Source organism: Diadema antillarum, unplaced genomic scaffold, assembly GCF_040938485.1.
Source record: "Diadema antillarum isolate AM-2024a unplaced genomic scaffold, OU_Dant_1.0 scf00000211, whole genome shotgun sequence".
NCBI classification, from domain to species: domain Eukaryota; kingdom Metazoa; phylum Echinodermata; class Echinoidea; order Diadematoida; family Diadematidae; genus Diadema; species Diadema antillarum.
Genome location: NW_027271100.1, coordinates 1,420,159 through 1,564,009, shown reverse-complemented (window position 1 = coordinate 1,564,009; position 143,851 = coordinate 1,420,159). Strand labels below are relative to the sequence as shown.

At 39.0% G+C, this 143,851-nt stretch overlaps 8 protein-coding genes across 8 annotated transcripts; 3 read left to right on the top strand and 5 right to left on the bottom strand.

Moving 5' to 3' along the window:
- Nucleotides 1–1,087: 1,087 nt before the first annotated feature.
- Nucleotides 1,088–16,994, bottom strand: LOC139724365 (nucleolar complex protein 3 homolog). The gene is made up of 18 exons (XM_071635515.1): nt 16,980–16,994; nt 15,539–15,762; nt 15,093–15,263; nt 14,115–14,362; nt 13,190–13,311; nt 9,603–9,764; nt 8,870–8,963; nt 8,148–8,362; nt 7,807–7,935; nt 7,070–7,198; nt 6,297–6,377; nt 5,719–5,892; nt 5,007–5,142; nt 4,125–4,306; nt 3,317–3,445; nt 2,774–2,871; nt 1,956–2,061; nt 1,088–1,345 (listed from the first exon to the last, which is right to left on the bottom strand). Exons 1-18 carry the CDS (start codon nt 16,992–16,994, stop codon nt 1,088–1,090), a joined length of 2,673 nt encoding a protein of 890 aa, XP_071491616.1.
- A 459-nt stretch (nt 16,995–17,453) lies between these two features.
- On the top strand, nt 17,454–27,282 carry LOC139724364 (heme A synthase COX15-like). The gene is made up of 10 exons (XM_071635514.1): nt 17,454–17,531; nt 20,216–20,284; nt 20,582–20,736; nt 21,969–22,091; nt 22,711–22,897; nt 23,381–23,545; nt 24,513–24,594; nt 25,651–25,805; nt 26,423–26,536; nt 27,151–27,282. Exons 1-10 carry the CDS (start codon nt 17,454–17,456, stop codon nt 27,280–27,282), a joined length of 1,260 nt encoding a protein of 419 aa, XP_071491615.1.
- Nucleotides 27,283–33,845: 6,563 nt separating this feature from the next.
- Nucleotides 33,846–35,385, bottom strand: LOC139724311 (uncharacterized). The gene has a single exon (XM_071635454.1). The coding sequence runs from the start codon at nt 35,364–35,366 to the stop codon at nt 33,858–33,860; it is 1,509 nt and encodes a 502-aa protein (XP_071491555.1). The 5' UTR covers nt 35,367–35,385; the 3' UTR covers nt 33,846–33,857.
- A 2,080-nt stretch (nt 35,386–37,465) lies between these two features.
- On the top strand, nt 37,466–51,209 carry LOC139724363 (pancreatic lipase-related protein 2-like). Its single transcript, XM_071635513.1, has 10 exons — nt 37,466–37,524; nt 42,282–42,509; nt 43,010–43,238; nt 43,691–43,799; nt 46,132–46,248; nt 47,026–47,142; nt 47,640–47,888; nt 48,720–48,843; nt 49,674–49,871; nt 51,112–51,209. Exons 1-10 carry the CDS (start codon nt 37,466–37,468, stop codon nt 51,188–51,190), a joined length of 1,509 nt encoding a protein of 502 aa, XP_071491614.1. The 3' UTR covers nt 51,191–51,209.
- Nucleotides 51,210–55,215: 4,006 nt separating this feature from the next.
- LOC139724361 (uncharacterized) lies at nt 55,216–57,408 on the top strand. The gene has a single exon (XM_071635512.1). It carries the CDS (start codon nt 55,216–55,218, stop codon nt 57,406–57,408), a length of 2,193 nt encoding a protein of 730 aa, XP_071491613.1.
- Nucleotides 57,409–68,171: 10,763 nt separating this feature from the next.
- On the bottom strand, nt 68,172–74,568 carry LOC139724339 (U6 snRNA-associated Sm-like protein LSm1). Its single transcript, XM_071635490.1, has 4 exons — nt 74,424–74,568; nt 72,733–72,801; nt 70,959–71,074; nt 68,172–70,230 (listed from the first exon to the last, which is right to left on the bottom strand). Exons 1-4 carry the CDS (start codon nt 74,467–74,469, stop codon nt 70,057–70,059), a joined length of 405 nt encoding a protein of 134 aa, XP_071491591.1. The 5' UTR covers nt 74,470–74,568; the 3' UTR covers nt 68,172–70,056.
- A 217-nt stretch (nt 74,569–74,785) lies between these two features.
- On the bottom strand, nt 74,786–97,129 carry LOC139724360 (monocarboxylate transporter 12-like). Its single transcript, XM_071635511.1, has 4 exons — nt 96,907–97,129; nt 86,467–86,607; nt 81,907–82,755; nt 74,786–74,880 (listed from the first exon to the last, which is right to left on the bottom strand). The coding sequence occupies exons 1-4, from the start codon at nt 97,127–97,129 to the stop codon at nt 74,786–74,788; spliced, it is 1,308 nt and encodes a 435-aa protein (XP_071491612.1).
- A 12,643-nt stretch (nt 97,130–109,772) lies between these two features.
- LOC139724359 (glutamine amidotransferase-like class 1 domain-containing protein 3, mitochondrial) lies at nt 109,773–116,907 on the bottom strand. The gene is made up of 6 exons (XM_071635510.1): nt 116,566–116,907; nt 115,523–115,575; nt 113,004–113,117; nt 111,731–111,850; nt 110,472–110,564; nt 109,773–109,941 (listed from the first exon to the last, which is right to left on the bottom strand). The coding sequence occupies exons 1-6, from the start codon at nt 116,683–116,685 to the stop codon at nt 109,773–109,775; spliced, it is 669 nt and encodes a 222-aa protein (XP_071491611.1). The 5' UTR covers nt 116,686–116,907.
- Between the last annotated feature and the right edge of the window lie 26,944 nt (nt 116,908–143,851).

Below are 143,851 nucleotides of genomic sequence, written 5' to 3'. Positions count from 1 at the left end.
AACCTTTCCAAACCAAGATTCTGGTTGTGACCTCATCTGTCAATCATTGCTAAAGTACTGATATGTTTAACAAAAGACATTGGAATGAACTACTACTACTACAGAAATACACTCAATCAGGCACATTGTGTTCTTGTCGAAATCTTTTATTTCAAAAGTATGCATCATAAATCTGCTCAAAATATCAATGTGTTACCAATATCCATTGAAATATATGTCTGTGTGAATATCTGCTTTGACATATAAGTACAAGGAAACCTTGTTATAACAAGCTGTTTGGGACCAATGAAATGTCCTTGGCATATTGGGTATCTCATGATATCAGGGCTGAAAACAAAAGAATATGACAAAATGGGACCTGCAAAATTACCTCCATATAACTGATCTCATAACGAAGTTCCACTGTACACATTTTGGAAGTACAGTAAACTCAATATTAAAAAAAAGAATGTAACAAACTTTCCTTACATTACAACAAAGTTGTTTTTGTTCAAGTTTCTATTTCATTGTTCTTCAAAAACTGATATAACAGAATAGTGATACAACAAGGTGATTTCACAGGTGTGAAAGAGTCAATTTGTTGCTGTCCATGGAATATTAGCAGACTGGCCTAGAAATATGGAGTGTAAATTGAGGCTAAATTTACCATGTGTGCAAAGGAGGTGCAGTACTGGAGATGATCATTTCATTCTTTGCCAGAGACATAAGATAAGAAAGAGAAAGTATGAATGAATGGATTTTCCCTACTCCATTCGGATATTTATCAGTGTACTTGGGTGTTTATGTGTAGTGTACAGGTGAGGAAGGGGTTGCTCAAACACCATTGTGCCTGTAAATCCCTAAAATATTATACCACATTAATGGCTCACTCCAGTTATCAAGTGTTCACTCATAGGCCTGAAGTGAAGTAATCTGAGTTGTTGAGGCACTTCTATGCAGTGAAAAGCTCCATGAAATAATCATGGTGAAATAATCACTGATCACTGAATATTTAGCTCGCTCATACAAACATTAGTTCTTATGGGCCTAGGGACGATTCTACCACTGGTCTCATCAAACGAAAGTCTCGTAACACCACTGACTGTCCTCAGCTTCCAGAAGAGAGCTGCTCTGATCTCCCTTTCCTTCTCTGAACACTTGCTCTGTTTTCTTTCACTTCCATCTTTCGTTTCTTTCCCCTGCTTTCCACCAAGCTGAACCCCTTGCTCTCTTCCGCATCTTGCAAACTGTTGCACCAAGCTGAGCTGAAGTCAACATTCTCTGGAACCTGTCCCTCACACTGACTGACCAATGTGGTAATTTCTTCCTGTAGAAAGACTTCTTCAGATATTCTCCCTTGTCTTGCCTGTAGAATGAAATGAAACCAGATCAAGAGAGGGGTTCTTCTTACTTTTAACGGTGGAAGTAATTCTTTATCAAATTTGCCACTACTTGCAGGCCTTCACTTTGAATTTGTGTTTGGACAGGTTGATTGATGTGTAAATCTCTCAGTCATGGGAGTAGTAGTATAGTACATGTTCTGAACATCCTCTGAATGTTACATAACAGTATTCAATTTTGAGTTGATGTAGACTTGAAGGGAAAAATTCCCTGAAGAAAGACTTGCTTTGAGAGGAACTTTTCGAGACACAAAGATTTAAACATATGAGTAAAAGTATTGCTTATTGTTCTGATGGTTATTTTTATCAATTGCAAATTGAGTGATACTATGGAAAATGGACAACTATGGTTCTACTTTTATCTCCTGGTCAATATGTTTCTCTTATACCAAGTACCAATCCACAGTTGAGCAATAGCTGCGTGCATTAAGTGCGGTGTAATTGCTCTTGAAAAAAAGTGAAAACATGACATCAAACTAGCAGTTACACATGTGACTGTTAACCATGCTGGTTTTGAGAGTTGAGTAGGAGAACTGAGTTTTATGCAGTTAACCATGAGATAGGTTACACCCTTACCCTTGCTTTCATGGCCTTTTTGCTGATGGTTGGTTGTTTTGGAGGCAGTGGAGGGTTGAACTTCATGCTGGAAGGGTTGTAAGACTTGACAATCTCCATGGGTGCCCTGTTCAGTTTTGACACAGAATGAGCTATGTTGAATACTGACAACATTTCAGACCCTAGTATTGGTGACATGCAGTCAACTTTTTATGAGTCGAAGTCCTCAGGACTGGAGAAAGTATGTTCAAGTCAAATGATATTTATCCATTGCAACTTCAACTCATACAGAGTTGAATGTACTTACAAAGACAATTCAAACTGGATGACACATGATTTAATCTTTTAACAATGCCACTCAATACTACTCAAACTAAATAAAACAAAAGTATGAAGGTCCTGAAATAAGACAAAAATAACAATCCAGATGTGTCAATACCCATCTGCAGCCCTGTAGGTCTTACTCTTGGTGCAACTTCCCCCTAGCATATTAAGCCTATCCATTAGGTACACCCCCCCCCCCCCCCAACAACACTCTCTCTGGAACAACTTTCTAGAGACTTATAAGCCCCAGGGTGATTGCTGAGATAGAAGCATCCCAATGTACCTCATATGTACAGATTAACAACATTAATCAGCCACCAAGGTGATGTCCTTCAAAGCTATACCTGACAAAAGAAATGCCCAGAGGACATCCACTATCATGGCAGCATTTCATTTCCGGAAGTGACTTCACCTCAGAACTCTGCAAAGGAGACAACTTTGGGTTGGCTAAATGTCGTCATCAAGAAATACCAAAGTGCACAAAGCTACATGACACAATCACAGTGTTTACTCACATCCTCACTAGCTCTGTCCTTGGAACAGCTGTGCCGCTTGATGGACAACCTTTAGCGAGGTAGGAGGCATACTGTCTCACCGTCGGATGATAGTGGGTCTGTTGTCAAACCAAAGAAAAAACTCACTTTAAGATATCTTTTATAAAGACGTTTTACTTGGTGTGACTTCAGTAGATTAAAGAATTGCAACGTTTCACAGAATTGTTTCAGATAACACCAACTAATTTTAAACATGAAATAAAATCCTACTTACACCGAGTATTACCAGTTTAATCAATAAATTGACAAGTACACATGTACTTACAGTGAAAGAGGCTGAGAATAGCTTTTTGCAACTCAATGTGGTAAATGAATGGCAAAGTACCATTCATATCTGAGACATAATGTATAATTAGCACACACCCTGTTTCTTGAGAAGGATTCATAGCAACGAAGAGTTTGTTTTTCAAAGAACAAGAAAAGAACAAGCAGCAGGTACCCTTTATGCGTCAACAACATTTTCTTAAAATATTGTACTAAAAATTTTCTCCAATGTTGACATACCTGAAGGACAGGAAGCTCCCAGAGAGCAGTGTTTTGGGCGTGGCAGTGTTCAGGGTCTCCCAGCTCTGGGGAGAACATCCCACTCCCCATACTCTCGTTGTCAAGGAGAACATCCGTCTTGGGGTACCACTGCAAAAAGAGGAATTTTTGAAATATATTTTTGGCTCTAAAACAGAGGATTAACTTGTCTAAAACGGTACTGGAAAATGTTAACCTGTGCCCTTCATTCTAACATTTCTGGCACATAATATCCACACTACAATATTATTGTGTTGTAAAGATTTAGCAAAGGTGACCTTTAGATGCTAACTTTAAAAAAAATCAATGTGACATTTCTTTTTTGTGAAAAAAAAATTCGGCCAGAGTTTTGAGGCTTTCAGGGATGCCTAATTTATAAGCAGCACTGCAGAATGTTGATGGCTGAAAGCGCATATTGTTGGAGGACAAATAGTAAATTTATCATACACAAGTGTGGCAATATAATTTGGTAAAAACACTATTTTCCATGAAACCTGTAGTATTTTTGGAAAACACGGTACAAAATACTGCACACAAGTTTCAGTTGGCATCGCTGGGCCTTAACATCATCCTATTTGCCTGTGTCAGTGCAACCTACATCATGAAAATATTTGAAACTTTAAGATATTTCATGACATTCCAACTTTCTGTCTGTGTTTACTAAAGCCTGTGCAATACCTTAAATGTTCATTTCACACTTCCACTACAAACATCATCTATCTATCCATACATGATTCCAACCCCCTAATATCCTCTACAGTCTCCCTATAAGATGCTTCATCCCACTCACCTTCATCAAGTTCCTAAGAGTAGCCAGGTAAGCGATGGCAGCGTTGGGAAGACCCAGGAGGGCCAGTGTGGCCAGCCTCTTGAGGAAACCTAGCACACGCTGGACGGTGACCTGCTTGCGACGTTTGCTGATCATGACCTCTAGACACTCACACACCAACCCTGCATCCTCGCTGCTCACTCCTGGCAATGGACATAAATCAAACATGAGAATGCAGATACCCGGCATACATAATGGATCTTTGGGGATAATGACCCAGGCAGGTGGAGGTTCCTAATTGCCAAAAGCCATTCTTTTGCCATCGTTTAATCGATCATATGCTTATATAATTACATTTAGTAAATGTTGACTTCAGTTTCTATGTGGTATATAGAGATAACTTCACCTTCTTGTTTCATGCACGGTGCATGATAAATAGAAAAAAGTTTTATCTTTTAAGAATAAATCCTAATACCATAAAATGAATTGAACACTCTCCTCAGCAATGAATGTATCCATCTGCCTTTAAGTATCAATAAATTTAAATCTTTTCTCATGCACTTACAGGACACCTCTACATACAGCTGCTATGAAAATAGACAAGGACTTGAGAATGCTTCATTCATTGGTTTATACAGTCAAATCCTGAGTTTGTACTCTGTATAATGTGTACCATATTCAAGTACATATGTTTGTTTGTTCATTTTCCATCTTAGAATATGGCTGGATAGGCCATATTCAGCTATCCTAAGCTGGTCTTCCATGGGGTCCATGTATGAATGAAAAATTAGTCCCTTTACACAAGTTACAATATTCTCAGATATTAACCCATCAGCCATACTGAACACAGAAACATGAGGTGTTGTGAGAGTTAAGTTTCAGCCCAGTTATCCGGCAGCCTACCTGCATGAACCAGAGGTAGCGTGATGTACAGGTGAGCATAGAATTTGCTGGGGTCAATGTTCAGGACTTCCCCTTGCCCCGACAGAATGTGGAAAGCCGTCAGGGTGCAGTGTAGAGATTCCCTGTACTTCAGATCCTATGGTGGAGCAGGAAATGAGGGGTAAGGAAAACATTGTCTTCAATTTTGCAATAATGCAACATCTAAGGCATCATTTCTTTTTTAATAGAAGCACCAAATTATTCAGAGAATTTTTAAGGCTTGTGACAATGTGTTCATGGAAAAAAGGTCTGACTTCATAATTTTATTTCTTTTTATACACTTTATTTATCAATGTTATCACACAAGAGTACTAAACTGCTTCCACGAATATCAGCTCCATGTATAAAGAAGTCCACAGAATCCTTGTATGGTATCATCATACTTTGCAAAAGTTAGTGGTGAGCTAGAAGTGATGTTTCCAACAACCCGCATATGATTCAAGTTGAACATTCTTTAAGAACCAAAGGAGAACTAACCTTTGGAGCTATAACATAAATTTTTAGCAGCAGCAGTTGTAGACGAAGTAGTAATAGCATGATCACCTAGCCTACAGACTCAAGTATTTCTTATTGCACTGAAATATGTTTCTGGTTTACTAATACATCAGACCTTTTCATTTCTATTGTATATTCAACGTTTCTTTCAACAAAGACATCTTAGAAATGTCCTCACCCCTTTCTCCACAAGGTTGTGGAGTACGTGTATGAGGTCATCAAAGAATTCCACATTAATGAGGTGCGCAAACTTTGCCAGTCCTTCCAGCACTGAGGGCAGCATCACAGAATGGCTGGCACGCTTCAGGATGCGGAAGTACGTGGCAAAGACGATCTGGACAATCTCTGTGTGCTGAGGTAGTGTAAAGAAAGCATAAAGACAATAGTGTAATTTGCGTGCTCTGGGGCATGTTTTACAAAGCATTTATTATAGTTACTGCAAGTCACATTGATTCCTGTCACATCGATAACTGCAGGGCAAAGTTGTGAGCAGTTCAGTGTGTACTGTGGTAAGTACATATGCTGCTAATTCATGGCAGCTCTACATAACATAGAATATGATATATTAAATGGGGCTAATTAAGGATATTGTTTAGAAGACATCTGCAACCATTTCAAGGCGCAGACAATGCAAAACATAAAGCTTCAAAAAATTAATATTTTGGTCATCACAATCTTATTTCATGACATGAAATTTCATGACCAAACATATGACACGCAAAAAAAAGAGAGAGCAAACATTATTAAAATGCTCACCAATTTCAGCTTCTTATTCTTGTTTTCCTGTGCTTCTGTGGCCTGCAGTTCCTTGTTCAGCTTCTCCAGTCTCTTGTGATACTGTCGGAGAAACACAGCAAGACACTTTACACACTGCCAATTTCACCTTGTATACCTTGACTAAGTGTAAGCAAAGTTCAATGCAAAATTACTTGTATAGTGCTCTGACCAGTAACATTACAGATACGTCAAACCGAAATGACATAGCAATGGTGATTTTAATGTTGTCAGAATGTCACTGCCTGCAACAACCTATGAATCTCCTAAACAGCACTCAAAGTAGATACAACTTTTTCATTATAGCTGCTATTCCTCAGGAAATAACAAAAATGACTATTTGTGACATCTGAATCTTCCCATATGCAACACACTCACAATTGTATCTGTGTTAGCAATACAGAGCGTCTAATCATACACTTGTACTGCCCTTTCAAAATTACCACTGACACCGTGTAAAGCACAAACTAGTAACCTGCTATTAATACTGAAGAGTAAAGAGCTTAATCCAGAAGCCTGTCATAACCCTGCTAAAGACTGGTCCCGAGTATTGTCGGGCAGGTGTCTATGGGAATTGTGTTATAGCAAAATCAACTTGTCCTTACAATATTACTACTGATGGCTCTCAATGTAGGAAATAACATCAGACCACAATCAACAGATGAAGTAACTGTCTGCCTATGTAAGCATATCTGTAAAGAATATTAAACCTGTGGGCACACAATCAAAGCCACAGAACTAGCCAGCCCACTCACCCTCTTTTGGGAGCGGGAGAGACGTTTGAATTTCTCCTTCCTCTCCTCCAACATCTTCTTTCGGTTCTCCTCGGCGGTGTTCCCCGTCTTCACCTCCTTGATTCTCAGTGACAGGAAAGTCTTCAAGACCTGCAAAGCCACAACAAAGAGATAAAACACATGTGGAAATAAAGTCTTTGAAGAAGATAAGTTTGCGGTAAAACCCTCCCTTTTTCATTTACAGCATCATGCAAACTCTCAAATAAAGTCTTTGTTGTCCAACATCCAGTGATGGTAAAGTATAGAAGCTCCAAGCAGATGTCATTGAGGGTATCAAATGTACTCACAATGTTTATAGCTAAGTGTCTAAAATAGACTCAACTAATAGCACTAAACTCATTATAGTCGGTCTGACAACTTCTGTTGTTGTTGGTGTAATTTGCATGGTGAAATCATCAGTAGAATCCTCTGCCATCCTCCAGCAAAATGTACTTTGCCTGTCAGACCACCTGTTACACACTTAACCCTGAATAGTTTTCTGATAAAATCATCTTTATGACCCCCTATGACTTTCTGGTAATTTCTGTGTTTTCCCAAATTTTTTTCAGGGTTGGAAACATACTTTCAAACTTCAATAAATTTTCAAGTTTTCTGCAATTGCAGACACCTTTTTAGAAACTCTCCATCAGTTACATGAAAGGGTGCAGTAAATGAAACCAACTGTGGCTTTTTTGTTAAACATCAAAATATGTGCTTACCTCTGGTGATATCTGGTAACCATGGTTTCTGGCAATGCGGCTGATGTAGCGGACAGCATCCAGGGATGCCTCCCCAGTGGAGTCTCCCTTGAACAGCTTCTTCATGGTTTGGCAGCACTCCGTGGAGATCTGTCAAAACATTGACACAACATGAAGAGATTGATTGAATAACTTATGACGGTCAACTCATAAATGTATACAGAAATGATTATTCCATGTACAAACCATTTGTTAGTATGTATTATATACGTGTGTATATGTATTTTGTGAATAAATCAAATCAAATCAAATCAAATCAAACTCATTATAAGCCTTGTTACCATGACAACCCCATACATCACCTTCTCATGTTTGCTGGTCATCCTACTGGCCACCACTGAGATGATGTTGGTCCTGTAGTTGAAGTGAGGCAGTGCGTTGAGTAAGGTGCAGAGACATCGCGTAGCCACCTCCGCCAGACTGAGCTTGGCCGCCTCTGGGAGGAGCAGCCTCGGCTTTGCCCTTGCCGCCTCCTTTTCACTGTCTTTCTTCAACTGCTTCTTGGTCTTGTGAACCTCTGCGGATGATAAATTGATTTGAAATGAAATGTACAGACCATGACTCTTACTGGTAACCCCTATGATTCCCTTCTTAACCTTCTAGATTACTCCTTCAACACTAATGCAGCAAACAGCGTTCAAAAGTATCATCATATGGCTTTATGCATTACTACTCTCACATTCTTACTGTCCAAATACTTTCTAATTTTGTTCAATTAATTTAATAGTTAATAATTTGCTCTCCTAGAAATGAGTACTACTTATGAGCAATGAAAAAGCCTAGTAATATCTAAGCAATATCAACAAGCCTATCAACATAAAAGGCCAATTGAAGTGATTTATTTTAAACTTCTTTAGGGATATAAAAAATGACATTTCCTTTCTGTTAATCCGAGGTCACTAAAACGTCAGAGATTCGTGTCAGCCAGGCACATCATGTCTTTGAATGAAGAAAGAGCTAAAGGTAAAACATTCTAGTGTCTCCCGCAAGGCATACCAACATTTTCATAAACATCACTTCATACCTGTAATTGTCCTTTCCAAGAATTCCAGGAAAAACTTGTAGTTTTTTAGCAAACCTTCCTCAAAATCTCTCCTGAGTTTTGCTTCTTTGCTGAGCTGGAAGAATACAAATCAACATAATACAAGATAAAATGCACTGGTATGCTTTGGATCTTAAATGATAGCACAAAACATGATGATACTGTATATGATACTTTATACTTATTTAGACTGAAAAAAATTTCTGATTGACTAGTTGAGTAAAAATGGAATTATATGATGTGCAATTTTATCTCTATACAGGTGGTTACCTTTATGGGGAAATTTGATTTGATAGATTTTAGAAAATTATCTTTTGCAGAAAATCTAATCAAATTGCCAAAAAAGAAAAAGAAAATCTGTTTGGTACTATCTCATCTCTTATTGCTAACTGTAATAAATATATTACCATCTTCTTGGGTCTTTCACTCTACTTGATTAACCCAGACATAAAAATATCTCCAAAAAGATTTCCGTAACAAAATGATTTCACCTCTCTTTCTACTGTTGTTGGGCATCCCCCCCCCCCCCCCCGTCCCCCCCCCCCCCCCCCCGATCCTCTTAAAAAGAAAGAATGCTGGGAGATATCTATATATATCTTCTCTTCCAAGAATATTCACCACTGAACAAGCAGTATGTGGCATATCCCTTCCATTTATATGGTGACATACAAAGAAGCTTGCAGCTTATCATCAATACGACTGATGCATGATTTACCTGGGTGGTTTTGGCTTTCTCTCCCCACTCCCTGACCCTATAGCCCGGTGTGACGTCCTTGAACACCTCCACCAGAGACAGCATCACCAGCTTCCGTGTGGTCACTACAATGTCCGGCTCTTGGACATCCAGCATGGCTCGGAGGTCCTTCAGTCTGTTCACCTGAGAGAGTGAAAGGAACAGGATATCAAAGGATCTTTGAAGAAGGTTGTGTAATTCCAGGTCCTGGTTATGATGTCACTGTTGTATTCAGTGTCATCTACAGTCCTGAATATTGCTTACTTGAAGTATTTGTATATGAACAATCACTAGATTTACAAACAGGAACAAGGAAAAGTAGAAATTACGCGCTGCGTAATATATGTCCCTGCCGGAAGTAGCATTTTGTAGCAAAATGTACAATATAGGTAAAAAGATCAAGGTCAAAGGTCAAAGAAGTCAAAGGTCAAAATTCTGTGTAGAAGTTTTGAAGCCCTCACCTAGTGCCATCACTTAAAGCAAACGGAATTGAAATCGGGTTACAAATGGCGAAGGAGTAGCATTTTGTAGCAAAATGTACAATATAGGTCAAAAATCAAGGTCAAAGGTCAAAGAAGTCAAAGGTCAAAATTCTGTGTAGAAGTTTTGAAGCCCTCACCTAGTGCCATCACATAAAGCAAACGGAATCGAAATCGGGTTAGAAATGGCGAAGGAGTAGCATTTTGTAGCCAATGTACAATATAGGTCAAAAATCAAGGTCAAAGGTCAAAGAAGTCAAAGGTCAAAATTCTGTGTAGAAGTTTTGAAGCCCTCACCTAGTGCCATCACATAAAGCAAACGGAATCAAAATCGGGTTAGAAATGGCGAAGGAGTAGCATTTTGAAGCAAAATGTACAATATAGGTCAAAGGTCAAGGTCAAAGGTCACAACTGAAATTCTGTATACAAGTTTCAAAGCTCCCATGTAGTGCTATCATATAAAGCAAACAGAATCAAAATCGGGTTAGAAATGGCGAAGGAGTAGCATTTTGAAGCAAATGTACAATATAGGTCAAAGGTCAAGGTCAAAGGTCACAACTGAAATTCTGTGTAGCAGTTTGAAAGCTTCCATGTAGTGCTATCATATAAAGCAAACATAATCAAAATTGGCTCATAAATGACAGAGAAGTAGCAAATTGAACATTTTGATCACACACGGACACACAGACGGACGGACGGACGGACGGACAGACACACACACGTACGGAGCCCGTTTCATAGTCCCCTGCTCGAACTCGTTCGGCGGGGACAAAAAAAGATACTATTACAAATTACACAGTATATACACAATGATCAAGTGACACAAAGGTGCAAATTCTGTCTACCAGGCATGAGACAGAGAAAAGTTGAAAAAAGAGGAGAGAGTTTGCGAGGGAGCGTAGCGACCGAGCGGGGGGAAGGTGTGGGAGGGGGGTATCCCCCCTCCCACGGTGAGGACTTTTTGAAATTCAAGGTATGAAAAAACTCATTTTAATGCATTTTACAACTGAAATTTACTATTGTTATGAGGTACATTTTACAGAGAAACATTGTGATAATTGAACTCATGAATGACACTTGCAAAATCTAAAGGAAGGAATAGTATGCTTAACTGTTGAATACCTAGGACCTACTCAAATGTGAGGCCATAATAAATCACAGTATGTACACCCAGGTGACGTCTTGCTGGATTCAGTTCATACGGGTACAAAAAAAATAATAAATCACAGCTTAGCATTGCCATTGTTGGCTGTCTTTACCTTAGTCCATTAACAGTTTACAGTGCGCAGACCAGGCAAAGTATTGCTGATCTTGTACTTGGTCCATGTAGTCTAGTAGAGAATCATGTATGTAAGACAGCTGAAAATAAATCATACATGCAGCTCAGCACTGTTGACCGTCTCTACGTCCATGCAACAGCTAACTTAGACTGCCTATAATACCTTACAGGAGGTACAAAAATTTGTTGACCCGGTTAAGTCCATAAACAGCTAATGTAACGTTAGACCAAGCAAATGAAGTATTGTTGGATGAAGTCCAGAATGTAAAGCGAATCCTTGCGGCGGATGATGTATCACAAGTTCCAGGTCCCGAGGAAGTCGATTGACTCGCTGGCCTAATGTGGTTAGAAGACGAAACTGGTTCTGGGAGATCAACTTCATATTCCAACCACTGCCACTTGAACTTACTGTATTGGAGACATCTGTGTCAATATCCGCTACACGAGGCTCATCCTTATCGAGGGTCTAAGAAAGAAATATTCTCACCGGTCCACAAAATCACGATGACAAATGACGAAATGTAACGTTAGGTCACGCCAACGTAATCAGCGCTATACAAAAGCAGCGCATCGCGGCGTTGACCGAAAGATCGGTCTGTATCTGTCCGTCGGGGAATGTTCCGCGGAGACTGCGTCTGGCTTCACGGATCCCTAAGGAGGTCTACGCATCGCGTAGACAGAAAGATCGGTCTGTCCGGAGGACTCTTTTATATTTTGCCATAACGCTGTCCTCCGTATACGGAGGAGATCCGTGAAGCCAGACGCAGTCTCCGCGGAACATTCCCCGCCCGACGGACAGATACAGACCGATCTTTCGGTCAACGCATCGCGCTGAATGCTGCGGCAGCATGCATGCCGAAGCTCCTTGATAGTAATGATACACGTACATGTAATTGCAGTTACAGCCTCACACACGTGTGCATCATATCACACCACACTGCAAGCTACACTAAGTATAGTAGCTACAAGTTGATCGACACGCACGTTTCACATCCATTTCATGCATGAAACATGCAACATCGCACAGCTGCCCGCTGACAAAATGCACTCATCACCATTCACACACGGCGAGATATGGTGGCTGCAAAAAAAAAAAAAAGAAAGAAAGAAAAAGAGGAAAATCACGGAAATTTTCCCGACTGTGTATTTTCTCCCCAGAATTTCAAAATCCGCGGAAATCCGCGGATCCGCGGAGAAATCTCATGCCTGGTCTACAAAGTATATACACTAAAAATGTCATATCAACACCAAGTTATATGAATCCTGCATTAGAAACACCAAGTCAAGTTGCATTCAAAGGCTGCAAAATATGAGCCAATTAGAATACAGCACTTTATGACACTTTCCTGTCATTGCACTAAGGTTTATTATCTAAGAAGAATTTATCCTTTGAAGGAATTATTAATGCAAATTGGTGAGAATCTGTGTAAACTTGATCAATGACAGAAAAAAAAATGACCTATTACAGTGGACTTCCGTTATAACGAAGTCCTCTGGACTGGCAGTTTTCTTTCGTTTTATCGAAATTTCATTATAACCAAACAAATAAACAATAAAAAACATAAAGCTGATGATTTTGCAACCTGGATTTTCATTTTGTTGTTTCAACCGCAATTTCATTATAACCATGTTTGTTATAACAGGAGTGCACTGTATCACATCATCATTCCCTTTCACATGGTATATTACCAGTTTTCCAAAGTTGTATCTCTGGACACATAACTATTCATCACAAATTAACTTCTTTTGATGGTCAGTTCTACTCCAAGGCACAAGTGAAACAAAGGAAAGGAGTTAAAGAGTATACTCACATTTTTCTCAGGGTCTTCCACCACCGAGCTGGCAAGCATCGCTATTCTCTGCTTCTTCTGCACAATTTTCTCCTGCCGCTGAGCAAAGAGTTGTATGGTGCTGATGGCTTGCAGTGCAGGTTCTTGATCTGTTTGGAAGTTAATATAAGTGAAATGAATTTCAAACAACACTTCCACCAAACTCAATAAAAATGACACAACAAAGATGTTACCCATCTGACAGAATAACAAAATTTAGACTTCTGAACTCAATATCTTGTACTTACACATTACAGTGCACTCCCGTCATAGCGAACACAGTCATAACGAAGTATAAAATTCAGGCCGCAACATGATTCACTCTATGTATTTTTATTGTTTATTTGTTCTGTTATAACAAAATTTTGATATAATGAAAGAAAACTGCCAGTCCCGAGGACTTCGTTATAATGGGAGTCCACTGTATACCCAGCAGAGGAATTCATTCTCTGTTTCACAAACGTGAAAATAACCAGAGAATGTGAGATAGATCAATAGATAGATAGATAGATAGATAGACAGATAGATAGATAGATAGATAGATAGAGGGAAAGAAAGATACAGTGGACTCCCGTTATAACGAAGTCCTCGGGACCGGCAGTTTTCTTTCGTAATAACGAAATTTCGTTATAACCGAATGAATAAACAATAAAAATACATAGAGTTGATTATGTTGCAGCCCTAAATTTTATTTCGTTGTAACCGGAATTTCGTTGTAACCGTGTTCGTTATAACGGGAGTGCACTGTAAATAGACAGATAGATAGATGGATAGATAGATAGATAGATAGATAGAGAATAGAGAAGGAAAGAAAGAGAGAGAAAGAGATAGAAAGGAGAGAGAAAAGAGAGAGAAGCATACAATGAGTGTAGAGGTTGACAGGGATTTCCAGTTCAACCACTCTCACCAATCTTGTCCTCATCCAATTCCGTCTTCTGCTCAGGATCCTCTGCCTCCTCCTCTTTCTCCTCCTCCTGTTGGATCCACCGGTACTCTAAGCCCCCGGCATGTTTGATGGGGAGCAGAGCCTTCATGTTTGATGCTGATTGCTGGCCAGTGTGAGATGGAGCGAGGCGGGGTCGCTCTTCAAACGATGCCAGCTTGTTCTCCTTCTCATGCTTCTTGGCCTTCCGAGATTTGGTTGGGTCATTCGTGCTACAGTTTGGATACAAACTATGTTACTGCATACAATCTTTCTTTCATAAAATTTCATTTTCACTCCATAGAACTGAAGCTCATGGCACTATTATATCATACTGCTAGTCATCAGTAACATTCACATTCTGCCTAGTTGGGTACGGTATATATCTGTTTGTTGGTATATGCCTGGGTAGAGAGGGTTTTATGGATAAAATAGCTTGCACAAGCAAGATTGAAAACCTGGACTTCTAGTACACATGCACTGAATAATCTATAACATATTCAACTGAAACATTCTGGCCACTACTCTACATTTCTCATGTAAAAAGTATTAATTAATCAAGGGTATCCAGACTTTTGTCAACCAGTAGTGGTTATGACATTTTATAAACCTTCTTATATCTGGGACAAGTCTAAAGTTAGAACAAACTCCACTGTATGTAGAACATGGTTACACACATATTAAAGTATGTATCTTCACTGAATACCTTCCTACGAAGCATTTATTTATCATTAATCAGTGCAACCTATTTGTATCTTCAGGAGTAACTTTATGAATATTCATCCTCAAAATTACTTCTCAACTGATTGTGACCATCAATTATTTCAACAATTCACATGTCATACCATGTTATTGTTGAGTAATGGTATTCAAAAAGGGAGGATATCATTGTATAAACTACAAATTGATAGTGAATTCAAATGATGCCAATAGTGATCAAAGTGTTAACAACAATTTCAATACCTCTCTTCCAAATTGGCAAGAAATCCCGAGCTGCCTGCCATGGACTTAATATACTCCAGATCCTCCTCTTCCATATCCTCATCAATCACACTCTCCTCTTCCTCCTCATGCCCTTTGACCTCCTCGTCCTCTTCCTCATCCTCCTCTGGGGTCCTTTGTTGATAATTAATTCTGTATTGTCAGGATTCAAAGAGGAGCACAGTATCATAGAAATGCATGTCATGTGCAAATATAGACATATGAAAGAATGAGTGATAAGAATGAAAGATTTAAGCCCACTTAAAGTAACATTTGTGAGGTATAAAGCATTGTAAATAATTGGTGTGAGATGCTGCCAAAGACACAGGAATCAGGGATACAAAACAACAACAATAACAACGACAAATGGTGAGGTGATGACTAACTTTTCAACACCAGTACTCAAAAATTGAAGCTCAGATTCTTACCTCTTGTTTTGGAAGTAGCCGGCTTTTTGAGCTGCAGCAAAGGCAAACATTGCCTTTTTGGGTTTGCTGTTTTGCTTTTCATTCCTGCTAAATCCTCCAGCCTTCACCTTTGTTGCAATGGATGACTTGATCTGACTTTTTCTCTCCTTCAGTCTCTTGTTGGTGCCGATGTTGGCTCTCTTGATGTTGCTGAGTCGCTTCCCCTTCCCAGCAGCAAATTTTGCCTTGATTGTGATGAATGGGCAAAAGACAAAATGGAGATGGCATCATCTTAAGCTACTTGAAAGGAATTCCAAATGTAAGTGACAGTCTAAATTCGGCCTCACATTTACACATCTAGTACAAGTCCTCCAGAGATATTTAGTATTATCATGATGACAACTACAAAAACACACCATATATCCATGTGTCAAGAATAAAAATAAAGAAAATAAAATACAAAGCTGGTGTATCCGTATAAGTTTCTGAGTAACAATGAAGCTTGAGCTGTGTGAATGCTATATGGGTAAACAATAAACAGATGTAATGTGCAAGGCCTAGAATTTAAAAACTGCATACGAGTGAAATGACACAAACAATCCAACAATCCAACAAAGCTTTTATGCCTGCATCCCCCAAGGAAAATAGATCTCAAAACTACTCGTAGTCCTAGGAGATTAGGAGTCTTGCTAGTGCAGTGTTATGTTACATGTTGCACAATAAATTTAACTATACACCGCATGGCCCTGTTGCTACACACAGGTGGTCAGGCTAGTGTAGATATGTAGGGAGTATGGCGCATGGCCACGCCACGGCCTACATACCTATATATCTCTAGACTAGACAAAATGTAAAATAGTAAAATTATAATACTAGAATCCTCCTATTTCATGTTAAATTCCATGTCTGCTTTTTGGCGACTGCAGTAAACTTTTAATGAAATTGCCTATGTAGAGACTGAGAGAGGATCAGAAGTATGGAATGTCACGGCAGAATCAAACTACTTTCAACATATTCTGTAACAATCTTGCCATGAATTCCATCTAAAATTTGAAGTTGCTAAAGATACGAGGCGCTTCTCTCGCACCACACTAACTATAAAACACAGCCCTATCGCTGTACACAAGTGTCGCGGCGTCTGGATGGTCGGTCGGGCTAGCCGCTAGGGCTAGCACCACAACTAACCTCGCGCTACTTGGTACAGTAGTACCATCTAGCCTCCCTTCCCGCGGCCGGGACCGGCCGGCTAGCTCGCCACCCACCGCACCGCTGCACTGAAAGGACCTTTGCAGTTATCTTCCACGGCCAAACTAATGTCTTTTTGCTTTAATTTATGTCATACTATTTGATATACGTTCCTGTAACATTTATTCGTATTTTGAGTGTGATAACATTAAACGATCCTGCATGGCAGATCTGCAAATACAAATTCCACCTGCTCAAGCTGCACGTGTTGACTTACCCTGGGTCTCGCCATCTTGACTAGCGCCAGCTAGCGGATGGATGCGATCAGCAGCTCCTATAAAACGCTTACCGTGTTTTTACAAGATGCTTAATTTATTTTTTGTCATTTGATGAATAAAAACAAATCAAACTATAAATCACAAAAACATATTATCAGGAGGACATTATCTATACTTTTAAATTCAAGGGCTGATTTGATTTGTAATTTAGAAACTGATAGACTCTAAAAAGAAATTTATATTTTGCAAACAAATTAAAAGTTTTTTCGCAACTGGTGATCCATAGCGTCAATTTTGTAAGAGCATGTTTCGCATTGCATAATCAACAAAAAACTGACTGTGTTACTGGAGCTGTCCCTGTAAGCCTACACCATTGTTGTCTTTACATTACAGTGCCGTAAGGTGTAAAGGCTACCTGAGGCTTAGAGTTTTATTGTCGATGGTCACATCAGATCTATAGAGGGTGATCCAGAATGTTTCTTTCAAGGGGCGGTTCTCTTAGAGCATCTGTGAATCTTCTGCTGGAAAGAGGAGGTCACGGAGCTAAAACGGTGAGTGGGCCCAACTGCAACTGTCTGTGGGTTAGTTTTCAAGCCTTGCCCTTGCCTCCCTCCCTATCATTATCAATCATGCCTATCCCTCTGAGTCTGAGCTCTGACTCTGTGCCTATGGCTCTTCCCTGTCTGCCTCGTGAGGTCGTGGACGTCGGTGCAGTGCTAGTGGACATAGCTAGGCTAACCATGGTGGTTGCAAGCCAAGAGATGATGAGAGCTTTGATTTAAATGTCTTGTAAAGTTGTAGTTCACACTTAAAGTTCAAGTTCAACCTTAACATGCAGGATGCAGTATAAAGTACTGGTCTAGTTAGTAGGATTTGTCATTCATAGAATACGACATAACATAGCCCAGCCCTAGGCCTACATTGTCATGAATGACATGATTGTAATTCCATGAAATCAAGAAAGAATGAGAGGTAAATTAATTCAACGCAATGTAACCCATACTTGCACTTGCCAACTCTACCGCATTTGGCGGTAGACTACCGCTTTTGAAAGATTTCTTTAGCATTCAAGCTAGCGCTGCTAGCATAGGCATCCTGGATTCTACCGCTTTCTCAAATGAAAATAGGGAGCTTTAGATTTTAGACGCGCGGACGTTCAAAGGAAAAAAAACATGTTCTGAGCGTGCGCAGTAGCGCGCGTAAAGTCAATCTATTTTTAGCTTGCGTCGCCCGAGTTTTTCACTACGCGTACTGAGCTATTTTCACGTCCGCACAGTTTGCAACGTAGAGAGCTTCTTCATGCACTGATCATATGGGGGCGCGATTTTATTTTTTATACGTTGCGTCCCAGCGTAATCTAAAGCTACTTTTCCACACGACGCAGGGAGAGGAGAACGTCCAGTGCAAGCGTCAGCTCAAACGTCCGCGCGTCAAAATCTAAAGCTCCCTAATGTTGGCAAGTATGGTAACCCCATGTAATGAACGTAACCCTACTGTATGTAACCTAGTTATTGTATGTCTTTATGGCATGATTTACTTAAGCACACTGATGTAAAATTTTATGTCATATTATTATTATTATTACATGGTACTTGTCTGTTATCTCATTTTTCTTTATTCCCTTAGTCTTTTCCCTTTGGCATTTTGTGCTTAGAAACATTGTATTAAGCGCATTACAAATGTAATGACATGTATTAATCTATTATTATTATCATTATTATTATTATTATTATTATTATTATTATTGTCCCCGCCGAATGAGTTTGAGCAGGGGACTATGAAACGGGCTCCGTACGTGTGTGTGTCCGTGTGTCCGTGTGTCCGTCCGTCCGTCCGTGTGTCCGTCCGTGTGTGCGTCCGTGTGTGATCAAAATCTTCAATTTGCTACTTCTCTGTCATTTATGAGCCAATTCTGTTTGCTTTATATGATAGCACTACATGGGAGCTTTGAAACTTCTACACAGAATTTCAGTCGTGACCTTTGACCTTGACCTTTGACCTATATTGTACATTTTGCTACAAAATGCTACTCCTTCGCCATTTCTAACCCGATTTCGATTCCGTTTGCTTTATGTGATGGCACTAGGTGAGGGCTTCAAAACTTGTACACAGAATTTTGACCTTTGACTTCTTTGACCTTTGACCTTGATTTTTGACCTGTATTGTACATTTTGCTACAAAATGCTACTCCTTCGCCATTTCTAACCCGATTTCGATTCCGTTTGCTTTATGTGATGGCACTAGGTGAGGGCTTCAAAACTTGTACACAGAATTTTGACCTTTGACTTCTTTGACCTTTGACCTTGATTTTTGACCTGTATTGTTCATTTTGCTACAAAATGCTACTCCTTCGCCATTTCTAACCCGATTTCACTTCCGTTTGCTTTATGTGATTGCACTAGGTGAGGGCTTCAAAACTTTTACACAGAATTTTGACCTTTGACTTCTTTGACCTCTGACCTTGATTTTTGACCTATATTGTACATTGGCTACAAAATGCTACTCCTTCGCCATTTCTAACCCGATTTCGATTCCGTTTCCTTTATGTGATGGCACTAGGTGAGGGCTTCAAAACTTGTACACAGAATTTTGACCTTTGACTTCTTTGACCTTTGACCTTGATTTTTACCTGTATTGTACATTTTGCTACTAAATGCTACTTCCGGCGGGGACATATATTACGCACCGCGTAATTTCTACTTTTCCTTGTTACTATTATTATTATCATTATTATTATTATTTATGAGAGCATTGAATTACTTGTTTTAGTAGGGAAGAGAAAAGTAGAAAACAATGGGAGACAGAAATTTAGCGAGTTAAGAAATGATACAACAGTAAAAACAGTGCCAATATTGCTAATTTACTCTTTCCTCTCCACACGCACAATCTTGATGTCGTATCGTATCTCAAATCATCACTCCTTGTCCACCATTGTCCACATCATTATGCAAATAATCACAAGTCCATTCATCATGTTCATAGTAGACATGACAAATGACAGATTTACTCAAGGCACTTTACTTTTTAGCCATTGTACTTATGAGGAGGGAGGAGGTGAAGGTGCTACAATGTATGTCTCCATAGTATAATTGAAGCTATAAGGGGAATATCCAGTACATAATTCACACTAGATGTCAATAAATGGAGCAGTCTAATTTTTTTTTTCTCTCTCTCTTTATAGGCATGGAGTAACATCCAGATGAATTCATGCACTCGTTGCTTCCATCACAACCAGGTAGCAGGCAGCCGCTTTGGTAGTCTGTCTGTGACTCAACGGAGTCTTGGTCAGCTTCTGAAACCGAAGGTTGGTAAAGAGAATGTGTTTATGCAGTAGCATGAAGGGTAAAGCCTGTTGAGACCCCTGAGAGTATCTATCCCTATACCTACGAAGTGTACCCATTGTTCAAACTTTAGCTCTAGTTGCAAAGAACGGGAAGACTCTTATTTCAATCATTCATTTCCAGTGGTCATAGTAAGTTTGATTCTTCTTTTCCTCTATTATCTATTAAACTTCAAAAAAATAGTGAGAGACACCTGATATTTCATATAAAAAGACATGTTTTTAGTGAAGTTGTTATGCACGCTCTCTTCTTCCATCTAGATTCGGCATGTAGTTCAGCAAGGCAGAGTGCAGACCACTATTGCTACCACAGCAGTTAACACCATCTCTCCACGAGCTGAAAAGATAGTTGGTGGCTGGCTGCTGACATGTTGTGGAATGATTGCAGGAACAGTAGTGCTTGGAGGCGTCACAAGGTGAGTCTGAATAACACTTCTTGTGTCACAATTATTTCTGCATGATAAGCATTGTTTAGAAAATTCAAGCTCTTTTCTTGTATGACGAATGCAACATGCTCTAATGAGTCTGAAGGGAATGTGAGGTTCATCCATTAATCTTACTACCATATCCTTGGTTGGTTTCAGATGGGATATTTTTAAACTTTCCCCAGTTTCCTGCCTTGCTAGATTTTGATTGTTTGATTCCATCGTAAGGAGTGCTCCATTAAAAAAAACAGAGAATTGAATGAATTAACAGGCTTTGTCATACTGAGCAAACACTGCACTGCCTGAATAAAACAGGGAAAGTCAAATTTGGAAACATCCCAATTTTTTTGAGTGCAAATGCAAATGCAGATGCAAAAGCAAAAAAAAAAAAAAAAAAAAAAAAGAGCAGACAAACAAATTTAGTGGCCAAGCTCCACATTTCCAGTCAGGAGCTAATCGCAGCTTGACCTGCACCTTTGGTGTAAATTCTATAGGGTCTAACTTTTATGAAATCAGGAAATCAACATATTTCTGTTTTCTATGATTTTAGAGTGATGCAGAATTTCAGAGTGAGATATGTTTGGACTGTCGGGAGACGCAAATCTGATAGACTTAGAGAAATTCATCCCCCCCCCCCCCAAAAAAAAAAAAAAATCATCTTATCATGAGGAGAAGAGATAACAAAATGAGTTTTAATGATGTTATTTGAACTGTGATTAAACTTATGACCTAACAATTGAATTATATTAGGATAATATTTGGAAAAATGCACACTTGCTTAATTCTGTACTGCAAAATCTTTTCTGAACTGTTTTTTCCAGCAGCAGCACAACTTCAACAGATTTGTTTCATGGCATTTCGTATGAATCAAAACATGATTTGTTGATTGATTTGGACTTTGCTGTCATGGACAGTATGCATGTCTTTTCTTGCATTCATAAAGTGCTACATCATGAGCCAATTTGAAGTCACCTCATGATGTAAAATGGTTCCCATAAATGTGTAAAGCTTAGATACTCGGAGGCACTGTTGTGCATTTTGATTAGTCTGAATATAAGTTAGTTACTGCAAGAATATTTATGCCGTCACTTTGTGGGCAAAAAAAAAGAGCTTCCACCTGCATTGTCACTGCGTATTACTGGATGCACAAACAATGATCACAGTGGGGATTAAAACATACGTGCAAATTAGTCATATGCTACTAATGTGCTCATTCCTTGAAGGTTGACGGAATCTGGACTATCGATGACCAACTGGCATCTGATTAAAGGGATGCGGCCCCCAACCACCCAGGAAGAATGGCAGGCAGAGTTTGATAGATACAAGCAGTTTCCAGAGTACAAGTAGTGAGTTTTTCTTTTGATGAGTGATCGATACAATCATATCAATCAATCTGCATGATTGTGATAGCCGTACCCGCCTTCCTGATTCAAACAAGTGACCGTGTAGCCATTGTTGTATCCAGTCCCTGACTTCAACAAGATGTTACATCTAGTTATGAAGAAATATAGATGTTACTGTTCATACTTTAATGTACTGTAGTAGAGCAAATGTGAATAACTAACAATTTATTCGTGCCCTGAATTGGTGAAGTAAGCTTGAGCAAAGAGAATGAACACCAGGAATAAACATTATATTGTTCTCACACTTCTCTTTTTACTCCCCCAAATTTACCCCCGGGTTTCAGACTTATGATAAAATGTGAATCTTGATTTTTTTTTTTTTTTTTTTTTTTAAGATGAAGCAAGATGTCTCCAAGTGATAAGAAGTATGGTGTCGTATGAAATTAACTATTTCAATGTCACTTTGAACTGTCTGCAAATTGGCATGTCACTGATTTTCCTTTTCTGCCAAAAGTAGGTCACAGGCAATAAGTACAGATTGCTGTATTTACCTTTGTCAGCCAGCTCCCACTTAACACAAGGCATAACTATTTTCCTCATTAATGCTGTGATTGTGTTTCAGTGTCCATGCGAATATCAGCCTGGAGCAGTTCAAGTTCATCTTTTGGATGGAGTACAGCCATCGGATGTGGGGACGGGCCATAGGACTGGCATTCTTCATTCCAGCTGCCTTCTTCTGGAGCAAGGGCTGGATCAGCAAACCGCTGAAACCAAGACTAGCAATCTATGGTGGTCTCCTTGTCTTCCAGGTAACAGGGAGAGAGTAACTGTTTTTTTTTAATGACACCATGTATGTCACCTTTCACAAACCAGAAAATCATTTACCGGTAATTATGTAAACCTTCCAAGTGTTAAAGCCCTGCAAGTGTTCAACAAAATGTCAAGCGTTTCATGTGATGATTTGTATCATTTTGCAAATAATCATATTAATCTATAGAATGATTTGTTTCATTTCTGTTTCCCGCACTTAAAGTCTGCATTCTTTTGGTCTTATCAAACTTGTTTTACTCATGTCATGATGCCTACTTGACTTTGAATCTTTATTTTGCTGTACAATCAGTGAATTAATACACATTTATGACAGTTCCTGATGATAAGAGTTTCTGTAATCAAAACTGCACCAGTGTTTAATAGATAGGTCAAGTTACTGATACATTGATGGTCACTGAGGGATATCTAGAAAATGGGATATATGTTTTTATCACTCTCTCTCTCATGCTTCTGTCAATCAGGGTCTGCTCGGCTGGTTCATGGTCAAGAGTGGTCTGGAGGAGCCAGCCAAGCATGACATTCCTAGGGTCAGTCAGTACCGACTCGCTGCCCATCTGGGTTCGGCCTTCCTCCTCTACTCCCTCATGCTGTGGGGAGGCTTGACACAGGTCCTGAAGCCACTCACGGTAAGAAAGTCCAGCTAGAAGGCATTGGAGACCATTCATCTCTTGGGAGTGAGCAAGCATTGGTCAGAACTAGAGACAGAGCTATAGTTGTGCGGCTGTATACTATGTGGCTCCTTCAGTGCTAACATTCACTATTAACCCGTTGAGGACGGACTGATTTTGATACAACATGCATTTCTCATAGACAGGTACTCGAGTATACTCAAGACTCGTCCTCAATGGGTTAAGTCTCAATCTATATGTAACTTGAAATCTTTGAAGGTTTCTGTGGCTGTAGAGCATTGGGTAGTAGAAGGCTTAATGATGCGTCTTGTATTCTTTCTTGAGTATGTATGTGGCCTTGAAACTTATATGGAACTTCTTAGCAAAGAGTCCAGAGACATCAACTTCTCCGTCACTTTCAAGCGGGAGATAAAACACATGAAGTCATCTCAAGCTTGTTCAAGTTGCGAAGTGTGAATTCTAGAGTATCTTTACTTGCACAAAGTGTCTTAGCTTGTGATTGATATAAATCTGGTGTTGTGCTAGTGGAAGATAATATTTGCAATAAAAAAAAAGAAATCTGAGTCCATATTTGCACAGTTGTGGGAGAGTAACTGGTTTCCCAATGAATGAAGTTATAATAAACTTTCTATGAATGTGAAATACTTTCCTCTGTTACCAAATTCATTCTTACAAAATCCTCTCCCCTAGTGTTGTATGTTACTTTTTTGTCTAAGCTCAGACAACTTGTAGTGCAAATGGTAGAGATTGATGTTAATCACTAAAACACAAATGTCTTGTTATTGATTTCGAATAAGTACAACTTTAAACTTCCGGTGTCATCACCATCATCATCTCCAAAGCATATTTGTCTCTCATACCAAAAACTTAACTCTTCTGACATACAGTATTGTGCCCTTAGTACTGTGTCAATCTCTCTGTGTAGATGTACATATCTTTTTTTCTCTGTATTTCTTCCTGGTAGATTCCCAGCAGCAAAAACCTGTCGCTGTTGAGGAAATGTGCCCATGGATCAATGGCAATCATCTTCACCACTGCTCTCTCAGGTAAACATCACAACTTGACTGCTACATCTGACATTAAAAGTAGTTTGTAGCAACTTTTTTTTTTCACATTAGCAGAAAAAGACAAACAACAATATAAGCTGTCAGTTCTAGGGGCTTTGTCACTAAGCTTTTAAATTGAACCTAAGTTCAATTCAACTGATCTTTGGGACAGTTTTGAAATCAGTCAGCCCTCAGAAGTTAGGTACTGTTTCACTAAGCCATTTGGAAACAATATCTTGCACCCACCTTACCACATTCTAGAATACATCTTGAATGTCTATATACTAACAGATATCCTTCCCAACTAGATCTGAATCTGTCCTAACTGTCAGTTCACTGTTTGGCTTGATATAGTTCCCATTTTAGCGGAACAGGGGGGTGTTTCATAAAGCTGTTCTTAAAGTTACGAATGACTTAAGAACGACTGGTGATCAGTTCTTGTGCTGAATTATGGAAATTTTGATAAGTATAGCACATCAGAACTGATCACCAGTCGTTCTTAAGTCGTTCATAACTTTAAGAACAGCTTTATGAAACACCCCCCCCCCCCCCCCCCCCCCCCCCCCCGGCACTGCTGCCAAAGAATGGTAATCACTTGTGAGTCTGCTTTTGTCAAATCAATCTCAACTGAGGAGAGGACACTAGCTTGATGAGAAATTCAGTTTGAGCGTACCAGGTGTGTAGGAGAATTGTATGAGACACGAGCCTGCCTTGTAAAGCACTGATGTGGGCTTCATTTGATAGTTGTAATGAAAGACATTGATTTTAGGAATGCACTTACACACATGAAGAGTTTGATTGCAAAATGAGGTAACTCCATTCTTGTTGATTTGAGATATTTGTAATTAAAGCTGCTAAAAAGCAAACCAGATACAAGATTTTTAAATCAGAATTACAAGAGTATTTCTTGTTATGTAACAAGCAAGGTATCACTGAAAAAATGCTGTATTTTGCTCTGAAATTGAGTGACATAGGGGCATATGAATGAAATAGTCATCATTGCCAACATTAGTATCTTATTTATCATTATCTAATTTTCATATCTTTGTACAACAGGAGCTTTTGTTGCAGGTCTCGATGCTGGCCTAGTCTACAATTCCTTTCCCAAGATGGCTGACAAATGGATTCCAGAGGATGTCATGGCCTTTGACCCCAAGTACAAGAATATCTTTGAGAATCCAACCACTGTCCAGTTTGACCACAGGATTCTAGTGAGTCTCTTTAAATCTTTGACTGTTCAATTCCCTGGTATGCGTATATTCCTGCTACCTCTAAAACACTGAATGATCGGTGCTTGTTAAGTCAATTTGTCAATAAGTTGCAATAAACTCCTTTCTTGTCTCAAATTAAACTTCACTGGAAATTGCAGCTTTCATTTAAACTGATTACTGTGTGAGAACAAGTAGTGGCAAAATGGTTGACAGAGCTTGAAATTGGGAAATCCCCCAACTGTTTTTTGCTGCCTTTTCTACCAGCAAGATTTGTGTTGCATCAAGTGAAGCAGATAGTGAGGCATGTAGAGATGCTGTCAAAAAAGGCAGTTTCTTTGTACAATGATGATAATGATAGTATGCCCTTGTAAAGCACAGTGTCTGTCACTATAATGCTGCATGCTTTTACTGTTCCTCAGTATAATCTTTCGTGCAGAGAAATGATTCTAGGTGGTAAACATTGTAGCTAAATTATATTGTAGATAATTGTGCTAATTTCATCATAGCTATTAAATTAACAGTTTAGGCAGTCACTAAGCAATTTGTTAATGCCAATATTTATCATGCTGTGTTCATAGCAGTTTGTGTGACTTCTTTTCGGTTGTTCATAAACACAGGGCACAGTGACAGGGCTGACTATCACTTCCCTGTGGCTGCTAGCCAGACGAGTTCCTCTCCCATCCCGGGCCAGGCTGGCTGCCAACTGCATGGTGGGAATGGTTGGAGTCCAGGTGAGGCAGCCACTTCTGGCTTTACGCTAGATCCACAGCATTAATTATGTGTCACTTGACTGCTGCATTTCAGTGAAGACTGCTGATGTGTATTTGAAATAACTGAAGAAAAATCCAGGACTTTTTCATTGCGTTGACATTTCAAGTTGGTGTTGCATAAGAAGACAAATCGTGTTTCACATGATTTGTCCACTTATGCAACATCAATTTCTGCAAGGTTTACTGGAGCGGGGCATAGGATTGGAGTGGGACATGGTTGGATTGGGGCTGGGGATGGGAAGGGCATGGGGACTAAGATGAGAGTGAGTGAGTGAGTGAACACACATAAAGAATGTCATGGTAAATAAAGAAATAGGTTAAAGAAGGAGTGAATCTTTGTTGGTTTTGAATAGTTTGCTAGCTGGCCTGTTGGAGCTGCTCATGAATCACTCTCCTCTCCCTGAGAGAATTTTTAGCAGATCTGTATAAAGTAGCATCAATTTTATCCTGCATTCATAGTCTGCAAAAGTGAGTAAGTGTATCCCCATTAAATCCTTTTATTACCAGCCACGATTACAAAGTGCAAATGCCCATATGGTCCGTGCATGTCAAAGTGTATTTTCTTTTCACCCCAGATAACCCTGGGCATCTGCACTCTGCTGTATTACGTCCCCACTTCCCTGGCCGCGGCCCACCAGTCTGGATCACTCACTCTTCTGTCGCTGGCGCTCTGGTTTGCTCATGAGCTGCGCAGGATACCCAAATGAGAGGAACTGGACCTTTGATCCCAGCTGAGTCTGGACTAAATGGGAGAACAGGACTTTGTCTGGACTCCAAAAAAAAAAAAGATGGTTCCCTCAAGTCGGACTTTCTTAACTCTGAAATTGTGGACCATGGAATGTGATGTGAATTGTGGCATTTATAAGATATTTTCTGTATTCACTCACCAGGTCTACTCCGAGGTAGACTGAGTGACTCTAGTTTTCCTTGCAGTCTGTCATCCTTTCAAAGATTTGAGACAGGGAGTGTTATTGGTATAAATGGATATCACACTGATGATGAGTGTCTATGATCAATCTTACTGAAGTTAAATCCAAAGGGACTGAAGTAAGTCCTTCAACCTACGTGAAGTTTGACTTACACATGTTTATATCCATCTTGCGTGGAGTTTGACTCTGTCAATTTTTTTCACTTACTGTATGTGAGGATGACTTCGACGTGGTTGACTGTATGTGTTTCTTTTGAATCATTGATATGAGTGATATGACATCAGAATGACAATCACAAGTCAGTTTCAATCACAACTTGTGGAGTGCCTAGCACTTTCTCACATTTGTTTATTTCAGGTTTGTTTTTTATTTTTACCTTACTTTCTATTTGCACTGTTTAAGGGCCGTCCGGCTCTTAAAAGATTTTCTCTTTTTTTTCTGGTATAGGTGTATAATTGTGCACCTACTAGTAGTATCGGGATATACTGATGTTAGAAGACCTAGTATAAATGTCTTAGATATCTGGTGCCCTGTACTTAGGAAGATTCTGCAATAGGCCTACAAGTCTGTGTGAGGAAAAAAAAATATAATCCAGAAAGGAACTCTTGTTTGGGTATTGTGACTTCACCGTCACAGTGTAAAGCCTGACTATGTCATTGGCCAAAGTAATCATGCCTCTTGCTGTAACTGAAAGAATATCTGTCTTGCAATGTGCAATTTTGTTTGAAGAGTACAGCCTGTATTCCAACTAGTATCTGTGGTCTGTGATACACTATCACAATTTGCTTTTTGAGGTCCAGGCCCTTTTCATGTAGAAACTCATAGTTATTGAAAGGTAGAAAAAAAAAAATATTCCCACCATAGTGGCAACCAGAACCTGAATAGCTGATTGGCTATTGCCTACATTTGTTGCCATGGAAACTGCAGTTACTCACCATGTTTCGATGAACTTTTTGTTTTAATTTAGTAGAGCTCTGTCTTTGGAGCAGTTAACTCCAGAAAAATAATAATCACTTGAATTATTTTAGATGAACAATACTTTAAGAATTGTATTTATTAACTCACTTATGATATCTATATTTCAATAAATTGTTTAAAACCATGTGGCTTCGGGAAATGAAGTAGATAGGTCTAAGAGAAACAGATATCACCTGCCTACCCCTTTCTGGAGTACAGGGTTGTGCCTATCCCGTCAACGGTAGGATTGAAGACCTTCCAATCGACGCCACTGATGTTTTGTTTGTTCTGGGGGCAGGGACCTGTGGGGTCTAATGTTTGATTTGTAAATACAGAAGATGTGTATTATATTGGTCTGGTTGATGTGTAACCAATTTTCATCAGCCTGACAGGAGTAGAAAGTGAATGTTACCTACCTAGGTGCCTGTGACCACTTGATCTGTGTTCCTCGTAAATGCGGTTTCTGTGAAACATCCGTATTTTCTCAAACTTGTATTTTTCCATTTGTACATTTTTGCAAATGACAGAAATAGACTCCTGATAAACATTGTAGTTATCATCGGCTCATTCTCCATGATGTCACTGAGTTGCAATTGTTAAAGATGACTTGTATGACTTGGATTATGAAAGGTAAATATTATATGATACTACATGTATCATTTTTTTTTTAATAAAGAAAACTTGTCTTGATATGTCTTATAGGTAATTTTATGCATTTCTGTCTGTTGAATTTGCTTTCTCCCTTGCACAACTAAACTAAGGTATAGGTTTTTTTTCCTCTTTTTTTTTTTCAAATGTGACAGACCAGTATGTATCATCAAATCTGCCCAGTCTATAGAAATATATACATGTGCCAAGAATCCTGTTAAAGGCCGTATCTCACCAACGGAGACGTGTCCGCGACGTCTCCAACTTATCAGTCGCAGCAGTCGCGGAGACGTCTCCAACATAAAAATGGCTTGCGGTCTCACCAAGGAGACGTCTCTGAGACGTCTCAGAGACATCTCCCCCAACACAATGCTTCAAGCAGTAGGTTCTTTGAACGAATAGAAAGCTTGGGTTCTCTTCCCGTTTTCGCTGAACATAATCATTTAAAGCTAAAAATATCCTTTTAGAATTTGATATTAACTATAAAAAAATTCATGTCTGGCGCTTTTTGGTTGGTTTTGAGATGCGCGCTCACATTTATTGGCCCTATTACATAAATGAAATTTGTTGAATTTACATATCAATGAAATATATACAGTAACACATAGAATAGAATGCATATAACTACTTTTCTTTAAAGAATACTATATTTCACACAAATTATTTATTGTAAATTAAAGCAAATGAATGTATATGGAGTGGAACTATAAACTCACATGTAGGTAGGGGCTGCCCTTCAAACATATTTTTCTTATCGAGAAGGAAGGATTCAACAGCTGCTCTCGTGTAGGTGTTATCTTTGAATTTCTCGTGGGATTTGCCATAAAATTCAGCATGATCCTCCCAGAAGTCCGCCAACATTTGCTGATGCTCCTCTTTCCAGCGATATTGTTTGGCCTCTTTGGCCATGTTGGCATCGCATGCGTCCTCAGCAGCCACAGTTTCTACGACAACTTGATCAGCCTTCTTCTTGCGGCCCCCACTGGCCTTGGGTGGCATGCTGGCAGAAGTATATAGCAGGTGTCAAAAAGTTTAAAATGTGATGGAGCCGTTGCAGGATCACCTGACTTGATCTAGGCAAGATGTCAGCACGCAGATAGGTCACATGGTTTCTAAAGTAGGTCAAACAGCGTCAAATATATTCGCGGAGACGTCTCCGCGACCTCTCACCAGTATTTCTGGTCTCCAGCAGGTCTCGGCGACGTCTCTGAGACGTCTCGGGAGACATCACGGAGACATTGCGGAGACGTTTCAGCAGTCGCAGAGACTGGAAAAAGTCTCCAACAAAATCTAACATTTTAAATTTCTTGCGACTCCTCGGAGACTCTGTAATTTTGAGGAGACGTCTCTGCAAGTAGCAAAACGGTGGCGAACTAGTTTCTGCCCGGTGAGATACCTCCTTAACCCACTGAGGATGAGTCCCGAGAACACTCAGGCATATGTCAATGGCAATTGCGTGTTATAGCAAAATCAGTCCGTCCTCAACGGGTTAGTTACATATCTCTATGGCCAAGTCATAAAAGTGAGTGAGTGTGAAAGAGAGATAGAGAATGTGTATGTGTGTGTGTGTGTGTGTGCGCGCGCGCCTGCGTGCGTGTGTGTATGTGTTTGTGCAGTGTCCATTCTACATCTCACCAATCAAACCGCCATGAGTCAAATGTCTTCAAGGTGGAAGGTACATTGTATCAAAGTGTTCATACTGAATCTATCCATTTAGTAAATGCGTCAAGTAATGGACGGCTTTTACCCTGACCAAAGTCAGTCAGGTCGCTGAAAATAGTCACTTTCAATGAAGCTGTTCTGAAAGATGGTCTTAAAACCCAGAAATTTCTCCATGAACAATGAGGCTGTGCAGCCTAATGTGAAGTACAATGTATCTTGCAAAGCCCAACAGCCTGAAAAGAGTTTCATTGTTTTCGTTGATTTTTTTCTGGACCTAAAAGACGCCGCACGTTGTCAAAACATTTACAACAACAACAACAACAACAACAACAACAAAATGATAACAACGACGCGATGTGTTGTTCCATTTGGGATTGATTAATGATGAAGCAATGTGTATATTTATTAGTGATTGAACTATAACATACAATATAAAACAACAATTAGTACATGTGAATAAAATATGTAGTACGTTCAGACGTGCAGGAATTTGCAGCGCTAGTTTTCTGTATGACTCTACTGCAAAATAAATGGCAAGAAAAATACATGTATGTTGTAGATGTTTACAGTGTCAGACCTACATGTATACATGTAGCAAGAGAACCTACAGACAAACGACTCGGCACAGACAATATGAACAACACCGAAGAAACAGCTGCTATAGTATGACAGCATATCACATGACCGCACATAACGTGACAATCATATTTCACTTCCTCCGCACGTTTCTCTGAAAATAAATAGAGAATCATAGTCTCAGAGAACACTACACTATATAACAGATCAGTAGCGAATCGAGGAGAGAGCGCACCGGGCGCCCCCTTTAAATTTTGTTAGAATAAAGAAATAAAAAGAAAAAATAGGGGAGGGGTGCGTGCGCCCCTCCCTCTAATTTTGTAAAGGCGCCCCTCTTTACAGTATTCCTGGATCCGAGTATAATCAGGGAGGTGTGTCCTGGTACAATGGTGGGACTGCACAGCACCTCTCCCATCCACCCACACACACATTCTTTGCCTCTTCCAAAAATTGGGGAATTCACTGTAAAACCCAAGACATCCCTACATTGGGAGGGGGTGGGGGTACTATTGACTCAACCACGATTATACCATTGAACCCCTCCCCCCCCCCCCATCCGAACCGCAGCGCCCCACGCTCAAAGACGTTCCGTGGTGTCTCTGTCACAAAACATGGAAATTGGAATTAGTGATATCACGAAGTGGATTTTTTTAATATCACAAAATGGATTTTTTGATATCATGGTGGTGCTAACGTAGGAATGGACCCTGAAAACGTTGTTTATGCTGCATGCTTTGTTTATGCTGCATGCTCTGGATAAACTCACTAAGTCAAAACATTCATAGTACTGAACACGTACGAGCAACCCGTTCTTAGTTTTATGAATGCGGAGGTCACCATTCTTGTGCTGTGATTTCGTCACACCATTGTATGTATTTGCAAGAAAAAAATACCGATTCTGATACAAATGACAAATGATGACTATCTCATTAAAAAGTTAGTACTAATGAAACGTTTCACATGCGCGTATAAATAAAGATAATACACAAAATGAAATGACGAATAAAACAGTACACGTTGAAGAGTTATTATGATAATGTACTCTGTACATTCTAGAAAAAGAGTACCGATTCTGCAGTATAAAGTTGCTTCCTGTATTTAGAGGAGGAAATACTGCAAAATGTTAAAGCTATCAAACGTTGTCCTTGCATTCAGCCATTTTCTACGATTGCAGGTGGCGTTCGTAAATAAGACAGGCTACTTTAATGACATTGTACATGATATGGTTATGAGTTGCCTTCTAACTTGTATGAGAAGACGTTACTAATAACATGGCCAAGAAGGATACACCATCTGTTTATAGTCACTGAGTTGGGCTGTATAGAACGCGTTTAGAAGGCTCGAAGAGTGGGAATGTGTATTGTGACGTTCGATGCCCTCATAGAGTACGTAAGTGATGATGTCAACAGTTCACGTCATGTAGCTTGGGCTGGAACCAGTTGCGAGCATGGTTAGCAGCAATAGCATTCACATGACGTTGTATTCGCGCCAGGTGACGTTGTTTACAACCAATTTCCATGACGGTGAATGGTTGTGACGTCACATCTTGGTAGGCCTACTCTATTGCCCATCTTAAGTGCCAGAGAGTAAAAATCCATATAAAACCGGAACATGTCAGCCCTATGCGCGCGTACACATGAATAAATCTCATAAAGAAGTTTATATTCATACATAATGTATAATAATAATATCATATATATTAAATAATATATACAAGCATGACAAAGTCACTAGGGCAATAAAACACAAGGTAACCGACTGCAAGTTAAATATGAGCGAAAAACTTAATTTTCAAAGCAGCATACATGCTATCATTTGTTCAGCATATTCGTGGGAGCATAATCATACAACGAAGTAATGCAGGCAAGAATAATTTACGCATATTGTGCACATTAAGTCATAAACAAAGCATTGTAAAATGCTGCCATTAATCAATTGCGACAAGATGTTGCAGCTGTTTGCTTCAAATATTTCATGGCTCACTGTAAAGAATAAAATCAAGGAGGTGTCATCTCTTTCACTACTTAACAGCAGTACCATTATCAGTATGAGGTTCTGGTTAGGTATTTTTGGAGTTGTTTAAAATCTGTTGTTTTTTTGACGCTGTCTTTGTCTTGAACTTTTTAGCCTTTTTTGTTTGGTCTTTGTCACACATCAGCTATTCGACCATTCCCATTCAAATGTTTGAGATTGTGATGGTTTATGCTTTAACCACTTCAGCAGAGCGGAGAGGATGAAACAGAGTTTCTTTTTTTTTTAGTGCTGAAGTTCTGAATGATGAAATAGATTGAAGACAAAGATCAGTTTGGTCCTTCTCACGTCTGAGAGTTTTCATCTTTCGTGAAACATGGAACACATCTTTACACACTTACACCCTGTACTCATCTTTCCGTGCCACCTTAAATCGCGACAAGAATTTCGTGCCCATAAAAAACAAGAACATATCTTAGTTTTCGTGTTATCATCCATTTTCTCAATAGACCATCTCTTGGCGCTAATTTCATGCGATTTTACAATCTATAACCCTTGATTTGGTGATTTGCCCCGTCAACAACGACTGCGGTTGACATTTCTTCGTCGATGGCGATTCCACGAATATAGTCAAATTCCCGAAGATCTCCGAAGTTGCCGAGGTACGTGCCGTCGGAACTGAACGCCATGATTGTCTCCCTGCTACAACCTCGCCATGAATCCAACCGTCTTGCCGTCGCGTAGATGTTGTCGAACTTATCGACGGCAATGCCGCGGCAGTGCCACTTTTTGTTCCCAGTCGTCAACGCAATGGTGTTGAGAGATTTCCTGCTACGTGGATCAAAAATCTGAATTCTACAGTTGTCCCTGTCTGCGACCACGAGGTGACCCTTTGAGTTGACGGCCATTAACCAGGGGAAGTTGAGTCCTCCGTCTAATGCACCTTTGTAGCTGAAGGTATACCTATGCTCGGCGTGCCGACTGTACGCTCGAATGCTGCATTCTTTCGCATCCGCTACGTAGACGAACTCCTGGTCAAGTGCGATACCGGTCGGACAAGGCCCAACTTTCGCCCATACAGAGAGCTTGGCAGTTTGACGAACGAACCTCAGCACACACTTATTGTTATTGTCTGTTACATAGAAAGCGATGGGGTCTGCAGCGATACCGAATGGTCCGATCTTCTTCAGACCTTTAGGTGGAGTCCTGCCGAATTCCATGTGGAAGTTGGCTTCATGATCAAGAACCACGACACGATGGTTACCCTTGTCTGTAATAACGTATTGTCCACCACTAACGATGATATCGTGAGGGTTTTTCAGTTTCCGGAAGCTACGTGTGTCAAAGGTCTTCCCTCCACTCGGTTGGACAGCCATATCTGCCATCACGTGTTTCGCGCCTCCTAGATTGACTTCAACCTCGTACTTCCCGATTTGATTTGGAACGATTACCTTTTCGAAAGAGTGGGAAGGATTTTCGGTCGTGAAGAAGTTCAAATTTCCGCTGGGCAAGAAATCTATTTCTGTTAAGGTCTGATCAGGTAGAAGGATCGTCCCTCTAACGTATGTGTTTCTCTCTGGAATGATAACCTTTCCATCTTTCCCGCCAAGAGTCAACTTAAGAATCACGCGTTTGTTGACGACGGCCTGTTCCGGTACCCAAGTCAAAGCGGAAGTTGAATTGTCGGGGGAGTCCTGAAGCTTGATTTGGTACCTGCGTGTCTTAGGTGTGCCGGGCACTACGGGACTGACAATGCCGCTGCTGAAGCTACTGCTCCTGCTGGACGGGCGACTTGTGGCCAAGATTTCTGCCTCCTCTTGATCGCGCCGCTGTGGATCAAACGCGCTGACCACCTGGCATACTGGACATTGGATGTTCGATTTGCGGCGCTGGGTACTAGCTGTGGCGATGGCATGGAGGCATTCTTCGCATGCAGTGTGGCCACAAGGAAGATCATAGGCAGTCTGCACCCGGCCGAAATGCAGGGGGCACGTTTCCGTCGCAGAGGCCGCGGTGGAGCGAGGACCGTGCTGGACAACTTGCTTCATCCCGACAGCCTGTTCAACACTCTGCCAAGTATATAAAAGAAATGAAATCTCCAGCAAAAAAGGCATGTCACACATTCAAATACATTTGCATTGTACAAGAGGATCTCGTGTAAGTGGCATTTGCCCACTCATCTTCATCCCTAGTCTTATCGAAATATGAAACCACACTGAAATTTGGCAAATGACAGTTAGTTATGACTTATTTACTCGGAGAGGGGCCTGCAATCATCATTACCTCATATGCCAATTATACATCTGAGCCAAAATTGTATGCACATCATCCAGTCCGAGGATTAAAGCAACGAATAGAACCTATTAAAGAGATAATTCGAATCCCAGACCTATTCGAAAATCCCAGACCTTAATGAAAATCCGACGCTCCAGCCCCAGTTAAATGTTTTCAAACTTATAATGGTTCACGAAATCAAGATACATGACTGAAGTCATCATCGATATATTGAGGCAGTGGCGGATCCATCGGGCGCTCGCGCCCTCTTTATTTTGATTGAAACAAAAGAAATAAAAAGAAAAAGGGGGAGGGGTGCGTGCGCCTCCCTTTAATTGAGCAAAAGCGCCTCCCCTTTACGGAATTCCTGGATCCGCCCCTGTGAGGGCTGTCATACTTGACAATATAGCACTATCTGTAAATCTACACTGATTGCACTGTTTACAACAAACACACGAAACTCATAAAAAGTGAAAGAAATGAGATCACGCAATGTATACCAACAAACCTGCCAAATCACAACTGAAATTGCCGCGAATCTTGAGTATGAAGCAGACCTTAGTGCCATCGTTTCGTATACTCGAGTAGATATTCTCGGTTTGCTTTAATTTGTACGTGACTTTGTGATACACTGTGACTTTGTGACTTTGAAAAAACTTTGTATTAAATTCCCGTTACACTTACAACTCTAATAAGCATGCACTCCGATAACATTTTGCAAAGATCTACGCCAGTTGTATACCTTTACAAAATACCTAAGAGGACATGAAACATATCATTCTTTTCCTTTATCGACTCTAGTTTATTGGTGATTCATTTCTTTTGTGGACGTAATCATAATAAGATAGAATCTTTGAGGAGAATTGAACATTCTTAGGAACACCATCTGCATCGATCGCATGCCATATGAAAAAAGTATGGAAGCAAATCACCAGTATCAGTGGCTAATTTATAGTAGTGATTAAAACGCAATACAATAAGATGCAAGCGTAGAAAACTGTCATCATCATAGAATGCATTGCCATGGTTACTAGCCTACCGATTCCTAATGTAAAAATAAAGAAGAATTACACACTCACAAGACCTACTAGTATTTGATTAACTTTCAGATGTCATACCGCCCATAAAACCATTTATCATGCAATCAAGTCTATGTTTAAACGTACGTTTATGCTGGAAATACTGTATAGTGGGCACGCAAGTTATAGTTGCTCAGACCCATACGAGGGAATTTTCGATTGTACAGCCCATGTGAATAAGTGGAATCACTGCAATGGATTTATAAGATAACACGGATTTGCCATATATTGCCGCGTGTTAGCCTGCAGAGATAAATGTGCTTACAGTGGCAGACGAATTATACGAACTAGTAGTACACGGTCGCAACCTGATCTGACGTTCTTTTTGCCCAGTTATTGGGTTTTGCAAGCTTGTCAAAACGCGGAAGTAATTAATGTCGATGGCAGCAACGGCCTCGCTCTACATTATATACGTAGATTACATGTCGGTTAATATACCGCAGCACTAAAGAGCGGAGCGATATAGAGCCAGATATCTTCCGTACACAGATTGCTTGGTTGATATAGTAAATTTAGCATAGAGCTAATCATCATAGAGTAGGCTGTGCAAGTAGACCTATACCTGCATTCACAACGATCGCAAATAAAGATAGACACATCATTACTGGCGTAACTGCACCTATAGAATAATTATGCATTGAGTGATTGAGACCATGCACACAAGTGCAATGCCAATTTAGGCTTGTCTGTTCGCGACTCCAGCCTCTATACACAGGCAAAGTCCCAGATGCTTCAGATATACATTATGGCAGACAATGTGCACTGTGGGTGATCGCCAGATGATAATAATTATAATGCGTACCTGCTATGGGGCATTGACAGTGATGAATGAACACAACTCGCACCACACCACGTACAGATCTGAACTTCAACCGGCATTCAACCCGTCGCCTTGCTTCGGAGTGTGTTTTTATACCACCGGGACCAAAACTCCACACACGACCATATATACTTGGTGTTGATCTTCTCTACGCAAAACAACTCGCGAATGAAATGAAACGAACTCACTTGCAGTATTTACCAAAGAGTATAGAGGCGCACGCAGTGCGTTCTACGCTCTTTGCCATTTACCTTCTCAAGTTTGTGGAAAACAATCAGACTTAAGCATACTGGGTGTATGTATCCGGATTAGAGTAGTTTCGATTTTCACTCGAGCCCAGGGGTTGGCAGGGTCGATCATCTACAACCTACTCGACGTATGCAATTTTCCACGCAGATGCGTAAACACACTCTTGTACACACAGCAGCCTTCGTAAATCACAGACGGTAATAATCATTGACATTGGAAATACCCTCTCCAAGGGACATTGCGCAATACCAACCACCACCACTCGCATTCGTGTTAAAGGGATCTATAGTTTTGGTTGAGACCGAATTTCAGGTTGCTAACATTTCTTTTGTGAGATAATGAGAAACCTCTTATGAAATATGAAAGAACATGTAATTCCATGAGGAATTCAACGTTTATTTGATGAAAATTGGTTTTGAAATGGCTGAGATATTCAAAACAGAGTGATTCTAATAAGTGTGGGACCTACACCTTATTACGATCGCTTTGTTTTACTTTGTTTTTGAATGTTTCAGTCATTCCAGACCCGATTTTATCAAATAAACTTTGAATTCCTCTTAAGATGGTATGCTGTGTACTGTTTCATAAGTGTTTTCTTGGTATCTCGCAAAAAGTTATAAGCCCAATTCTCATCTCCACCAATACTGTAACATCCCTTTAAACATGATTCCTCTAACATAGGGGCAAATTGTTGGAATATATAGGCCTACAAGCACTCATAATATTTACGTATTGAATTAATCTTCTTACGTAAAATGAAAATTATATAGGCCCTATATATATGTAATTTATGTATTAATTTTGTTCCAGTTTTGTTTTTTTATCTTATATAGGCCTATATAATATATATATATATATATATATATATATATATATATATAGAGAGAGAGAGAGAGAGAGAGAGAGAGAGATGGGTATATTATAAATATACCGTTATATCATAAACATATACACATTATGCTGGTTATTAGTACATACATAAATTATTTTTTAACTTTTTCTGTTTGTCCACTGTTGAGATGATCCTAAATGAAAGTAGGCCTGTATGTTGAAGAACAAAATCCATTCTTTGTCAATCAAGACAGAAGAACTGAAGAGAGTAATCCAGACTCCTATCTTTACCCCCATCCTGTCTTTCACTGTGATAGTTTTTTCAGTTTTTTTTTAGATTGTTTCGAAGGGCTATTTAACAAAATCTAAAGAGTTTGTGATACGATGCATTAAAGCGCTTGCTCTTATTTGCATCTCTTTTATTACGTGTGTTTCATCAAATTGTCTGCATGTTTTTGACAGGGCGAAGCAAACCTAACCTGAACCCTCTCTCCCTCCCCTTTTCCATTTCGATCTTGCTGTCTTGTCATGTAGACACATTATACTACTAATAACAAAACATAAGGTTTCAATCCTATCAGGCCCAACATACAGAGGTCGAACCATCTGTATTCAGCTCAAATATTTGTTCAATTTTGTCCGGTCAGTTTAAACATCATGCAAGCATGGAAATGCAATTTATATCACGGCAATGGATGTGTGACTGTTGTTGTTGTTGTTGTTGTTGTTGTTGTTGTTGTTGCTGTTTTGGGTTTTTTTTTTCATCTTCAGATAAAGATATACACAAGTTGCATATACAGTGCATATACATACATAATACAGATATGAAGAAACGGGGGGTTGCCCGTTCAGCCATATCTGCAAAATATGACAGTTCTTCCACAGCGTTGTGACCCACTGGGAATCAGAACCGGCATGTGTGAATGAGAGACAATCAACAGATGAAATGACACATCATTTGTATGACACCAATTTATATCCAGAAGAGAAAAGTGGGTCGACGGGTAATCTATTCACCTCGTTGAAGACATCAAGAAATATTACACACATGCACCGACACATAGTGACACACATAGAGCAGGTCATCAGGAACAAAGAAAAGAAAACAAAACAAAACAAATACAGTGGGGAGAAAATAAAGAGAATTTTTATTTTAAAAAAGCAATGTTTATTTTAGATCTCCCTCTAACAATGTCCAACAAAAACATGGCAGATCTTTCGATAACGCGATATTGTGGAAAAGGTTTACGCAGCTCAGGAGGATATTCTCAGAAATTTATCAAATGTTTGTCCTGATGTGTCCTTTAAGAATCATGAATATCCTTGTCAGCTGGCGTTCAGTCATGTATCTAATGTACTGGAGTCACGCGAGTGTATGCATGCTATAAGCTAGCCTATGTAGAAAGTGACGGAAAAGTCTGAATGTTAATTGAAATTCAAAACCCATACTTATATATAAATGCAATATATCTAATTTTAGGTATATGAGTTTAACCAATATTGTCATAAAAGTTAACTTACCCACAATTAAATTTGGTTTCATTGAATGTGGAGATATCAATAGCACACGTCTGTGAAAGTTTGAATAGTTTCAACTATTATAGATAAAATTTCGGCTGCAACAATGATGTCACATAGCAGTAGAGAGATATGATTCCATAGAATTTTGATAAAACATAGATGTTCACTAAAATACTGGAATAACCATGAATAGAAAAAATGTGATTAGATTAGATTAGATTATGCAAACAAATTAATTTTGTAGACGTTATCAAGAAACCATCTGCTCCGTTCACATTCACTTCATAGATAAGACATGGAAGGAACTAAACATCTGGTGGGGCTGATATCATGAAAGGCTTGGGCGAGGGTAGAATATTCTCTTTCTATCAGTAATTTGCAAAGCTCTATAAACTATAACGCCAGTCATTCCCCGGTCTCAGTTGCTTGAATTTATTTGAAGAACATACACTCACCATCCCAGAGATAGAGCGGGAAAATGAAGCCACTTCTGATGTTCGCGTTTCTTGCAAACGCGCTTCTTGTTCATGGTAAATATAACTGATTTCATATCTTAAAGTTAAATTACAAAGAACATTTCTCACTATTTTATTGATAATAATGCCAAGGCCCTCTGGTAGAACACCGAAGAGACTACCCTGAATAAAGAAGACCATGATATATATCATGATTGTTATTATCATTGCTATTATTCCATGTTATGTTTTCTTGTTACTCTTGTCGGCGCGACGGGCACGGTCCTATTTTCATTTGTGGCAAAATAATTTGTATACTTGTAAGAATTAAACTTGTCAAGTATTTATTTTGTCTTCTCTGGCAAATCGACTTCATCCGTAAGCATGAAATATGAAAGAAATGTACATGAAATGTGATGCGCACCTTTAATAGATTCAGTCGACCATTTTCTAAAAACCATACCGGTATTTAAATTTGCAGAGACTATTCAAACTATAAAAGCGAGCTATTAGAAAAGTAACACATTCCCCATATAGGGCACCTCCTTTTTCAGTCTTTTGTACTTTGTCCATTTCAAACGTGTATGATTATATTCATTACAAAGTGCAACATTTATGTTTTATGCCACGTTTCCTTCTCAGAACCCCTTTACTTGATAACTGTGTTTTATCTGCCGCACTGTAATGTCATATTCATTCATAATTGTCGCCACATTTCTATGTATGCAAGTCTTATCAAGTGAAGATGAATGAACGATGAACGACCAAATGAATGCATGAATGAATGCATGAAGGAATTGATAAGATAGAAGGACGAATGAATAAATGCATGAATGATAATGAATGGATTAATTGGTAAATAGATTAATTGATAAATGGATGAATTTTAGTTCTCATGCAAATCATCCAGGATTATTCCGGATAGTATAGTTACCCTGGAATATCGATGTGGAGTGAATAAACGCACGACCGAAAGACTGAATGAATGAATGAATGAATGAATGAAGGAATGAATAGATGGATGAATGAATTAATGAATGAATGGATTGATTGATTGATTGATTGATTGATTGATTGATTGATAGATTGATTGATCAAAAAAGAATTAATGAATGGATGAATATTTGTTCTCATGCAAATTCTCCCGGATTATTCCGGATAATAAAATTACCTAGTAATATCGATGTGGAGTGCCTTGCTAGGCCACTGGTTTTGAGAAATCTGAATAGGGCAGACCATAATAAAGCTGTAAATCCATAGGTAAGATTCTGGATCCTTATTCTTGAGGTTCCTGGTTCGTGTATTTGGACAGATAAGGCGTTTTATCCTCACTGCCTTGTCCTTCGGAAGTGATTTCAAGCTTCCAGCCAGTGCCTTTGAGCGCCTCAGCCACGTCAAGCTCCGCTTATGATGACGGTCCCCTGTATTGATTTCTCCTTTGTTCACATGCCTGAACATAATATTACTTTGATTTATATGTTATTAGAGATTGATGTTGTTATGAAATTGACAATAAGGCTTTTATTCCTGTATTGATTTGTATATTATACTCTCCTCTTTTTTGTGCATACTCTGTATCATTTTTCATTTTCATTTGTTATTGTATCTGGAGAAAGAAAATGCAGATATAAAACCAAACCAGCCAAAGCAAACCAACAAACCTTTACTGGTTTTTTAAGTGCCCATGTAGAACATAATTATCTCAGCACACATACTCGAGTAATGCATTCAAAGAGGTGTCCTCTCTGTTGAACTTCCGCGGATCTCAGGCCGAGAGGTTTGCTACGTGGACCTGGGCTGTATGACCACCGACGAGGAACCCTTCTACCACGAAGAGGATCGCCCGGTCGACTGGCTGCCGGATAGCCGCGACGAACTCGGGACAGCCTTCAAACTCCACGCCCGTGAACTGGGAGATACCTACGAAGAACTCAGCACATACGATGCACAGACGATCGCAATGTCAGTTTTACATTATTCGAGTATTTTAGCTCACAAAATTGTACAAAAATGATGACCACAGCTTTGTTTCTACATCATTACACCCCCCAACAAAAAAAAAAACCCACTGTAACTTGTGCAGTTATTGAATCTGAGACTTTGCTAAAGTAGACGACGTTGTTACTGTTATGTGTCTTCTATCTCCATCTTAGAACAATAAGAAGGCCGTTTCTGGTTAGTTTGAGACCATTTTAGTCATCTTTTAAAATAAGCAATCAAAATATTGATTAGTTTATTAATTGTTTGATTGATCATGTTGTCAATTTGCCCATGAGTGAATCGAGTACATCAATCCATCCATTCATGACGTGTATTTAGGCATTTTTCTTCCTAAATTTAGATCTTAGCCAAGTTGAATTCGTTACATCCAACCCCAAAAGGGATTAACACACACGAAGATCTCCTCTCCTCACCACAATGTTCCTTTCACACTATGTCTTGGTTGTATTTCTTGAACTCAGATCGAATTTCAAACCATGGAGGGATACGGTGGTCATCATTCACGGGTTTGTTGCCGGTTCCGACGTCGACTGGATGGACGACATGTCGGCCGAGATCCTGGCCCAGAAGGACTACAACATCATCACCGTGGACTGGCGACCAGGCGTCATTCGAGACGATTACGAGGAAGCAACGGGAAACGTCCGCGTCCTCGGGGCTGAGATTGGACTGCTTGTTGACATGCTCGTGGTATTCTTATAATCTCTGCGTTTCTACCCATAGTGTACAACAATATTTTAAAAGTTAGAAAAAAAATAAGCTCGAATGATACAGGTCGACATGAAGGTTTGGACTATCTCTGCTAACTTTTGGGAATTCCACCAACAAGCCTTGTGCCAGTGTTTATTTTACTGCTCCCGATTTCATCCCGATGTCAGTGGTATCTTGTAGGCCCTAGATTCTTGAGGTCTTAGAGATTGACTGCGGGTATCATTTTTACTCTGATATCTTTCATTATCAGGATTACTATCAAAAAGCTTATCTATGCCCATTTTGTGTGTGTGTGTGTGTGTGTGTGTGTGTGTGCTATACATCTACTTTTATTACCCTCTACTCAATTCAGTTATCGATGCATCACCTCTCTGAAAGTACACGCAATCAAAGTGTTTTTATTTGCCCCTGCAATGACGCCACACCCCTAGGGGATCCAGGGCGTTGGTCCGGAGACCTTTCACCTCATTGGTCATAGTCTCGGAGCTCACGCAGCCGGGATCGCTGGTGCAATCGTCCCGAACATTGGTCGGATAACAGGTGACAACCATGACCATATGCATACACTCCTTAATAAAGTTGAACTTCATATCTCATATATTTAAGGATAGCCTCAATTAGAAATCGTTTGGCATGGTCTGTATAAATGTTTCTCAACCAGTTGGTCGCGAAGCTCTCGCAGATGTCTTCAAAAAAAAAAAAGGAAGAAGAAATTAAAAGATTTGCATTCAAACTGGGCCTCAAAAAACTTTGTAGGAGCCAAAGTGGGCCTTGCGTTAAAAAAAAAAGTTGTGAAGCGCGGGATATGTTGACAGTATATTTATTGTGATGAGCCCAGCAACGAAAACCATTCCTAACTCTAAGGTAAGCACGTGAGAGGCAAACCGGCAAATTGTTTGGAAATTAAAAGTCTCGTCAAAACTTGATACGGAAGATTGTCTGACTCGTAAATGAAACTACCGCTTCTGCTCCAAACTTCTGGTAAACAGACGGAAATAGGTGGAAATAGAAAGAGCAGACACCTTTATAATTTAATGACAAACACGTTCTACGGAAATAAAAACTACAATAACTTCTACATGCTTTATTTATGTCTTCTAAAAAGAGAGGAAGAAGAAGAAGAAGAATGTATTACATCACATTTATGGAAAGTTTTTGGGAAGGCATGGAATCATGGAAAATGTCTCGTAAGCAAATAACTACTATGTCGTAACCCTCCAAAACAATGGCTTTCGATAGATTTTTTTTTGAAAGAGCATATTAGAGAATGAAAGTACCAACAGGACCACCGAGTGTGAACATTTTGAGACATGAATTATGAAACATATTTAATGTCTCCTTTTTTTGAGTGACGGTTTTGTTTACGGAAAAAGACGAGCACACGTTATGCCCGCATATGTTTTATGTTGTGTGTATTCAATGGAGGCAACATGACTTAACATGAACAGATCCGAGAGACTCTCATAATAATATGTGTCGCATTTAAATTCGCCCTTCCCTTTACAACTTGTACTGCCAATATAGTTTTATGTCTCAGGTTTAAAGGGGTGGTTGGTGGAGATGAGAATTGGGCTTTAACTTTTTGCGAGTTTAAGAAACTCTCATTAAATTATACAGAGTAAGCCATTCTAAGAGGAATTCAAAGTTTATTATGATGAAAATCAATTTTGGAATGGCTGAGACATCCAAAAACAAAGAAAAACAAAGCGATCCTAATAAGAGGTGGGTCCCACCTTTTATTACGATCGCTCTGTTTTGAATATTTCAGCCGTCAAAACCAATTTTCATCAAATAAATGTTGAATCCCTCTGAGAATTACGATTGTACATGCTCTTTCACATTTCATTAGAGGATTCTCATTATCTCACAAAAAAATGTTAGAAACCTGAAGTTAAGTCTTAACCAGAACTATACTTTCTCTTTAATATGAGATGGTTTCAGTAGTCATTAATAGAGGGTATTCTCGAAATCAGATGATTCATGAATTAAAAAAAAATGGCTGTGGTCTCATTAATGTATTTGTTCATTCATCACCCCGTCCTAATCTTTAAGCTCCTTCGCTTTCCAAATGCGCTGCCTATACGAGTAAACAGTATGCATATAACGTACGTAGGCTTATCACCGATCTCAAAGGCACACAGAATCTCAAATCATTTGATTTCATAAAGCGTTGATGTTGCCCATAAAACAAACACTCTACCCATACTGACGTAACAGGCAAACACAAATAAACACGGCATGGCCAAAGGTTTCCTGATGCTTTGGTTCGTGTTTCGCTTTGACATCTTGATAATGACAAAGCTCGTTGTTTGAAAACAAAATACAAATCAATTCATTGTATGAGGGGTTGTCGAATTGCTTTCGATCCTGTTAGTTTTCTGCTTTTAACATTCCAATGTTAGTGAAGTCTGAAGAGTAATGAGTTTACCATGCATTGCAAAGTGTAGATTCATTGTCGCTTTAAGAATCCCACTTTATGATACCGTCATTGTATTGTATTGTCTTTTGGTACTTTATTTATCTTCTCCCGATATTCATGCGTGTGATTGGATAGTTTCTGTGGTAATAAGTATGGTCCTTTCTTTCTTTCATTCTTTTTCTGTTTTGTTTGTTTGTTTGTTTGTTTGTTTGTGTTTGTGTGTGTTTTTTTTGTTTTGTTTTGTTGTTTTTGTTTTTTTGCTGTAACATTGTCTCTGCTCCATCCACGGCGTCCATCATCATTCATTTGTCAATTCCAGTATCTCAAATTTCATCATTGAATATGATGTCTTCTTTTATTAATGATTCGCCTAATCTTATGATTAAAAAAAAAGACTTTAAATGAGATGAAAGAAACCAAACGGTACTCAACCTTAGTCTTAATTTTCCTCAGGTTTGGATCCTGCCGGTCCCTACTTTGATGGCTGTGATCCAAGAATTCGCATCGACCCGACAGACGCCAAGTTTGTCGACATTATACACACCGACACCGACCCTCTGTTCAAACTCGGTAATCATCGACGTCCAGTAGATTTGGCGCTTGATTTCTAATTCTTTGTGATGAAAATCAATCAAAGAAAGCATTTATGAATATTTTGATGCGGTATTCCTTTATCTCCATTGAAAGAAAAAGCTATACTGATATTTGTTACAAGCAAATGATAAGTAGGAAAAAACAGTGGAATTAACACAAAGCCATTTGTGATTAAACTCCTGTAGCCCATGCAAATTCCCATTTCCTCTATAGTAGATGGGAGCGTGAATTTCTTTTACGAATTCATGGATGTAGAATGAACAACCTTGATTGACGTAACTTTATAATAGTATACCAGACATTGCTTAAGGAGTGTAGTATATCTTGACTTATCAAGGTAGCCGCTGGGAAGCATTGAATGTATGTGAGGAAACGACCACATTACAGACGGATCGAGTCTCCTCCGTAAGACTATTATGCAACGGGGGAAAAGTGTCTTTCATATTGATATGGGTACAACCGATGCAGTTAAAATGATATGCATTCCATTCTGCATCACTATATTATGTGTGACAAGCATGCCGTAAAATGATATGTATTTTTCCCATCGCATTGTCCTTAAGAGGAAGCCATAAAAAGCTACATAATCATATCTTAAAGTTTTGTGTAAGTTTCATCAGACAGTCAATGGTTGTTTGTTTGATTCTTTTTTTAAGCACAATTGTAGAGTGTAAGGAAATGACTCCTATAGTTGTTGTTCAGTTTGATTAAATCCAATTGGATGACGAATCTTGGTTATCATCTCTCAAAAAGGCATGGGAATGTACAACACTGCGGGACATCTCGACTTTTTCCCGAATAGCGGCCGGGACCAGCCGGGTTGCGATCAACGAATCATTCGTTCCATCATTGCCCATGGAATATGGGGAGGTACGAAGCAACAGATTTACAAAACAAAGCAAACGTTGCTCCTCAGTATAATGCAGATTTGCACAATATCAGTTTTCTCAATTCATTTTGATATATTAATGTGCTCAAGATGTCAACAGCAGCATCCACGCGTTCGTTCTCATTCACGTAACGTTTTACGAGTGTAGTATTATTATGTCCGTGTGCGTATGTTCGATGAAAAAAAAATTCCAACGCGTTTTCTCTGATGGCACTTACTAGAGTAATATTTACACTGATTTATGCCAGTTTCTAATATTGGATTCTTATAATCTTTTTGCGAACTGAAAGTTGTTTCTGGTCATCAAAAAAAAAAAGATTTTCCCCTACTTTTCTTCTGAATAATGCGGTGAGAGAGCAGGCGGGCTTAAGTTAAATGTATTACGACAAACTCGTTTCCAAGGAAATAATGGAGTGTGGACGAAAATCCTTGAAAAAAAACCAAGAATCTTGACAAAGCGTTCCCTCTTTAACGTCAGGTTTGGTGGACTACGTGGCGTGCAATCACATCCGGGCCGTGGAGCTATTCACGGCGTCTATCAACCAGGCTGGGCCGTGCCCGAACATGGCTTTCAACTGCACCCGCGAGTGGGACGACTACAACGAGGGGCTGTGCTACGGCGATGGGGAAGTGAAGATGGGCTGGTATGCAAACCTCTACCAACCGCAAGATGGCGCCACCGAGGTGGTCTACCAACTGAATACAGTGGAAACCTCGCCTTATTGCGGTATGCAGACGACTCCTGTAACCACTGTAAATCACTATACAATGTACACTGTGCGAAACAACTTTCCTTATTAATTCACCTACATGTGGATTTGCTCGTATTCCCTCAATTAACCTTCTCAGAGCTGCCACGTCAGAATGACATTGACATTGAGGGCATTGAGCGTTTTTAAAAGTTGCCGATAGTAACGGCGAATAACACACACAACAAAAGCTTTGTCTTCTTGGTAAAGACACTATCGAACATTATCAATAAGCTCACCCTTGATTAAGAAAAAAAAAATGACATCAACATGATTAGTACAGTACCACATCCGTTACAATCATCACAATTTCCGTTATTAGTATTTGTATTCTTTCGAGCTCATCTTGTCACAGCCACCGTGTCTGCCATCTCCTGTTCAACATCACCACCATCGACAGTCACCGAGGGCAAAAGTAACCTTGCAAACGACGGTCACTAAGGCCTTCCAGCCACGCATTCATTTATTTCTTCATCTATGCACCATTTTCTAACACCACCACTACTGACAGTATAGATTCTCTATCTCAATCAGGAAAAGAAAGGGAAGGATTACAGAGGAGAGTAGGAAAAGGATTTTAGAAAAAAAAATATCAAAAAGAAGAGATAAAAGCATGGGGGGGGGGGGAGGAGAAAAAGAATAGAAAGGAAGAGTGGTGCAATATGTAAGCTCCCTTGTATAGCAATTGGTAGGCCTGCGGAGTTTTCGAAAATGTATCAATTAGTGGGTGAAAATAACTACACCAGCAATGTCAGCTTATGAATGATGATCTCACTTTATTTGATGGCAATCGTCCCATTTATCATCAGCCTTCCAGTACCGCTTCAACGTCCAAATCGATGACGGAAAGAAGGCAGAGGACACCAACAAGGGGCAGATTTTCATCTCGCTCGTGGGTGATGACGGTGAATCAGAGACATTCTCTCTTTCGCCGTAAGTTGTGTGTTTTATCCCTATTTCTCAGATTTGGATATCTTGTCGTTTGGGGGTCGTTATATCGGGATAGCATAATACATTGCAGTAAAGGTCGAGCTTTCGGCAGCAACAACACTGTGAAATTAAATAATTCAAAACATTGGGATTGAGGTCTGCAGCTTATCTATTATAGACCAGTTCCTGTCATGATTATTCAAATTCTGTGCATACTTTCTAACAAAGACAAAACGCCAAGAAAACTTGCCTGATGCTCTCCCGACATTACATAGTAACATCTAACGAATGCAAAATGGAAATGAATCGAGTATGTTACGGAAGGATGGAATGGATTAGGTATAAGGTCCTTAGAGGGGAAAAAGTAAAATACAATATACACTAGTATACCGGCCGATATGTGTGTTTGACAAAACAAGCAGCAATGGGCCGTTTTCTGGAAGCTGGAAAATGAGCCTTGTCAAATATATTGCTCCATGTACAAATAGGACCCTGCAGGATTTCTCATGCTTGAAGATAGACGCACACTTACAGGTAATTATGCCGACGATGAAAAAGTGCGCTGCACAAGGTAAAATATGGAAAGAAGGGTGTATATTCATTCAAATTGTAATCCTCATCATGCGCGTATTATATACCTCCAACGAAATCATGCATTAATTTTATTTGTTCAGTATCGATGATAATTGACATATCATTGATGAACTGTTTCAAATTTGCAGCTATTGCATTTCCGAAAGAACAAACAAATCCAAACAAGTTTAGTCTCTCAGATGTCGAATTCAAATACGTATTTTGTGGCCACTACCCTCACATTAAAATAATCATCACAGGGACTTCCGTGTGTACGAGCCGTTGACGAACTACCTGCATATCGGCGCGTCCTCTGTCAACGTCGGGTTCATCACTCGCCTGTACTTCGAGTGGGACTATGATGCCGAGTTCTACAAGCCCTGGGAGTGGGAGTTTTTCGAGAATCCAAAGCTCTACATCCACCAGATCATCATCGATTCGGCTGAGAACGGGGAAAGGTAATTTTTTTTTTTCATCGACGTCGGATTATTGTAATCTTAGGTTATTATTATATAATGTGCTTGGGACCCGCTGCCCATAGAGATGATGTATAATCAAAGGAATGAACGAGAAGGGGAAACTACTTGAAGTTCTCCTATAGAAAAAAAAAGTGTATTTGAATTTCTTAAGACTCGATGTAAACCATATACCTAACTTTCCAGTGCTATTGATACAGAGTCCAGAAATGATGATTAACCACCTCTATATATAATAGGCATGCACAGTTTCTTTCGCCACATCCCCATCGCCTCTCATCAGTCTCTCCCTCTCCCTTTTATACCTTATGATCACCTGCACAAGCAATCCTATGACGTATTTCCTGCTACGCCACATCTACATTATGTGCACAAAAGTGTGATCATTCAATTAGCGGTATAGGCTCCTATCAAGCTTACAGGCTCGCTGGAGTCTGGTGAAATATGATTGATGGATATCATACATCAAACCCATCATGCCCATTGCTGGTGTAGTCCCTAATTGTATCATGACCATTGTGATACTTTAAAGGGATCGTATAGTTTTGGATGGTTGAGACCTAATTTCAGTTTTCCAACATTTTTGGTGAGATAATGAGAAACCTCTTATGAAATATGAAAGAGCATGTAATTTCATGAGGAATTCAACGTTTATTTGATGAAAATTGGTTTTAAAATGGCTGAAATATCCAAAACAGAGCGATTCTATTAAAGTGGGGGACCTACCTGTTATTATGATCGCTTTGTTTTACTTTGTTTTTGTTAACTGGCGATATCATAATACCGTAATACCGTTTTCATTCTCTTGAAAACTGCAAGAACATGCTTGTAGAAACCCAAGAGAGAATACATGGTGCACCGTTAAACCTTCTCCCACCCACCGTTATACCACCAAGGAAGCCTTCAACAAGTATCGAATTAAAGGAACAGAAGAAATGAGTTTCTCCTCACTACCTGATGGGGACGGAAACCACAGTTGAATACATGAAGTAAACTTGCCTGTTTTAGACTAAATATTGTTACTTGACAGTATTCAATGGCAACTAATACGTTTACTGTTGAAACAGGCTTTTTTTTCGACATGTCGCCTTGTTTTTAACTGCATCAGCCACACTTGAAAATACCACGACTCTACTACTAGCTGACATTGAAGTTGGTATCTACTCACCGTATTTTATTATATGATTCCCTTCTTTTTTGTTAATCTTTCCTGCAACCATAGCTACCTGATGTGTGGATCCTACGAAGCTATCGAGCCCGACACTCCCCGCGTTTTCTTTCGGGTAGACGTCTGCGATTGATAGTCCGTCACTGTTCGCCATTGACGATCCATCATTATCACAAAGCAACGAGGTGATCGGGGGAGGACGTTAATTCGTGTTGTAGTATAGTTTTTCATAAATGTCCATCTGTAAAGTCATAGATTCTGAAATAGTGGAGTAATATTAAGTCGATTCGCCGAGCATTAATACGCAAAGAAATCCCCTTGATTGGGAAGATGATAACGGTATTAAAAAAAATGACGGCAAAATGGTCAACGAGAAAAAAAAAAACAATCATATGACGTGATAAGAAATGAGACAAGAATCTGTACGCGTCTATGTCATAATTTGTAATATCACTGGTTCTTGGAGGAAATGTTTGTGTTGTTGTTCTTGTTGTTTTTTTCAGTTAATGAGAGAGAATATACTCACATGTAGTAGCCCATCACCATCGCTTGCTTGATCATTGATCACTTTTAACGTCATAACCATGGTAACGTCAGCATGATCAGCAAAGATTTACATCTTTGTACGAATGCAGATCTAAGTGATCCATGAATATGTATGGCACTTCCTTCAAGTGAAATGATACACGAATGAATAACTGATTTAATCTCATGTTTCATCAGATGGATACGTATATAATTTCACATACAAATAGTATTAGGAAGTTGCATTGTAAGTTTTAGGAAAATCCACATCCAAACGTTGGATATTTTTAGGACAGTTTTCATGTGAAAAAGCAAGTAAGTATAACATTGGTGTGGTTCTGTAATCGTCCAAACACAACAGCACTTGATAAATAAAATCATGAAAATAGATAACGCGAAGTATTTTTCTCTTCTTTTCTCGTTCATGTCTGATGTGGTAGCATGAAAATAATGAGAATCATTCAGCCGGCGTAAAATCATTGAGAGGATTGAAAGTTTGTCCAAGATCTGTCACACATCATCTGCTAGTAGTGTTTGAAAAGCAGAACTCAACAACACTTCAAAGCATAAGTGTGTCATGACATGTCAAGACATTGATCACACTACCTCTACGTATGTCTGTGACCGTTACAATACAATGCGACAATAATCTTTGTATAGCTCTTTATTTGGTTGTTTCACAGCGCTTTTCATACTTAATATCGTCTATAACGCAATATATACTAGAGTACATAATACACTCCATAATCATCTACTTAATTTTTCTTTGATTATATATGCACAAAAATTCAAATCTTGAACCAAAAACAACTCATCAAAATTCAATTAAGTAGTAGTATCTTTCTAAGCGGCTTTCAGTTTTTCCAGTACACACGCATGCACACAGAGATAGAGAGAGAGAGAGAGAGAGAGAGAGAGAGAGAGAGTTGGGTAATGATTCTAATGAAATACCACTGTCTAGAAAAAATGCCGTGGATATTGGGATATATTGATCAGATAAGATAACTTATCAAGCCACTATCCCTTTTCTAATCAAGTCGAATCGATGATTCGAAAACGATCGAGGTTTGCCATCTGCAAACACACAATCTCGTTACTAATCTCGGTCGTGCTATAAAGAGAATCTTTCTCGCACATTGAAGGAGGGTAAAACGACTGACTATACCTTTTGGCAAACAGTCAAAGGTACCCATTCGTTCATAATCTCACTCCAGCAATGGTTGTCCAGTCTTTTCATGCCTGCAATTTCTAATAGCCAGCTCAAACACAAATAAAATCCTTGACCGCTGAAATGGCCATTATCAATATTACTGACGCATCACAAGGATGCCAATCAATTACTAGTACACCTTGACTTCCACATGTGCCACGAGCTCTTGTGTCCGTGGCGATGATTTTAAAGGATCCAGGCCTCTGGATGATTTTCAGATTTTTACATTTGAATTACAACTACACAATGGTTATGTTGGTTACAGAGTTTCAGAATTCATAGTGATTGGGATGAGGAATAAGAATGTCTTCAAAATGTATAACAAATCAAAATGAACGAGGATGATAACATGGTAGCCTCATCATAGGCATGCATGAGTGTATAAAGGCAGAACAAAGGAAGAAAGCATACATAAATTCTACACAGGGGAACTTTTAAGCACGTGGTATTGTATGGAATGACATTCTTATACATTTCTGAAATGTACGTTAGCATTCTATATGTCATCATCCTTGTTCAATGTGACTTGTTTTGTTTTGTTTTTTCAGTGTATTGGTTTCTCGGATCAGGACCACAATACATTCCACAATTCTATGCATGGAGCTGCCGATTTATGTACTACATGATGTGAAATTATGAAAATCGTTTGAAAATCCCTTTTAAATCTGCAGTTGGTCTTGGTATTCAGGATTAGAATTTCCCAATTTCTAGACTGCTTGGAGTAAAACCAGCAAAGCGAGGACACACTTAAGTTCCTATTTTGAAAAAGAAAAATGCAGAAGAGAGGAGAGAACATGAGTAAAGGGGTCCCGTTGTGGTTGATATGTTCTTGAGGCCGTGCTAAAAACTAGCTAAAATGCATTTTCAAACCATTCTCTCTCAAAATACAGGAACAACATGGGTATGGACTAACTTCATCTCTCTATATCTTTCTTTATATATATATATATATATATATATATATATATATATATATATATAGATGTATATATTGATAAGCATAGTGATAATCATTATAATACTGTATACATATATATTATAGTGAAAACTTTGACAAAAAATGGGTTTGAATCGGGATAACCCATTTTCTCTGCTCAAAATTTTCACTGTTTATCATTTGTTTCTGGTCAGTTTTCTCTTTCTTTGTTTCATTATATCTATATCTATATTATATATATATATTATATATATATATATATATATATATATATATATAAAATATATATATATATATATATATATATATATATATATATATATACATTTATATACGTATACACATATTGAACGATGATAATGCGTAACACCGTTCTGACTATGCAGGGGTATTTCATTACACAATGCCGTAATGAATGATGTGATCTTTTATGCTTATTATCCTTGAATTATTGCTTAACTCTGGCAGACGAGCCTACTACTTCGTGTCGTCACTCCTTTTAGGAGGGAAAACGAAAGATAAATTAACTGAAAGTGATAAACCTTCCAATTATTTCCGCCCCTTCCATGTGAAAGAGCGCTGAACTGTGTGTGCGTATAATTATGTGTGTACATATCCGCGAGTGGATATGACCGAGTGTGTACGCTGTTTGCCATCATTATCTGTGTGTGAGTGTGTATGTGTGTGTAAGTGTGTACTCAGTCCTATACCACTGTGCCGCATGGCGCCCTTCGTTGTCATGTAAATGGCGTCCCGCGTAACCTTCCTACGGCGGGCATTTCATTGTGTATTGGTCCGGTCTGTACCAGCCTCTGTACATTTGCGACAGTAACGATCCATCGGGTTTTCTCACGCAGTAGTACTTCACGTAGTAGATTGATAGAAATTAGTGATAGCAAACCCGAAAATATGTTTGTAGACTACAAAACAAGGACCAAGGCAATCAGCGTTTTTGACCTTTTTAACAGCAACAAGTCTGCATCGGGAAAATTCGACAAACGCTAGCGATCCACCTGCTGGTAAACAAACCCTCAAACTGGGTTAAAGCGCTCATTCGCGGGTAATCATTCAGGGGACTGTACTGGTATATCATCAATGGATTCGTGATGTGTCTATTGAGTACAGTAGCATACCACTGGCCCCATTGTATACGGGTAAGCTAAAGTTTGGTGGCTTTCTTGACTTTGAATTAGAATCGCTGAATTTCCACATTTGAATTATTTTTTTTTTATCACATCGATGACACAGACTGCATGAGCTGGACTCATCGCGTCAATATGACAGTCCAATGTATCGGCGAGTTTTGCATGACATACTCTCTCATCGTATATGTCTGAACGAGACGCAATAACTTTAATCAAGCGGTGCATGAGGTATTAGTATAGCGATTGAATGAAGACTTTCCAAGGCGTCAAGGGAATCGCTTCTCTACACGTTATGGCAGACAATCCTCCGATTCCTGGTCACTGGATTTTCAAAGGTCATGATGACGACCACAGTAGACACGACCACTAACGTGACGTCGTGGGGTAGTGGTGACAGCGATACGTCAGTCTTTGCAGACATCATAGTGAATGGCACAACGGACTTTCTGTGGACTAATATAGCTTCAACCGTCTTTGCGGAAGAGACTACCAGCCAGGAGGACACAGGGCTAGAAACCACTGTATCACTTACCACCAGTAAATCTACGTCGATTTCGACCACCGCCGCATTTATTTACAAATCTTCGTCGACCATCATCCCGTCTTCGACGCAGAACAATGGAACTCAAAATATCGCCGGCGCGCTCCTGCTCGTCATCACCTTTCTTGCGCTGGTGGGCAATGTCGCCGTTGTCATCGCGCTCCGGCATAAGTGCTACAAGAGTCGTGCGCTCTACACCTTTCTCAATAACTTAGCCATCACGGCCGTGTGTGACTGCGTGTTCAACGCTCCTCTCATAGCAGCGTCAATGCTGTCTAATGGTACTGTGTGGCTCGATCTGTCATTTCTGTGTGTTGTAAACTCATTCGTCTTCAATCTCATCCATACTCAGATCATCATGTGCCTCTTGATTCTCGTACTGGACAGGATATTTTCACTCAAATATTCCGACTCATACATCGGAAACTTTATCGGCGTCAAAGCAAACCTCTTTGCCGGCTACACGTGGATTCACTGCACGGCGTTCAACCTTGCCATTATTGTCACTTCCGTCGAGAGTAGTTACTTCGAGTTCCGCTATTTCTGTTCCGTCCTCTACGAAAACAATCTAGTCTTTAATATCTTGATAACACTATTGTGTGTCATAGCGCCATGGATCGCCATCCTCTGTAGTTATATTTATATAGTGCGGCTAGCGTGGGAGACAAATGCAAGGGACAGTGGGCTGGTGCAAGCTGGGTACGACGAACTTGCCGAATTGCGAGGCACGGGAAAGGAATTGAATCATGCCAAACCCGTCGGGGTCCTGGTCGTTTTGTGGTGTTTATTGATAGGGCCATACCAACTTATCCACATGATCTACGTTTATTCAGGCAGGTCGTCGGGATCCGAAATACTCTGGGTTGTCTGCACAGGCCTAAAATTTATTTACGACTTCTTAGTGTCTGTGGTTATCCTCACCGCTTGGCCAGAAACTTGGAAGGAAATAAGGAACGTTTTTTCTGGTCGTCCAGACAATGCCATAGAGTCGGCACTTCGGGACCATGTACGGATTCCCGGTGTCCGGTCATCCTGGGCGGATGGCAGCGACGGCTCAGTGACCGATAGATCAACTTTAGATCGGTCGACGATCAGCCGGTCTTTCCCGATCCCTGTCTTGTTCGCCACCTCGAACGGGTTACAGCTGCAAGTGGGTGCAAGAGGACGAAGCAACGATGGGGAAATGGAGGCAGCTGACCTAGCAACCGAGAACCAATCAGACCCATACAAACGAGGCTTCCGTCCTCCTCCGCCTTATCTCCCTCCTCTCTTTAGCGTCGTCCATAGCAGCGAGGAGGATAGCTTCAACACCAACAGTAGCTTGCCACTAAAAGATGACGAAGGTGAGGCGATGGAACTGAATGAATCCGCTGACCGGAAGTCTGCTGCAACCCAATTTCAGCTGTCACTGGGGAAAGGTGATGACTTCAAGACACTGAAATCTCTGTCACCATCGACTGAAGCCTCTGACATGGATGTGACGGAGCCACATATCACAAACTCCAAAGATTACCAAATACCTCAAAATGAGTCTGCCCGAAAGGCAGATTACGTCCTCGATGACAAACAAAAACCCGATCCCATTGATGATGAAGACGATCAAACAAGGACTCGCGAGCAAGTGCCTAAGATACCAAAGAGAGAAACTGAAGTCAGTAGAACAAAGCGACCCAGTAAAACTGCCACAGACATTTCCCCACGAGCCACTGTTGCTAAAGAGCAAAGCCAACCCAAATCAGAGAGAGAAAGAACGAGAAAACCAAGCGGTCCTACAAAGAGTAGTGCTAGTAACAGGAATAATGGGACAGCTAACGGTGGAGGAAGGGTTGGCATGGTTGGGGGAGATGAAGGAAAAGGAGGAGGGGGAGGGGAAAGGAATAGGGATGAAAAGAGACAACGCAATCCTAGTGGAAAAAGCACTAGGAGTGAAAAGCCTGGTTCGAGAAACAACAATGCAACAAAGAAGAACGGTGATGCGGCAAAATCTATGTGAGGGGTCTGAGTAGAAAGGAGAAAGAACCACGGCAAGGAGAGGTGAGTCACGGATTTCTGGAGGGATTGGTAACTTGATATGTATTCTGAAAGTTTCGTTTCCATTATATTTTCAATAGATGCGAAACTTTACTGTCGGATCGCTAAACTAAACATTTCCATTTATTATCACGCAAAGAAGGGTAAAAGTGAATGGTGAAACGATAAGTTGGTAATCCACAGGTTTATCTTACGATGATACTACCTATACTTCTTACTTTTACACCCATCAATTAATGTACAGTAAAGATTGCTAAAACAAGAACATGACTACGATGGAGGTCCGGAGGGTTATCGATGGACTCGCTTTTACATGTGTTAGAAACTATTATCTCAAACAGCACGAGACTTCACACTTTAATTGAAGAGTTTGTTCGCAAAAACCGATAAGGCCATTTTTGAAGATTTTGAAGTACGGTCTCTGTAATAAAGTACAAAATAATGCCTTTTAAATAATATATTGGTCACTACATATAAAGGTACATTTTGAAGTTATGGTCAAAAGAAGCAAAAATTTTCTTATTATTCTCTTTATTTTTCTTGACCTTTAATCGCAAATATCTCCATTTGGCAAATATAGACTTATCGGTTTTTTTGCGAACAAACTTCAATTGTTTCCTCATTTCGTTTTCTATTTCAATGTATCGCCCATATACTCAAGTAGTTGCAATTCTTTGTAGTAGGGCCTACACTTTGCAGCTTACGTAATGCACATTCTGTTTAGCATAGTCATTTCTAATATTTCTGCAAACTCTCACCTGTGTATCTTGGAAAGTTTAAATGCGTAACAAGCCTTGCACATATAAAATGTAGACTAACATACTAACAGGTCTGCATTGTATAGGTAGATATGATATACCCTGTACATCCGGGACACGAAACCTTCTTTTCCCCCTTCTCTGGGTGGAAAACAATAATGGGCATTAATGTCTACTCTAAATGAAAAGTTAATCAATCAAACCATGGGGAAAGCACAATGATAATGTACACAAGTCACTGCTCACGCTGTTGTTTGCATAAGTCATTAAACGGAAATCGAATGCAAATTTCGTCATGGAAGAATAAGCTGAATTAGTTCTTAGAAGCAGAACAAAAACGTATCAAATCAGACCATAAGCACGGCTTATCATGGCATTGATGTATTTTGGTATGAATAATGGTCTCCCTCGATATATTTGAGAGCGTATCTTGGATGGTAACCAAAATATTCAGTCATTATGAGACATCACAGGTATCAGTGAGTGCTTTGTGTTTACTAAGACGTATTGTTCAATGTATATTATGATAAATGGAAGCTTACAAAGCAAACCCTTCTCTTTTTTTCTGCAAGAGTAATGGTTTTAGCGGTCGCTCCAGAGAATGAAGATCAAAAGCTATGATCCACAAGAGCATAGATTAGTTTCGACATATATACTTAATGCCGAGTTCCATGCGTGGTGCAATCCGCTGCGCACGCCACGACTGGCCATTAGTGGTTGATCGTACAATATTTTGTATGATTATGTCTATATCACAATCTTCACCACTGTGGAATCGTGGTCTGAATCGTAGAGTAATCGTGGTGATGACATCAGGAGGTCAGTCATGGCAATCGTGATGATATAGAGTAGTTTTGGACGGTTCAAAAACCGTCTACGATCTATGCGTTTGACCTCAAGATCTGATGAGATCTGATGAGATCTGATAAGATCACCACAACTACTCCACGACTCAGACCACGATTTCAATCGTGGCGATAGACACAAACAGAATTCTACGATAAGCTACTGCTGGCCAACCGTGGCGTGCGTAGTGGATCACACGACAGTTATCCCATCATTAATGTTTACTGCAGTATAAATACATTACCAGTATACTGATAAGTGTCGAAGATTTACTACCAATTTCCAACGACAATGATATAGTGAACGGCGCAGTGTCTGTACCCGTGCGTCATTCTTTATACATGCGACGATCAATGAGCTAGATTGATGAGCTCTTTTTGGTTTTTTTGATCGTGTTTCCCGATGACTGTGTCTGCCTTATTGAACTCAATCCGCACAGAAGCCACAGGCAGGTTTCCCTATTGTGCATAGTCACTGGGCCATCTCTCCCTCGCGCTCTCAATCCGGAACATGCCATTGTATACCGCTATAAGCTTTTCGAAGCAGGTTCTCTGTGGAATGAAAACAGAGGAAAACTAACATGAGATGAATCATAACTTTGTTTAAACACATTGTCATACAATGCCTTGTCTTTTCTTCCAAACTTTGGAGTGGAAACAGAGAAACCAACAAGAAAAAAATATCATGGACATACATACTTTGACATGTCTATGACTATTTCATTTTCATCACGGCTAATACTAAGAACACTAGATAATCGTTGCGTATTTATGTCGAAGAAGGGCAGTTTTTCAGTCAGTTTCAATAACAACAACTCGATGCAAGAATCATTTATGTGGAAAATTGAGAAAGTTTGCAAATGAACACCGGAACGAACACACCCGAGGGAGGAGTAAAAGTAACAAACTACAGCGGAGATTTATTTAAACTTCCTGTTATATGGACTGTGCGTTGTCAACACATGAAGCTAAAGAACAATATAAAGAGATGTCTACACGCACACATTATGATAATATGGACGTACAATCTACAACATTCAGGTACAATAATATACATTGTGCAGCATTCTGTGAACTAAACGCCAATATGTTCATCAATGAAACATAATTTTACCACTTTTTCTCAAATATAAGATATTCGATTACCCAAATGTCTTGATTACATTAGAATTACTATATTTTACAAGTTCTTGAGTTGGTAAGCTGATTTTCTGTTCTTTTTTTTTTCTTTTTGACATACAGATGTGCCTCTCCAAAACAGATGTCAAACGGTGTCCATACGTTAAAAATGCAACTTCCTTTATCGTTTAGAATCAAATGGGATAGTTAAACTCTTGTTTTATTGTCTGTCATTCTGAATCAATTTCTATCCAGAGCTCACTTTTACGTGCATCCCGATAGTGTCCTTACCTGAAAAAAGAGAGAAAATCTCACGCGAGCTTTGTATATGAATTTCGTATATAGGGATGTAAACAGATAACAGCTCAATATCAGGCTATCAGGGAAAATGCATAAATGTTGAAACATTAGTAAACTGACATATGAATCATTATCTTTCTTCCTGCAGGTCCCGACGTGCCATTGGTCAATGTTGGTCACGTGAGTGCTCGGATAGGACGGATTTCCTCCACGCCAGGTCCATCCCCCTCGGTCTACGTCACTTACACAGGCCGTAAACAAGCAATGCCAATTTTCGTCCATCTTTAATCCGTTTAGGCATTTCACAGCTGCATTTTGAGACTCATTATATAAACAAAAAGCGTGTAAAAAAAAAGAGAATAATGAACGGATATGAGTTCCAAATCTATTTGTGTTATCCATAAGAGTGGGTGCTTTGGAAATGAAATCTTTGGAAGTAAGAATGAGATAGGGACAACAATTAAAAGACACTCACAAACACCCCCCCCCCCCCCCCATAAAAAAATCCTGAAAGTAATTTACCTTTAAAATTTCCATCTATTTGCAACGGACAGTTATAAAGAGAAAGTGCCTGTCACTGTATTTTCAAGCTTATCATACAATATTGTAATCATCAAAGCAGATGACTGTTATTGTCAATGACACTTACCTAAAACAGGACAAATATAAAAAAAAAAAAACCGGTGAAAATGTTGATACCACAGGAATCATGATAAATTCATTGGCACTTATGTCGAGAGATGCTGGGCATTTTATGTGCAAGTAGGCCTACAGTAATCATCATCAGGAGCCATAAATATGCAACAGTAAGAAAGGTGTCGTTGTATGATGACAATGTGTTGTCATAAAATAAGTGATTTTGAGTTCCTCAGTGCTCATTAAACCGTTTATTGCAACAGAGAATTTATTGAAAAAGGTAGAGATAATCGTGATGATCTTAAGAAGGGCATTCTGAAATAGTGTGATATAAGAACATGGTGCAAACCATGTGTAATTCATTCACAGTAATGGAGGGGTCAATTTGTGAGTTATGTGTAAACAGATGAATGAAAACGATGATAATCTATTATTAGCAACGACATGTAAAATGCAGCGTATCGCGTTCTCACGAACCTGCCACGCACATCTCAATTAGATGTAAGCTGAATGCTATTTTAAAACGAGAGGCAATGCTAGAGAGTGAACAAAGGTCTACGATAATGAACGAATCGAATCTTTTTCAAGTGCTAATTGTCATCAATCAAGTCCTTTTTACGTTTGGTTTCAATGGGCTGGCGGACAAAGGGCCGACGGATAGAACAAAATGTACATGGAGAACGTGACGACTTGTCCGCACCGGTTTCGGTCCACACGCAATCATTGTGTGCCCTAACTTTCTAGTGCTGATCCTAATAAAGCCAGAGCTAGAGGAATGTGTACAAAAATCGATAATGGAAGACTTATTATGGCCATTGTGCAGGCTCTCTCGGCAATTGAGACCATGGACAATAGCTTTGACGCTTGGCTTGCTTAAAGCTTTGTGGTCCGAGGTGGGGCGCCGTGGCTGCCCTGTTATTTACATTCTCTGGTGAATGCACATGGGAGTACATGCTTTTCAAGTTGGAAGTGAGGTTAGCAATTGTCATTCCTTTTTCGTCTCCTAGATGTAATGACGTCATGATGTAAAGAATAAGTTGTCTATAAGGACACTAGTAAAACGCTGGGAGAGGGAGATAGTGTGTATGCTGTATCTTAAAGAAAAATGTATCCGAAAATCTGTGCGTTTTCTGGAATACGTAAATTTTGAGAAAGAGTGGATGTAACGCGGTTTAAGGACCTGTCGAAATTTTTGATATTACCGAATGATCATGTCGAATGTTAAGCCATTATTGTCATGGATTACTTAATGATTGGACATAATGATAAATATACAAATGGTATCTTTATGGTGGTAATCCATGCAAACTTGGGGGAGGAATCTATGAGATATATCACGCTTTTCTCTCAACTCACAGAAAGCATAGAAATCTACACCTCCATGTTGTTCTTGTTCCAATAACACACTCCTGAAATGTGACATTCTTCGTGCGATTTCACAGGATACAATGAACAGACAGTTTAGATTATAAGAAGAGTATAAATTTGCTCGAAAGCTAAGACAGTAATTTGTTTAGATGTTGTGAAATACCTCGATTATATCTGGAGATCCTTCAACAACGTTAAACGAAACGTTTCAAGTTATGGATGAGTATCTTTGATTAAGCGACGTCTAGACAGTAAATAAATAGCACACCCACTATACGGAGAAGAACATTACTTTGTACCGCGCTATTAAAGCAATGAGACTCGCTCCCTTCCCTTTTCACTTTTAGCTTCTCCCTCCCCCATCTCCCATCCCTCACTCCTCTCCCTGCTCCCTCTGCCTCTTCCCCTCCCTTCCTCCCCCTCCCTTCCTCCCCCTCCCCGCCCCTCTGTCCTACCAAATTGTAATGTCGATTATTACGTTGCCCATAGCAATATCTTGCATCACAAGGGGCATGAAGGTATAATGCACAATGTAGCGCTCATGAATTTCATGACACAGTGGCATACGCACGCACGCAAAATTTCCATAGCAATGTGTTTCTTGTAATTTACCTAATCATAGCTATATAGATAAAAGTATATATCTTGTGCCTTAACACCAACATCTGTAGACATTTGGACTCAAAGTCTTAACCACCCTCCGATTGTGTCTTGGTTACTTTCATGTTAATACAACATCGCTAGACATATTGCGGTATCTTTGTCGGTGGTTTACATCATGGTACAAAAACCACCTACCAAGCATGATATCTACAGATACAATGGCGCCGGAATGACGTCCTCGTCTGATATTAGTCCGGCATTATTCGGGTCGTCATGTGAAGTTTAAGAAAAGCTTTCTTATAGATTTTTATATATGATGACTGAATAACTTGTTCATAACTTACTGTCTTTTAGCTTGTCGTTTGGAGTATCATGACCATTTTTTTTTTTTTTTTTACATTCCAGAATTTGAATGTGTCTATCTCATGGAAAGATATACCAGGCTTAGACTTAAAGAGGAAATCCAGTCCAAATATAAGTTAGTCTGATAAAACAGAGTAAAATCTTACGAGTTCCACGGTAAAAATTTGACTGAAATCGGATGAAAAATAAGGAAGTTATGACATTTTGAAGTTTTGCTAATTTCTGCAAAACAGTTCTTGTACAGTGGATATAAATATGCAAATACTAACCATGTCATACCCTCACAATTTTCCATTGATCGTGTACAAAAAAAGAATGACGCAAATTCACTGTTTCTGTCATTGAAGTCTGAAACATGATGTTATTCCTGGCTGAATAACGTCAGAATAGTGATCAGTTAGATATACGAGGATTTGAGCCTGGGGCATAATTGCGTTTGAATGAAACACAGGAAATTTCAATTGTTTTTTTATAATGTGAGGGAATCACATGCTCACTTTGCCATTTGAATATTTATCTTGACTGTTCAAGAGCTGTTTCCCCTAAAAACAGCGAAACTTCAAAATGTTATACCTTTTTTATTTTTCTTCCGATTTCAATCAAAATTATACCTTTGAACTCGCAATATTTTATTCTTTCTTATCAGACTAACTTATATTTGGACTGGATTTCCCATTTAATGACACACATAACATGTGATGTGCAATCAGGTTGTCGTTTTTTTTTTCTACTGTATTAGGCTTTACTATAAATAACTTGGAGTAAATGCAATATACCATAGTAACATGACGCTCTTACAGTTAAGATTGCTTGTTACATAAGCGTTGTCACAGTAATTATTGCAATAATTCTCATATGAGCAAGGCAATCGGATCCAGCATAGCTCTTCCTCTTCATTTTATTTTACCACTAATGTCTTTCAACTGCGTGTTCTTTCTTTCTTTCTTTTTTGCCGATGTCTGTGTTGATTCTCTAACACGATCAAGATTTGCAGGTGCTATGGTCTAATGGCTTGCACGTTGTGCGTTCAATATGAAAGTTCGAGGTTCATGCCCTGCCACATACAGCAAGGCATAACAGCTCGACTTGAAAGAGACATTTCAGCTGCTGGTCCTTTCTATACCAAGTTGTTTTTTTTTTTTAAATCTATTTAGTCACAGCTAAGAGCTTACTACCAGCTATATAATATTAGCTGATTTCCAGCAACGCCGTGAACCTTTAAAACAAAGCGAAGGTACATTATGCGAGTACCTGTTTTGAAGCTGTATGATTTGGCGCGTTAAGTCGGCGCAATGGGAAAGTCCCGATTTTTGTCCCTTTTTTAAAAATTCTTGTTGACTTCTGCGTAAGTCGGCATTCGCAGAAGTCGGCAGATTCTGTCCTCTCTCGTGCATCTGTCTCGACTTACGAGATCTGTATACTGAATTATTTAGCGCTTCATGGAAGAACAAAACAATTTAAAGGCGCTGTGTATAACCAACTTTAAAAGCATTATTGCTTTGATTGTTGACGTTGTTGATGGTAACAACTACTTGCATCATTATCATTTCAATCATTTTTATCTTCATCATTTTCAGCATGAAAGCTACTGCTACCAACGATAACAACAGCCCGGTGTAATACAATGAGTAATTTTGATATGTCACACCTCGTCATGATCAGTTTGTGAAGACAAAATGCTGTTTAAAATGGATTTTTAACATAACGATGAAATTCTTGGTAAAATATCTCTCTTAACAAGTTAAATTTCATAATCTTGATGTGTTATCAGCTCAACAGAAATACGACGAGAAAGGGGAAACGAAATGATTTTCCAATATATAACTTGTGAACTTTCCCATTTTTAGTATCTCATTAAGTTGGAAAGTTGGACGATTTATTTTTCCCCTCTTTGAATAATGTTTGTCTTCAAAAGACGTCAGACAGAATGAAAGAAAAGTTTGAAAAGGACGAATGACTCTTTTTGTACTTCAAAAATGTAGTTTAATCACTTTTATGTTTTAACATGTCTTATGTGTGTGTTCTATGTCTCCAAGACATTCATTAATCTAATTTTGCCAGTCTTCTCTCTGTTGTGCTCAGTGATATGTAAAGAAGCTCTTCAGTCTTTCCGCGACGTTTTGTAATTCTCCAACGTCGTATCTTCCACCCTGTACCCATTGTCTTTCACTATAATATTCATTCTGTGCAAATACGCAATAATGCATTACTGATCATCGTGTGTGTTAATTCGGTACAGGTACTTATCTTTAGTTCTATGCCTTGATATGTTGTAATTTTGTACAATTAACTATCGCATTGCAATCACTGACCAGTAGCTGGATATACAATGCTCACTCGTCTTAACCCATTGAAAACGGGAAACTGTGTTAATTAATGCATTAATCCTATGGGGAACTTTAGTATTCGATTGTTTCGCGGTTGACGAAATATTCGCTTGCTTTGGCGTTTCAGCTGTTGAGAACCTGTAGGGCGCCAGCTCTTGTCAAGTTGAGAGATCGATGCGAGTTCACATTGGCAATAACATTCGTTTGCCCTCTTTTCAAATAATTATGTGCAAAGACATTGAATTAATTTCTTTTCAATTCTGAGAGACTAAAAGTTCCTGTTGATGATGTAAGATGTAGTGGTAAAGACTCTGTACAAGCATCGAATGGAGAAATATCTGGAAGAATACATATCTTGGAGGACTAGAGGTGTACAAAGAGATTGTTTACGACGTTAATGTAGCTTTAATGTTTGCATGCTAGACATCGCATATAAAGAGAAAATAGAATATAGAGCTATTGTTTTTACAATTTTGTATGCTTCTTTATGATTGAATGATTATTAAACTACATGAACAGCAACCACTTGGTTCATACAATCTTTTGCTATGTTACTGTCTTATGATTTTGTTCTTAGTGGTAATGTCTGCACTATACAGCGAACTGTATTTCAGTTTTTTTTTTTTTTTTTAGGTTCAAGTAATTGTTATGACATCAAAGTTGATATTTACATCAGCTGCATTAATTATTAGTTTTTTGCTCTCTCTCTCCCTCTTTTCCCTCTCAATCTCTTCGTATGTATACTGTGTACAATATACATGTATATATATATATATATATATATATATATATATATATATATATTTGGAAGGGAAAATAGGATCATAAATAAAATGTACATGTGTAATTTTCTAATTCTGTTAATCAGATTCATTGGGCGTTTGGATAGAAACCTGCTCATCCGTATACATATTTCCAGCTGAGAGGAAGATGCCTAATAATTGGTAGTGTAGGGTAATTTGATTCAGATGATGATTATGTCAAACAATCCAAATTTGCTCAAAAATGTTACCTCTAGTTGCTGAATTGTAATGAGACAAATTTTATGTATCATATATGTACATGTTTATATATATATATATATATATATATATATATATATGCAATTATGACATCAAATTTGACAGCTGCATATATCTGCTGGTGTTTTGCTCTCTTTCTCTCTCTTTCCCCTCTCAATCTCTCAATGTATGTATAATGTTAAGATTTCACGTATTGACTCCATGAAGAAACAAACTGGTGATGCATTTTCGGCCAATAAAGCACGAGTTTATTTGACTGAAATTTTCGGCGTCTTACGCCTTCTTCAGGAGTCTTGATAAGCTTTATTGGCCAAAAATGCATTACCATATTGTCTCTTTATATATAATATATATATATATATATATATATATATATATATATATATATATATATATATATATATATATATATATATATAATATATATATATATACATGTATATATAATATAGGCGTAAGAGAGTATAATTAGTATTCCATGGGAGACGTAGCTTCTTCTTCGTATTTCCTTTATTCTGTGTTCGAGCTTTCGGCCGTTTCGGCCTTCATCAGGATCTATACAGACAAACAAAATGATGAAGGCCAAAACGGCCGAAAGCTCGAACACAGAATAAAGGAAATACGAAGAAGAAGCTACGTCTCCCGTGGAATACTAATTCTACTGTCTTACGCCTATATGTCTCCACGACCTGGAAGTTTAAACATTGGCACATTTCTTGCATCTATATACATCTGTATATATTATCATTAATATAATTTTTTCTTACGAACAGTCTTAAATGACATGATGGACGCACATTTTAAATCAGTCCATTTTTTTTTTTTTGTATTCTGAAATTTATGGAACCACTCTATGACATACTTTGAAATCCTGTTCGTGGTTTCGAGTCAGATAAACCATGTAAATACATGTACAGGCTTTGCAAAAATTAGAAGGTCTGTGCAACAAACAGTTGCTATAACCAAGGTGGTATCAGATGTAATTGCTATAACATTACCTCTGATATTCAATTAATCTAAACAAGTTCAATAATCTTTTAGGTACATGTATAATGTGGTAAATGTAGTACACATACATGTACATTGTTTATTTTTCTGCATCACATGCATAAATGAAAAGCAAAGCAATACAAAATGAAACAAGACATATCGGTGGAGTGTTAAATGAATGTTTCTATCCCTCTTGGACTCTGTATCCACACATAATCCAACCTTGTAAGAGTTCAACTGAAGTTTTGTCAACATGATTGCAGGTTCTGATCACAGGTAATTTACAAAACCACAGATTGTCAAAAGACTTAAATTGTTAAATGAAATGTGTTCATGAGTACATTAACACAAAAACACAGACACAAGCAGAATTTGCATACCCTGAGGCCCCTCTTCAAAGACTCTAATATCTCTGTGATAAGATGTTGTGTTGATGTAGATGGCAGTTGAGGTAAAATATTAAGAACAGATTTCTACAGTCAACCTTGCCTAAGTCAAATCTATTTGGACTGAAGAAATAGCTTCAACTTAGAGGAAATTTGACTTATGAGGGATTAAAATCAATAGAATATAAAAAGAAGAGGACTTGAAAAGACCTCCAACTTTTGCAATTACATGAATTACTAGTATGCGAGGTCGACTTAAGCAGGGTTGACTGTATGTATCTACAACAAAGAAGTCTAGAGTCAGGAAGGTGATCTGATTTGATTTGAAGAAATGGTTTAAATGTAGTCAATTATCTGTAAAATGAGGAATGTTTGCGTGCATTTTAATTTCGTGAATTTCGCGAGCCAAAATTTGCGAAATTAAAATGCACACGAAAGTTCTTGTCTACACTATATGCATTGAATGTTAGATGTAACATACGAAAATTTCATGCTGCAAAAAAGGCCGTCGGCTACAATTCGCGAAAATTTCATGCCGCGACAATATCTTGTTTTACAGTAAATAGGTGACTCTGCCTTACTCACTCTATGCAACCTTCAGCAAGTTAGGAAGAAATCTACTACATTTTACCAAAACCTGCACAATTTTGGTTTCCATAGAAATTTAGGTAATCAGAGATCTCTGTGAAACAATGGGCCTGCATTAAATGCCAGTTTTTACTGCATTGTTCTTATCAGTCAAGTTCAACAGCATCCAGTCCTTTTTGAAATGCTGCATACTTCAGCGCTACACAAACCATCATGGAACTGAAACAGCATACATGTATAACTTGATGCATTGATAATAACAGCCATAATACCTTCTTCTTCTTTTTTGGTGACATTGATGAGTAAATAGGAATAGCACATTAAGTTATCTAAGTAAATGACACACAGGTCACGAATAATGAGGGTGTGCTTGTATGTGTACATGTTTTGAACACTGACTGGAACTACTTTGTCAAACAGTGATCACACATTGGTAAAACCTGGCCACTGACTTTTCCAAAACTTCCAGCAAGCATTTGGTTGTCAGATTGTACAAAGGTTTTTGGAGTCAGTGAAAGGTTGTCAGAGTTTGGTTACTTGTTGAAAGAGAGTTTGGTTACTTGTTGAAAAAGAGTTTCATTGGTTACAGCTATTTGCTGCTGCATTGAAAATTTTAAGTAACTGAAGTGGAATTAAAGCAAGGGCTTTTTCTTATATTTAGCACTTGCAGACCACTGGCAGAGACTGGCTTAGGACTCATCTTCAGTGGCTGTGAGCCTCTGTTTTCAACCAGGATGTGTTAATGCTAACCCAGCGTAATCTCTGCTAAACTATAAACTATGCATACATTTGTAATGTGTCAGCCAGAAACCTAGTACACTGTATACAATGTACAAAGAAATATCTTACCCACTTCGGCTTCCAGCAGTTTTCTCAAAAGAGCACAATCAGCCATTTATAGTTGATTAAATGCAGCTGGAATTTACACCAAAAAAATGATTTCTGACTGTGGCTCACAAACAAGATCCGCCTCAATCCATCATCAAAACAATTTTTATTGTTCTGAATAACATGTACATTGCAATACTTTGGATAATTCCAGTGAGAAGGTAATTTTCATGCATAACAAAAACAAATCAAAGGAGGTATTAAAAAGTTCTTTTACTGTCTCTGTCTTTGACACAATCAGCTATGCTGAATACAATGACAGCATCACCAATATATCCCACGACTGGCAGCATACAAGTCTTAATCCATCAACTAAGATTAGCTCCTCCAAGACATCACATCACAGCAGTTCTGAAGAGTTCTGTCTATCTCTTCAACCTTGAAGTACTGTACTCCACGGATGTTCTTTTTGCTCTTTCAGGGATATTCATCAATGCCCTGTTCTCCGTGAGGCTGTAATCCGCGCTCAAGAAGTTTCTTGTTCCTTGTCTTCTCCTCCTCCTGTTTCTTGAGCTGTTCCTCTCTCTGAGCTTCCAAGATTTCATCAATTGAAACCTCTTCTAGATCATGTGTTCCCTCATTCTCCACATCCTGAGAAAAAGAAGACATAAAACATGTTATGTGCTTCCCAAGTAATATTCTTTTCCCTGTAGGCATAGGAATTGTCCATATTGGTGATTTTTATTCTTTTTTTTTTGTCACCTGCCTTTTTCATTGATACATGTACCATCAGGCAGGGTTAGATTTACAGAAAGACCATAAGTCAACTGGTGTCTTTTTCCATTTTACATAAATCTGACTTGTGAGAATACTTCAACTTCAACTTTATTTTTCATTTCCATTAAATAAACAGGGAAAATCATATACAATGCTTTAACATTACATACATGTACTTGTAATTTCAAAAACATAAATTAACAAAATACATGTGATCATGAGAAACAACATAATTGCATCTTTTTTTAAGATATATGTGCATAGTACAAGGATGGGAATGTAAATGGAGGGTTCCACTAACAAGCCAATAAATAATAACTCTGATAGACAATAAATAGAAGGGATTTATGATTACCTTTAAATAGAAAACAATTTTTCAACTTATGAACTTATGCAAGTTCCACACACATAAGTACTGTCAACATTATACTTATGAAAATGCTGTAATATCTAAATTTGGTTTTGGTAATTCCTTGGCCAATACAGGATGAAAATCATCTATTGTCAGTATTTCAAAGTACTTTCAGTCTGGTCTTTCAGAGTAAAAAAAAAACAACCAAACAAACAGTTTACAGATATGAGCATAAGGAAGGAATACTTACTATCTCACCGAGTAGTACAACATTTTCTCCTCGTACGACAAAGACTCCCCTGGGGATATCTCCATACTGTTTGCCAACGTGTATCCTCTCAATGGTACGATGAAGCACGAGATTTGCTACAAAATGACCAAAAAACAAACAAACACACTCTCGTCAAAGTTTTTGTTGTACAGGGGAAACTCGGTATAACGAACACTGCTATAACGAGATATCGGTTATAACGAGGAAATTTTCCCGGTCCCAAATTTCCTTCCATGCAAGTCTATGTAAAATGCTACTCTTATAGCGAGATCGGCTATAACGAAATAACTGCTATAACGAGATAAATTTTGTGACTTCCAAACAAAGAAAAACATAGTCAATCAAACCTGATATAGCGAGGTAAAGCAAAATGCCTTCGATAAGGCTTTTACTTCGCCTGTGCTATCATCTTCCGAGATTGTAAAGTCTTGTACACACATAATCATTTTCTTCAGTGCACTCCAGCTAGCACTGCATGTTGTACGTGTAAGTGTGTGTGTGCGTGCACACTGATACATACAGAAAATGTGGTGGGACGGCCATATGCATACATCACATCATCATGACGTTTAGCAGGTGTGAGGCAATCTGATGCTGTGATTGGCCTTCTACGGAGGGAATTCCCCATCTTCACACACACACGCAGTCATAATGTACATACAGAATGTGTCACATACACACACAGCATTGTGCAGACCGTTATATTCAAGCTTTCCACACAACACACACCCATAAGATAACCACATACCAATCCACAGACGATCTTGATACAATCGCAAGCTATATAAATTTACAAATTCAAGCATCTACAATTAATAAGAAACACATTCTTGATATTGGATTTCCTTGGCGAAAAACATCTTCTTACCCATAAAGGTGAGTATTTCCCTCACACAAAATATCAAGTTATCAGTATTGATTGAAATATAATGGGTAGTCCCACATGTGCAAATTAATGTCCTTATGTTATGCCTTCTTTTATGCCTACTGATATAACGAGATATCGGCTATAACGAGGAAAATGACTCGGTCCCGACCATCTCGTTATATCGAGTTTCCACTGTATTATGAAAAGCCATACTACATCAACAATTATGAAAGACAAAAAAAAGTGAAACACTTCCTTTTATCCCACAGACTTCTCTATGACCTTATGTCCCCCCCCCCCCCCCCCCCCCACTAATTTTGCCATACCACTCTACACTACTCTTCCCTTGATAGCTTAAATGCACAGTATGCATGCACTCACTCATGCACATTTCTCAAGTCGGGGATCCAGGAATTCTAAAAAAAAGGGGGGGGGGGGCGCAACTAATATTTCTGGTGCCACTTTCATGTTTCATTTCATTTTTTTCATTTTTATTTCTTTTGTTTTTAATGAAAAATAAAGGTGGGGGCGTGTGCTGATTGCGCCCCCCTCTGGATCTGCCACTGCAAGTGGTGGGTAAAGTATACATCCATGCATCAGCTAACAAGGGTAGGGTAGTGTAGAGTGGTACAGTACGATAAGGGGGCCGGGGGGGGGGGGGGATCCATAAAGATGTGTTTCCTATCCCAACAACTCAGCACCTAATTGAAGTCCATCATACCTGGTACACATGAAATTTCAGAGATTATCCTTACTTATCAACTTACTATCATAAAAGATACTGGCTTCACTTTTTTACTGCTATCAAATGTTGTATCTGGTCAAAAGCACAGCCTTATAATTGTCTGCATTGCATGTGTGGGCATTATATGACATCAAACTCACCAAACTGATCAATGCTCCTCAAGATACCAATTAGTGTTCTTCCATCTCTCAGAACAACAAGCAACTTCTCTGTAGATGAGTAAAAACAATAAACATACATTGTAGGAATGGTCTGAAAGTAGCTGAAAATAGTGTCTCATTTCCTTCATCTACTGTACATGCCATATATTTCACAAGGTTTTTTAAAAATCTTTATGAATTTCATGAGTAGGGATTTATTTGCAAATTCATTTTAAAATGCAAGAAAACATAACTCTGATCCTGACATGCATGCATACATTTCTCCATTCAGTACTCTACTCCACAATTGCAAAATTGTAGGGAAGTCCCAATTGGCAAAAAAATTAGACATGCTAAATATATGGAGAGGTTTTTATTTTCGCGAATTTTGCAAGTCAGTTGCTATATGTGTGATGCACACATGAAATATACATTTCTCCCTTTGGTACAGTACTCCATGATCACGAATTTAACCACTCGCAAAATCATAGGGAAGTCCCAATTCATGAAAATTTAGAATAGCTAAATATATGGTATATACAGTATGATGGTGTATAATCATGAGTTCAAATTATGTCCCAATGTGAAAAAAATGGAAAAAAAAATACAAAATTTGCATGACAAGAATAAATGAATCACTTGTCTGACGTTGTAAGGCAAATAGGAAACTCCTGCACCAAAATGTCCCAGATACACACACCTATCCACCACACTCATCCGATTATAGCAGGGTATGAAAACCTCTATTACCTGCAGTATACACCCCTAATTCCTATCAACACAAGAATAAACATTTATATGACTGTGTAAACAATAAAGTCAATACATTCTTTGTTGTTATTGAGGCATTCTAAAATCAAGCAGACTAGAACTTTATCTCCACTTTAACAAGGTGTTGAAGGATTCGTGACAGCATCAGGTCATCGGTCAGGACAATATCACCCCATCCACAACCAGAGGCACGGAGCCCTGTGAGAACATTGCAGATTGCTACCATAAATTAGTCTACTGGAGGTCATCCCATGAGACTGACACCCACAAGTCATACATCCCATGAGTTCAACATTGAAAACAGGTCCATGAGTCATACAGCCCATGAGTTCGACACTAGGTAAAAACAGCCCACGAGTTCGACACCGACAGATACAACACGGGACTTTACAAATAATGTGTCGGTCTTGTGGGCTTTGTTAAATAGTAGTTGGGTGTCAGAGTCATGGGCTGTATGACTCATGAGCTGTATAACTCGTGGGTGTCTGTCTCGTGACGGGCACTCGAATTACTGTGAGTGTTTATAGACCTCCACTACCATTGCTTGCCCTGTGTATGGAAATTTGTGTGCATGTGAACAAAATTTGAGGATGTGTCATTAAATGGCCAATGGATAAAATGGATAATACTATTAATAGCAGAGACAGAGTCTATCACGATTTACGCGACAATAGATGAAGTTTAGACTCAGTAAACCAAACATACAGAGAGTCTATAGAGCTGACCTGCTATGTACAGGAGAAACTCTCGGCCCTATTAACAGAGTAATAAAATCATAAAAACAAAACACTAACACACGCTAGTTCTAAGATTTATCTGATCCCTTTGCCACACGAATATACGTATATGGGACTAAGCGTTACATCGCTATTTTTTCTAGGAATCACCAGTATAAAGTAGGCACCATCAACAATATTTACTGTTAATTTCGTCGATAAGACTAGCTGTTCCTGGCATGTAATCCATTCTGTCCAGAGTATTGCATTAGACCCAGCAAATACACCACTGGGGCACTTGCGGCTTGAGCTGATATGTGACGGGAGGAGCGAGATCTGCATACATGTGATGAGATTCGGCGGAAGAGTGTAGGTCAACAAATAGCTAGCTGAGCGCGAGCGGGTATTGTGGGCGCGGGGGCCGGGCTAGTCTGGGGGCTGGGCTCCGTCCCCTTTTTTGGTGCGACCAAGAGAGGGCGCAAATTTTCTGATTGCGATAATCGAGAGCTGTGGCGAACCAGTTTTCTCGGGTATCGCAATCCTCGGGTGTCACGACGAGACGAGTTCTAAGTAGAGGGCGGGCGCAAGCGGGCAGAATAGACGAGAAGTTCTAAGTAGGCACTGCACTGTACTGACTTGCGATGATGAAGACGGTGCCAGTCTGAAGAGGACACAACAATGATACGTGGTGTTGATAACTATAGCCAAAGAGATTTTCTCCTCACGTACTGATTATAATAATAAGCTCTATAGCACTCGACAGTCGATCGAAGACATTTAGTTCTGTGGTACATGTACTCAATAGTATTCATTCATTCATTCATTCATTCATTCATTCATTCATTCATTCATTCATTCATTTTTTTCTATTTCCAACAGAAACATTATAAATATTTCACTTTTTCTTCCTTTTTTCTTATCTATGAGATTGTTAATTATGATTGTTTTTGTTTTTGTCCCCTTTGTAAATAGTTCCTTTCTATCAATTTCCCATGCGCTTGTTATTGCTGTTAAATAGGCCTATATGTCAAAATTACCACCACATGTCAAACACAAATTTCATGTCAAAATCTGATTAACCACAGATGTCATATAACACTTCGACCACATAAATGTCAAAATTTGCATTTTTACTGCAAATGTCATAATGCGTCAACCACAAGTGTCAAAATCATTGCTTGCATTATAATGAAAAAACAGCGAATCAGACTTTAATTTGATCAACGTTTGTTTGTCTGTCCGTCTGTCTGTTTATTGGGATGAAACTTGGTGTGTGGATAAAGGTTGATCCCAGAATTACCCGCAAATGTCACGCGTTGAAACCGCAACTGTCAAAACTCAATATTGTTTTAGTGAGAAAAATAATATAATGAAATAAAACGGATTCAAATACAATCAGATCAAATCAGTGCCTATGTTTTATGTGTATATGGATATAAATCGTCTGTTTAGAGCAAGGGCTTTTAATTCATTAGTTAGGCAGGCCTGAATGAATGAACGATGGAACCAGCGGGAGACAGACTTTTGGTAGCATATCAGCTACATCTTTCAGGGCAATGCAGGGAGGGTTAGACATATATGTTAGATAACAAAATTGGTGATTCCTCGGAATATAATTGGATTGTGTCAAAACATCTTGGTTACAACTGTATATAATTAAAATGGAAAATGATTTTACTGCTATTGTGATGGTTATCTTTAGGCCTTATCAATACTGCGTCTGTGCGTTGAGTGCGAGCGTCACTATAGAATCACAACTTTTTTATTGCTGTTATCGGACATTTTCATGAGTATCATCTATTCAAATACTTCCTGAACAAATATTTGTGCACTGTGCATTTTGCTACATATCCATTTTGAACATTATAGACTAAAATGGCCCTCACAGGCTCAATATCGGTAGCTAGACTATATGCTGCCAACGGGTGCAGCCATGTTATATGTATAGAGCAGTGGCGAATCCAGGGAGGACCGCAACCGGCGCACGCCCCCTCCTTCTTTTTTTGATGAAACAAAAGAAATAAAAAGAAAAAAATGAGGGGGGGGGGGGGAGGGGTGCGTGCGCCCCGCTTTAATTTTGTAAACGCGCCCCCTGTTTCATACGGAATTCCTGGATCCGCCCCTGTAGAGTGAGTCATCTCATGATGTATTATTTCTCTACAACCCTGATGAAGGTCTAGAGAAAAAATCGAAAGCTTGGCGTCATTTTCTTGCACTAAATAATATTGTTCGCAGACTTCGTTCTTAACTCTCTTGGTTCAATGAATCTTCGTGCACTTCTCTCTCCTATCTCCATGATTTTCCAACATTAAACTCCTCCCTCTTCCTCTTCCTTTCTATTTCATCTTTCTCCTTCTAACGATGTCCGAACATCTTATTTGATTCTCACTCTATTCTTCCTTACCACTCTCTCTGTTCCTTTCTCTATACCGTCTGCACTAGTGCAACTTCAACTTCTAACCCATTCCTGTCCCCCACTCTTTAGTTTTTGCCCTCCTTACTACCCCCATATGTCACTTTCCTCTTCAATTCTCCTCTTTCCAGGCTCTTCTGCCAAACAACGATCCGGTTAAGGACTATACATACACATGGTGTCATAGCAAATCTTTCTCCCTTATAATAATGATATATCAATCTTCTTTAAAATATTATCTTAGCACAAATCAATCATTTATTTTATTTCAGCATAAAAATACAATCTACCATCATCTTATCAAAGATATATATCACGCCCCCCCCCCAAAAAAAAATAAAATGAAAACGTAAATTCGATTCAAATATCAAACTTTCGAAATATGATAATCATACTTTACCACCATTTTAAAATGATTACAATCATGCGTAACACATCCATATGCATATACTACTATACAATGTATATACAGTAATATATATTTAGGCCTTATTATGTATTGCATACATACACACATACATACAGATATAATGCATACATGCATAAATATTATGAATATGACACTACGATTGATCAAATATATCAAGATGATGTATTACCAAAATATATATCTTAAACAACTTCTAAAATATATCAACTTTTAAATCAAATCTATTAATAACATTACTGTGAAATTACCTGCGGCATGAATGATTTAATTGTGACGCCCTGCATCACAGCAGTGTGCTCATCTTCTGTCAACAAAATATTACACTAATTATAACATTGAATAATGATAACCATTTTTTCAATTTTTCAATTCAATTCAATTCATCTTTATTCGTCCAATAAAAAGTATTACAGGAAACTCATCGCGGGATTTTCACATATAAATGACAAAGCATAACAAATACAATATATACATAAAAAAGAACAACATGGAATAGCACTTGACAAATAAATAAATAACCGGGCATGTATGCAAAATCAAACTGAAAAGAACAATCGTATAAAAACGTTGCATAAAAACGGACTCCATTGGCATGATGCTAAAAAACTTCATCATATTAAGGGTACGATTTTACAATCAAACACATCAAAATTGTTAAAAAACACCAAAGATATAGCTAATCCATATACCATTACACATATCAATCATATAAGATTATTACCAGATCAACTCATTACTCACATTATAATCGCCCTTAACAGTACTCATATAAAACAAAAGAGAAAAAAAAACACAAAGTCGTAATCCAGAATACATCATACACCATTACACATCAATCATAATCAGATCAAATTACTCATAACTTATAAATAATCGCACTCAACTTTACTCATATCATAGTAATACAGCAGCAATCAGTACAAATAAGATCTCATAGTAAATACATTTGAAATGTATAAAGATATACATACTCGAGTGTTTTACCTGTATTTATCTGTATCTCCTGTGTGGTCAAATCCTAGGCTGAGTATCCTGTTACAAGTCTGAAGTCAACACTGGTCAAAGTGATGGGGTTTACCTGGAAGGGACTGTGTGGTGTTCATTAATCAACATTAATGCCATTGAGGGTCAGTGTTTCAGTTTCTGTTTGTCTTTTTTGACGAAGCCTCAAAGCATGCAGCGTTTGGCTCCACATTTGGCAAAGCCGTTTGTGTTGGGTTCATTTGGCTGGTCAAGTTTTGGGTCGCAAGAGAATGTTAGCAGGTTGCGGAGGGAGTGAGGGCGTCGGAATGCAACCAACGGGGGATCCGAAAGTATCTCGGACAGTGAACCTGATTCCTCCAGAGCTTTGTTATTGTTGTTGTTGTTGTTGTTGTTCTTCTTCTTCTTCTTCTTCTTCTTCTTGTTTGAGAATTTTGTGTAGTTTGGCGGTGGCGGGACTGTGTATGTTAAGATGAATGGGGTCGTTTCCAAGGGGGCCATTCTTTCTTTTTTCTTTTTTTTTAAGGTCAAATAGTTCAGAACGAGGGATGGAGCGAACTCTGACGATTTGTTTTTCAGTTTGTTACGGAGAGTAATTATACTTGCCAAAATAGTGTTGGAGGTCTCTGAGATGTTTGACAGTACTTTCGGGCTGAGAACAATTACGTGTGATTCCTAGGGCCTGACTGTAGTGTATGCTTTTGAACACAATGTTGGGGATGACGTGAGGAGGGAGGGAGAAATGTGTAGGAGTCCGTTGGTTTGGAATATAACTCTGTCTGGAGAGTTCCGTTGTCCAAGAGGACTTTTAGGTCACGGAAGTTGACACAATCGGGGGATGAGATGACCCAAAGGTGAATTTGATTTTGGGATGGAGGGTATTCACTGTGTTTTTGGAATTGTGCTAGAGATTGGGAGCATTGCGTCCAGAAGAATAATGACGACATCGATGTATCGGTATCGTAGGACTGGAATGTGATAGGGTTCTAGGTTCAGTTTCATGTGAGCAGTAGTATCTTAGAAAGGTTTTATATTTGGCTTAGCGTGCAAAAATTTTCTTGGAGGCAATTGTCGCAGGAGTAAATGTCATGGAACCAAGGGAATAGGGAATATACATGCAACTTTTGGTGCATTTAAGAAACACATATAAAATGAAAAACAAACAATAGCCAAATGAACTATAAAACCATGCAACATCTATTACTGCTAACGTGGATTTCTTCATTATGACGGCTCAATTTTGATTAGGCCTATATGAAATTATTTTCGCAATGTATTTTGCTCAAATAGTTCAAGTTGATTTTTATTTCAAAGACTTACATTGATTTTTTTTCATTTCCTACATATCAACAGAATTTTTAAACGTATTCGAAATTTCTTGCCAATCTGCAAGAAGAAAAAAAAAATCGCCTTTTGCTCTTTCGCTCCACCGCTGCTGCTACGATTCTTCCAATTTCAACTGATCTCTGTACGCTTTTGCCGCTTTTACCCGATCTGATGGATCGGGATATGCATAGATCGGGGAGATCGGGGTCTAAAACATGATGGTGAAACCGAGGCTTGTGTTTCCTTTAATCAGTGTCCTCTGAAGGAGGTTCCTCTAGAGATTCATTATGCAGTTTTCTGGCTCTCACAGTTTGATTCAGAATTGAAATTCATGTTGCTCCTGTCATAATCATTCTGCGAAAGATTTCTGAGAGAATGAGATTGAAGAGAACGACGATTTGAATCGATCCGAATGCCGCGAAGACGACAGTATAGGACCTGGTAACATCGAAGATTAAACCTGTCAGAATGAAAGATGATATGGAAAGATATTAGCAATTCTTACACATGCAAAGCAAACCATAAAGCAGGATGACAGAAAAACGGACAACAAAATATAATGTGAAATCCTAATCCCTTTTGAATAAAGTTCATGCTTGCTTTGAATAATGCATTGGTAATAAATGCATATGGTACAGTGTATTGTAAGAAAAACTATAGGTTATACTGACACTAGTTATTGAAATTGATTACCATTTCAGCATCTTCTAAACGCTGTCGGTATAATTATACATGTATCACAATCGGCAAGTGGAGCTGTCATGAATGGTTTATGGAATCATAAACACATTCATCTGTAATTTGAAAAAAAAATCATTTTAGTGTCCATCTGCGGAGAAAGTATAATCACCATAAAACGGTAAAATTAAAAGCCAATAAATTGTTAAATCATGGTTTCGTGCGCGAGGCAATGGTATTTTACGTCCAACGAGCAGCGAGCAGCCCTGAGACAGTGTTAAAAAAAAATCATCATTCTTCTTAAGGCTGCAAATGCTCAGAGGAATGATCTTTAGGATTTGAAAACAAAAAAGTCCAAACTATAGCCCTAGTGCGGAGGCTGAACCTTGTTTTATCGTCCGCCACATGTTTTTGATGGCTTTACTCCATTTCGATGGTGCTGACTCCGAACATGAATGATGAAAGTCTTGCAGCCTTGTTGGTATATTCAAAATAGACGCCAAAATGGCCGCCAAAATCTGAAATACCTATTTCCATATAAATGGTGAAAATGGAAACATGCAAAAAATGAAGTTTTACCTTCTTCATAGGACTTCGAATCAGAATCCGTATGATGCAACTATAGATACTTAAGATGGCCTCCAAACTTGGAAATTTCCATATTTGCTTCCCTAATGGTGAAAAGTGAGAAAAAAAAAATTATGGATTTAACTTATTTCGGGGTGCCGAGCTTGAATCTTCATGAAGGAAATCTTGCATTCCTGAGGTTGTTGAGATATCCAAAATGGCCGCCAAAAATTTTAATTTTGGTACATGTATAAGTGTTTCCCTATAAAATATAGATAGATTTGAAATAATTTGATGATTATTGTGTTTTTAGTTCATTTACAATTACAGAGAATGCTGAATCCGAATCTAGTTGATGCAACTTTTGCATCATTGAGGTTTTTGAGATATTCAATATGCCGCCAAAATGGACATTAAAAAAATCATTAATATCTTAAGACCCTCAAGGACTCAAGAGCTGTATGGACAATATTCAGATCACTACCCTCGAAAAGGTATCATGATCCTTTTCGTATAAATTCATTCACTGTAAGGAACTACTGAAATTGGAATTTCTATTTTGGCGGCCATCTTAGACATGAAAAAAAAAGACCCTCATTGATGCAAGAGTTGCATCAGCCAGATTCGGATTCAGCACCCTTAAATAAGGTTAATCATCAATTTATTATCTTTCTTTTTTTAACATTCATACGGAAATACTTACATTGAAATTTTTATTTTTGGCGACATTTTCGATTTCTCCAAACCTCAGGGATACAAAAAAAAAATCCATATCCCTATTCAGATTAAGCATCCATGCAATCTGCTGCATCCATCAAATCCTTTCAATTTTTCATTATAACAGGAAATGAAAGAATTAAGAATTAAGAGGATTTCAGATTTTTGGTTGCCATATTGACTACCTCACAATCTTCAAAAAATGCAAAAGCTCCATCACCCAGATTCAGCACTATGTAAATACTGTAAAACTTCGTTTATGCGTCTATATTTTTCACCATTTAGGCCTGTAAACATAAAAATTTCAGACTTTGGCGGCTATTGTGAACATCTCAAGACTCTGAAAGGACCCAAGAGTTGCATTATCCACATTTGGATTCAGCACCTTCGACATAGGGTAAAACCATCAAATACATCGGCATGATCACGCGGATTGCAAAATGAGGTTAGGCCTAAAGTGTGACTTTGACATATCATGCGCCCTCCCCTACCCCCCCCCCCCTCCCCCATCCGCCCCTGAATATGGATGGCAATAATAGTGCAAATCTGACAAGGTTTGATAGGTGTTTGAGTACCTGAAAGTAGATCACCGAAGAGGGCACCAGAACCAAATATTACCAACTGGGCGGTCATGGCTGTAGAAAGATGCTCCTGACGTCTTACTGTCTTCTTCAATACGGTGAGCGGGATGGAGTCAAGAATAAACATGACGAAGCCCTGGATAGCGGCGTTGACGGCCTGATAGACGTATGTCGCTTTCAAGGTAAAAACGAAAAATGATACTGAACAAATGAAACAGCAATGGGCGAAGATGAGGTTAATGTTCAAATCCAAACGTACCAGGACGAGAAAGAGTAATCGTCCGAAGATGCCGCTGATGCCTGCGATGCTAGAGAGAAACACAGCACGAGAGGGCTCAATGCCAAGCCATTCGGCTTGAGGCACAAGGAAAAGCATCCACGCATACAGGACGTAACTTGTCAAGAAGATGGCAGGTGTAACGAGTGTGAACTCAGGCTCAGACACAATGATTAAGGATGTCAGTTTGTTAACGAATGACCTTGCATAACCCGACGACGTTTCCATATTTTGCACAGAATTTGTCGTGAGACTTGATGCTGTTGAGTCCTCTATTAGATGTCCTTCTCGCTTCATCTCCTCTTCCTTCTGTTTCAACCCAGAGAGGTCCGTTGGAGGTCGGACCACAGCTCCGCACGCGACAGTATTGAGACATATCCCGCCAAGGATAAGGAACGCACCGCTTTCTCCGTAGGCTTCTAACGATCTCTCAACGACGACAGGTAGACAAAAAGCTCCTAGTGTTAGACCGAAGAGAGTAATTGTGTTGTAGAAGACAAACGAAACTGGAAAGTAGTCATATAGTGTCACGCAGTGGGGGAAGTATAACATCGCCATTCCAAAACCTTTACAGAAAATGAGGGGAAAATAAGAAGGAAAATGTGTCGATTATTCCAAAAATTTGTGATAAATGTTGATGAAGGTTTAGGTGAATTTACAGTACACGTTGTACTGGGGCTGCCGATTTCGGAAGGGATCAGTATAGTAGGCTTGCTAAGGGCGAAAAAAGGGGTGATCGCTGCATTCTATAGTACAAATGTCCTATTTGGCACACATGTTCCTCTGTACAATCGGAATTTTTTCATCTAAAGAGACAATCTGTATCTATGCAAATAAGCCTTAATTTGCATAATTTATGCAAAAATACGTATGGAAATCATTAAAAAATATATGTGCAATAAGCGGATATGCCTAATTTGGCAGAAGTATTTCATAGAGTATGTGGAAACAATTCCTGCAAAAATTGATTTCATACCTATGTAAATAAACATAAAATTTGCATAATTACGCAAGTTATTGTGCAAAAATCTGCATTTTTCAAAGAATTTCTCAACTATTAAGCACTGGATCTTGTAGTACAAAGTTTGAACCTGGGATGGATGTTCCTTGGGTCAAAACTAAATGTTTCATCTGAAGAGATAAACTGTCTCTATGCAAACAACCTGTTATTTGTATATATGTGCATATCAATACCTACACATCTATAGATAATCAGAACGAAAAGCCTTAATGAAGCCTTAATGAAACTTCCTTTAAATCTCATCCTAGATAGATATAACCCGTTAGAAACACTTTATGAAACAAAATGAGAAAAGAATTTGAATAATTGAACCATCATTACCAGCTTATTTACATAATTACTAAAGAAAGTAAAGTAAAAACATTATTTTTAGTTTTTCCTACAGTTTAAGAACTGTATTTTATGATGAAAACTACGGAAGTAGTATACATGTACATTTCCTTTAGCCAAAAGGAAAATTTAATGGTTTGTAATATCAAAACACTATTGTCTAAGCAAATACCACCTAATCAGCGTATTGTGTATATTAATACTCGAATGTACCAGAAGTCAATGGTCAAGGTTGACTTAAGAAATTGTGTCAGTTTACCCGATAACTCAAGACTGGATTATGCAAATTTCACCAAACCTGGTCCAAAGATGACGTATGATGGGGCAAGTGATTAAGCAGTTTTTAAGTAAAATCGGCAAGAGGTCAATGCTAAAATTTCATTATTTTCCCTATATCTATGCAATGTCTGAAGGTACTTTCTTCAAACTTAGTGACTGCACACAATGTACTACCAAAATAAGATTCTGCAGAGAGTTTCAGGTCAAGAGGTCAAAGGTCAAAGTTCAGGTGAAGATGTTAAAATTTCACTTTTTTCTCTCTACCTCGCAAATGGTTCAAGGTGTCTTCATGGAACTTGGTACTGGCAGGGATTTTCTAGGGAATTTAGGGGTCATTTTTCAAAGGTCAGGGGTCAAAGATCAAGGTCAATTGGGCCCTTAGAATTTCACTATTTCCCTCAAGTTTTTGCAATGCTTGTAGGATTTTTCGAGAAACTTAATATATACATGTATTACCTAATGGATATTCTCTGGGAAAGTTCCTGCCAAAATGTCAAAGCTCTAATGAAAGTGCTATATTTCACTTTTTCTTTCATATCTTGAATATGAATCAAGGTATCATGAAACTTAATACACTTTTGTGCATGTTCTACCTGACAGTGATACCTTTGTTGATTATCGAAAAAATGCTAAGCCCTCCCCTCTCAAGTGTTTTTTTTTTTTTTTTTTTTTTTGGTTTCCTCTTGATAACTAGGAAAGGACATGGAATTCAGTGACATGGTATAGTCATCACCATCATTACATTTAATGTACGGGTCGCATGGAAGTTAATTTTGATGCACACATGTATAACCTCTGACATTCTTACCTTTTACATTTTTACCTGTGTATTTCTTTTAATTTAACCCCTGACATCTTTACACTAAACCAGTTAACATAATTACTTATTTTTTTGGAAAAAGCTTCAAGATCATGTAGGTCATGATCATCTATACAGGTATTAGCTGATATGTGGTGGAATATAACATTTTTTGGACCGCCAGGGAGTTACATTATCCCAAGGGAAAACAATCACAACCAGGGAGAATATGACATTTACGATTCTCGTAAACAGTAGCCTGTGACGATCTGTTGACAAATCACATTCTAGTAATTCTAAAAGCCATCGAATATACTTTTTTATGGCTATGAACATATTATTTCTGCTTTGATTTATGGTTGAAATTGGCTGATTTTAAGTCAGAGACTGAGATTATTTGACTTAAAGTATAACATCTCCTATATAGTTCACATGACAATTTTTGCATATTATTGCCTTATCAAAATGTTATTGTGTGTAAATTTCCTAGCATAGTTTCCATGCCATAGTAGCTGATAGTATACCGAGTTAACACTTTTTTTTTCAGAAACAGACTTTGTTTCTAACTCAAGCTTGTACGTTCTTAATGTGTGCAGATACCCTTGCATCCACATAATTTGCACAAGTTTATAATCAGTTTGATGTTAAAAGCCTCTTATTCGCTTGATTGCCTACAAAATACAATGAAAATCAGAATTCACATTTCCACTATGGTAGTGTTTTTTTGTAATGATTTTCTAACCATGACCTCAGTTGTGTACTGTTTGCAAGGGGAAAACAGTCCTTTTGTAAACAATAGTGTTCCAATTTGCATCTGTTCATAATGTAGGCCCTACTGTTAGATTTGCATAATCATATCTAAAGAGCGTCACTATCGATTGCTATCTTTTCCTTTCTGCAAAGCATTTATGCAATGAGGGAAAATTGATAGCAAAAATTATTTCAAAGATCAATATGTTTCGAAATTTCACGTCTGGTGTACTTATTTATATAATTTACGCATAAAATGCCTAAGTTAATTAAAAAATGTGAAAACAATAATTAAGCAACTGAATAGTGTTGTTGTGAGAATATTGTCTTATTCCATTAGGTTTTTGGATATCAAGTTCAAAGCGATTTAAGACATTGTCACGTTGAGGCTTTTTGTTTGTTCTGATTATCTATAGATGTGTAAGTATTGATATGCATATTATGCAAATAACAGATTGTTTGCGTAGAGACAGTTTGTCTCTTCAGATGAATAATTTATTTTTGACCCAAGGAACATTCATCCAAGGTTCAAACTTTGTACTACAAGATCCAGTGCTTAATAGTTTAGAAATTCTCTCAAAAATGCAGATTTTTGCACAATAACTTGCGTAATTATGCAAATTTTATGTTTATTTACATAGGTATGAAATCAATTTTTGCAGAAATTGTTACCACTTACTCTATAGAATATTTTTACCAAATTAGGTATTTTCGCTGGATGCACATATATTTTTTAATGATTTTTGTATGTATGTTTGCATAAATTATGCAAATTAAGACTTATTTGCATGGATACAGAATGTCTCTTTAGATGAAAATTTTTCAATTGCCCTAGGGAACATCTGTGCCAAATAGGACATTTGTACCAAAAAATGCCCCCCCTTAGCAAGTCTACTAGTAGTGAACTAGGTCACTGGTATTCTTCCCCCTCCACCTCAGGATGGAATATGGGTATGTTGATGTTCAGCCCCTCCCGCCCCCTTAGAAAAAAGGACAACTAATGTGGTACCGCCCCCTTCCCTGTATGGATATTTTTTTTTTTTAGGTCTACAAACAGGCCTATATCAACTCGTATAAATTCATTATCGAAGCAGTTACCTGTTGTTGACGTCAGAATTCCCAGTAGCATGGTCGAATCGACGAATGGCACACATAGGACAGGGACAGCATACAGGAAACCGCCCAAAATCGCCAAGGCCCGAACATTTACAACCTTTGTCAATAAGTGCACCAATGGGGCTGCGTTAAGGGAAATAATTCAACAACAGTTACTTTTAAAATATTATGATATATTGATCAACTATGATGGGTTAAGATGAGTTATATTGCATCATATAATTGTGTTTTGTAACACGTATTTCGGCATAGTGCACGGTCGTGCCTATACCGAAACACTCACAGCGCGCCCACGCTTTTGTAATAGGGAACTTTAGACTTGCGACACGGACGTTTCCTCTCTCCACTGCGTCGTGTTACAAAGTACTTACTGTAGCTTTAGATTACGCGAGGAAGCAGTAAAATGGCGTCCTCATAATAATTGCTGTCTGCGTCTGCGTCGTGAATTTTAGCGGACGCTAAAATGGCTCAGAGCCGACCAAGAAAACGGTGATTGATTCGTTAAGCAATTTTGCGCATGCACAGAACAGTTCCCCCCCCCCCCCCTGCCTCTGAAAGTCCGCGTCGCGAAAATCTAAAGCTCCCTATTATTATTGTCTATACTAGTCAATGTACCCGTGGAGTGCTGAATCAGCCGAAGTGGGGCATAAAGGGGGGGGGGGGGGGAGGGCTATGATGAAGTACATGTATCATGCTTGTTTGGCTTCAGCCAGTGCCCAAGAGATCCTCTATGGGGATTCCCCCAGAAATGGTCAAGGTCACTGGGTCAACGGAGGTCAAATAACTGTTTTGCGCTACTCCTTGGTCCGATCTTGGCCAAACTTGCTGGAAGCAAAAGTAGGCCTACACCTGGGAAATCCCCATTAAGGATATTTCTGGGGGGAATATGTCATACCGAGGTGCCACTGCATGTACCAATGCAGCCAAGGTAGGAAAAGTAAGAAATCAATATAGCGCCCTCTATCGGGTGTCTGATTATTGCACCTGACGAAGATTAGAAGTTATTTGACCTTTAACCCAGTGACCTTGACCTCTCCTAAATTGAACCCCTCAAGGGCAATTTTGCGGTCAACCTACATCCACCCACTAAGTTTGATGCAGATCGGACCAAGGACCTGGGAGGAGTAGAGGAACAAACAGACAGACAAACAGACAAACGTTGCTCGAATTATAGTATGATACGCAGCGATAAGCCTTTCAAAGAACGCAGAAAGTACGCGGTTTGGGCCCCGTTTCATAAAACTCGTTATCAGTGACATGTTAAACAAGATTATTGTTTTACTCCATAGGTCTACTTGCCAACTCGACCACTTTTTGGGGTTGACCCCTCTTTCAAGAGATTTCAGTCGCCTATCGATTGTTTAACCATAGGTGTATCCAACCCCTCCCCCCTCTTCCGCCCCAGAACAGCCCAAAAGACCGGTCTTGTTGGGGTTAAAGAAAAAATACCTCTGAAATACCGTGGATTTTTTTTTTTTTTTTTTGGGGGGGGGGAGGGGGGCGGGGTTAGGGCTAATCATCTGTCTTCCAAACAAATAATTAATGATGTAAATTGAGATGAAAATACAAATCGAAATACACAGCTACTCTCGTGAACAAAGGGTTTTTTCTAATCTTTGCCATTGATCTCTCAGATGTAGTTATGTCAAATATTGTTAGGTTAGCTGATGACACAAACTATAATGTATGTTAGGCTTGTTATCTCACATTCAAGAGACCCTGTTGTGCAACTTCAAATAGATTTATTGAAACTTGAGGATCGATTGGGATACAAAGTGGCAGCTTCGTTTTTATCCAGAGAGATGTACACCTTATTGAAGATCCCCTAAAAAAACCATAAAAATGCATAGGCCTACTGAATATAGAGAGAACTATAAACAAACAAAATGAGGTTCGTGCTGAGAAGGACCTTGGTGTTTTAAAAGATTCAAAATCAAGTTTTCCACGCAACATTGAAAGCTAGAAGAGTTGTAGCGATAGTTAGAACTTTTGTTAGAACTTTTGTGAATCTTGATGCAGATACATTACAATGCTGCTTTTGTTTAAAGGGAAGGTAAACCCAAAGAAGAATGTGGATTGAGTGAAAGCAGCAACATTAGTAGAACACATCAGTGAAAGTTTGAGGAAAATCAGACAATCGATGCAAAAGTTATGAATTTTTAAAGTTTTGGTGTTGGAACCGCTGGATGAGGAGACTACTAGAGGATATGACGTATGAGTGGACAACAATACAAAGAAAATATAAAGGAAATTCAACAAAAATTCACTTTTCTAGAATTATAAAAGAGCAATGGACCAACCGCTTTCAGAAAGCAGGGGAAATAATTGCTACCCTTAACATATGTCAATATCAAGTTGATGGAATTTGTAATTTTCATGAAAAATTGATTTTTGCAGAATTTTCTTTATATTTTCTTGGTATTGTTGTCCACTCATACGTCATAACCTCTAGTAGTCTCCTCATCCAGCGGTTCCAACATCAAAACTTTAAAAATTCATAACTTTTGCATCGATTGTCTGATTTTCCTCAAACTTTCACTGATGTGTTCTACTAATGCTGCTGCTTTCACGCAATCCACATTGCTCTTGGGGTATATCTTCCCTTTAAGGACTGTTTAAGGATCTTATAAGACCCATCTTCAAAGGCCAGGCAGCGTGGTCGCCATATAAGCAAAGTGAGCAGAAAAAGTTGGAAAGTGTGCAAAAAGATTCCAGGATTGAGGAATTTGTCATAAATCATGAACGCATTGCACAACTCAATTTAACAACTCTTCCCCACAGGCGTAGGAGGGGTGATGAAAGCAAATGTTATGGCACCAATGCTCACACATTGCATTTATTTCAATTTTCTCTTTGTGTGTATACATAAGATTCCACTTGTGTCTATCAGTGACTGTGTGTTTGTGTGTGTGTGTGTGTGTGAAAGAGAGAAAGAAAATGTTTGTGTGTAGATAACTGCATGTGTGTTTGAAATATTGAGGAATGGTGAACCAGGTGGGGGAATCCCTTTCCGGACTATAGCTACCATCAGTGAAGCACTTTGTCAGCTTCTAAAAAAAAAGTGTGGTGCGGGGGGGGGGGGGACGCAGCAGAGATCTTTCAAGCAGATCAAAAAAGATACAGGTTTCGACAGAAGTCTTAGCACATTATGATCCAGACCTCCCAACAGTCCTTGTGTTGTGTAGCGGATGTTTCGCTACTTGGGATCGTTAATATTTTTTTGAGAGGTACACATCACAGTAAAAGGACTGGCGACACAGTTCAGTTAAGATTCCATGTGCACTTTATTTGAGAGGCGTTTTGGAGGCGATCCTCTCTCTTAGAACTCTTAGAATCCAAATCTTCTTTTCTGCATGTTCTATACAACTCGTAATCCACTTCATACATTCAATCATGAGGATTACACTGTTGGTTACTGGTTACACTGTTGTGACACACTATGAATGGGTGAATGGGGGTGGAGTCTTTATGTTAGAGAGGGGTTTTAATTGGGCAAAACTTTGGTTGTTATAGGAACAAAGGCGGGACTAGTTTTATAGAGGAGGTAGTATTCTTGGATTAGGATTTGACAATTCTAAGTAATCAATGGGGGAAGGGCAGGATGTGTAGGTTTGGCTTAGCCTGGTCGTAAATTAGATGGGGCTAGAATTACTCAAGGGATGATGAAGGTCGATGACTCACTGGATGAGGTGGAGAGTATTGGTAGGGGTCATTGACTGGTGGAGGTGAACTGGTGGTGTATATCCAGTCATCAATGTAGAATGGGAGGGGGTAGTGATGACTTTGTGTATCATTACACAACACTTGCAGCAGAATGCATCCTGTACCGGAATTCGGTGGATTCCATATACGGTGCGCCACCTATCGGTTGTAGCGGACGGGCCGAAATCCGCAATGCCTTATGGGAAAAAGTCGACATCAAAATTACTCGCATCATGCACATGCAGCAGCGCGGCTCAGCTCAGCCGGCCGCGCCGGGCGGGCGGGCGCCGCCCGGGCTGGGCCGGCCGGATATCAATTCTCGCTATCGCCAATGACGTAAAAAGTACCCGGATGTTGATTTAAGCGTCATTTACGGTGCATTATGGGATAGTCCGGTAGCAAAGTCACTTCCGTTCGTACGCGCGTGATACGTGACTAATGCTATTTACACACACAACCGACTGTACTCTACGTGTACTTCCGGTTTTCTCGACTTGAATTACAGCTTTAATATGATTTGAAATTTCTCCATTTTTAAGAAATTGCTGTTAATACGACTATTGGTTGTTGCTGCGAAGCTGCCATGTGTTGTTCGCACGACAATAAATGAAAAAAATCTGCAGAAATAGGACCCTTACTGGCATGCGAGAAGTGACGTGGCCGCGTGGGTGAAGTTTACGGGTGACTCCACAGCGCAGTACGTGCACGCGCGACTTACTAGTAGTGGTACATGGTAGTAACGCTAGGTAGGCCTAGTGCCTACGTACATTGTACGTACTTAATTGGAAGAAGTTGCTTCGGTCGGAGACAGGACAAAAGTTCGAGATCACTGCTCGTTCCCGATTGTGTTCGCGACATTTAGACAGAGAACAAATAAAAAAAAAAAGATGGGCATTTCATGACGATATACTGTATATCCAGGTGGGTGAATATTTTCCAGCATGTTTTCAGCGTATGCAGAGATGACTGATCTGTGATGTGCACATCGATCGCATGATCAAGCAGTACGCTGTACCGGTATGTGTTAGCTTATGCGCTGCGTGCAGTGGTGCATGCTTATAAATGCAAGGCCGGCCGCCGCCGGCGGCGGGGACTACAGTGTACGAGTATGACAGGCTTGGCCACTCGCTGGCTCGGGCGGTGCAGCGGCCTACTGTACTAGTATCCTTGGTCGGCGCTGCGCTATAGGTAAGGTACACGTACACGCACGCTAGCGTTGTGCAAATTATGCCCCGCGCCGGAAGTGCCCTTGCTACCAAGTGCACTAAATCTTGACGAAAAAGCCACATCCGGGTACTTTTTACGTCATTGGCGATAGCGAGAATTGCGAGATCGAGAGATAGATCGATACGGTATGGTATTAGCAGCAAACTGGCTTTTCCGTGTTGCATGTTCGACGCGACGTATGTACACTCCAAAATGCAGGCTTGGCTTTTGACTTATTTCTTTGGCAAAAGACACCAAAGTTGGTTGGAAAAAAGGCATCTCACATGCCAAATTGTTACTTACCTGCTGTTCTAAACAGACTCAACCAGGGCTGCCAAAGCCTCCTTGTGCTTCTTGGCCTTCTGGTCTGGCTTGGCCCGCCTCTCCTGACTGCACGAGAGGTATGCCACGATCATTCAGGTATTTCTTCAGTTCGTCGACTCGCATTCGCCGGAAGACAGCTAGGTCTTGGGGGTCTGCCATTTTTGCCTTGGGCCTTGGGTTTGGGGGGGGGGGGGGGGAATCTGCCATTTTTTTTTTGTTTTTTTTTTTGTCCGCTGTGCTTTGTGGCGACCGTAACGCGTACCTCTAACAGCTGGTTACCGCGTATACCGATCGCCAGGCGCTAGGGGCCAGGGGGGCATTTGATGAAGCGTTTTGTCAAATATTTCGTCTGACAAAATGTTAAAAGCTACTGAAATCCTTGCATCTGATTGGCTGGGAAGCAAACTTGTCCGACAAGTTGTCGGACAAAAATGCTTCATGAAATGCCCCCCAGTACAGTTATTGTACAGTAAACAGTGCATTGCGCATGCAGCTGTCTGCTGCGCTGCAGCGTAGCTCTAGCTGCATAGCGCGATGTCGACCCCAAAGTTGAAAATCGGCCTGTCCGCTACAACCGATAGGTGGCGCACCGTATTTGGAATCCACCGAATTGGTTTAATCCTGTATCAACTGCAGATGATATAGACTGGTGTGCTATGCATAACACAGACCGGTTTGCCATGCATCTCGATCACTTACTGAGACTGAGCAGATCGAGGTATGCGGTGATTGAAAAGGAAGCACTGGCAGCTACATGGGCATGCGAGAGATTCTCCGAGTATGTCTTATTTGGTCTTCACTTCGAAGTATAGAAGTAAATGGACCAGCCTACCAGACCCCGCCATCAATTGCACCTCTCCTCTCATGTTCAAGGAAGAGGTGCAACATCTTCAGCTTCGCTAGAGGGCGAGAGCACTTTTTTAGCAGCACATGTTTTAATTAACACTGTATGTGCCTTCCGCGAAAACGTTTTAAAATACACTACACGTACACTGTATATGCATGCATGCACCTCGCACCACACCAGTACACTGAAACACCACAAGGTGGCCTGTACTTTATTGAAAGAAGGAGAGGAGTAGAAACTGACCACAAACCATTTGTAATTCTTCTAAACTCGAAAGAACTTGCCAAAATGCCTCCACGACACCAACGCTTCAGAATGAGAATGATGAGATTTGACGCAAAGACAGTGTATGTTCCTGGACAACAACAGACCTCAGCTGACATCTTGTCGCCATCCGAGCACCAGCAGAGAGACCAGGGGGGCATTTCATGAAGCATTTTTGTCCGACAACTTGTCGGACAAATTTGCTCTCAGCCAATCAGATGCAATGATTTCAGTAGCTTTTAAAATTTTGTCAGACGAATTATCTGACAAAACGCTTCATGAAATGCCCCCCAGGAAGGAGTGGTGTCAGTTTCATAGAGGAGGTCGATTCATATGCGTCAACATCAACCATCAACCTACCATGTTGATAGTAACAGTGCAAAGACTATACATGAAATCAGAAAAGCACAAAAAGCAGATGAAGCATATGGAAAAGTCAGAGACTACTGTACCAAGGGGTGGCCAGACTATGCCACACAACCCTATCCTGAAACATGAGCAGAGAGGACACTTCAGTGTGGTAGATGACTTGCCGGTCTATGATGAAAGATTGGTCATTCCGAGAGCTCTGAGACTCAATAACCTTGAGAGGCTATATCAAGTCCACGAGCCTTTTTTGATGACCTCGTCCTTTCCTTCCAGAATATGACAATGTCATGTAATGGACTTATTGTTCGAACACAAAGGTAATACATTCCTGATAGTACTCGACTACTTTACTCAAGGTGGATTGAAGACAAACAACTACAAGGTCAGACAGTAACAACAGCGATTTCCTCGCTGAAGGATACCAGACCTTGTAGTATCAGACAATGGTCCACAATTTGCCCACGAGAACATCAGAAAGCTTGCTGCGAAGAGTATGGATTTGTCCATACTACCATGCAGTTTTCCAAAGTACCCATAAGCAAATGGTGAAGCAGAGAGAGGAGTCCGCACTGTAAAAGTACTCCTGACTAAAAACGATGACATCCAGTTAGCCATTCTCAGCTGTCGAGTGCCTCCACTCCAAAAACGGGCTAGCCCCTGGTTAACTTCTTATCGGAAGGAGACTGAAGACCCAGGTCCCTATGTTGCCACACATGTTGCTGCCACGAGTACAACAGCAGGACCTGAAATCTGTGAGAGAAAAGGAGAAGTACCGGTTAGATCACATGATGACCTATAAAACAGACGTGTACGTCATGACTCACGTGCCCTTCCACAGCTATTATGATCTAGGGATTCGGTCTGGATCCGCGATCAGTCTCGCTACGGGAAAATCACTCAGAAAGCTCAACAACCAAGATCCTACCATGTCCAGACATGGTACAATACCAGACGCTGATTACCACCCAGGACCAAGCGAAGATGACCAGAGTGCCAGAGTCTTCAGTGACGAGCCAGGGAACCCTGATCATTTTTGCTGAGCCAGGTACCCAGCAGCCTACCAAGCAGACCAGCCTGAGCCAGCAAGGGACCTCACCAACAAGAGCTGTCACGAAGACGCGAACAAGATCCGGACGACTTGTAAAAACCACCGAAGAGTTTGTCTATGTTGGGCAATTGGGGGGGGGGGGGGGGGGTTAAAAGTGAAATTAAAAACAGGACTGGACTCAGAATGGAAGAATACATTCAAGGAAAATATCAGTGAACTATCAAAACGGATCCTTCTTTGGCTATATTTTGAATTGTGAAATTGCATGTATTCAGAGTTTCATGGAACTCTGGACTGTTGATAATAAGCTTTGGGGAGATGTGGGAATATTCAATAACGACTTGATCTAAGAATACTTCTTACATATTGAACGCGCAGTGAACGCGTAGTAAGGACCAGGCACATATCTTACTATGCTTGTATTCTTCTCTTTTTATTTCGGGCATTCCGAGTGATACAACATGTTTAACTTATTTTTCGAAATCAAATGAAATGTAAAATTTCAATGAAAATGTGGAATATGGAACAATGGATAATAATTAAAAAAAAAATGTGTCCCTGAACAACCCTGTCGTCACTGCTATTGTGCCCTAATCGTCGCCACCACAAAGAAGTTGGAAACACCTTGTGGGTGGGGAGCGCAAAGCGTGATGAATTAGAACGAGGTCGCAGTGTGTACCATCACTGACAGCTATGACACTGTATGATGCGGAACATCCTTGTGTAGATCAATTTCAAAGGGCTCTTAAAGGGCTCTTATTTGGGCGTTCTATTATTGCGGTAGACATATTTTGAGTTCAAACGTATGGGCCAAATCATTCAAATCCCAAGCAATATGGCCACCTTCTTCTTTTCTTCGTCTGCAGGCAGTGGAAAAATTCTCAGACATTGTCGTTTTCATAATCGAGAGTAATACATCTCCAATGAGAAGGGAAAGTGCTCGATGAAAAAAAACAACAGGTGTTTGTTTGGTATTGTAAAAATATTCTTGGATATATTATGTTATGTATATTTGCGTGTGCGTGTGTGTGTATGTGTATCATAGTGCGCGTGTTTGTGTATCATGGGTTGCACAAATTTATCTTGAGGTTGTGGATGCCGATTTTGTTTCGTTCTGATAACATGAACGAAAAAAAAAAGATAAAAAAAAAGTGAAGTGCGGCCTTACCAGAGTTTCGTAAAACGTCCTTTGCCATTATATATATATATATATATATATATATATATATATATTTTCTTTATTTATCTTATTTTATTTTTTTTTTTTTGTACTGAGCAAAGCCCAAATAGCACCGTGAGGAATGATGCGATATAATGTAGCACGGTGATCGTGATGTGGTCGGGCACTTATACCCCAGTGCACGTTATGATGTCTATATTGAGAGTATGTCGTAGTGGCAAGGTAGGTTGAACGAAGTTGTTGGAAATGAAATAAATCAACTTGGACTTGAGGTACATGGTAGCAGTGAGACTGTCAAGGATCGACTGCACGGTTGACTGATGCAAACGAATTAAGTGCTTTTCAGATATCTCGATGGCATATAACGAAAGGAATAGAAAATATGTTTTTGTCTGCTCCTTGGAGCGCGTCTTTGTTTTTCTCACCCACATGCACCTTATACATGGTTAAAGGCATAATCTACCATTTGCAGATGAAACAAAAACCCAGCATTAGTGCTTTAGAATAGTTCTGAAATGTGAGTTAGGGCTACAAAACAACCACTGTAAAAATCTGAATCTGTATAATCAATGTTAAGTGTTGTTAAAAACACAAAATGTGAACAATGGTTATAATAAAAAATGTTTCTGGATTAAACCGTCTACAGTTACGGTTTATTAAGAAAAACACTGCTCTCTAAAAAAAAAAATCGAGTGAAAATATTCACTCTTAAAAGAGTGAATACAAAAAAAAAGTTATTTTAGAGTGAAATTAGAGTGAATTTTGAGTGAAAATGTTCGTTTTCACTCGTTTTGGAGTGACCTCAGGGATCACTCCAAAATCTTCGAGTGATCCTTGAGGCCACTCCAAAATGAGTGAAAATGAACATTTTCACTCATAATTCACTCCAATTTCACTCTAAAATAACTCTTTTTTTCTTATTCACTCTTTTAAGAGTGAATATTTTCACTCGATTTTTTTTTAGAGAGGATATCTCCTCGTATTTTAGGCTCTATTACAAAAATGTTATATGGTATGATGTTTTATGATACAACAGACCTAGACATATGCATCAAATGTGATATCTTGAAATTTTTTGAAATCTCTACTCCCAAAGGTAAACTGGACCTTTAACATCCATTGTGATACAGAGCGAGATCTTCCCTCCCCATTGTCTCTATAGTGTACCGGTCACGATGCCTTTAACGTTGGATCATTTTTATATATTCGCCTGCGAATGTAACCAGTGCGTGTTCAAAAGAAACCATTTGGTTCATGTGTGATTAGACGCAGGTAAATTCATTGTTTTTACTGAAAAAAAAGGCAATCAGAATATGTTCACACTGTGCATATTTAGCACATACGACCCCATTTAACAATTAAATGCATTAAAATCTTATGATATAGCTGAACAACAATAGGAGGCTTTGTAAAAGCGTGAGAAACCGCAAAGGTCCTTGTCATACCGTTGTAGAACAGTAACCCATTTAAAGCTATACCTACCAGCAAAGTACGCTAGGGTAGCCGGCATGCTACATATCATCCCCATGGTTTTGTAGTCGGTGTTGTAGCGAGTGATCATTACTGGAAGCAACACTCCCAAGGATTTCGCCAGTCCCGCATCCAGGAACATAATTGTGAATTTTGAAAGGACGATAACGTAGCGCCATGATTCCTTTGAATCTTGCGGTTTCGCCGTCGTACTACGACTCGTAGATGCACTCATATTCCTTGAGTCACAATATGCTTTCTCATAACAGGAGAAAATCGGTTTAAGTTACCTCATCAGAGTTACAGTGAACGTCAGCAGCATCACACCCGAAGTATCATGTCGGCAAATTATTGTTTAGTCCTAATTTCTGCAAAATGGAAGAGAAGTGTGAGTATCAATCTTTCTTTTTCTTTTGGCCCTTTATCATGTTTATCATTTTTTATTTCAAGTAAATGATTCACACTACGCATGCCAAAGAAAAAAACATAATTATCTTGCATGCTCACAACTCAATTGTTTATTTTACAGAAGGAGAAGGGATGTTAACAGGGATACCTGCGTTCAACACATGATTACTTTGCGGGCGCATGTGACATAGTTTGCAACGATCAATATTTTTCGAAAGAAATTTTGATTTGTCTTTTTGAGGATACCCGGTTATATTTTTACAGAAAGTATAAGCGTTCTTTTTTCATTACATGAATGTACAAAAATACATATGGTATCTTTAACATGTCGAAGTATCAAGTTTGCTTAATCCAGATTGGTGGAGTGGGGGGGGGGGGGGGGAGGGAGGGATATGACAGCGTTGAGGAGGTGCAATTTAGGCGCATTTCTTTTCCTCCTGAAAGTATTAATAAACGGGATAACTTAGAACTGAGACGATACCACACATTAGCAGTACCGGTTTTTGATTTTTTTTTTTTCTTAGAGTGGACCAAACATAAAACAAGAGAAAATGTTTTGGAGTATCAAGGCTCTGCTAGAAATTTTGTGTTTGATGACTAAGAATTCATATTATACGGAAATATCAGTTTATACAAAAATATGAAATTTAGGCCAAAAAAGAGGCCCTAATGGGTGCGCACTGAGGTATGCTGGTTCGACGATGTTTCTGGGACATTAATACCTTCATAATTCTCACACATATTTAATCAGTACAATCACTATGTTGGCTTTCGTGAAGGTCCTGACCAACTGCATAGTACGGTAACAGATAGAATGATTGTAATTTTGTTAAACTATAATTTTGATGTGTAAACGAACAGGATGTTTTGGCATTACTGATGTGAGTGCTATATCTTAGAAGATAACAAATCAACGGGAATAAATCCCGCGTTAAAGTCGATTCGAAACACCATTTCAGAGAGAATATTCGTGATCATGATTATTGCATACATGGCCTTACAAATTAGTCAGCGACTTTCAAAGAATATACAATATCATACCTCGTGCAGTGATCAGAATTGATCTAAACAGTTAATGATATGTGGAAGCCTCCGTCTGACGATGTATCCAGCCGCAGTAAATCCAGACGAGTGATAAAGCCTGGCACCAACACTCAGCGGTGAATGAAGAGTGCATTCGTAGTGCCAAGCAGTTATTGTGATCCGCAATATAATCAATTATATTTATACGGATCAGTCCCTCTGCGACAATAACGAGATATGCGCCTTTGTACAAGGGCGGATCCAGGAATTCAGTAAAGGGGAGGCGCCTTGGCAAGATCAAAAGGGGGGGGGACGCACGCACCCCCTCCCATTTTTTCTTTTTATTTCTTTTGTTTTAACCCAAAATAAAGAGGGGCGGTGTGTGCCTGTTACACCCCCTCTGGATCCGCCACTGTTTGTAGATCTGCACGTGATCATGGTTATAATTCATAAGCTGAAGAAAGGTTCAACAACTCCCCCCCCCCCTTTTGAATGACTTAAAAGTCACTTTGACCTATGGCATCATTAATTCTATAGCTCTGTCCATCTGCAGTCAGTGAAACCTTCAATAAAGCCCTTATAGTCCAGCGGATATAGAAAAAATCATGCACTTTATGGTAAAAGCACCATACTTGGTACACATGTACATGATGCCAATACAAGTCATTTCTGATATGGAAGCCACTCTGATTCTCCCTTTGGCGGCCGTGGCGGCCATTTTTCAATATGGCCGCCATGTGATATAGCAATGCTGTGTATTTTGGAAACTATAACTCCGATTGTCGTGATTCTTGTATCAAAGTATAGGTTTTGAGGGTCAAGGATTCCAATAAAATAATTTTTGAGAGGATAAAACCATGGCAACCTACTTATTGGCGGCCATTTTGAAAAAAATATGGCCACCATGCTAGATATAACATATCCTTAAAACGTATGGACAAAGGGTCATGACTCTGGTACCAACTTATATGTTTTGGGGGTCAAGGATTCTGATAAATTCAACTGGTAAGTGAATATGAATCGTTTCATCCTACGTTTTGGCGGCCATTTTAATAAATATGGCTGTCATACAACAGATAATGAATATTGCATATCTTCGAACTCAAAAGATATATAATCATGATTCAAGTGTAAAAGTATAGTTTTGGGGTGAAGGTTTTCAATATAATGATGTTTTAGCAAAGTGAATAGGTTCATCACATCCTTTGTTTTGACGGCCATTTAATAAATAGCGTACGAGTGTTATGAAAGCGGGATGCCCATTGTGGATTGATTCTGGTGTAAACGTTTGTTTCAGGGGTCAACAATTACTTGTTCACTCATTTTAAGTATTCTAATGTGGAACATCTGGGCATATTTAACTTTGTAAGCATTTTGGAAAATATGCTCAACTTCCTTTATAGGATTTCTGTGTGTACAGTGTATGTGAAAAACATGATCTTCACAATTTCATGTCTGAAGTACATTTTAATCAAGATTATACATTTTCTAGAAATATAGACTCTCGCTTTCTCTGGTCCCTGGACTATGGAATGAAAATCATAGTTTCCAACCAATATGTTATATCTGTTTTCTTTGGAAACATGACACTAAGTGTGAGAAAACTTCTAAAACTTCTTGGGTCACTTACATCAAATGTAAACACACTACATGTATGTCTATAAAATCCATGATTGACCAGGCTGTTCTGATACTTATAACTACACTGAATCTCATACATCAAACGATAAAGTAAATAGTGGCAGTGGGCAGGTCCTTCTGGTCCTGTACGGGTAGAGAGACGTCCCCGCCCTCCACGAGTCTCCCGCTGCCTTGCGGGCAGTTTTTTTGGTTAATCAAAGGCTAGGGAGTAAACCTTATCCAAATCCGGAGCGGAACCCCTAAGGCGGTTAGGTGTTGTAGTTCATCATCTCTCCGGCAAATATAATGGTATTATACAATACATCTTTATAGGTTTACATCTAATTGTCATTTGCAGCTCCACATGAGTCTACTAGCAAAATATAAACTACACTTTACAAGAAAAATTATGCTAATTTATGAATTTAATGAAAACCTCAAAGAAATACAAATTTTTAGGTTCATAATTATTGGAAGATAAAACTGCAGAATAAAATATTCAGTAAATCGATCTTACTTACCGGCACCAGTAGAAATACTGAAGAAGTTCTCTAAAGCGCACCTGCATCTATATATGCATTCACGTTCATCACCGCTCATCAATGGATGATCAGGAACAATAATTGTTTTGGATTGTCAGAGCTAATTCGATTCCTTCATATGATTTCTTATAATGTTGTGTAACTGTTTTGACATGGGTCATACTATGAAATAATGATCAAGAACTGAAAAAAAAACCTTTAGAAATCAGTAGGTCTTATAAGACTGCAATTATCATGTCTTTGTGGCTGGAAACTATGACAGTACACTAATTGTACTCTCCTGTCTATGCATCCAAAATTGGGGGGAAAGTCTTCTATTCCATTCTCACCATTTTATTCTGCCTTTGATATTCAACATAATTATCTTTAGTATTCTAGGTATGCAACAATTGTACTTATGTGATGTTCAATACCTACTTGAATAGTGAATGTGATAGAGGTATGGTCAATCAACAACAATCAATGAACAATACAGAACTAAACGCCGCAACAACATAGGAGGTTCATTTACCAATAATAGGTGAACGATTCTTGTCAATGGGACAATACATATGGCAAGTGAGGGTGTATTATACACTACAGGTTGGCCCCTCAGAAAATGGAAACGAATATTTTTTCAAAACCAAAACGAAATTGTCCAATTTGGTTGAGTACTTTTCTTTCTAGACATGTTTTTGTTAATCATTAATTTCTTACTTTATTTTATCAAAGCTCAGCAACGGAGACTACTCAACAATTGAAGGTCTATTTTCGACAATAATCCTATTCAAGCATTCCACATTGTGATGTGCGGCCTCGATTCTTTGTTAGTCTCCCAAGGCAGTGGCTTTTGTTCGATGCTGAAATTTGTTGAATTGAGCTAAGAAATTTACGCTCGATCCGTCTTTACAAAAACATCTGTAGAATGAAAACTACTCAACCAAATCGAGGGATTTTGGTGTCATTCTTCTTCTAGATAAATTCTCTACAACTCTATGTCATTCATTTTGGCACCAAAGTAAAGCAAATGTGCAGATATATGCGAAAACTCGCGTTTCCGTTAATTCTAGGCCACACTGTATATAATGTGTGTGTGTGTGTGTGTGTGTGTGCATACTCTATGTACTGCAGCAGTCATATTTATCATAATGGACATGAAAACGAAATGTGTTAGTTCTATTCATCAACAAATGCTTGTTTAAAATCATTGACCCCAATTAGTTTCAAAGACGTACAGTAAAGTATATATTGCGGTGGCCATGTTTTAAAATGGCAGCCAAAACATAGGATGCGATGGTTGTATACACGAAAAGATGTATCCATTTAAATAAATGAATCTCAAAAACATATTTTTGTTCCAGAATCATGAAGATGCATCCATTGGTTTTAAAGATATATGAATAGAATGTAGAGCGGCAGCCATGTTTAACTGGAGGGAGGCCATATTTATTAAATGGCCGCCAAAACAAAGGATGTGATGAACCTATTCACTTTGCTAAAACATCATTATATTGAAAACCTTCACCCAAAAACTATACTTTTACACTTGAATCGGGATTCTATATCTTTTGAGTTCGAAGATATACAGTATTCATTATCTGTTGTATGGCAGCCATATTTATTAAAATGGCCGCCAAAACGTAGGATGAAACGATTCATATTCACTTACAGTTGAATTTATCAGAATCCTTGACCCCAAAAACATATAAGTTGGTACCAGAGTCATGACCCTTTGTCCATACATTTTAAGGATATGTTATATCTAGCATGGTGGCCATATTTTTTCAAAATGGCCGCCAATAAGTAGGTTGCCATGGTTTTATCCTCTCAAAAATTATTCTATTGGAATCCTTGACCCTCAAAACCCATACTTTGGTACAAGAATCACGACAATCGGACTTATAGTTTCCAAAATACACAGCATTGCTATATCACATGGCGGCCATTTTGAAAAATGGCCGCCACGGCCGCCACAGGCAGAATCAGAGTGGCTTCCATATCAGAAATGACTTGTATTGGCATCATGTACATGTGTACCAAGTATGGTGCTTTTACCATAATGTGCATGATTCACCCTATATGTGGTCTATATCCGCTAGACTATTACTCCTATATTGGTTTATCATTTTGCAAGGCAAACGTTGATACTATGATTCAATGAAATTGGGCACTCATTTTCCATCACCGCTGGGACACTACTTTTCTATGCAATTCAATGTCAGATAATAACACATTTTATATAATAATTATAATTAATAGCTTGATGTCCAGAGAAGGGGTGAAGATACCCTCGAGAAATCAGAGGACAAAAGATAAATTGTGAGGGATATATATAAATAATATATAGTTATGCTACTAGTCACCAAAATATATAGCTTCAAATTATATGCCAACCAGAGTCATCCGCGGTCACGCTGCACAAAGCAACAGTGGGTGCCTTCGAGCACCCTATAAAGCGAACCAAGGGTGTGTTCGAGCGCTCAGAAGCAAACCATGCGAACTGAACTATACAGCGTACCGTACTGAACTGTGCCAGATTTTATTCAAATTCATTAAATTCTTCCGTCGAGATGTTTTCATCGCAACTGATTGACAAACTGCCCTACATCGACGTAGTCAGGACTCCAGGAGGTCGTATAGGTTCGAATCCTAGGAGCTCGAGTATGTACGCCCATGATTTTTTTTTTTTTTAACAAAAAAATAAAGGGGGGGGGGGGCGTGCGCCGGTTGCGCCCCCTCTGGATCCGCCACTGATGGCTACTGCTAAAACACTGATCAATTCAGTGCTTGTTTACCTGCGTAAAGTAGATTGTAGATGCCAGCAGATTGTTTAAATGTCACTTTAACTGGACCAGAGGCATAACAATCTGACCGCTTAAAAAAAGTCATCAGCCGTGCAGTGAGCACCGGGACCCTATTACCACACAGCAGGTGGGCATATCCGTCGACCCATGCACAGTTCGCCACTAAACTGGGCAAAACAAAAGAAGAGCTACCACAAAAGTTATTAAGTCAGTAGATGCGGGCGAACTCAGAAAATTTAGTGTAATCACATGTACATGTGATTGTGATCGCTCTTTTTCTGGAAATTTTTGGCGGGCCAGATCTGGCCCGTAGGCCGCCATTAAAAAAAAAACAAAAAACAAACAAACAAACAAACAAACACATTCAAAGCCTCAATGGCAATTCTGGGGTTCAGCTACATCTTCCATCAGGTCTCGTCCCAATAAACAGACAGACGGACAGACAAATATTGATCAAATTGTAATATGATTCACTATTTTTTCATTATTACGTGTATGTTGCAACGAGTTTTGGCATTTGCGGTTGATGCATTATGACATTTACGGGTAATTTTGGAATCCACGCACCTATACATTCACCCACCAAGTTTCATCCCCCCAAAACAAACAAACAAACAAACAAACAAACAACAACAAACAAACAAACAAACAGACAAACAAACAAACAAACAAATGTTGATCAAATTATATGATTCATTCTTCTTCTTTTTTCATGACTGCAATCGATGAGTTTTGACATTTGCGGGTAATTCTGGGATCAACCTTCGTCCACCCACCAGGTTTCATGCCATTTAACAGACAGACGGACAGACAAACGTTGATGAAATTATAGTACGATTCACTGTTTTTCACCATTATATTGCAAGTAATGAGTTACAATGTATAACATTTGTGGTTGACGCCTATTGACATTTACAATAAAAATGGAAATTTTGACATTTGTTGTCGACGTGTTATGAAATTTGAGGTTAATCAGATTTTGACCTTTGTGGTTGACGTGTTATGACATTAGTGGGCGATTTTGACATTTTATAAAAGATGTTACAATGATAGCAACTCTTGCTGGAATGGCAACTCTACATAACAACAGCCAATCAGAAAGCTACATATTCTTGTCATTATCATGACATTTTCCATTCCAGCAAGAGTTGCTGCCATATCAACTTTTTTTTTAATGAAATGAGGCCATGGAGTAGATGCAACTATCACTGATTAGAATGCCCACTTCAGTGAATTCTGTATGGTGTCTTGAAGTACCAAATATAAAATCAATAAAGCACACAAACACACACAACCGACACACATACAAACACAATCAACATGCACACACACACACACACACACACACACACAATCCGTTATAATCTTATGAGGCCCTAAGTCCCTATATCTTACTGTTAAAAAGTGTATGTGTGTATGTGTGTGTATGTGTGTATGTGTGTGTTTAAAAAAAAAAGGAATTATGGATACATATTCCATCATAATCTTCCAAGGCTCCTTTTCTTATGCTAAAATGTGTGTACAACACAAAATTATAGGCTTTATGATTTTTACTGTTTATTTGTTCGGTTATAACGAAATTTCGATAGAACGAAAGAAAACTGCCAGTCCCGACGACTTCGTTATAATGGGATTCCAATGTATTAGCAAGAATTCAGTGTAAAACTTTCCTTTTCTTCATTTTGTTGAAATAGAAGTACATGCATCAATTCAATTTCCTCTGAAAGATGAAGAATGGCAAAATATCCCTGATACAGACAATAGCCAGGGTACAACATTATACAATATTCTAAGCAAGTGATTTCATAGTCATTTCAAGAATTGAGAAGTTATATAGCAAACTAAATGCAGTGTTATGTGAACTGGCAGTATCAACTTTCTACAGTATTTTTTCAAAATTTTGACATTTTGCACAGACCTGCTCACATTTGTTTCATTGAGGTCATGGGCTGTGAATCACTCAGTGGAGTGCATTCTTCACAATCTTCTGGAAGTATATACAAAGTACAATTGTATACATGTTCCCAAGTACATTGTACAATGTATCTGAAAGTACATCGTACATGTATGAACAAACATGCAAAGCACCTTGCTACACTATGAACAATTCAATACAAAGCAGGTGTGAATGCATTTCATCCTCTCCATAATTTGCATACAACCACTTTCACTCTGATCCATGTTGCCCAATCAGGCTTGAGAAATGCATTGCATGTCTTGTTTGAGCCATAATTGAATCAAATATCTCTTCAGGATACCTTTACAGGGAATACCAGGCATGGAATACTAACAAGAAAAATACTATAAACAAGAGACCCGCGGGTCTAGCGCTCACCTGAGTATCGCAAGTTCACCTTTCACGCAGTCACTAATCTAAATTAAAATTTGACCAGGCATTCTCAAGTAGAAGATGAAAATGTACAATAAGGGCCCAATTTTTTAAAGATTCCTTAATTTGGGGGGATTGGGGCCCCCTGGGGCCCTCTGGGTGGGGCATGGTGCCCATTTTGATAAATTGAGATCCTGACCCCCTAGGGATGCTACCTGCCAAGTTTGACAAAAATCCATCATGAGGTTTTCAGGAAGAAGATGAAAATGTACAATTCAGGCCCCCATTTGGACCCTTCCAACCACCCCCCCCCTACCCAAGAGGGGCACCCCTGGATCTCCTATGAACAAACTTCAAACTACAGTCATTAATGTACTCACTCATAATATTATCTCAGCTCTATAACTTCTGATTCTAGAGAAGATTTATAAAGATTCCTTCATTTGGGGGGTTTGGGACCCCTGGGGGCCCCCTGGGTTGGGCATGGTGCCCATTTTAACAAATTGAGATCCTAACCCCCTAGGGATGCTACCTGCCAAGTTTGGTGAAAATGGGTCATGGGGTTTTCAAGAATAAGATAAAAATGTACAATTTAGGCCCCATTAGGACCCCTCCTCACCCCCTCCCCTGGGTCCCAAGGGGGGCACCCCTGATTCTGCCATGAACAAACTTGAAACTACAGTCATCAATGTACTAACTCATAGTATTAACTTAGCTCTATCACTTCTGGTTCTAGAGAAGAAGATTTTTGCGGATTCCTTAATTTTGGGGGGTTTGGGCCCCCTGGGGGCCCCCTAGGTGGGGCATGGTGCCCATTTTAACAAATTGAGTTCCTAACCCCCTAGGGATGCTACCTGCCAAGTTTGGTGAAAATGGGTCATGGGGTTCTCAAGAAGAAGATGAAAATGTTCAATTTAGGCCCCATTAGAACCCTTCCCCACCCCCCTCCCCTGGGTCCCAAGGGGGGCACCCCTGATTCTGCCATGAACAAACTTGAAACTACAGTCATCAATGTACTAACTCATAGTATTAACTTAGCTCTATCACTTCTGGTTCTAGAGAAGAAGATTTTTACAGATTCCTTAATTTTGGGGGGTTTGGGCCCCCCTGGGGGCCCCCTGGGTGGGGCATGGTGCCCATTTTAACAAATTGAGTTCCTAACCCCCTAGGGATGCTACCTGCCAAGTTTGATGAAAATCGGTCTTGGGGTTTTCAAGAAGAAGATGAAAATGTAAAAAGTTTACGCACGACGCACGACGCACGACAGACGACGGACGACGGACGACGGACGACGCACGACGCACGACGCACGACGGACGCCGGACGAAGGGAGATCGCAATAGCTCACTTGAGCCTTTGGCTCAGGTGAGCTAAAAACTGGGGGAGCCCATTATACAATGATTTCTGTAATTTCATGAGGGTCTCAAAATAACTTCAAGATTCTTGTCTCCCCCCCCCCCAAATAAAAAAGAGATCACTACAAGTAACCAAATACATTATTCATATGAAGCGTTTAATTCCATATACCATGTTCAGATGAAAAAGGCGTCAGATGCATACATGCACATTCATAATGTTTTATCATACATGCCACAATAGCAGGACTCTGATACTAGTGATAGCCAAATCAGGATGAAATGTTGATTTACTTTAAAGGGGAAGGCTAGTAACTGATCAGTGGGAATCAGTGGAAATGCTGGGAGATGATTGTTCCAATCCTTATGGGATTCATTCAAGAGTTCATTGTATATCTATTGTTGTGTGAAAATGATTTGCTTCAGAACGGTCTCATATTCAAGTAATGTGCAGATTAATGCTCCGTCACTGACCAGGGACGCTAACCTGGAAGCATTAAACTGCACATTACTTGAATATGAGACCATTCTGAAGCAAATCATTTTCACACAACAATAGATATACAATGAACTCTTGAATGAATCCCATAAGGATTGGAACAATTATCTCCCAGCACTTCCACTGATTCCCACTGATCAGTTACTAGCCTTCCCCTTTAATGCATGTTCGCAGACAGATCATATGTCTTATGTCTTCAAGCTCTCTGTTTCTCTGACATCAGATGAGAAGCATACATACCATTTGGCACATCCAGAAGAAACTACACAAAAGCTTTTAGGACTTTATGAAATTACTGTGTATGATGTATGTATCAAACATGCATTGTATAGTATCTGGCCACAACCACTGATTCAGTAGTTTAGCGTTATAAACATACACTACTTTGTCATAACTTTACACGTTCTGTCCCAATCCAGTGAAAATTGACATGATTGTATCTATTCAAAGAACACGATGAAGGATGTAACCTAGACAGATAAAAAGGCAAGCAGAGATCCCCATAAATCAACTGTGAGAGATCATTAAAAAATATCTTTCAGGTTTCAGCCTGAAATTGACAGGTTTGACATGGACTACAGTTAATAGGATATCTTTGACGGGCAGTCTTTGTTCCATCTTAGAAATTCTATCCTGTATATATATTTTGTGTGTACTCTTTTATCTTTGAAACTGCTGCTCTGTTACAGATAAATGGAAGGATGTTGACCTTTACCCACTGCAGAAGGATAAATTAATGAGATGAAAATGGTTATACATCAATGCATGGTCATACTGTGTAGTCATAATCTAAAAATAACAAATCTTTAAAAGAATTAAGGTCATCATAGAACACAAGTACCACATAACTCTGTGTGACAAACTGTTTCATTGCGGGGTACATATTCAAAATTAACAAGACCACATGTAAAATGCTACAAGAGCTTTGCTCCAGCACTTATCTATAGTTTTTGCCTCTGCCACAAATGAATGTTAACATGATGATGCTCAGTCATACCATAACTTTAAAAGTCAGTGACTTTACCATGCAGTAAACTTTATTACAACTCTGCTCATGTCCATACTTATTACTGAAGATTACATAGTGTAATCAGTATGTCATCACGCAAGATATTGCTTTTGCTTTTCAGCAAAGTTTGATGACATTGCTGACCATCTGACCAATGCCATCGAAGACCTCATGGACTCCAGTTTCACACATATAGGCAGGCGCTGTCACAATCTTGTTCTCTTCGTCGACATGGGCTTCATGAAAAATTCAAGATAAGGACAATAAAGTCAAGTAATTTCTCACAGACAACAAGCATTCACAACTGTACTGGGCAGTAAACAATGGCCATGATCATGATTAATGCAGATCATTATGGCTCAACTGTATTGATCTGTGCCATGAAAAAAAAAATGAAAAGACAAATGTACAAGAGACCAAACTTGGAGCAAATCTAAAAGGTATTTAGTCATGTGCTTGTAACATTGTTTGTATTATATTCCAGTTTGTTTCGAGAAGTTACTGAAAATAATACACAATGTACGTGTGTGTGTGTGTGTGTGTGTGCGTGACTTTGTGTGACCCTACTTAAGATACACAAGTATCAAGGATAACGTTTCATTATACAGCTTCCAAAGCAAGCAGTCATGATACCTTCACACAAATTCCTTTAAACTTGGTCCTTCAGTGAATACATCATATATCAAAGGAGTGATTTCATTCAGGACATGTGACTTACATAGAAACTTTCAGGTCCCAAATATGTCATACAGATAGAAATATCCACACTTACTGTAAAGGTCAATATTATCGCACAATACATTTTTTTTGCACTGAGCAGCTCAAAAAAACATATTTGCTGGTTCTTGAATTTGTGCTACACAATCAAGAACCCATTCAAAATATGCAGAGAAAACTACAAAGATATTTTCACAGTTTTAGAATTCCTGCCTGCCAAAAGTAGCGCGAAGTAAACAAAATTAAGGTACTGCAAACATTTCCGCATTTGCAGTACAGTGGACTCCCATTATAACGAAGTCCTCAGGACAGTTTTTTCGTTATACATGTATCGAAAATTTGTCATAACAGAACAAATACACGATAAAGATACATCGAGTGGATAATGTTACAGCCTGAATTTTTTCCTTCGATGTAACCGGAATTTTGTTATACAGTATGTTCATTATAGCAGGAGTGCACTGTAGTATGACTGCACGATAGCCCAAACATTATTCCAGCTTCAAAAGGTAACAAATTTCTTTTGATTTATGATGGATGAATGTAAACATCATGAGACAATCTTATTACAAAGCTCCAGTGGAGCTCCAAATTCAAAAGGATATTGTGACGTCTTTGCTGACATGCTTGGATCCCATTTCCTTGATGGCGCCGGCAGTGCCAGCGTACGGCCACTTCCCACCTTCCTCCGACTCATGGCCAACTGTCACACTACAGCCGGGCAGGACCTTGGCAGCAAGGACTGGGGCAATGCAGCACAGACTGAAAAAAATTATGAAAATGTAATATCAACGGACATAAAGACAATTAAAAAAAAATAAGAACAAAAATACAGACATGCAATAACACATAAATTTGACTTTATAGTCGTAATGACATCATGTTTTCTGAATGCTCCTTCTAAAAAAAAAATATATATCATCTGCTGTCTTTTGACAGATTTCTCCTCATTTGTAGCTGCTACTGTTTAATAGTTGATTGTGTTAATTCTAGAACAGCTTGAAAGCTTTGGACTAGTCTGTACATAAGCCTGCAAGTATCAAAGAAACAATACAGTGATTTCAATCATTGCTTTATGGCCGCCCTGTTAAAAAAAAAAATTCATACAAGTACTCATATGTCTAAATTGTTTGCAAATGATTATCATAATGCAGGTTTGCACTTTCTACATGCCCAAACCCCTACAGAAGGCAAGGGGAAAAAATCAAACAAACACAACAACTGCAAATGGATACCACTACACTTTGGATTTATAATCTCATGAACACAGCTACTTTGTGTGTGGTACATACCCGATGGGTTTCTTTGCTTGATGGAATTCCTTCAGGACTCTCTCCACATCTGGGATGACTGTGCACTTTGACCCTTCCACAGCAAAGTTACTCCTGATAGAAAAACAAAAAACAAAATCAAATTAATGCTGCTGACAGCTAAACATCCCTCCCTCCTCCAAAACAAACAAACAAACAAACAAACATACATACATACACGAGCACCAGACTTGGAATTGGCTAGAAAAAGCATAGAAACTCCTTAAAGGGGAAGGCTAGTAACTGATCAGTGGGAATCAGTGGAAATGCTGGGAGATGATTGTGCCAATCCTTATGGGATTCATTCAAGAGTACATTATATATCTGTTGTTGTGTGAAAATTATTTGCTTCTGAATGGTCTCATATTCAAGTAATGTGCAGTTTAATGTTACCAGGTTAGCATGCCTGGTCAGTGACAGGGCATTAAGCTGCACATTATTTGAATATGAGACCGTTCTGAAGCAAATGATTTTCACACAACAATAGATATATAATGTACTCTTAAATGAATCCCCCAAGAATTGGAACAATCATCCCCCAGCATTCGCACTGATTCCCACTGATCAGTTACTAGCCTTCCCCTTTAAAGCTTACAAGTTTGTTTGTTTGTTGTTTTTTTTTTTTGTTTTTTTTTTAAGCATCAAGATGCTACTTACACTCTTCGAGTTATCACATGTACATTGTATTGAGCAGCACTGCCTAAACACTTCATAGCACAGAGAAAATAAAGACTGTCAGCATGGATGAAAGTATTTCATTTTTGAGGTCACATATTGATATTTCATCATTTTGAAAAACAAACAGACTATACTATAGTCATAGACTTTCTTGAAGTTCTAAAATAAGATTCATCGAACATTCATAGCTGTAAAGGAGTGCACAGGTAGATTTACCACTGTAGCCAAACAAGCTGGTTTGTGTATCATGGTTTTTACTGCAATGCACTACAAAAGTTAGCCTTTTTGCTGCTTGCCTCTGGTATTTTTGAGTGGAGCTGTGACTAAGTCAACTAGTTGGACCAGTTGCTCAAAACAACTGAAAAAGAATGGTCATTTAATAGATTTACCATGTTTTTAAAATTGGAATAAGGCACAAAAGTATATTCACAAAAGTATTGCCACTTTGCAATTTTCACAAGCTGAATATGAAGAGTTCATGCATTGGATGTGCAAAGATTTTCTCCACCAGGCAATTCTTTGATACTAAAAAGGTAAAATTTAACTAAGTTTGGTGTTCTTACAAGTTTTTTGCTGCTCCAAAACCACCAGGAAAGACCACGGCGTCAAAGTTTCCAGCACTGAGGGATGACAGGGCTGTGATTTTTCCTCTTGCGATTCTGGCTGACTCTACAAGTACATTCCTGTAAAAAGCATTACAATCACAATGATCACTGCTAAGTTCAATAGTACAATAATACCTTTAGCCAAGCAATCTATTGCTTATCCACAATAAATCAAGACAGTAGCTCATGCATGAAAATGTAGCTACTTAGATCTATATGCTAGCAGATATTTGTTTTACAATATTGTTAGATGAGCATGTCTCACCTGGTCACACCAAGGAGTTATCCATGTTTGACCAAATCAGGAAATGAACTTTAGTTATACATTGTACTCACTGCGAAATGTTGCTTGATCACAAATTAACGAGTGCTGTCTACATAAAACCATATGAATTTGGACTTCCCACATCTCAGGTCATTTCTCTACCTGCCCCCCCCCCCCATACTGCACTTGTTTTATGCTGAAAAAGAAGACTATGAATTTCATTATCAGTCCCTCTTATGCACAAGGTTCTGTCAGAAATCAACTCTTAATTCTGTATTCCTTCCACCAGTAGAAGTCACACTACTCCTTGATGTACTTTCAATGTGTACAGTAAAAGACTTGATTTGTTGTTTAACCACAGAGTAGCCCCAAATATAATGCAAGCAAGATCGCTTTTGAGTTTTCTTCAAGTGTCTTCACCATCTTCTACTTCCCTCATAGTATTACTGTATCTATCTATTGAATGATTTAATTGTGTGCATCTCATCCACGTATGTGACGCAGACTACAGTCAACCTTGCCTAAGTCGAATCTATTTGGACTGAAGAAATAGCTTCAACTTAGAGAAAATTCGACTTATGAGGGGTTAAAATCAATAGAATATAAAGAGAAGAGGACTTGAAAAGACCCTCAACTTAGGCAATTATTAGACTTATAAATGCAAGGTTGACTTAAGCAAGGTTGACTGTACAAGATGAATACTTACTGTAAAAGAGCTGTCAATTTAAACTAAATAGTCTACCATTCTTTATCAACCATAGTAATCAGGATCTACTTTCATGAAAGAAGTTATGATAGAAATTCCTGCTAAAATGGAAACTCGTCTCAACAGCCAATCAGGAAGCAAGATTCTTGTTATTACCATGACACTTGCCATTGCAGCAAAGGTTGCTAGTCATACATACATATAGCTACTATACTATGACATGGAGCCCAAATCAGCAACCGAGGACGGGGTTTGAATACCTTGTCTCTCCTTCCATTGGCTCGCCCTTGGAGTGGTTGATGACATGCATTTGGTTGACATCAGGGGCGAAGAATGACACATCTGCTCCAGCACGACTCAGATGCACAGAAACGCTGGGGGCGACACAGACAATCAGAGGAAGCCATTAACATTCATGTAGGGTGCATCAGAAACTTGCATAATATCAAGCAAACCACATTATGGTACAATATGGCACTTGCGTGTCCCTGAGCAACATACACTTGTACTTAACCCGTTAAAGACGAGTCCAGAGTACTGTATACACCAAATATTTCGCGAGATTTTTATTTCCGCGAATTTCGTGAGTCAGGTGCTATTCGCGAAATTAAAGACATGCGAAAACATTGACTCTGATCCTGATGTAAATGTGACATACGCGTGTACTCCACGATGGCGAATTTAACCACTCACAACATTGTCGGGAATTCCCGATTCGCGAAAATTTAGACTCGTGAAATATATATGGCGTATACAGTATATTCGGGTAGGTGCCAATGGGAAATACATGTTGTAGCAAAATCAGTCTGTCCTCAATGGGTTAACCTACACTGATCCTCTCTGCCCACATGTATAAGTATGGAATCAGTAGGAAGGTGGAAAAAAAAAATGGTTTTAAATTTAGCAAAATGGATACCCGGTTACAACGTTATGCAGGGAATGTATAACTGGTTTAGTCAAGTAAGGTTGTACATGGTTTGATTCCATTGACCATGTAATGTTGTAAACCATTGTACAAACAACCATTATCATTTATATATTTTTTTGATAACATCATTATCGTACTGAATACTAATATTGATATCATACATGTGATCATTATTATTCTCATCATTTATCATTTGTGACCGTGCACCTCAAAACGAACATAAAGTCGCACACACTGATTTTGCGTGAGGACTGAAAATAAGTGAAATGGGTCAACCTAGCCGAACTTGACTTTTTCATTTTTTCTGAAAGAGCGGGTCTTCTTTTACATTATGCTAAAGTTTGGTATCATAAAACGGGCAGGAAAGTGTGTTTTTTTAGCAGTTTATCTCGAACATTCTTGGTAGAATAGTGTGATTAGGTGTGTCTTTAGAATCCCTTTTTCATTTCTGAAAAACCTCGTCCACACTCTTCACTTTCAACTCTAATAACTTTTGAAAGGACAGTGCTACTGCTTTGATAGTTGGCATTACTTATGGACAGAATGTGTTAATGAGGCATGCTTAATTTCAGTTTAATCTGATAATCCCTTCATTGTTGTTACTCTGGTGGTTTTTCTTCCTGTTTTTAGTCCCATTCATTGCACAGCCAGCACGGTTTGGTAAAGATTAAGCGCTTGAATAGACACTGTACTTCAGAGCCTCTTTTCTCAGTTCACACTTTTCATGAGTTTGTGCTTTCTTTCAAATATTTAGATAGGTTAGGAGAGTCCATTTGATTTCAGTTATACATCATTTTAAAGCTTAAAGTCTGCTCTTTCAGAATATGGTCTTAAGTAAAAATCGATGTCTGGCGACTTTTTGTTTGTTTTGAGGTGCAAGGTCACATTTATACTCTACATCAGGAATTCATTACTATCATCGCCTGTCATCTACATCTGTATGCAAGTTTTCACAAAACACCAAGTAGACCCCCCCCCCTTATTTTACCTGCAAAATGATGGGGGGGGGGGATTCATGGGAAGCAAGAGCTTCTGGGGGTAGGGCATATATGTTTGTTTGTTGCATAGGGGAAACCACAGAAAAGAAGGTTACAAAACTGACACAAAAGTGAGAGAGATTGTAAATGCATGTTATTACAGCTGGACTGTAGCTGAGATTATATTCCACATACTAAGAATCTTGCTATAGGATTGGTCAAGAGCTGATCACGTGATAAAGCGTAGTTTTGCCCATCACATCACCTGAGAAGAACTAGGTCACTTGATAGTACACAGTGCAATGCACTTTCCCTTCAGTGTCACGCGGTGCACGCAGCAAATTCATTGTTTTGTCATCTATAAAGACAGCTGTTTGTTTTGCTGATCTCTGGCAGTCCATGTGTCAGTCTTAACCCAAGATGAGTACGTGCGAAATAAAAGTGCGTTGCACTGTGGACTATCATTTAACTAGGTCACTTGATAGTACACAGTGCAATGCACTTTCACTTCAGTGCCGCGCGGTGCGCGCAGCAAATTCATTGTTTTGTCATCTACGCGCACACGTAGCCTAAGCCCTAAGGATACCTAAAGACAGCTAAAACGGTTTCAGATGTGGAATAAAATGGGAATTTCTAGGACCCTAGATGTGGAATATAAAGCAAATAATCAACTTTTAGTTTCATGCAATGAGACAAACTATCACTTCCTCGGCGATCTGAATGTGTACGCTATCTTTCCTCAGCTGCGCTTCGGAAAGATAGCTACATCCAGATTGCCTCGGAAGTGATAGTTTGTCCCATCACCTTCACCAACGTTGATTATTTGCTTAATACCCTATAGTATTTAAGAGACAGAAACCGCTGGATATCTTACGCTGAAGCCTCGTGTATCTCGCTGCCATCATACACTCCTGATCCAGACAGGACCTGAAAGGCACAACAGAAGCATGACACATGACATGTAGGTGGATCATCACGTGGATTTCTATCCTGTGCTCAGTTTTTTTCTCATTCTCACCCAACATAATGTTTATTCAATGCACAGAGGCTCCTTGCAATGCTATAGTCTATACGGGTACCTTGCAAAATATGTCAAGCTTGACATATTTTGCATACATTCACACACACACACACACACCAATGTTTTTGTACCACGTATTTAATTCACCGCACCCATCTACCATATGATTATTCTGCATGGGCAGGTTGACACATAATGAACATGACAGAAACATGTGCACTCTCTGTGTACAATGTACGTTAAATCTAAAAATGGGATTATATATGTCACTGCATTTATTTGAAGAACAATGTCCCAGATTTTAGCATTTCACAAGAACATACACATTAAATCCTAATTCTTTGATAAGTGAGCTCAACATACAAGTATGACTGCCAGACTAGTTTATTGTCACTTTCATAGCATGGAATCTAGACTCTAGAACTAGTTTACTTTTTCACAAAAAAGAAAAGAAAAGAGATTTCACATCATCACATCACAATAGTTGAATACGATCACATCACATCACATCTGATACGGAAGTAGAGGACTGGTCCTGTAGTATTCCGGTTTCAACATAATATAATTATCTTCAACTTTGTTGCTTTATGTGCGTTGAGGAGCAGAGGTTTTGAATTTTTCCCCCGTCCAGTGTCTATCTAATAAATCTTTGAAATTATTAATCGAGGAAGCTTCAACAACACTAGGAGGCATTTGACTAAATAAATAAAGAGCTTCTCTCAAACTTTCACCGGGCTTCTACTTTTAACAGCTTCCATCATAACAAGAAAATCAACTCTGAAAAGCATCACTTATTACATGCCGCACTGTAAATAAAAATGGCACCTAAATCCTGTTAACAGTTACTTTGTACAATTGTAGTGCGAGATAAGAATGATAAAGCACCCAAAGCATACCACTGCGACACGATTCCCACTCATCGTCCCAGTGGAATGAAAAGTCCGTTGAAAAATATTCTTGATATTAGCTGAACTGAAGCAGGTCAATCTAGACGAGCGATGTACAAAACCAAGCATTATAGGAAACTGAAACTGTTACTATTTGTCCTTTCCTAAGAGTTGGTAATTTGGAATTGTGTCAGCAGACTGTCCGTTCAAGCTACCCCTTATGTAGACAGAAAGATCCGTCTGTCCGGAGGACTCTTTTTATATTTTGCCATTAACGCTGTCCTCCGTATACGGAGGGGATCCGTGAAGCCAGACGCAGTCTCCGCGGAACATTCCCCGACGGACAGATACAGACCGATCTTTCGGTCAACCCCTTATGAGGCTTATCACCAGACGGCAGACAACTGAGCTGAGCCTATGACTTTGGCTTCTCACCGGCGCGGCGGCCCCCCGTGTACTCTATCGCCTATGGTATCGGTACCTGTACCGTACCGACGGGGCTCGCGAGCTGGATGGGGTAGGGCCGTAGCTGGCAAGCTGCACCCACAGAACTCCACACGGAGTTCTACGCGAGGTCTGTCTTTATGGAACGCCATATGTTGCAAAAGTCACACCATTACGTTGCAAAAGTCGGAGAACAGGCGAAGGTGAAAATTATCTCTGTCTATAACGGCACCCTCATATAAGGGAAGACAAAAGTGACCACTAGAGTGATAGACCACATAACTCTGTGCTATAGAGAAGTCGGTGGTCATTTTGAATTTCAATACTTGCATTGCATAATAGCATACTGCATGCTAAGATTGTATGAGCAGCTACAATATGGGGATTTTTTTGTACAATTTGTTTCATTTAAATTATTTTCTTTCAGCCTATACACTTCTGTTCTTTTGACTTTTAGGCTACCATTTCGAGCCTGAGGAACTGGTTCGTAAATGACGGTTTTGTACGAATAGGGATCACGAGCGAGTTTGAGGGGTCGATAATGTGCGAAGCTGACATAAAAAACAAAGAAACAGTACCCAGACAAGTATTCTATTGTCCTTATTCAAAGGGATTTTAATCACTAATTAATCGGCCTTCACTTTGGTAAAATTCTGAGATGATACCAGGAGCTGTCTTTGCCTTCAATTTGTATCGTCTATTCATGGCGGCATTACTGAAGCCTAGATCTAGTGAATTCAAATAAGACGGCTCTACACGGCAAAAAGCTCAATTTGAATAGCTACAGTCATGTCTGTGTGATTGTGACTAAGCTTTACCTAAACGCGTATAGCACTGAGGGAAAATAGGGCCTATTGTCTCGAGGAGAAAATAATACAACTTTAAACTGACTGCCAAGTGAGTCCCTTATTTGCAATTTTATCAATTTTCATCAAAGCTAATTATCAAAAATTTCTGCCAACCTCTCTACAAAAGTGACAGAATAATCATCTCGTTGATTGTGGTCGCTAACCTGGAAGAAGAAGAAGTGTTATACAACATAACAATTTCAAGGGCCTAAATCCATTCTACACCACTAACCAGGGTTTTCCGACTTTTGCGATGCACGGCGTTCCGTAAGAAATTGAGGGTCTCTCGATTTTTTTTATTACATGTAGGTTTTTGTTTTGGTTTTTTTTTGCCACAACAAAACCAACAGTTATAAAAGAAGCTAGCGCCAGCTTCTACTTTTTGCACAAAACTCTCCTGTGGGTCTGGCGTGCAAATTATCGGGGGTATACATCGCCATCAAGCGCAGAGACTCCAACTCTCCCGTTTTCGACGGGAGATCTCCCGCCGAAAGCCCATTTTTGCAAAATCTCCCGTTCTCCCGCTTGAGATTTGATTTCTCCCGCCCTGGCTCTGTGTCTCCCGGGGGAAGGAATTTTTTACTTATTGCTATCGTATGTTGAAGAAAATAAGCCTTATAGATAGCACTAGAGAACACCTAGAACCCCAGGAACTTCGCGCTTCGCACACAGCAACTTGGAATCTCCCGTTTGCTAGGGGTTTCGGGCGGGAGAATCTCCAGATCAGAAGGTGCTTGGGGTTGGAGTCTCTGCAAGCGGCAAAGACACACAGGCGTTGTGTGCGATATTCTTTATGATAGGGAGGATAAAAACCCAATCAAAAACGTTCAGAACACTTGATCATTTGTACAAATTTGCATCGAACAGCCAGCTATATAGTAGTATCCAGTTTTGTTTTCATTTTACACATATTCTTAGGAAACTTTAATCAATTCACTTGGTGTTCAAAAAAATGTTTTATGCCAATGATACCCAGTTGGTCTACAAGGGGTAGTTTTCAAGAATTCTGAAGATTAGAATGTGATCCCACAGATTGAATCCTGTATCAGAACGATATAGCAATGGTCAATATTAAATTGGCTAAAGTTGAACAGTGTCAAACAGCCTGAATTTCTCCATTTATATCTCATCACGGTTTTGGGCAGTCGGGCAGTAGGCCTACACTCTAAATTCGTTGGATTAAAAAGTAATCTAATATAGACCATGAGGAGGGACAAATCCAAATAAGATTATTAATTTCAAATCTAATGGATTTAATTTCTAAATCAATTAGACTAAAAATTGTAATCTTATGTGGATTTGTCCCTCCTCATGGTCTTATAAGATTACTTTTTAATCCAACGATTTTAGAGTGTAGAATCCTTACAGTCTCCGAGATTTCGATAGTACATGTAGGCCTTTGTACCATACAAAACATGGCGCACACATTTTGTAGAAATTTGGGTGTTATCTTGGATGATGAATTGCTCACTAGAATATTTTGTGTCGAAAAAGGTCGTTCTGCTTCATATAGCATCGTACGAAATTGGGAAAAATTCGAGAATTCTATGACACTAAGACACACACAGCAGAACGATTTAGTTCATACTCTCGTCATGTGACCTTTCTTGATCATAACGGTTTGCTTTGTGGATTGCCGGTCAAACAGATACAGAGATTACAAGCAATCCAAAACTCTGCTGCACGAGTATAATCAAAAATCAAGAAACATGAACAAATTTCACCAGTTCTAAGTTACAGGCTTCCAGTCAAAAGTTGGATTTGTAATACCAGCATTTGAATGAAGTCCTCGTTTGCTCCACATCACATAAGAATTACTTGAGAGAGCTAACTTCAAATCTACACACCAGAGAGGAACCTTCGTTCACTGCAGCAAAGACTTATTGTTAATCCGTACAGAAGGACCAAATTTTGTGGAAAACAAACATTTGCTTTTTAACGCCTCTATATATACCCTATGGAATAATCTATGACAGTTCAAAAGGCAAATCGCTGATATAGATTAATAGATTCAAGTTTTCTTTGAAAAGACCTTTTTACAGTTTAAGCAAACACGAAACTCTCTACCATCATTGTAATTGGAATTGTAGTTTTTGTGATCTCTCGTTATCTCACCCTTATTGGTGTTGTTGCTACTGAAGCTTATCCTCGTGATATGAGCACCGTCATCCAAAGAGGGATGTACGCATAGTTGTTCAATGGATTCACGCTAGGACACTTCATGCAGACTAAGAGCATCCAATGTAGTAAAGGACTAAAAGAGAGTTTCATAAGAGCAGGTATATTCAGAATGAGTATGCAGATTAAGTGAGTATATAGGCCTACAGATAATATGGTAACTCTGGACGTGCACATCTCTGCGAAATAATGACATTCAAATACGAGTAAGCGAGGGACTTCGATTCTATCGAGTACTTAGTAAATTGCCCGAAATGTTCACGTTCAACCGTTCACCATACAATAAGAAATTTTAGCCTCATTTGCCTGATTTTGTTTTTGTTTTTTGTTTTTTGTCGTCCGCTATCGGTACAAAATAAATGTTTAAGACCTACGGTGAATCGTGGGTATGAAGTGTGATTCTGGTGCATTTATGAGTGAAAGACGGAATTACAATGCGATTTTACACCGCCCTTAAAAAAATTACTTTTTGTAGATGGGTTAACTTTAAGTCTACCTTCCGAAAATCGGAGTGAATTACTTGATTTTGCAAAATTCGTAATTTTTAAGACCTTGTGAATAACTGATATCATTTTTGGCCGAAATTCCATCCTCTAGTATGGAATTCAGAGCGACAAAAATAAGCGTCCGGTGATACGATCCAGTTTCCTACATGTAAGGGGGGAGGTGGAAGAGCCATCTTCCACCTGTTGTGCATTCTTTGTAACGGACTCCTTTTTGCAAAACCTGCTTTGAATGCATGGCGCCATCTACGAAAGCTGTTCATTTCCACTATTAGTACTAGTATCCGAAGCAAAGAGAGTATCCACACTCCATTCTACTGTGCTTGTACACAACTTCTACCGTCGCCCTACATGATCGTGCCGCATCCGGAGCGGTAGCAAGCGGCTGATTATGGATTCTTCAGTACACAACGTGTGTGTGATGTACCTGGTACACTTTGGCTGCTCGTAGCCGACGTGCATTTTTTCGGATAGTAAATAAAGAATAATTTGTGTATAGCAACTATGGCGAGTGACAAGACAGCATACCGTAGAAACAGATGGCTGATGTTGAAGCAGGATTGCAGCACCACGAATAACAGGTTAGTAAATGTACTTACAATCGATGTGACAACGTGTGGTACAACAATGAGAATACTTTTTCGTAAGATATCAGTTGAATGCCTTTTCGAAAAGGGAGATTTACACGCGTGATTTGAACACATTCGCTAGTGAATGAAGACTGACTGTTGAGCTGTCTGCAGTGCTAATTAGTACCCGCATGTGTCGGCGGTACGTCTCTATGCACTATGCTCACCTGCGACCGAAGCTCGAAGCGAAGCAAGCAACCGATAGTTCATTTTTTTTTTCAATTTCAATTTATTTGTTCAATTCCACCAAGAATAACAAATTACAAAATTGTAATATTGGGCGAAGACAAAAATCATTGATTTGACAATCATGACAGATAGGGCAGGCCCTAACGTTAGCTGATAAGAGTAAGACTAAGACTCCGTAAGAGATAGGTTTAACCAGTTAATGTTTATTAACATCAGGTGCCTCAGGTGGAAAAGATAGGAGACCTGCTGAGAAGCAATGCTTGTAAATTGCAGAAACTCCTATTTACAAATTCAAACTATTTGATTTCCTCTGGCGGCTTTTGACGCAATTCTGCCATCATTCCTCTTTTATTTTGTTGCTTTGGCCTTTTTCAAGTAGATCTTACCTAACCAAATTACTGGAATATTAAATTCTGCAATCCGAAAAAAGCCAAGTAGGCCTAAGCTTATTCTGAAAACTACATGTAACGTTACATGTATGAAGATAGGTAACACTAACAGGGCTTAGCTCACCCCAGGGATGCCAAGTTAAAAAAAAAATTATAAGTGAGATTTTCATGACTCGGCATCTCGGCATGCGAATGTGCGCGCGAGCGAGGGTGTGGGAGGGTTCCCCCCCGTGGCCTCCCACGGTAGGGAGCTTTTTCAATTTTTAGCTCTTAGGAGTCTTAATGGTGCGATCAGGGGCATACTTAAGTGACTATTTTTTACTTATTTTGAAAGACAAAAGGGAAATATACCTTCATTTACAACTATCACTTTAATTTTTTGAGCTACAGCGTATGCACATTATTTAGGCCCAAGTTGCAGACTTCGCTGATTTCGCTGATTTTGCTCAGCAAACTTTCAATTATGATTCTTTTTTATTAACTTTTCTTTTATTTTGCATTCTCTAAATGTGCTTGTCTTCACAGCACAGCACAGCACAGCACAGCACAGCCTTATAATTGTCTGCATTGCATGTGTGGGCATTATGTGACATCAAACTCACCAAACTGATCAATGCTCCTCAAGATACCAATTAGTGTTCTTCCGTCTCTCAGAACAACAAGCAGCTTCTCTGTAGATGAGTAAACATAATAAACATACATTTTAGGAATGGTCTGAAAGTAGCTGAAGATAGTGTCTCATTTCCTTCATCTACTGTACATGTTCTTATGCCATATATTTCACTGAAGGTTTTTAAAAATCTTTATGAATTTTATGAATTGGGTTCTATTTGAGAATTCATCAAAAGATGTACGAAAATACAAACTCTGATCAAAACATGCATGCATATATTTCTCCATTCAGTACTGTACTCCACAATTGCAAAATTGTTAGAGAAATCCCCGATTCGTGAAAAATTAGACATGCTAAATGTATGGTGAGGTTTTTATTTTTGCGAATTTTGCGAGTCAGGTGCTTTTCTTGAAATTAAAGACACGCGAAAATAATGACTTTGATCCCAATGTGAATGTGATGCACACGTTTACATTTCTCCATTTGGTAGTACTCCATGATCACGAATTTAACCACTCGCAAAATCATAGGGAAGTCCCAATTCATGAAAATTTAGACTCGCTAAATATATGGCGTATACAGTATGATGGTGTATAATCATGAGTTCAAATTATGTCCCAATGTGAAAAAAAAAAATGTTCAAGCTGTAGGGAAAATTACAAAATTTGCATGACAACAAGATTAATAAATGAATCACTCGTTTGACGTTGTAAGGCAAATAGGAAACTCCTGCACCAAAATGTATCAAATACACACACCCATCCACCATGCTCATCCGATAATAGCAGGGTATGAAAACCTGTATTATCTGCAGTACACACCCCTAATTCATGTCGGCACAAGAATAAACATAATATGACTGTGTAAACAATAAAGTCAATACATTCTTTGTTGCTATTGAGGCATTCCAAAATCAAGCAGCAGATTAGAACTTTATCTCCACGTTAACAAGGTGTTGAAGGATTCATGACAGTAAGGTATCAGGATAATATCACCCCATCCACAACCAAAGAGGCACAGAGCCCAGTGAGAACATTGCAGATTGCTACCATAAATTAGTCTACTGGGGGTCATCCCACGAGACCGACACAAATCATGTACAGCCCATGAGTTTGACATTGAAAACAGGTGCACGATGTAAATACAGCACCAATGCACCAGTCACATGTGTTTATGCAACAGCCAGAACGTGAGGGGACAAGTAGCCTTACTGCACAGTTTCAGGATGGAAACTTTTTTAGTCTCAGTGGCCAAGGAACTGGAATGGAAAATCACCAACCAGCGGACCGCAGTGAAGATGTACAAGTAAGATGGGCTCAGAATGACGGTTCTAAAGCATTTAGAGATAGCAACAACCAATCAGCAACACTGCCAACTAAGTCATGGAAGGAGAATTACTCAAGTAAAAGCAAAAAACTCAAGTGTGCATTCACCAATGCACAAAGTCTAGTCAACAAAATAGATGATTTACAGTGCTATGTCGATGAAGAGGTGCCAGATGTAATAGGTATAGTTGAGACATGGCTCAACAGTGATGTAAGTAACGCTGAAGTACACATCCCAGGATACCAAGTTACTCGCCGTGACAGAACCAGCAAGGCTCATGGAGGTGTAATTATGTACACAAGAGACAATATAGAGGTACACCCACGTGATTGTGATCCAGTACTGGCTGAATACGAAGATGCGTTATGGTGTGACATCTCGTGTCAAGGAACTGAACTCAACCTCCTACTAGGTATTGTCTACAGAAGCCCCAACAACACAGATGATCAAAATGACTGCCTAAACAGAATACTCCTGAAGCTAGCTCTAGGCGATGAGCAAAAGGATGTCATGATTATTGGTGATCTCAACTACAGAGAAATCAATTGGGAAACCACACAAGCCAGGTCTGGTAGAGCAGAAGCCTTTCTCGATGTTATACAGGACAACTTGTGGACACAACATGTGACAGAACCCACGAGAGAAGATTCTCTACTTGACCTGGTCATCACCTCTAACCCCGACGTGATTGACGAAGTGTTAGTACAGGCGCACTTGGGATCCAGTGACCACTGTATGTTGAGATGGGACCTGAATTACCTAATTGTGCCTGAGGAATCAGTGCCAAAGAGAGATTATAAGAAAGCCAACTTCGACAAAATCAAAGCCAATCTATCCAAGAAGAAATGGAATGAGGAATTCAGAGACTGCACAGCCGAACAAGCATGGACATCCTTAAGAGAGGAAATTCAACTCCTCATACAGAGGAACGTACCTATTAAGCAGGAAAACAAGAGGAAAAAGAAAGCGATCTGGCTAACAAGAAGAGCTCAGAAAGCTGTGCGCCGCAAACAGAGAGCTTGGAGAAAGTACAAACAGGCTAAAACTACTAAGAGCAAAGAACACTACAGGAAGTGCCAAAAGGAAGCCAAATATGAAGTGAGGAAAGCCAAACGTGACTTTGAAAGGAAACTTGCCGAAAACATAAAAGAGGACTCCAAAAGTTTTTATGCCTATGTGAGATCAAAACAAAAGGTAAAAGATTCCATTGGCCCTCTGAAAAACAAATCAGGCGACACTATCCCACCAGGACAGGAAACCGCCAACACCCTCAACAAGTTCTTTGCATCAGTGTTTACTGTGGAAAGAGATGAAACACCTGAGCCTGAACAAATGTACAAGGGACCTGAAAATGATAGACTAGTAGACCTGGAGGTTACAGAGGAGGATGTAAAGAGAAGATTACAGGAGCTTGACCCATCAAAATCTGCGGGACCAGATGGTATTCACCCTTACATACTGAAATCTCTAGCAGACGAACTGAGTGAACCGATTGCCTGGATCTGCAACAAGTCCCTCGAAGAAGGAGTAGTCCCTGAAGACTGGAGGGTTGCCCACATCATACCCATCTTCAAAAAGGGATCACGGTCAGATCCAGGAAACTACAGACCCATAAGTCTTACCTCTGTAATTGGCAAAGTCTTGGAAAGCATTATCAAAGATCGTATCACACAACATCTAGAACAGCAAAATCTGATCCACAGGTCACAACATGGGTTCAGGAAACGAAAATCTTGCCTAACAAATCTTCTCGAACACCTCGAAGTCCTAACCAGGCTCGTTGATGACGGAATCCCAGTAAGTAGATGTGGTGTACTTAGACCTAGCCAAAGCGTTCGACACTGTACCCCACAACAGACTAATTGCCAAGATCAAAGCTCACGGGATCGATGGAAAGGTGCTCGCCTGGATTAAGGCGTGGCTAACTGGAAGGAAACAGAAGGTTACTACGCAAGGAGCTGAGTCGGACTGGGAAAGCGTAACAAGTTCCGTCGTTCAAGGCTCAGTGTTGGGACCACTCTGCTTCCTTATGTACATGAATGACATACCATGTGGTATGGGTGATAACTCATTCATTAGTATGTTTGCTGACGACACTAAGATAGCACACCCTGTAGGAACAGAAGAGGATATCGAGAACATGCAAAAAGACATCGACAATCTCCACTCATGGGCTGGAAGGTGGCAAATGAGGTATAATGCTGACAAGTGTGGAGTGATGCATGTAGGATACCACAACCCACATCACACCTACCACATGGGGAACGCCACATTAAGAGTAACACCAGAGGAAAAAGACCTGGGAGTACTGATACACCAATCCCTCAAAGTCTCAACCCAGTGTGCAGCAGCCGCAAAAAAAGCAAACAGAGTCCTGGGAATGATCAAAAGAAGCTTTCAATACAGAAGTCGAGAAGTTATCCTAAAACTCTACAAATCACTTGTAAGACCACACTTGGATTACTGTATGCAGGCCTGGTGTCCATACCTAGAGAAAGACAAGAAAACACTGGAGAAAGTGCAGTCTGAAGAGGACACAACAATGATACGCGGTATTGATAAACTACATTTTGTACGAGCCAAAGAGATTTTCTCCTCACGTACTGGTTATAAGCTCTATAGCACTCGTCATTCGATCGACCTGGAAAATAGGCTTCAAGTTCTGTGGTACATGTACTCAATAGTATTCATTCATTCATTAATTTATTTTTCCATTTCCAACAGAAATATCATGAATATTTAACTTTTTATTTCTTTTTTCTTATCTTTGAAATTGTTTATTGTGATTGTTTTTGTTTTTGTCCCCTTTGTAAATATTTTTCTATCCATATCCCCTGCGATTGTTATTGTTGTTAAATGTCAAAATTACCATCACATGTCAAACACAAATGTCAAAATCTGATTAGCCACAGATGTCATATAACACTTCGACCACATATACGTAATGTTAAAATTTCCATTATTACTGCAAATGCCATAACGCGTCAACCACAAGTGTCAAAATAATTGCTTGCATTATAATGAAAAAATAGCGAATATATATCAACGTTTGTTTGTCTGTCCGTCTGTCTGTTTATTGGGATGAAACTTGGTGTGTGGATAAAGGTTGATCCCAGAATTACCCGCAAATGTCACGCGTTGAAACCGCAAATGTCAAAAGGTCAATTCCATTGTGACTTATGGGACAAAGTGACAATTTTCGGCAATTTCAAACCAGTATTTTGAGAAAATAGTTGCATCAAATGCATTTTTCTCAGTTCATGGTTAGATCCATCATATCACAGTTTATGAAAACACCATACTTAGTTTGAAAAGTATCATTGCATTACGTACAGCAACGAAAAATTGCTGTCGTGACTTATGGGACATTTGAAGACCACCGTTTTTCACATGGGAAAGTAAGTTCTGAAATATTCTTACAAACAGAGTCTCTGGAAAGATATTTTCTTTCCTGAATGTAGCAAAGGGTTGGTGCTTACCCTGAGCCAAGTGGTATGAATATCTACTCATTGGTACAGTAGCAGGATAGGGAAAACCAGTGTGACTGATGGGACACAAAAACGTGACTTATGGGACGCTATCAACTACCACATTTTGAGATTGAGAGAATAATATTTACTGATGCCGGAACAAGTTCTAGAACATCATGAAACCAATCTATGACCAAAGAACATTCAGAAAATAAGCTATCTGAGAATTACACAAGCTGTATTATGGTCATAATAGTGTATCAGAAATGATACATAAATTCTACAAAAATTGGCAATTTTCATGAAAAATGAAGGTTTTTCGGACATAACTCCACTCCACGATCACCGATGTTCACAAATGAGGTATCAAAATATCCGTTGTGAAAGGCTGCTTTGAGTTAACAATACCAGATCATCTAATTAAGCTTCATTAATCATCTATACTCAATAGTTTGATTTTCATAAAATGCAACCTTTCTGTGGAATTGACCAAAACTCAATATTGTTTTAGTGAGAAAACTAATATAATGAAATAAAACGGATTCAAATACAATCAGATCAAATCAGTGCCTATGTTTTATGTGTAGGCCTATATGGATATAAATCGTCTGTTTAGAGCAAGGGCTTATAATTCATTAGTTAGGCAGGCCTGAATGAATGAACGATGGAACCAGCGGGAGACAGACTTTTGGTAGCTACATCTTTCAGGGAGGGTTAGACATATGTTAGATAACAAAATTGGTGATTCCTCGGAATATAATTGGATTGTGTCAAAACATCTTGGTTACAACTGTATATAATTAAAATGGAAAATGATTTTACTGCTATTGTGATGGTTATCTTTAGGCCTTATTGCGTCTGTGCGTTGAGTGCGAGTGTCACTATCATTATAGAATCACAACTTTTTTATTGCTGTTATCGGACATTTTCATGAGTATCATCTATTCAAATACTTCCTGAACAAATATTTGTGCACTGTGCATTTTGCTACATATCCATTTTGAACATTATAGACTAAAATGGCCCTCACAGGCTCAATATCGGTAGCTAGACTATATGCTGCCAACGGGTGCAGCCATGTTATATGTATAGAGCAGTGGCGAATCCAGGGAGGACCGCAACCGGCGCACGCCCCCTCCTTCTTTTTTTGATGAAACAAAAGAAATAAAAAGAAAAAAATGAGGGGGGGGGGAAGGGGTGCGTACGCCCCGCTTTAATTTTGTAAACGCGCCCCCTGTTTCATACGGAATTCCTGGATCCGCCCCTGTAGAGTGAGTCATCTCATGATGTATTATTTCTCTACAACCCTGATGAAGGTCTGTAGAAATAATCGAAAGCTTGGCGTCATTTTCTTGCACTAAATAATATTGTTTGCAGACTTCGTTCTTAACTCTCTTGGTTCAATGAAACTTCGTGCACTTCTCTCTCCTATATCCATGATTTACCAACATTCAACTCCTCCCTCTTCCTCTTCCTTTCTAATAATCATCCTTCTCCTTCTAACGATGTCCGAACATCTTACTTGATTCTCACTCTATTCTTCCTTACCACTCTCTCTGTTCCTTTCTCTACCGCCGGTCTCCACTAGTGCAACTTCAACCTCTAGCCCATTACTGTCCCCACTCTTTAGTTTTTGCCCTCCTTACTACCCCCATATGTCACTTTCCTCTTCAATTCTCCTCTTTCCAGGCTCTTCTGCCAAACAACGATCCGGTTAAGGACTATACATACACATGGTGTCACAGCAAATCTTTCTCCCTTATAATAATAATGATATATCAGTCTTCTTTATATTATCTTAGCACAAATCAATCATTGATTTTATTTCAGCATAAAAATACAATCTACCATCATCTTATCAAAGATATATATCACGCCCCCCCCCAAAAAAAAATAAATAAAATGAAAACGTAAATTCGATTCAAATATCAAACTTTCAAAATATGATAATAATAATTTACCACCATTTTAAAATGATTACAATCATGCGTAACACATCCATATGCATATATACAATGTATATAATATATATTTAGGCCTTATTATGTATTGCATACATACACACATACATACAGGCATAATGCATACATGCACAAATATTATGAATATGACACTACGATTGATCAAATATATTAAGATGATGTATTACCAAAATATATATCTTAAACAACTTCTAAAGTATATCAACTTTTAAATCAAATCTATCAACAATAACATTTCTGTGAAATTACCTGCGGCGTGAATGATTTAATTGTGACGCCCTGCATCACAGCAGTGTGCTCATCTTCTGTCAACAAATATTACACTAATCATAACATTAAACAATAATAACCATTATTTCATATTGAGGATACGATTTTACAATCAAACATATCAAAATTATAAAAAAAAACACCAAATATATAGCTAATCCATATGTCATTACACATATCATTCATATAAGATTATGATCAGCTCAACTCATTACTCACATTATAATCGCCCTTAACATTACTCATATGAAACAAAAAAGACAAAAAGCACAAAGTCATAATCCAGAATACATCATACACCATTACACATCATTCATAATCAGATCAAATTACTCATAACTCATAAATAATCGCACTCAACTTTACTCATATCATAGTAATACAGCAGCAATCAGTACAAATAAGATCTCATAGTAAATACAACATTTGAAATGTATAACAATATACATACTCGAGTGTTTTACCTGTATTTATCTGTATCTCCTGTGTGGTCAAATCCTAGGCTGAGTATCCTGTTACAAGTCTGAAGTCAACACTGGTCAAAGTGATGGGGTTTACCTGGAAGGGACTGTGTGGTGTTCATTGGTCAACATTAATGCCATTGAGGGTCAGTGTTTCAGTTTCTGTTTGCCTTTTTTGACGAAGCCTCAAAGCATGCAGCGTTTGGCTCCACATTTGGCAAAGCCGTTTGTGTTGGGTTCATTTGGCTGGTCAGGTTTTGGGTCGCAAGAGAATGTTAGCAGGTTGCGGAGGGAGTGAGGGCGTCGGAATGCAACCAACGGGGGATCCGAAAGTATCTCGGACAGTGAACCTGATTCCTCCAGGGCTTTGTTGTTGTTGTTGTTGTTGTTGTTGTTCTTCTTCTTCTTCTTCTTCTTGTTTGAGAATTTTGTGTAGTTTGGCGGTGGCGGGACTGTGTATGTTAAGATGAATGGGGTCGTTTCCAAGGGGGCCATTCTTTCTTTTTTCTTTTTTCTTTTTTAGGTCAAATAGTTCAGAACGAGGGATGGAGCGAACTCTGACGATTTGTTTTTCAGTTTGTTACTCTCTAAAAAAAATCGAGTGAAAATTTTCACTCTAAAAAGAGTGAATACAAAAAAGAGTGAGTTTCGAGTGAAATTGGAGTGAATTTTGAGTGAAAATGCTCATTTTCACTCATTTTGGAGTGACGTCAGGGATCACTCGAAGATTTTGGAGTGATCCCTGACGTCACTCCAAAATGAGTGAAAATGAACATTTTCACTCAAAATTCACTCCAATTTCACTCGAAACTCATTCTTTTTTTGTATTCACTCTTTTAAGAGTGAATATTTTCACTCGATTTTTTTAGAGAGTACGGAGAGTAACTATACTTGTCAAAATAGTGTTGGAGGTCTTTGAGATGTTTGACAGTACTTTCGGGCTGAGAACATGTGTGATTCCTAGGGCCTGACTGTAGTGTATGCTTTTGAACACATGTTGGGGATGACGTGAGGAGGGAGTGAGAAATGACGTGTGGGAGTCCGTTGGTTTGGAATATAACTCTGTCTGGAGAGTTCCGTTGTCCAGGAGGACTTTTAGGTCACGGAAGTTGACACAATCGGGGGATGAGATGACCCAAAGGTGAATTTGATTTTGGGATGGAGGGTATTCACTGTGTTTTTGGAATTGTGCTAGAGATTGGGAGCATTGCGTCCAGAAGAATAATGACGCCATCGATGTATCGGTATCGTAGGACTGGAATGTGATAGGGTTCTAGGTTCAGTTTCATGTGAGCAGTAGTATCTTAGAAAGGTTTTATATTTGGCTTGGCGTGCAAAATTTTTCTTGGAGGCAATTGTAGCAGGAGTAAATGTCATGGAACCAAGGGAATAGGGAATATACATGCAACTTTTGGTGCATTTAAAGGGGCAGTCTTTTAACTTTATAATGCATGATCATATGAAAATACTGTGTCAATACTATTAGAAATCGCATATGCTTTTTTTCAACGAGATCTGTGAACTTCAAAAAACTCAGTTGAAATCGCCTAAATCGCTCATTTTTCGGGTAGTCGGGAACGCCCCCAGAAAAAGCAAGGACCGGTCACGTGCCTTGTCAGGTGACACTTTGACGTAGCAGGGGGCATTCATAGTGCCGACTGTCTCGCCGTATACCGTACTTCACAGTGCAGTGAGTCTTGTGTATTTGTAGGAAAGTTAGAGAAAATATTTCAAGAAAATGCCGTGGAGGTGTGTCGTCACCGCAGCAAAGACACAAAAGATGGGTGTAAGTCTGCACAACTTCCCTAAAGATGACGCCATTCGAAAGAATTGGGTTTTGAGACTCATTTCATTTGCTGAAGCGAGCCCAGCAGTACAGTGCAGTGGGATATGCATGCAATGAATGGTTCTTCTAACGTTAGTCGTCAGGTTGTACAGCCTCGTATGCAGTGATCGCTTGGAATGAAAAACAAACAATAGCCAAATGAACTATAAAACCATGCAACATCTATTACTGTTAACGTGGATTTCTTCATTATGAAGGCTCAATTTTGATTAGGCCTACATGAAATTATTTTCGCAATGTATTTTGCTCAAATAGTTCAAGTTGATTTTCATTTCAAAGACTTACATTGATTTTTTTTTTCATTTCCTCCATATCAACAGAATTTTTAAACGTATTCGAAATTTCTTGCCAATCTGCAAGAAGAAAAAAAAAATCGCCTTTTGCTCTTTCGTTCCACCGCTGCTGCTACGATTCTTCCAATTTCAACTGATCTCTGTACGCTTTTGCCGCTTTTACCCGATGTGATGGATCGGGATATGCATAGATCGGGGAGATCGAGGTCTAAAACATGATGGTGAAACCGAGGCTTGTGTTTCCTTTAATCACTGTCCTCTGAAGGAGGTTTTTCTAGAGATTCATTATGCAGTTTTCTGCCTCTCACAGTTTGATTCAGAATTGAAATTCATGTTGCTCCTGTCATATTTATTCTGCGAAAGATTTCTGAGAGAATGAGATTGAAGAGAACGACGATTTGAATCGATCCGAATGCCGCGAAGACGACAGTATAGGACCTGGTAACATCGAAGATTAAACCTGTCAGAATGAAATATGATATGGAAAGATATTAGCAATTCTTACACATGCAAAGCAAACCATAAAGCAGGATGACAGAAAAACGGACAACAAAATATAATGTGAAATCCTAATCCCTTTTGAATAAAGTTCATGCTTGATTTGAATAATGCATTGGTAATAAATGTATATGATACAGTGTATTGTAAGAAAAACTATAGGTTATACTAACACTAGTTATTGAAAGTGATTACCATTTCAGCATCTTCTAAACGCTGTCGGTATAATTATACATGTATCACAATCGGCAAGTTGAGCTATGTCATGAATGGTATGGAAATATAAAAACATTCATCTGTAATCTGAAAAATAAAATAATTTTAGTGTCCATCTGCGGAAAAAGTATAATCACCATAAAATGATAAAGTTAAAAGCCAGTAAAATCATGGTTTCGTGCGTGAGGCAATCGTATTTTACATCCAACGAGCAGCGAGCTGGCCTGAGACAGTATTACAAAAAAAGATCATCATTCTTCTTAAAGCTGCAAATGCACAGAGGAATGATCTTTTGGATTTGAAAATAAAAATGTCCAAACTATAGCCCTGGTGCCGGAAGCTGAACCTTGTTTTACCGTCCGCCACATGTTTTTTGATCGCTTTACTCCATTTCGATGGTGCTGACTCCGAACATGAATGATGAAAGTCTTGCAGCCTTGTTGGTATATTCAAAATGGACGCCAAAATGGCCGGCAAAATCTGAAATTCCTATTTCCTAATAAATTGTGAAAATGGAAACAGAAATGAAGTTTTGCCTTTTTCAAAGGACTTCGAATCAGAATCTGTATGATGCAACTAAATACTTAAGAGGGCCTCCAAACTTGGATATTTCCATATTTACATCCCTAGCGGTGAAAAGTGTGAAAAAAATGATGGTTTTAATCCATTTCGGGATGCAGAGTCCGAATATTCATGAAGGAAATCTTGCATTCCTGAGGTTGTTGAGACAAATAATAGATAGATTTGAAATAATTTGATGATTATTGTGTGTTTACTTTATCTGCAATTACAGAGAATGCCGATTCCGAATTTAGTTGATGCAACTCTTTCATTATTGAGGTTTTTTAGATATTCAAGATGACCGCCAAAATGGACATAAGAAAAAAATCATGTATATCTTAAGACCTTCAAGGATTCAAGAGCTGCATGGATAATATTCGGATCACTCGGAAAGGTATCCTTTTCGTATAAATTCATTCACTGTATGGAACTACTGAAATCCGAATTTCTATTTTGGCGGCCATCTTAGACATGAAAAAAAAAAATCCTCATTGATGCAAGAGTTGCATCAGCCAGATTCGGATTCAGCACCCTTGAAATAATTTTAATTTTTGCCGACATTTTTGATTTCTCCAAACCTCAGGGGTAAAAAAAAAAAATCCATATCTCTATTCAGATTAAACATCCATCATGCAATCTGCTACATCCATCAAATCCTTTCAATATTTCATTTTCTAACAGGAAATTAAATAAGAATTGAGAGTATTTCAAAGTTTTGGTTGCCATACTGACTACCTCAGAATCTTCAAGAAAGCAAAAGCTCAATCACCCAGATTCAGATTCAGCACCGTGAAAATCCTGTAAAAGTTCGTTTTTATACGTCTATACTGTTCACCATTTATACGCCTGTAAATATAACTATTTCAGACTTTGGTGGCTATAGGGAACATCTCATGACTCTGAAAGGACGCAAGAGTTGCATTATCCACATTTGGATTCAGCACTTTTGACATACGGTAAACCATCAAATACATCGGCATGATCACGCAGATTGCAAAATGAGCTTAGGCCTAATATGTACCACCCCCCCCCCCCATCCGCCCTTGAATATGGATGGCAATAATAGTGCAAATCTGACCAGTCTTGATAGATGTTAGCGTACCTGACAGGAGATCACCGAAGAGGGCACCAGAACCAAATATTACCAAGTGGGCAGTCAAGGCTGTAGAAAGATGCTCCTGACGTCTTACTGTCTTCTTCAATACGGTGTGCGGGATGGAGTCAAGAATAAACATGACGAAGCCCTGAATAGAGGCATTGACGGCCTGATAGACGTATGTCGCTTTCAAGGTAAAAACGAAAAATGATACTGAACAAATGAAACAGCAATGGGCGAAGATGAGGTTAGGGTTCAAATCCAAGCGTACCAGGACGAGAAAGAGCAATCGTCCGAAGATGCCGCTGATGCCTGCGATGCTAGAGAGAAACACAGCGCGAGAGGGCTCAATGCCAAGCCATTCTGCTTGAGGCACAAGGAAAAGCATCCAAGCATACAGGACGTAACTTGTCAAGAAGATGGCTGGTGTAACGAGTGTGAACTCAGGCTCAGACACAAAGATTAAGGATGTCAGTTTGGTAACGAACGACCTTGCACAACCCGACGACGTTTCCATGTTTTGCACAGAATTTGTCTTGAGGCTTGATGCTGTTGAGTCTTCTATCAGACGTCCTTCTCGCTTCATCTCCTCTTCCTTCTGGTTCAACCCGGAGAGGTCCGTTGGAGGTCGGACCACAGCTCCGCACGCGACAGTATTGAGACATATCCCACCGAGGATGAGGAATGCACCACTCTCCCCGTAGGCTTCTAACGATCTCTCAACGACGACAGGTAGACAAAAAGCTCCTAGTGTTAGACCGAAGAGAGTCATTGTGTTGTAGAAGACAAACGAAACAGGAAAGTAGTCATTTAGTGCCACGTAGTGGGGGAAGTGTAACATCGCCAATCCAAAACCTTTACAGGAAATGAGGGGAAAATAAGAAAAAGGAAAATGACTGTGTCGATTATTTCAAGCATTTGAAAATGGAATGTTGATGAAGGTTTAGGTGAATTTACAGTACACGTTGTTCTGGGGCTGCCGATTTCGGAAGGGATCAGAGGTGCACAAAGTCACTGGTATTCTTCTCCCGCCCCTCCCCCTCAGGATGGACTATGGGTATGTTGATGTTCAGTGGTCCATCCACCCCCCCCCCCTTCCCTGTATGGATAGTTCTCTTTAGATCTACAAACATGCCTATATCAACTCGTATAAATTTATTGTCGAAGCAGTTACCTGTTGTTGACGTCAGAATTCCCAGGAGAATGGTCGAATCGACGAATGGCACACATAGGACAGGAAGAGCAAATAGGAAACCGCCCAAAACCGTCAAGGCCCGAACATTTACAACCTTCATCAACAAGTGCACGAATGGGGCTGTGAAGGGAAATAATTCAACAGCAGTTACTTTTAAAATATTAGGATAAATTGATCAACTATAATATGTGTTAAGATTAGTTATATTGCATCATGTGTTTTGTAACAAGAATTTCGCTCCCACACTTTTTTTAATAGGGAACTTTAGACTTGCGACACGGACGTTTCCTGTCTCCATTGCGTCGTGTTACAAAGTAGCTTTAGATTACGCGAGGATGCAGTAAAAGGGTGCCCTCATAATAGCCGGGTTCACACGTACAAAATAGCAGGATGACGATCGCGATGCAAATCTCGAGATTTGTATCCCGCTAATTGGTGTACGTGTGAACCCGGCTAATGATTGCTGTCTGCGTCTGCGTCGTGAATTTTAGCGGACGCTAAAATGGCCCAGAGCCGACCATGAAAACAATGATTGATTTCGTTAAGCAATTTTGCGCATGCGCAGAACAGTATTTCCCCCCTGAAAGTCCGCGTCGCCAAAATATAAAGCTCTCCCTGATTATACGCAGCGATATGCAGTGGGGGCGCAGGAACAGGAAAAGCCTTTCAAAGAACGCAGAAAGTATACGCGGTTTATTTGTTATTTTCTCAGCACTACGCACACGCGGGTGCTCTTAAGCAAGATTATTGTTTTACTCCATACTTGCCAACTCCACCGCTTTTTGGGGGAGACCCCTCCTTTCAAGAGATTTCAGTTGCCTACCGATTGCTTAACCCTAAAACAGCCGGACATTTTCCTCGACCATTCCACCGCAAGAACTTTTGGACAACGCCGCTTGCTGAATATTACTCTCAAGTCTCGCACATCTCATGACACGATTTTCGCGAAAATTGAGCATATCGTTACAACGCTGCGTAACTTTTTTTACATGCTCGTCAGACCGAAATTGGCTTATCTCCTCCCACATAATCCTGCTTTGTCTGCTTCCAGAGACCTGCTACGCTTCTGTGATTGACAAATAATTTCCAGATATTCTACGCAGAAGCGTGCGCCAGATTATTGAATTTCAGTCCTAAAAACGAAAAAAAAAACCCACAAAATTCCTTCGAATATGGAAGGGGTATCTTGCCACCCTCCCATTGATTGTTCCCCTACATGTTCGGAAATGACAATTTCGGAATTTCCCACAAAAAGTGTGCTTCAGATCACTTCATTTCAATTCTAAAAACGCAAAAGCTCCGTCGAGCGGGAGGGGACATCCCACTCCCACACCCTCCCCATCTACCTCATTAGACTTTGTACATATGATACACAGATGATGACAAGAGCCAAATGCCGGGATTAAGCTATTAAACACAAATACTTCGACACTTTGACTCTCATGATCAACTTGTATTGGTTTTATTGTGGCTAAGGATCATGTAAGGCACAATGGCGTTGGTTGAGTTAAAAAAAAACAAACAAAGAAAAAAAAATAATTTAACACATTAGCCACGAAAAGAATGTATGTTTGTCACTACCTTCCAGGAACCATTAAAAAGCTACCATACAGGAAGATTTTATTTACCCTGTTGGATTTATTGACGGGCATCGCCCTTTGACTCGTAAAAAAGTTACGTAATCTTTGATTGAAAATGGTTGCCTTCAATTGCCAAGTCCACCATTACTGGGAATGGGTATGTCAAAGCACATTCCCATCCGGAGCTCTTTGGTTGACAGTTTTCCTTTTTCTTACAACTTATTGTTATTGAGCAAGAACATCTAAAGTCAACCAATTGTCAACTAAGCTTCCATACATTTTTCCTTTTTCGATATTTAACCGTAGAACTCAATTGTACCTTGTAACATCACTACAAATATATGTGCTGTTAATTACGTGTCTTGTGCGTAAACCAATGTCAGGGCGAGGTTTCCCCTCCACGCCTCTGCTATCTGTCCTCCTTGTTGATCCACTGTGACTCCCAACGCTGTGTGTAATGAATGATAGAACCATGGCTTGTTTCAACCATTTTTATTTCCTATTATATACATTCATATGTACATATATATTTTTTCTTTTTTTTTTATGGCGGTTATCAAAAAAGTTTAACGGGAAAAAAAGAAAACCTTTTTCGGTCATCATTTTAGGGATACACGGTTCAATTTTGCAAGGTTATGCTCATCCACCACCTGGTCATTCTCCACAGTATGGTGACAGTTTATAGTACCTCATTTTTTCACGTATTGATTGAAGCCAGACATTTCTACCCACATATTTCACTTCATAGTTTCAAAATGTTTTTGAACCCATAACTTTAAATTTTTAAAGAAAGTCACTAATCTCTTTTAATTTATAACTGGTAGATGGTTCTTTTAAACCTCCCACACTTTTTGGTATTGAACTCCGATTTTTTTAATTATAATTATTATTTTTAGTACAGCACATCCCTCACTGCTTTGGCAGATATTTATCCTCCTGTGAACTGTCCGAAAAAAAAATCCCTTTGTTCTACGAATCACCTGTTGAAACTCTGAATCCATTGATAAGACGTCCGTATTATACATGTACAGTATGAATGTATAATCGTTCACATGTTGTGTGTCGACACGAGGCGTGGCTGCTTTTTCGCGCCACGGCCGACTGATCTCCAATGGTAATTAAGCCACTGCAAGTAGCACCTGCGTTTGACGCATGTTAAACGGGTTGCTATTAACACCCTGATTTCCATTCAGTATTTGTACTGGGTTTTTTTTTTCTCTGATACGTGTGTTAATGGGTGCATGGTTAAAAGTCCCACATTCAATAGCCAATACAGATGTTGCAAGAAATGTACCTTTACTGTTTACTCCCCTTTACTCCCCCCCCCCCCCCCTGTATACGGGAAAGTCTCCCTGAACTTTAACTGGGCAAGTGTCACGGTCCTTGAATTCTCTGTCTGTACGTGTTTTAAAACACAACACCTTTATACTGAGTGGTCCGGCTATCCCCTGGTGATCTGTTGTAATTGCGTACTAGTAATTATTGTAAGTGTGACCAAGATGGGTCTAATTGTACCAAATTTTGTATTGTATATTGAAACCCCACACACATTTGCACTTTGTACACACACCTGCACATTAGTATGCACTTGCAAAATGCACATTAGCACCTATGCAGTTGTTGTCTCTCAAATCTCCGGTAATTTACATTTCTGTATTACGGAATGGCGTCACATGTGAATACCCCCGATATTCCTGCTGACATTATGCCTTTGCGCGACAGTAAATATTACACACCCCTTGAATTCAATGATATTGTATCGTATAGTTCAGATAATATTTCACTTCTTCATATAAACTCTAGGAGTTTGAATAAAAGTTTGAATATTTGGAAAATCTTTTGCACTCTTTAAACAATTTTGAATTTTCTGTTATTGGAATAAGTGAAACTTGGTTACATCAAAACTCCCCAGATATCTTTAATTTACCCAATCATAAATTAGTTAGGGCTGATCGTCAAGGAAAAAGGGGTGGCGGTGTTGCGTTTTATATTGCGCAAAATTTACAGTTCAAAATCCGTTCTGAAATCACGTTAAGATATGCAGAAACGTTATTTATTGAAATTGAGAACCCAATCTCTAAAAACGTTATTATAGGTTTAATTTATCGACCTCCTGATCTGAATTGTGAATTATTTTGTGATGAATTGGATTTATATCTCCATAAGATAGGTAATGAAAGCAAACATGTTTTTATTTTTGGTGATTTCAACATTAACTTTTCCCCCACATCCGATAACAATAATTCCCTTAATTTTATGCATTTAATGTATTCATATGGTTTTATTTCGATTATCAATAAACCCACTAGGATAAATCCACACTCGTCAACTCAGATTGATAATACATTTTCGAATGTGTATAATAATAAAATTATGGGGGGTATATTATGTTCTGAAGTTTCTGATCATTTACCAATATTTTCAATTTGTGAATGTAAAGTGGGTCGTAATAAATTACATGATAAAATATGGTATTATAAAGAGTCAAAACGTAATGTGGAATTATTGAAACAGAATTCATTTTTAGAGGAATGGACAGATATAGTATTAATAATGTTAATTTGGTATGTAAATGTTTTAATGATAAATTATTGTATTATTATGAAAATAATATTCCTTTATGCAGAATAAAAAGTAACCGAAATAAACCAAGAAATCCTTGGATTACAAAAGGTATTTTGAAATCCGTAAACACTCGTAATTTTTTGTATAAGTTACATATTCGTAACCCAACTGAATTTAATTTGAATATGTATAAAGTTTATCGAAATAGATTGACAAAATTGATTCGTTTATCCCGCAGATTATATTTTTCTGATAGAATGAAAAAGGTTTCTTCGAATATTAATGCAACATGGAAAATTATTGAAGAGGTCCTAGGTAAAAAGCCTGATTCTCCGCCAACGGATGATATCACATTAAACGGTATTAAAATAAATGATCCCAATATGTATGCTAATTCATTTAACTCATTTTTCGTTAACATCGGTCCGGAACTTGCTACTAAAACTAGCAATACTTCTGCTCATTTTACAGATTATCTTTTTGACCAAAATCAAGAGTCTATTTATTTTAACCCAACAAGTCCCAGTGAAATCATTAGTATCACTAAATCTTTAAATAGCTCTAAATCTTGTGGTTCTGATAAAATAAGTATGATGTTATTGAAAGAAATAGTTTATCCACTAGCAGAACCGTAAAGTTATATATTTAATCTTTCTTTATCACAAAGTATTTTCCCTGACCTGCTGAAAATAGCGAAAGTTAATCCTGTACATAAAAAAGATGATCCTCATGAAATTAGCAATTATCGTCCTATTTCTTTATTGCCTAGTATATCCAAAATCTTAGAAAAAATTGTTTATAATAGACTTCTTAAATTTATTAATAAGTATGATTTACTTATTTCCAATCAATATGGTTTCAGAAAAAAATTATTCAACTGATTTAGCACTAATACAAATTTATGACAAAATTACGAGTGCTTTTGCAAACAAAGAACATGTTGCAGGTATATTTTGCGATTTGAGTAAAGCATTCGATACTCTTGATCATTCTATTTTACTCACCAAACTTAGTCATTATGGTATTCGAGGACAAGCACTTTTATGGCTTAAAGATTATCTAACTAATAGAAGACAATAAGTTATTTTTAATGGTTGTGAATCTGACCCCCTTTTAATTAAATGTGGTGTTCCTCAAGGCTCAATTCTAGGCCCATTATTATTCCTTCTTTATGTTAATGATATCATAAATACATCCTCTCTTCTCTCTTTTGTTCTATTTGCTGATGATACGAATATATTTTATTCTCATAAAGATCTTAAGATTTTAAATGACACTTTAAATATTGAAATTAGTAAAGTATCAAATTGGTTTAAGTCTAATAAACTTTCTTTGAATATAAAAAAGACTCATTTTATTCATTTCAAACTTCATTCTCATAATGAAGATACGTTGATACATATTAACATTGATGATATCCCATTAGAAAAGAAAATGAATTCAAAATTTCTAGGAGTATATATAGATGAAAGTTTGACTTGGAATGAGCATTTACATCATGTTACAACGTGTATTTCTAGAAATATAGGGATAATTTCCAAGCTGAAGTTCTTTCTTCCTCGTTCAACTTTATTTCTATTATATAATTCCTTAATTCTCCCATATATAAGTTATTGCAATGTTGTATGGGGGACTTGCGGCTCTACCAAAATAAATTCTATATTTAAATTATAAAAGAAAGTTATACGTATTTGTACAGGATCGCATTTTCTGGCTCATACTGATTCTTTATTTCATGAGCTTAAAACATTGAAGGTTTTTGATTTGAATATTATTCAAGTAGCAGTAATTATGTTCAAATATATACATCATCAACTTCCATCATCGTTTGATAACATGTTTAGGTTCAATACTTCTGTCCATTCGTACCCTACTCGTATATGTAGAAATTTCCACCTTTTGAATCCCAAATTATTAGTGACACATAAATCTATAAGACATTCGGGTCCGGATATTTGGAATAATCTCCCGGATAATATAAAGTCTTGTTCAAGTATTTATTCTTTGAAAGCTTCACTTAAACGATATTTGATACAATTATATTCTCCAAACCAATTGAGCTAACAAATATTTATAGTATAGACTGTCATCTTATTGTCAATCTCAATTTTCTTCCTTCAACTGCATCTTGCACTCTCACCTGCAACTGCACTGCACTCACCTGATCACCTTCCTCCAAGAGAGTTATGTCGTTGGATAGTCATTTTATGAGGCCTCCATCCATTTCAAGCTTAATCGCTTATGATGGTGGTCCCTGCATTCAATTATCTCTGTTGTTTACTGAAAAATACTGTATATTTTATGTTTCTGTGTATCTACATTGTCAATGCAATCACCTATGTGAATCTATTTATGTACTGTTATCGATTTATTTCACTGCACTTGTTATTCTTTGTCTTTGTACTTTTTGAAGTTTGCATTCAAATTGCATCTGATTGAATGCAGAAATAAAAGCAAACAAACAAACAAACAAACCTTCTCTGACAAAAACCCCTATTTATTTCCATCATTATTATTTTTTTTTTTTTTGGGGGGGGGGGCAGCTATAGAAAATATTGCAAGTATTGCACACCAAAAGTTTGCACAAGATCGCTGAATTTCAGGTCTGAGAATGTAAGATCACCTTCATGTGGGAGGATAATACCCCTTATGTACACCCTCGTGGGCATGATTTTCAGTTTGATTGCTTAACAGCGTTCATGATATCAATGTAATGTCCCAGTCACACAGAGCCTTACGATGGGTTACGTCCGCCGCGAAGAGATACGGAAGAGTGGACGCAGGGGGACGCAGCGTGGACGCAGGTATCCGCAAGGTCGTATGCAGACGTATTTAAGCTGTCCGTAACTAATCCGTAAAGAAACGCAAATGACGGCGTCAAACCTGCGAAATTTTAAAATGTTCAAAATTTCGCGGAGGGACTCCACGGATGCAAACTTAAGCAAGCAACCTTAACTGAACGTTCGCCTTACTATCCGTAACTGAACGTAACTATCCGTAGCTTGGACGCAACCATCCGCAAAAAAAAAACACCTCCCGTCCATTTGCGTTCACTTGCGTCCACCGTAAGTATCTGAAGTTAACTGCAATTTAACGTATCACAACACTTACGTCCGTTTACGGACATTTACGGACAGTTACGGATGCTGCGGACAATATTGCGTCCTTTGATGTTTTTCGTTTTTTTCACTCCCATGGGAGCAGAGAATCGTGGGAAACCACACCATTCGTGTTGCCATGCCAAGCTGTGGCACAGCGCATGTACCTGGATGAATAATACAGCACAGTCGGAGCGGTTTAGTGGCAGAACCACATGGTCGAGTTATGAAATTTCTCCCATAAATGTTCATTTCGCTCCCTCGCAAAGTAACCGCCCTCACCCCCCCCCCCCCCCCCAAGATCAAATCCTGGCTTCGCCGATCCGTCTAAGTGGGGGCGGGGGGCGTATTTTTTATTTACACCCAAGCCTGTGGCTTTTGGCAATCAAATTCAATAAAACCGCTCGTAAAACGTCTATGCTTACTCCGCTCGGGTTGTGTGCACATATATTCTGTGGTTGTGTGTTGCGAAGAGTTCTGTGAGTATTTCTGTGGTCTCGCGACGATTCGATTCGTACACGTTCATCAGTGAGTGTGTGCACGGGCTGTGAAAGTTTTGCTCGCCGTGGTAGACCCTCATCCAATAATTACTAGTAGTACGTATAAATACGTATAAAAACGGGTGAGAGTGCGAAAGACAAGACAATACAAAACAAAACAAAAAATCTGACAAGAAGGGGGGGGGGAGAGAATCATAAGGAAAGAGATAAAAAAGCAATGAATATTCTGTGATATCTCATCAATCATGCACAACAGGAATCAATATTATTGCGGGTTCCATGGAAGACCACAACTTTATTGGTGTATGATGGGGATGTGTAGGCCCCTAATGGGCTACCTGCAGTGACCAAAGATTATATAGTTAACGCTTATATTGTAGTTGTTCCGCGTATTGGCAGTACTAGAAATAGCAATAATAAAGTCACAACAGAGGAATGCAGGGAATGCATTAATAGCCAATCTTGATTTAATGAATAATCCGAATTTTCGAGGAACCTTCCTCTTCTTCAGGGATGACAGTGCGAATATTCGCACTGTCATCCCT

Excerpts from the sequence above, each read along its gene's own strand:
- LOC139724361 (XM_071635512.1), top strand. The coding sequence starts at position 55,216 with ATGACGACCACAGTAGACACGACCACTAACGTGACGTCGTGGGGTAGT.
- LOC139724365 (XM_071635515.1), bottom strand. Across the intron at positions 8,964-9,602 it reads AGAAAGCCAAAACCACCCAG|CTCAGCAAAGAAGCAAAACT; the intron begins GTAAATCATGCA and ends GTATTCTTCCAG. Across the intron at positions 4,307-5,006 it reads GCTACCTCTGGTTCATGCAG|GAGTGAGCAGCGAGGATGCA; the intron begins GTAGGCTGCCGG and ends GTCCATTGCCAG.
- LOC139724359 (XM_071635510.1), bottom strand. The coding sequence starts at position 116,685 with ATGCTTGGTTTTGTACATCGCTCGTCTAGATTGACCTGCTTCAGTTCA. Across the intron at positions 111,851-113,003 it reads CCAATGGAAGGAGAGACAAG|GAATGTACTTGTAGAGTCAG; the intron begins GTATTCAAACCC and ends TGCTTTTTACAG. Across the intron at positions 109,942-110,471 it reads CAAGCAAAGAAACCCATCGG|TCTGTGCTGCATTGCCCCAG; the intron begins GTATGTACCACA and ends AATTTTTTTCAG.
- LOC139724311 (XM_071635454.1), bottom strand. The coding sequence starts at position 35,366 with ATGAAGCAAGTTGTCCAGCACGGTCCTCGCTCCACCGCGGCCTCTGCG.
- LOC139724360 (XM_071635511.1), bottom strand. The coding sequence starts at position 97,129 with ATGAGTGCATCTACGAGTCGTAGTACGACGGCGAAACCGCAAGATTCA. Across the intron at positions 86,608-96,906 it reads TACCCTAGCGTACTTTGCTG|CCCCATTGGTGCACTTATTG; the intron begins GTAGGTATAGCT and ends CCCTTAACGCAG. Across the intron at positions 82,756-86,466 it reads AATTCTGACGTCAACAACAG|GTTTTGGAATGGCGATGTTA; the intron begins GTAACTGCTTCG and ends TTTTCTGTAAAG.
- LOC139724339 (XM_071635490.1), bottom strand. The coding sequence starts at position 74,469 with ATGGATTACATGCCAGGAACAGCTAGTCTTATCGACGAAATTAACA. Across the intron at positions 72,802-74,423 it reads TCTTATCGACGAAATTAACA|AGAAGTTGCTTGTTGTTCTG; the intron begins GTAAATATTGTT and ends ACTCATCTACAG. Across the intron at positions 71,075-72,732 it reads GAGGAGCATTGATCAGTTTG|CAAATCTCGTGCTTCATCGT; the intron begins GTGAGTTTGATG and ends GTCATTTTGTAG.
- LOC139724363 (XM_071635513.1), top strand. The coding sequence starts at position 37,466 with ATGCGTACCTGCTATGGGGCATTGACAGTGATGAATGAACACAACTCG. Across the intron at positions 42,510-43,009 it reads GATGCACAGACGATCGCAAT|ATCGAATTTCAAACCATGGA; the intron begins GTCAGTTTTACA and ends TCTTGAACTCAG. Across the intron at positions 43,800-46,131 it reads GAACATTGGTCGGATAACAG|GTTTGGATCCTGCCGGTCCC; the intron begins GTGACAACCATG and ends AATTTTCCTCAG.
- LOC139724364 (XM_071635514.1), top strand. The coding sequence starts at position 17,454 with ATGTTTCTTTCAAGGGGCGGTTCTCTTAGAGCATCTGTGAATCTTCTG. Across the intron at positions 22,898-23,380 it reads GTGGTCTCCTTGTCTTCCAG|GGTCTGCTCGGCTGGTTCAT; the intron begins GTAACAGGGAGA and ends TCTGTCAATCAG. Across the intron at positions 25,806-26,422 it reads AGTTTGACCACAGGATTCTA|GGCACAGTGACAGGGCTGAC; the intron begins GTGAGTCTCTTT and ends TCATAAACACAG.